The 132,178-nt window shown below is 56.0% G+C and overlaps 12 protein-coding genes and 3 long non-coding RNA genes across 22 annotated transcripts in view; 9 read left to right on the forward strand and 6 right to left on the reverse strand.

Annotated features, from left to right (window-relative positions):
• Positions 1-4,075: 4,075 nt before the first annotated feature.
• On the forward strand, positions 4,076-9,572 carry UPK1A (uroplakin 1A). Of its 2 annotated transcripts, XM_037517989.2 has the most exons (8): positions 4,076-4,234; positions 4,513-4,601; positions 5,680-5,880; positions 6,746-6,820; positions 6,927-7,034; positions 7,890-8,069; positions 9,183-9,266; positions 9,348-9,572. In XM_037517989.2, exons 2-8 carry the CDS (start codon positions 4,521-4,523, stop codon positions 9,390-9,392), a joined length of 774 nt encoding a protein of 257 aa, XP_037373886.1. In that variant the 5' UTR covers positions 4,076-4,234; positions 4,513-4,520; the 3' UTR covers positions 9,393-9,572. The 2 variants fall into 2 exon arrangements, with proteins under 2 accessions (XP_037373886.1, XP_054553100.1); XM_054697125.1 differs by lacking the exon at positions 4,076-4,234 and having other exon boundaries at positions 4,507-4,601.
• A 9,027-nt stretch (positions 9,573-18,599) lies between these two features.
• On the forward strand, positions 18,600-22,020 carry LOC119250272 (uncharacterized). Its single transcript, XR_005126263.1, has 3 exons — positions 18,600-18,654; positions 19,425-19,494; positions 21,998-22,020. It is a non-coding gene; the product is annotated as an uncharacterized LOC119250272 (long non-coding RNA).
• Positions 22,020-28,777, forward strand: ZBTB32 (zinc finger and BTB domain containing 32). Its single transcript, XM_037517943.2, has 6 exons — positions 22,020-22,097; positions 26,216-27,201; positions 27,453-27,526; positions 27,637-27,705; positions 27,824-27,988; positions 28,140-28,777. The coding sequence occupies exons 2-6, from the start codon at positions 26,315-26,317 to the stop codon at positions 28,424-28,426; spliced, it is 1,482 nt and encodes a 493-aa protein (XP_037373840.1). The 5' UTR covers positions 22,020-22,097; positions 26,216-26,314; the 3' UTR covers positions 28,427-28,777.
• Positions 28,778-29,674: 897 nt separating this feature from the next.
• On the forward strand, positions 29,675-49,357 carry KMT2B (lysine methyltransferase 2B). The gene is made up of 37 exons (XM_037517860.1): positions 29,675-30,037; positions 31,123-31,195; positions 31,441-33,539; positions 33,753-33,866; positions 33,958-34,108; positions 34,390-34,669; positions 34,829-34,884; positions 35,126-35,404; positions 35,706-35,800; positions 36,068-36,166; positions 36,319-36,432; positions 36,569-36,715; positions 36,812-36,907; positions 37,366-37,483; positions 37,986-38,099; positions 38,261-38,445; positions 38,521-38,610; positions 38,687-38,791; positions 38,919-38,992; positions 39,526-39,647; positions 39,733-39,824; positions 39,908-40,045; positions 41,036-41,194; positions 41,431-41,551; positions 41,627-41,705; positions 41,807-41,967; positions 42,957-43,184; positions 43,290-44,583; positions 44,666-44,743; positions 44,821-44,930; positions 47,264-47,401; positions 47,487-47,561; positions 47,646-47,823; positions 48,125-48,232; positions 48,348-48,431; positions 48,548-48,677; positions 48,771-49,357. Exons 1-37 carry the CDS (start codon positions 29,675-29,677, stop codon positions 49,044-49,046), a joined length of 8,223 nt encoding a protein of 2,740 aa, XP_037373757.1. The 3' UTR covers positions 49,047-49,357.
• Positions 49,267-52,795, reverse strand: IGFLR1 (IGF like family receptor 1). The gene is made up of 6 exons (XM_037517971.2): positions 52,758-52,795; positions 51,923-52,086; positions 51,328-51,540; positions 50,789-50,973; positions 50,220-50,553; positions 49,267-50,136 (listed from the first exon to the last, which is right to left on the reverse strand). The coding sequence occupies exons 3-6, from the start codon at positions 51,479-51,481 to the stop codon at positions 49,787-49,789; spliced, it is 1,023 nt and encodes a 340-aa protein (XP_037373868.1). The 5' UTR covers positions 51,482-51,540; positions 51,923-52,086; positions 52,758-52,795; the 3' UTR covers positions 49,267-49,786.
• U2AF1L4 (U2 small nuclear RNA auxiliary factor 1 like 4) lies at positions 52,098-54,508 on the reverse strand. The gene is given in 9 exon segments (XM_037515495.1): positions 52,098-52,457; positions 52,758-52,850; positions 52,952-53,059; positions 53,061-53,077; positions 53,247-53,345; positions 53,420-53,435; positions 53,437-53,467; positions 53,990-54,226; positions 54,427-54,508. Coding segments are annotated over 9 exon segments (768 nt in total). The 3' UTR covers positions 52,098-52,372.
• On the forward strand, positions 54,402-56,096 carry PSENEN (presenilin enhancer, gamma-secretase subunit). Its single transcript, XM_037518023.2, has 3 exons — positions 54,402-54,840; positions 55,457-55,561; positions 55,748-56,096. The coding sequence occupies exons 1-3, from the start codon at positions 54,780-54,782 to the stop codon at positions 55,885-55,887; spliced, it is 306 nt and encodes a 101-aa protein (XP_037373920.1). The 5' UTR covers positions 54,402-54,779; the 3' UTR covers positions 55,888-56,096.
• A 1,132-nt stretch (positions 56,097-57,228) lies between these two features.
• Positions 57,229-62,304, forward strand: LIN37 (lin-37 DREAM MuvB core complex component). The gene is made up of 9 exons (XM_037517992.2): positions 57,229-57,600; positions 59,851-59,926; positions 60,049-60,099; positions 60,815-60,844; positions 60,926-61,011; positions 61,095-61,261; positions 61,805-61,945; positions 62,028-62,101; positions 62,180-62,304. The coding sequence occupies exons 1-9, from the start codon at positions 57,567-57,569 to the stop codon at positions 62,259-62,261; spliced, it is 741 nt and encodes a 246-aa protein (XP_037373889.1). The 5' UTR covers positions 57,229-57,566; the 3' UTR covers positions 62,262-62,304.
• On the reverse strand, positions 62,294-64,812 carry HSPB6 (heat shock protein family B (small) member 6). The gene is made up of 3 exons (XM_037518010.2): positions 64,611-64,812; positions 63,551-63,673; positions 62,294-63,436 (listed from the first exon to the last, which is right to left on the reverse strand). Exons 1-3 carry the CDS (start codon positions 64,791-64,793, stop codon positions 63,263-63,265), a joined length of 480 nt encoding a protein of 159 aa, XP_037373907.1. The 5' UTR covers positions 64,794-64,812; the 3' UTR covers positions 62,294-63,262.
• Positions 64,813-65,978: 1,166 nt separating this feature from the next.
• Positions 65,979-76,503, forward strand: PROSER3 (proline and serine rich 3). Its single transcript, XM_054697098.1, is given in 12 exon segments — positions 65,979-66,040; positions 67,073-67,250; positions 67,460-67,680; positions 69,083-69,210; positions 69,296-69,402; positions 70,038-70,120; positions 70,222-70,358; positions 73,102-73,298; positions 73,405-74,211; positions 74,214-74,343; positions 74,431-74,512; positions 74,693-76,503. Coding segments are annotated over 12 exon segments (2,223 nt in total). The 5' UTR covers positions 65,979-66,029; the 3' UTR covers positions 74,835-76,503.
• On the forward strand, positions 76,499-91,318 carry ARHGAP33 (Rho GTPase activating protein 33). 4 transcript variants are annotated; one of them, XM_054697094.1, is made up of 21 exons: positions 76,499-76,691; positions 80,095-80,192; positions 80,273-80,357; positions 80,729-80,809; positions 80,913-81,050; positions 81,473-81,565; positions 82,120-82,242; positions 82,330-82,407; positions 82,493-82,559; positions 82,643-82,702; positions 82,795-82,947; positions 83,025-83,127; positions 84,434-84,578; positions 84,657-84,739; positions 84,823-84,930; positions 86,499-86,644; positions 87,274-87,427; positions 87,508-87,653; positions 87,727-87,801; positions 88,909-89,586; positions 89,674-91,318. In XM_054697094.1, exons 1-21 carry the CDS (start codon positions 76,626-76,628, stop codon positions 90,930-90,932), a joined length of 3,939 nt encoding a protein of 1,312 aa, XP_054553069.1. In that variant the 5' UTR covers positions 76,499-76,625; the 3' UTR covers positions 90,933-91,318. The 4 variants fall into 4 exon arrangements, with proteins under 4 accessions (XP_054553069.1, XP_054553070.1, XP_037373769.1 ...); XM_054697095.1 differs by having other exon boundaries at positions 88,909-89,577; XM_037517872.1 differs by lacking the exon at positions 76,499-76,691 and adding an exon at positions 78,051-78,109.
• Positions 91,319-95,275: 3,957 nt separating this feature from the next.
• LOC129146084 (uncharacterized) lies at positions 95,276-99,110 on the reverse strand. Its single transcript, XR_008552502.1, has 3 exons — positions 99,065-99,110; positions 98,062-98,268; positions 95,276-95,324 (listed from the first exon to the last, which is right to left on the reverse strand). It is a non-coding gene; the product is annotated as an uncharacterized LOC129146084 (long non-coding RNA).
• A 5,878-nt stretch (positions 99,111-104,988) lies between these two features.
• PRODH2 (proline dehydrogenase 2) lies at positions 104,989-112,962 on the reverse strand. 2 transcript variants are annotated; one of them, XM_037517963.2, is made up of 10 exons: positions 112,774-112,962; positions 112,506-112,702; positions 112,282-112,420; positions 112,111-112,197; positions 109,033-109,113; positions 108,805-108,960; positions 108,567-108,733; positions 106,522-106,632; positions 106,076-106,161; positions 104,989-105,213 (listed from the first exon to the last, which is right to left on the reverse strand). In XM_037517963.2, exons 1-10 carry the CDS (start codon positions 112,948-112,950, stop codon positions 105,044-105,046), a joined length of 1,371 nt encoding a protein of 456 aa, XP_037373860.1. In that variant the 5' UTR covers positions 112,951-112,962; the 3' UTR covers positions 104,989-105,043. The 2 variants fall into 2 exon arrangements, with proteins under 2 accessions (XP_037373860.1, XP_037373859.1); XM_037517962.2 differs by lacking the exon at positions 108,805-108,960 and having other exon boundaries at positions 112,774-112,947.
• On the forward strand, positions 106,869-107,498 carry LOC119250264 (uncharacterized). Of its 2 annotated transcripts, none has more exons than XR_005126255.2 (3): positions 106,869-107,069; positions 107,167-107,262; positions 107,344-107,498. It is a non-coding gene; the product is annotated as an uncharacterized LOC119250264 (long non-coding RNA). The 2 variants fall into 2 exon arrangements; XR_005126256.2 differs by having other exon boundaries at positions 107,167-107,258.
• Positions 112,963-120,683: 7,721 nt separating the features above from the next.
• Positions 120,684-132,178, reverse strand: part of NPHS1 (NPHS1 adhesion molecule, nephrin) — a 19,251-nt gene continuing 7,756 nt past the window's right edge. The window contains exons 15-29 of one of the 2 annotated variants that reach the window (XM_037518033.2): positions 132,148-132,178; positions 131,927-132,067; positions 131,376-131,497; positions 130,218-130,389; positions 129,977-130,133; positions 129,730-129,881; positions 127,985-128,096; positions 127,727-127,908; positions 125,919-125,975; positions 124,898-125,017; positions 124,734-124,758; positions 124,557-124,632; positions 124,304-124,397; positions 124,092-124,207; positions 120,685-121,770 (exon numbers count right to left, since the gene is read on the reverse strand). The exon at positions 132,148-132,178 is cut by the window's right edge and continues 110 nt beyond it. In XM_037518033.2, the coding sequence (XP_037373930.1) occupies positions 121,639-121,770; positions 124,092-124,207; positions 124,304-124,397; positions 124,557-124,632; positions 124,734-124,758; positions 124,898-125,017; positions 125,919-125,975; positions 127,727-127,908; positions 127,985-128,096; positions 129,730-129,881; positions 129,977-130,133; positions 130,218-130,389; positions 131,376-131,497; positions 131,927-132,067; positions 132,148-132,178 (1,689 nt within the window). In that variant the 3' untranslated portion in view covers positions 120,685-121,638. Of the gene's footprint in view, positions 121,771-124,091; positions 124,208-124,303; positions 124,398-124,556; positions 124,633-124,733; positions 124,759-124,897; positions 125,018-125,918; positions 125,976-127,726; positions 127,909-127,984; positions 128,097-129,729; positions 129,882-129,976; positions 130,134-130,217; positions 130,390-131,375; positions 131,498-131,926; positions 132,068-132,147 lie in introns of both variants that reach the window. The other variant, XM_054697096.1, reaches the window with a different exon arrangement.

Consider the following 132,178-nt stretch of genomic DNA (forward strand, 5'->3'; position numbering starts at 1 on the left):
ACTGACCAGCTGGAGCATCTTTGTCTCTGGGTGTTCCTCCAGCTCAGCCAACACACCTGAAGCGTGTTCAGATAAGCAGAGAGAGATCTTGTATTGAGGGAAAGTGGCCCTCGGGAGGAATCTAGGGCAGTGGCTTAGGAGGAGGCAGGCCTATAAACAGAGGCCCCTGGTTGAAGGCCTGTAGAAGCGAATGGCATTCGGAGGAAAGCACACAACACTGAAAATTTCAAAGGCAGGAATATCCAATGAAAAGTCAAAGTGCCAGATTTCCCGATTCCAGTTGCCCAGTTCTGCTCAGAGCACCCTTAGCAGTTTCCTGTGTGTGGCCTGTACATCTCGAAGCATGTATAAATTCATGTTTTATTTGTATCTGATATTTTACATGTATTTGATGAAGGTTTGCTACTATGACTCTCCTTCTGATCTACCAGTTGTCTTGCTCATATAATTCCTGCCACTCTGGCTACTTCAGCAGAAGAACTGAGCAAATGAAACATTTAAACACCCTAGGCTGGCTGCAAGCTAAAGGTCTTTGCCCTTGTTCAGGCAGCCTGAGAATGCCTTTTCCCCAGGTACCCAGGCAGTCCCTCCTTCCCATACTTGGCTCTTCTCAAATGCAACTTAGTGAGGCCTACTTAACCACAACTAGTTAGTTGCAATTAAGTGGGACTAGTTAAGCATAACTAGTTAAGCTTGGCCTCTGCCTCTTATATAAATTAGACTTGATCCTAAGGGCCCTAGGGAAGAAGCATAGCATGTTTCGGGTTCAGAACTAACCATAGTTCAGGCATCCCCCGGGGGTCTTGGGTGTATCCCCACAAATCAGGGGGGCCCACTGTAATTCAGTAAGAAGCCACAGAGTGCTTGGCCCCCATGACAGTTCAGTATACACTAGAGTGTATTTGCCCTTTCTCCTGGCCACATGATCCTTTTTTTTTTTTTTTTTAAATATTTATGCATGCAAGAGCTGGGGGTGCAGGCCAGAAGTATGGCTGGGGGGGCATGTGAGAGGATTCACCAGAGACACAGTGGGGAGCAGAACAGGTGAGAGGGGAGCAGAACACTGCTGAGGGGAGCAGCGGGCGAGACAGGAGAGGTCTGCTGTTCCATGTGGCTCAGCGATCGAACGCATTCTGCAGTGGCTGCGGATTGCTGCGTCTTAACCCCTGCGCCACCAGGGAGGCCCCTGGCCACATGATCTTTTCCCCTAGATCTGGCCCCATAAAAGAGCGACTCACCTCCATGGCGACTTAGAACAACCAAGGCATGAGTCTTAAGGGCAAACTACAAAATCATTTACTCCTCCCAAACCCTGAGAGATAGGTATTTATATCTTCATTGTGCATATGAATAAACCGAGGCACAGAGAGGTTAAGTGACTCATCCAAGGCCACACAGTAAGAAGCAGATCTGAGATTTCAAGTCACGAGGTCTGGCCCTGTGACCACATGTTACTGCCTGACTTTCAGGCTGGCTAGGTGTGCCCAGCAGCAGGGGGCAGGCCTGCTGAGGGGACAGAGCTGCTGCAGAGGCCCAACAGCTGACCTTGGTCCTGTAGGGTGGCCCCAGTCCAGAGCAGACAAATGGGCAGTGTTCAGGACAGGAATAGCTCAAGGGTTGGGAACCCACGTACTCAACGTTCCTGAGGCAGATGCAACCTTCTGCCCACACTACAGATGGCCTGAGGCCCACGCTGCCACAACTGCCCTCCTAGGAGGTCATTTCCCACAGTTCGAAGTCAATTCCTTCACCTCCTCTCCCATTCCAGAGAAAAGGGCCTGGAACAGAGGGAACCCAAGCCTCTGTCCATCCGGAATCAGCACTCACCCTCATGAGGCCTACTTACTCTGCCTGCTTCACGACTGCGCACAGACCAGGAGGGGTGTGGACCAGGTCTTGGTGACTCGCCCACTGGCAAATAACACACACCACAGTGGGTTCTGGGAGAAAAGGGAAGCCCAGCCAGATCATAGGCACCTTTTGCAGCTTGATGATTGAGTCAAGGATAAGTCAGGGCCAGAAAGAAGGCAAGGGAAGAGAAAGGCCACATGACTTCCCATGGGGTCAGTGACCTCATCAATGGCAAGAGGAGAATGGACGTGGCTTCCATCAGCAGGACTGTGTTATGTGGCATGAGGGACAGCAGCCTCCCCTGGCAGGATTATTTTTTTTAGCACCTTGGCATCCTGGTAAGCAGCGGACAGGTGTCCAGGGCCCAGTTCTGTGCCTCCCTGGCTTTCTCCTCTTCAGGCCTGAAACCATCCTCACCTGCATAACCACTGTCCACATTAGCAATGTTTCCCTATTTTACTGTCTTCATCAGTGTAACTTGATTATTTCAGGAAACTCTTGTCCAGAAGATAAAAGTTGAAATAATTCTAGTTTATTCCTGGAAGCTTTCCGGAAACTCCAGGATGCCAAGAGCGATACAGTGAGGGCACCGCCCAGAATACTCCACTAGAACGCCACCAGATGGCGCCCCTTGGATTTCGAGCAAATGCCAGGTGCTGTTTCTAGATCTTCTTGGAGCATGGAAGTAGGAGCTGGTGCAGGATGTGGAGACAGCAGAAAGACAGGTACCCACTCACCTCCACCCCCCACCTTTGGACCTTTTTTTTAAAAAAAAAAAAAGATTTATTTATTTATTTATACAAGCACTGGGTACAGTCAGAAGCACGGGAGGGTGAGAGAATTCACCAGAGCCAGAGCGGAGAGCAGAACAGACAGACTGACGAAACACACTGCTGAGGGGCGCAGGGGGCGGCAGGAGAGGTCTGCACTCCATGTGGGACCCTTGCCTGGCGGCCGGGAACTGAACCGGCGCTGCAGAGGCTACCGGCAGCTTCGCAGTCCAGCGCTCAACCGCTGTGCCACCAGGGGAGGCCCGCCTTTGGACTTTAAAAAGTACTTGTCCAGAAATGGGTGGCTGATAGATTTTGGGGGGGCAGCTGACTCTCAGCTGTCATCTCATTGACTGGCCTGCTCTCTGACCTCAGTCAACACCTAAGGCGCTCTAGCTTAGTGCACTGCTGTCTGCAAGTGGCCCTCAGTCCAGCAGACCTGCTTGTGTCCCTGCACTTACTGAGTACCCACTTCCAGGGGCCTGAGAGTGTGACCAGGACCGTGTGTTTCAGGCATTAACCTGGCCTCGGGCCTCAGATAAAGCTTCCAGGAGGGGGTGATGCTCGCTGCTTCTGCAAGGGACTTCCAGGTGCTCGTGGGGAGAAGGGCTTTGGAGGGAGTAGGAACAGCACATGGACCAGCATATGAGAAAGAGAACAGTACTTTCAGAGAACAGCCAGGCCAGGAGAGGCCGGGTGCAGAGGGGTAACGAGGGCAAGGAGAAACCAGCTAGAGCCTCTCTAAACTCTTTGCTACCTTAATTTTTTTTTTTAAAGATTTATTTATGCATACAAGAACTGGGGCACAGGCCAGAGGTGTGGGGGGTGAGAGGATTCACCAGAGACAGAGTGGGGAACAGAACAGGCAGATCTACTGAAATACACTGCTGAGGGGAGCAGCAGGCGAATCAGGAGAGGTCTGCTGCACCATGTGGGTTGCTCCCTGGTGGGGGATCGAACTCAAGCTGCAGTGGCTGCAGATAGATAGCTTCATAGTGCTATGCTTAACCCTTGCACCACCAGGGAGGCCCCTTTACCTTAATTTTAAAACTTGTTTTGGCTGCCTCTTGAGCACATACAATTTTTAAAACTAAGGTTCCCCTGGTTAGAACATAAATTCCTAGATGGTCAGAGTGAGTGTGCATCTTTCTCCAGGCGAGCCCTCTCCTGCTCCTGCCAGAGAGCAGCCCAGCCCAAACTGGGGCTCTTATGACCTGCTCCTGGCCCACATCATAGACACTTCAGCCCCTAAGCAGGCCCTTCTGTGTCAGCTGTTGTGTCCTGGGGAGGAAGACATCAGTGATACTGTCACCCTCCCAAACCAACCCCGGCCCCGCCACCTCCATGCAGCCCGGGAATCAGTGGCCCCACATCGCCCTGCCCACATGACCAGACATCCGCACAATCTGGAATTTCTAGTCTATAAATCACTTACTTGGGTGGAGGGGAGGGAGCGTGGGCATGAAGCTACTCCCCTGCTCTGGTCCACAGCTAGTCCTGTCGTCCCCTCCTCTGGACACCTGCCCCTACTTGGAGCCTGGCCCAGGAGGGGCTTGGCATATATAGGGAGCCTCTGTAGGAAGGGCTGGCCCCAGAGGTTTCTGGCAACGAAGGTGAGGAGGGGGCTCTGGGGACCTGGATGGGGCGGGAGGAGTTGGGGTGGTCTGAGGCTCAGAGAGAGCCAGTCACTGCCCCCCTGCACCTCCGTGTCCTCTTCTGTGGAATGCCCACTGCTGGGGTGTGGGAGGTGGGCATGCTGGGTACCAGCCCCAACCCAGCAAAGAGCCAGGAGGAGTCCCTAGCCACTGGGGTGTGCAGTGGGGCAGTGGGCCGGGCTGGGCTCCCCCGCCCTTCCTGCCTCTGCCTGACCCCACCCCGCCCCTATATTCAGGCAGCACCATGGCTTCCGCAGCAGCAGAGGCAAAGAAGGGGTCTCCCGCTGTGGTGGGGCTGCTGGTCGTGGGCAACATCATCATTCTGGTGAGACACCCCCAGTGCTGGGAGCCAGGAGGAGAGTCCTGAGCCTGGGGGGTGGGGCTGGGGCCCAGAACTCCTGGACACCCCGTGCTCACATCAGAGCAGCCTGGATGGGATCCCACTGTGCCTCTCCCCTGCTGGTGACCTCGAATGAGGACTTTTCCGTGCCTCCATTTCCCAATCTGTAATCTATAGATCATGTCCTCGTTGTGGGGGTCGTTGTGTGCGTTCACCTGTGTGTGGCCCTCAGCTTAGAAAGGCTTGAGAAATGCTGGCCCTCACCATCATCATCATCATCATGGGCATAAATACCCCACACTGGAGGCCCACCGGCAGGAACAAGGGCTATGTCGGGTTTCAATACGTGCCACCAGACTCTGCCACATTCTGGCGATGGGAGAGGTGGCCAGTGAAGTAACCTCTCGGGGTCTGTTTTCTTACTTGTAAGGTCATAGAATGGGACTCCTGAGAGTCAGATGCGTTCTAGGAGGAATGTGCTAGAAGGGAGGGAGGGCACATGTAGCCACTCTGTATTGCCCCAAATGTTGCTCATCCCCCATCCTGCTGCAAGCCTCCCCTGCCTCCCACTCACATAGTGCACAGGCTGCTCCACGTGAGTCCTCGCTCCCTGTACACAGCTGCATAGTACTCCTCTGTGTGGCTTCCTGGCCCCTCACCCAGGGCCACAAGGAATAGCCTCCTGGTGTTGGGATTTTCCTGCAGGGCCAGAGGTACCTGTAGGACCCATTCCTGCAGTTGGACTGGCTGGACCCAAGGGTGTTGTATTTGTAATTCTTGTGGCTGTGTTCAGAGTCCCTGCTCAGGGAATAACAACCCTATTTAGCGGGTGTGGGCTGACCTAGTGGCCCCTCTGTGCTGGTCTGCGAGTGTGGAGTCAGGAGCAGTGTCCTGCCCAGCCTCTGCTCAGCCTCATTGCTGCTCATGGAAGGCTGTCACTTTGCCACTCGGATTTTGTGCCCGCTTGACCAAGTGCCAGCGGGGAAGGCACTTGCTCACGGAGACACACACAGCCAGGGCTGCTGCCGCTGAGCAGACCTTCCCACCCGGCTGCCCTATCCAGCTGTCAGGCCTGGCCCTGTTCGCCGAGACGGTGTGGGTGACAGCCGACCAGTACCGCGTGTACCCACTGCTGGGCGTCTCGGGCAAGGACGACGTCTTCGCTGGTGCCTGGATCGCCATCTTCTGTGGCTTCTCCTTCTTCGTGGTGGCCAGTTTTGGTGTGGGCGCCGCGCTCTGCCGCCGCCGATCCATGATCCTCACGGTGAGCCCCGGGGGGTGTCTGTTCAGCATGGCACCCCACGAGAGCCTCGGGGCAGTCATTCCATTTGCTCTTGCCACAACCCCAAATCCTAAACTTGGCTGTCACCCTCACTTTACAAAGAAAACTGGGGCACCGGGGAAGGAGGGAAGGAAACTCTACATGGGAGGAAGGATCCTGAGCAGCAGGACTGGGGTTTGAACCTCCCTAGTTGGTCTCCAGAGACCAGGAAGGGAGATCTGGAGCTGGGGAGGGAGGGGCGCCCTGGGGGAGCGAGGGCCTGAGCTGTGTGTGTATATACAGGCAGAGCTTTCGGGGTAAAGGGACCAGCAAGAGCTAGTCTCAGAAGCAGAGGAGTCAAGAGTCCAGTGTGTCTGGAGCTGAGTGGGGGTGGGAGCTGAGTGAGAGGAGATAGGGGAGCAGTGTAGGGTTAGAGGATCAGGGGAGGAGGCCTCCCTGGTGGCGCAGGGGTTAAAGACACAGCTATCAAGCTATAGCCAGCCTCTGCAACACAAGTTCGATCCCCGGCTGCCTAGGGAGATACCCACACGGCGCAGCCGACCTCTCCTGTCTTTCCCGCTGCTCCCCTCAGCAGTGTATTTCAGTCGATCCTGCTCCCCACTCTGTCTCTGGTGAATCCTCTCACCCCCTGCACCTCTTGCTTACACCCCAGTTCTTGTATGCATAAATAAATAAATCTTTTTAAAAAATTGAGGATCAGGGGAGGAAGGCGAAAGGCTCGAACATGGAACACACAGCTATATACCCTTCACACTGGCCACACTGTCCATGGAGCCAGCACTGGAGGGGCCGTGACGTCACAGGTCCTGCCCTCACGGCTGTCCCCTGTCCCCCCACCTCTCCCCAGTACCTGGTCCTCATGCTCATCGTCTACATCTTTGAGTGTGCCTCCTGCATCACGTCCTACACCCACCGAGACTATGTGAGCTGGGCAGAGGCCAGGAGGGCATGGCTGCGGGGGGTCTTGGTCAGGGGTGGAGTGGACCTTTCTCCCTACCATCCCCCCTTTTTTTCCTGGCCCTCCCCAGATGGTGTCCAGCCCATCGCTGATCACCCAGCAGATGCTGACCTTCTATGGCACAGACTCAGCTCAGGGCCGGGAGCTGACCCGCCTATGGGACCGCATCATGATGGAGGTGCCCGAGGGTGGGCGGGGAGTGTGGGGAGGCCTGGCTTCTGACCACACAGGCAGACAGGGCTCCCGTTGCACCTCTGGTGGGTGAGAGCCACTCCAGGGATTCTTTTTTTTTTTTAAAGATTTATTTATACAAGAGCTGGGGTACAGGCCAGAGATAAGGGGGGGTGAGAGGATTCACCAGAGACAGAGTGGGGAGCAGAACAGGCAGACTGACGAAATACACTGCTGAGGGGAGCAGCGGGCGAGGCAGGAGAGGTCTGCTGTGCCATGTGGGTAGCTCCACGACTGGCGGGGATCAAACCAGCACTGCAGAGGCTGCGGACAGCTTCACAGCGCTGCGCTCAACTGGAGATTCTTAGGAGGGCCGGGCCGTGGTTGTTGCCCTCTTGCAGGTGAGTTAACAGGCCCAAAAAGGAAATGTCTCTTGCCCGGCATCCTATGGTTGGTCAGAGCTGGGATTCAAGCCTGCTCTGGAGCCAGAGTCCCTGCTCTCAACGAGCACACATGCTGGCTCAACCAAAATGGTGAAGATGGTGGTGCCAATGGGCTCCTTAGCAAGAAGAAACTGAGGCAAGAGTTTGAGTGACTTGCACGAGGTCACAGAGCAAGGAGGTTTCAAATCTGGGCCGCTAGGTTCCAGAAGCTGCTTTCTTAGAGAGCTGATTCAAAAGAATTCCAAGACAAATCACATGTGGGTTTGATCCCAACCCCCCAGCAGCCTCTTGGTGCTGGGACAAATGTCGTCTGATCCCCACTCACACACACGCGGTCACACGGTGCCTCGAGGGTGACAGCATTCGAGCAACAGTCCCCTCCAAGCCAAAGGCCGCCTGACCCCTGACTTTCTCTCCAGCAACAGTGCTGCGGCACATCTGGCCCCATGGACTGGGTGAACTTCACATCGGCCTTCCGGGCGGCCACCCCGGAGGTGGTGTCCCCCTGGCCACCGCTGTGCTGTCGCAGGACGGGCAACTTCATCCCCCTCAGTGAAGAAGGCTGCCGCCTGGGCCATCTGGACTACCTGTTCACCAAGGTGTGTGAACAGCCCGCTGCAGCTGTCTGTCTGCTGTCCCGGCCCCTCTGGCCTCTGCCCCTCCCTGCTCGTGTCTCTTCCTCCCTCCCGCCATGTGCATGTCACCCTTACCACCTCCTCTCCCCTCTCTGCCTCTCTCAGCTCTCTTCCCTCTGCAAGTCTGGAGGAGGCACTCAGGGCCTCTGACCCAGATCCCGACGCCTGCACCTTTTCTCAGGTGGTCATCTCAGCTTGTCGGGAAATAAGAGCCGTGATAATCACGCAGCTCAGGCAGCAGGCCTGGAATCCGGGCCGCTCCTCTGTGCCCGCTTTCACTGTTATCTTGTTTCATTCTCACCACAGCCTTGTGAGGTAGAGACTATAATGACCCCGTTTCACAGACAGTGAGACTGAGAGATCACTCGATAGTGAGGGTGGAGCTGGGATTTGATTTCAGGCTCTCTCTCCCCCCACCCCCGATTTCCACCCCCCCCCCAAGGCTGCAGGTGGATGGGGGTGAGGGCAGAGGAGAACCTGCCCTGGGGGCTGCCTGGGGGCCCTTCAGCGCAGGTCTTAGCTCCCGACAGGGTGGGAAAGCTGGGCTGACCCTCCACCCAAACCACCAGAGTGGGCAGCCCCCCGACTCTGCCGAGTGCTCACATACACCCTCTCACGGGATCCCCACACTGCTTTGGGGCAGCAGGCTGTGGAGATGGCCATTTAGCACATCAGAAAACTGAGGTTCAGAGGCTCACACGGTCAACAACTAGCCCCCAAGACTCACACCCTGAGCCTTTGTTCTTCCTCCTTCCAAGTCAGGCCAGGGCCTGCCATGAGGGACTCTGGTGTGGAGTTCTGGCCTCCTGGGCCCCATCTCTAGATGTTCTTCAAACCCTGGGAACTTGGTGGCCACGGCTCTAAACAAAATCACCCTCAGACCTTCCTGGCCACTCCAGGGCAGCCCCATCTTGCCCAGGGCTGGGTCTGGCATCCCTGGGAGGCAGGGATGCTGTGACACCCCCCGCCCCCTATGAGCTGGTGAGGAAACCCAGGCTCTAGGAGGAAGTCACAGGTTGCCCTGCTTGAGCTGCCCCCTCCCTGGGCATTTTCTCAGCCCCTTTCCCCTCCATACAGGGCTGCTTCGAGCACATTGGCCATGCCATCGACAGCTACACGTGGGGCATCTCGTGGTTTGGGTTTGCCATCCTGATGTGGACGGTGAGAAGTGGGGAGCCTATGGGCTGGGTGGGATGTGGGTGGGGCCTGGGGCACCCCTCCCCTGACTGTCTCCTCATCCAGCTCCCAGTGATGCTGCTGGCCATGTATTTCTACACCACGCTGTGAGGAACAAGAGAAGGCCAAAGGCACACCTCAGCCTCCTCTCCACCCCCTTATTTGCCCGGAGGCCTTGGGGGCCCTCACCTCTCCCTGTCCCATCTCCCTCACCCTTCCCTCCTTCCAAGTCACATTTCTTTGACCAGGTTTCTGAGCTCTCTTGGGACATGGGGGTGTCCTGAAACCCTTGGATGCCTGTGTGCAAACCCTCACAGATTCAACCCCTTCATTGCACTTGGATTCCTGGCTTATCTTTGGTGTCAATTGAAGTCCTGTCCCAAGTTCCACTTCCCAGCAAGTGCTCCCTCAGCCTGTTCCAACCCCCTAGGTAACTGTGATTCACACGTGATAAATGTTCTCTTTGACCTTGCAAAATTTTATATCTTTGCCTCTGTATGTACCTATGTAAGCACACAACTTTTAATAGAATTGTGCTTTAAATAATGGCTTTGCAACTTGCTTTCTTATTATGGACAATTTCACATGTCAGTTTTTATGAATTTACCTTTTTTTAAAAAAAAAAGATTTTATTTATCTATACAAGAGCTGGGATACAGGCCAGCTGTACAGAAGGGTGAGAGGATTCACCAGAGACAGAGTGGGGAGCAGAACAGGCAGACTGACTGAAACACACTGCTGAGGGGAGCAGCGGGCGAGGCAGGAGAGGTCTGCTGCGCCATGTGGGTAGCTCCCTGGCCAGCCAGGAATCGAACTGGTGCTGCAGAGGCTGAGGACAGTTTCACAGCAGTGCGCTCAACTCACTGTGCCACTGGGGAGGTCCTTTGCCTTTTTTTTTTAATTGCTGCAAGGTATCACAGAGTAGAGATATGCAGTAGATCATAGATCATCCTGGCCTGTTGTTAGGTTAAAAAGATGAGGAGGAGGTCAGTATGTTTAGGTGATTGCATTTTTTTTTTTTTTTTTTTTTGGTGGGACCCTTGCCAGTGGCCGGGATCGAACTGGTACTGCAGAGGCTGCCGGCTGCCTCGCAACCCAGCGCTCAACTGCGCCACCAGGGGAGGCCCTAAGTGATTGCATTTTTATATGATATATATATATATATATCTTTCCTATGATGCACTCCTTTGAGGACAGGAATGGGAATGGAGAGCTGAGGAGCATTTTCTCACCATATATAGCTTTGAATAGATGGTTTACGATGTCTGGGAGAAAATTATGAAAATCATCTATAACTTCTCAAAAACAGACAAAAAAAAAGGGGGGGGTTGCTAAAATTCTAAACAACATACAGCTGTACTTTTCAAGCCAGAATTTTTAAAACACCACTTAGATATTATACCTACCATATTTTAACACACATTTGCTCCAGGCCAACCAACCTAACTGGTTTTTCTGCCATCCCTGGAATGAAACTTCTCCCCCATTCAGGGCACATATTTGGCCAACTTGTAAATGTGTCAAGGCGAGGGGGATTCCATTCTAATCTACTTTTAAATCCAGATAAATCCTCAGGAGCAAGGTCACAGCAACCTAGTCTATGATCCCCTCCTCCATTCTCTGAGAGAGGCCAAGAGCCCTTGCTGGATTCTCACCAGTCCCTGCCCACTCTCTGAGCAGCAATGGGCCCACCTGCAAAATGGGGGTCCGACCAGTCCCTGCCTCATGGCCTAGGCAGTAACACGTTCTAAGAACATTTCTATTCTGAATCAGAAATTTTCCCCATTATGTATAATCTGAATCAAATGCCCAAAGAAACTGCCTGCTGAGGCTGCAACTGTCTTAGGTGAACTCCAATTTCAAATTTTTGGGGTTCCAGCATCCTTAATATACAGAAGCCGGATATGCCAAAGTGACTCACATAGAAAAGTTTGCACTTAGAAAAGTAAAATCATACTTCAAAATGTTTGATATTTTCACTGAGAGATGTTCAAACCCTGGGCTTGGCAGCCATTAGGGTTAGCGTTAGCTTTATTGTGGGAGGGTAGGAGTGTGTGTGGGGGGATCTTTAATGAATGTAAATACTTAATAGTGATTTATATGCATAAAATCAGTGTGTTCCTGTAACTGATGGAAGCTTAGAGTAGAAAACTTAGCCTGGAAGCTTCATAAAGCCAGAAAGCAGAGGTGGGGGTAGAAACATTTAACAAGTCATCGAACCAACTATGGAAGATCCAGCTAAGGGACAGGAAAGACAGAAACCAGAGGTAGGGACACGGCCAATTGGCAGTCATTACAAAGATCGCCAGTCCTTACAGGTCAAACTAGCCAGACCCGGGCCTCCCTGGTGGCACAAGCGGTTAAGCACAGCACTATGAAGCTATCCGCAGCCTCTGAAGCATGAGTTTGATCCCCTGGCACAGCAGACCTCTCCTGTCTCGCCTGCAGCTCCCCTCAGCAGTGGATTTCAGTAGATTTGCCTGTTATGCTCTGATGAGTCCTCTCACTCCAACACCCCTGGCCTACATCCCAGTTCTTGTATGCATAATTAAATAAATCTTTAAAAAAAAAAAAAAGATAAAAAGGTGGGTATTTGCATTAAGTGATAAAGCAAACAAAGCTTCCCAAAGGATAACTTAGTTACTAAGGAAGAGGAGACACTTGGAAGGGATTTTATTTCCTTCCTTGGGCTTTTGGCTATTTTCCAAATATTCTGTGATGATGATGGCTTTTCTCCTCCAACAAAAATCAAGAAATAAATGTTAATAAAAATGTCACTGTGAGACATAAAATGTGCATTGAGAAAAGAATCTTTCAGCTCAACAATCTTAAACTTTACCTGAGCAATTAATACAGATCAGGCCTTACCAGGTGCTGGGGGCTTGGGGTCAAGCTGGCTTCTGGGCCACAGGCAGGCAGGCCTCCACCTTTGCTCCACATCAGCCATTGTTCTCTGTGGCTCCCGCTGACCACATGCCTGCAGAGTGCGTTTCAGCCTGACTAGCAGCAAGGTGGCCTGACCAGGGCTCACCTGGTAAGACAGGTTTGTCTGCCTTGACCCCTCAGCTTAGAGCCCTATTCCTCTGGGTGAGAGGGGAGCAAAGAGAGGAGGGCCAGATGGGGACTGTCAGGAGCACCCAAGAGAGAAGCAGCCATTCTGTGGCTGTTCCTCCTGCACCCCTACACCACTCAGTCCAGCCTCCCTGGCTCCCCAGCACCCTCATTGCCAAGTTCAGCTGCTCACCCTGGCACTTCATGAAGGGCCCGTGCAGCCTGGTTCACCACCTCTCCAGGCTTCTCTTTTTCTCCGGCCCCATGGAGCCAAGTTCTCTCTCACCACCTGAGATCACGAAATGGAAAGAATGAGCTGTAATGTTCCATAGCCATCAACCAGGCAGAGATACCGCCGACACCATCTGCTGTTGCTTCCACACCTTCTGTGAGGACAAGTGGGCTTATTCACTGACATGTAAAACTCAGGCCTCCCTGGTGGCCTAGGGGTTAAGTCTCAGCACTTCCATCAAGAGGATCTGAGTTTCATCCCCGGCCAGGGAGCTGATCCACATGGCACAGCAGACCTCTCCTGTCCCCCACAGCTCCCCTCGGCAGTGTATTTCAGTCAATCTGCCTGTTCTGTTCCCCACTCTGTCTCTGGTGAATTCTCTCACTACCCCCACCTCTGGCCTACACCCCAATTCTTCTATGCAAAAATAAATAAATAAAATCTTTAAAAAATTACAACTCTGTGCAGAGACCTTTGTACAAAGGTAACTGAAAAGCAACAACAGAGAAACAGTCAAAACACATCAGAAGGGAACTCGTGAGCCTCCCCTGGTGGGCAGGCGGTTGAGCGCCTTACTGTGAAACTATCTGCAGCCTCTGCAGTGCTGGTTCCATCCCGGCCCTCCAGTGAGGGTACCACATGGCGCAGCAGACCTCTCCTGTCTTGCCTGCTGCTCCCCTCAGCAGTGTATTTCAGTCAGTCCACCTATTCTGCTCCCCACTCTGTCTCTGGTGAATCCTCTCACCCTCCCATGAATCTGGCTTGTATCCTGGTTCTTATATAAATAAATAAATCTCAAAAAAAAAAACAACCCACAGCTGTCTTTAAAAATAAATAAATAATAAATAAAAATAAACCATTTATACTCATAGTTGTATCATGTGTTTGTTTGTTTTCAGAATATCCAGTGTCATTATTTTAAATATTTTGTCTATGGTGTTATTTCAGAATTGGGCTTCTAGAGAGAAATCACACCGGGCTGAGGAATGGCACTAGGTAAGGCAACTAGAAACTAGTTGGTTTCACTTGAAATCAACTCACAAAATGTTCAGGCGACCAGAGGGCCAACTCACTGAATCTATCAAAATGTGTTCAACAGTGGTAACCCAACATTTCACAGGTTGTGTGGAAGTGTAATTTTTTTAACGATTTATTTATGCATACAAGAACTGGGGTGCAGGCCAGAGGTGTGGGAGGTGAGAGGATTCACCAGAGACAGAGTGGGGAGCAGAATAAGCAGAGCTACTGAAATACACTGCTGAGGGGAGCAGCAGGCGAGACAGGAGAGGTCTGCTGTGCCATGTGGGTAGCTCCCTGGCCAGGGATCAAAATCCTGCTGTGGTAGCTGTGGACAGCTTCACAGTGCTATGCTTAACCCCTGTGGCACCAACGAGGCCCTGAAGTGTAATTTTGATCATGGTTCCCTTAGAACCACTGAGCTAAATGGGTTCTGAGTCAGAGGCAGCGCAAACAGCAGAGAACAGAATTCTCAGAAGGGAGGAAACCCGGGGGGCAGTAGAGGTCTTCAGGAAATTGGGGGCTGTCTCTGCTGGCTCCCCGATGTGGCCTTGCTCATCGTGGGTGAGAACCAGAGTCCAATGTGGGTTACCCTCCCTTAGAGTTTATGGGAAAGTTTACATTGGTCTGTAAGGTCTTCCAGAACAGGGAAGTGAGAGTCCTGAGTACTCAAGGACTGTGTATTATTAGAATGGAACTTTCCAGACCTGCTGAGAACCTATCTTATACAGACAACGTCCAGGACACCCTATGCCCCAGGAACTAGAGACCCAGGAAGCTACGATGAGATAGGCTGTGTCTGTCCTGTGCTAGGTGGCAAAATTGTGGCTATCCAGTAAAATGTGAACATCATTGATTTATTTGTGCGTAGATATTTATTGCTTGCTTAGCATGTGCTTCTGGCAGTCTCTTAAGTACTGGGCACGCAGCAGGGAACAGATCAGACTTCACTCTCTCCCTTTATGAAGTTTACCTTCTGGAGGGAGGACAGAGAAAACCAGTATGACAATGGGAGGCAGAGTGTTTCAAGACCATAATCACATGCTGATGGGATGCGTTAGCTTCCAGTGGTGGCATGGCGCCCGACTCTGGTTTGTTTCCCATTGTTCTTGATGGATGCTCAGCCATCCCACTCCATGTAGGGGTTTGGGGAGAGTGTTGCTTGTTCTTCTGCCGGGCATGTGCCTGCCTTGGAGAAGGGATGGAGTCAACCCCACCCAATAGACCCAGACTGGGAGCTGGGAGGAGTTGGCACTTTTTTTTCTTTTTGGCAGCAAAACTTTCTCTTTAAACATTGCATTTTTGGGGGGGCCTTCCCTGGTGGCACAGGGGTTGAGCGCTGGGTTGTGAAGCTGCCCGCAGCCTCTGCAGCGCCGGTTCAATCCCCGGCCACCAGTGAATCTCCCACATGGCGCGCAGACCTCTCCTGCCGCCCGCTGCTCCCCTCAGCAGTGTATTTCGTCAGTCTGGCTGTTCTGTTCCCCACTCTGGCTCTGGTGAATCCTCTCACCCTCTCACGCTTCTGACTGTACCCAGCGCTTGAATAAATAAATCTTTAAAAAAAGTTAGCATTGCATTTTTTTAAAGATTTATTTATTTATGCATACAAGAACTGGGGAGTAGGACAGAGGTGTGGGGGGTGAGAGGATTCACCAGAGACAGAGTGGGGAGCAGAACAGGCAGATTGACTGAAATACACTGCTGAGGGGAGCAGCGGGCAAGACAGGAGAGGTCTGCTGTACCTAAACATCGCATTTATTAAAAGTGGCAATTTAGGGCCTCCCTGGTGACACAGGGGTTAAAGTCTCAGCACTATCAAGCTATCACCAGCCACTGTGTCCTGAGTTTGATCCCCAGCTAGGGAGCTGACCCACATGGCTCAGCAGAGGATCCCATCTGCCTTGTCTGCTCCCCACTGTGACTGGCAAATCCTCTCACCCCTCACACCTCTGGCCGACACCCCAGTTCTTGTATACATAAATAAACAAAAAAAAAAATCTTAAAAAAGTGGCAATTTCTAGCCAAATAATATAAACCGATGAAGTTAATTATTGAAAAGTATGTACACACTTTGATCAGCAAACACTTAAAACTGTACATGTTTCAACAAATATTCATTTTGCAAACAAGATGGATAATTATCACTACTCAGTGTTTGAATGTTTCAGAAATAAAAGATTCGAAACACAAGAACAAGGGCTGTCAAATATTTTTAGGCTGAAGCACCCAGTTGTTTCATATAAAATTAAATTCATATTAAAATGAAATTTCATATTAAATTTCATGTTAAGTTTCATGTTAAAATTAAATTCAGATTAAATCAGCCCACCCATCAACCTTCCTCCTGACTATTCAGAGATAAATGACACAGAAAAAACTGATAATTCAACGTTGCCAATAAATTGCCACCTCTGTCGTTTTATTACAATCAGTGGCCAGGGTGTCCCCTGTGCCAGTTAGCAATTTATTGTTTCTTAGGTCCTTTAATCAGCGAGCAGAGGTTAGGAGTAGTCAGTAGGGGGAGCTGGAGGGACACTTGCAGGAGTGAGGGATGGCTCTTGGGATTCCAGAGCCTTGTTCTTGTTACCCCCCAACTGTGACCAGCAGGAGTCACACCAGTTAGTGTGACTCTGCACACTAACCGGCCACCTCTGCAGCATCTCCTTGAGCCTACTGAATCCAAGCAAAAGATTGATGGAAAACATGAAAAAATTCATGCTTTCTCACGGAACTGACTGAGTTGCTCTTACTTGCCTGCCTAGCTCCAGGTGGACTTCCTTTTTTTTTTTTTTTTAAAGATTTATTTATTTATGCATACAAGAGCTGGGGTACAGGCCAGAGGCGCGGGAGGCGGGGGTGAGAGGATTAACCAGAGAGAGTGGGGAGCAGAACAGGCAGACGGACTGAAAGCACTGCTGAGGGGAGCAGCAGGAGAGATGGGAGAGGTCTGCCGCACCATGGGGGTATCTCCCTGGCCGTCTGGGAATAGAACCCGCTCTACAGAGGCTGCGAACAGCTTCACAGTGCGGGGCTTAACCCAGTGCACCACCGGGGAGGCCCCCAAGGTGGACCTCTTGCTGTACCTCAAACATAACTAAGCTCATTCCTGCCCCAGGGCCTTGCTACTATCTCTTTCAGGAACACACGTCCCCCCAGACTTTCCAGTGACAAATATCTGAGCTAAATTTTCAGTGTCTACACCCGTGTCTACTCACTCAAGACAGGAAACAACTCAGCGTCAGGGCACTGGGAAATAGAAGAAATAGAACTGTTCTCTTGCTCAGTTCTCTCTAACAGTCCTGAGAGCTTTTTACTGTCTTCTCCCCCATTTTACAGGTGAGGAAGCTGAGGTCAGAGAGCTTAAGTCACTTGCTAAAGGTCAGGCTATGAATCCAGGCAGTGTGGAATCAGTGTCCATGATCTTAACCACAAACAAGACTGGCTACCTCTCAGCACTTACTCCACAGGGCGTGCCGTGGGGGAGTTGCTCAATCAGCATTAATTATTTCTCCGGATCTAGCCATCCAACCTCCAGCCGCGTCAGCAGCCCTTCCTCCTGCACCTCGCCCAGCGCCACAAGGTCAGCGTCCGACCCGAGATAAGAGCCTTGGCGCTGCCCCTCGGCTGTCAGCCCGCAGGGCGGCGGGCCGTCGCGTGCCCCACAAGCTTCTTAGGACCGGTGGTCCGGGAAGGTCCGGTCAGCGGGACCGCTTGTTGCTACACCCCCAGCGCCTGCCTTTCCCCTACTTTCTCGGGGTTTGCTCAATCCCGACTTCGGGTTATTGTCCCGGACTCCTCTCTCCTGCTCCCGCCAGTTTTGCAGCTGCGTGGCGGGGGATGGGTAGCCCCGCACAGCAAGCCTCGGGGCGGAGGCGCGGAGCCCAGGCGAGGGCACCGCAACCTCACACCCTCCTGCACCTTTGGACTGGATCAGGCGGCGCGCCCTCTAATCAATCAAAGGCGGGGAGCAAGCCTTGGAACCAATCAGAAGCGGAAGCGGTGGAGTAATGCCCGCCTCCTCGAAGCGCCCTCTCGCCTCATTGGATGCGCCCCAGAGCGAGCCCGGTAAGCCCCGTAGAAGACAGTCGGGCCAGCCAATCCGCGCTGCCACCGCAACCTGGCTGGAGGCGGGGGGGGGGGGGGCGGGCCGCGGCGGGCGTGGCACCAGCTCGCCTCCAGGCAGCCCCGCAACCCTCCCTCCCCCCGGAGCCTGCCCGCCCGGCTCAGCCCCCAGGCCAATGAATGGCGGGCGACGCACTGGGCATTCCTCTCGACGGCGGGGGGAGGGAGCCGAGCTCGGGGCTGGGACGCGCATCCGCGTCCCTTTGGCTCGGCCGGCAGCGGCGGCGTCCAGGGGAAATTTGCGGCGCGAGCATCTAGGCCAATCGCGGGTCGAGGGACTGACTCCTCGGGCCGCCCCTGCCCCCTAAGCTTCCCTGCAGCCCGTCGGTGGCCACGCAGGGCAGGGGGAGGGGACGGGGCTCCCCACGGGGGCCGGAAGCCTGGCTGGCTCTCGAGGCCGATCGGCCCCACACGCCCCTCCGCAGACTGCGGGGGGCTGTTAGCGCGGCAGGACAGAAGCAAGAAAGGCGGGGTACCCCGGAGCACATGCAGAGGGCGCCCCCAAGGCGATGGGGAAGGCGAGGCTGAGACCCGGCGTCTCCACGTGGGAGGTGGACAGCTGTTCGCGCCGGGGGCGGGCGGAAGGGTGAACTCTCAGCTTCATTGGCTAAAGCCTGAGTCTGCGGACCAATCAGACTCAAGGCCCTGCCCCTCCGCCAGTCGGGGAGCAGGGGCGCGAGCTCCTCGGCCAATCAGCGGCGCGCACGAGGCAGGCGCGAGGACAGGGCGCTGCCTTGCCAGCCGCTGGCAGGGGCAGCTCGGCCCTCCGCGGCAGGAGAAGCGCTGCAGCCAGCCAGCGTCTGTCCTGGGCTCCAGGCGCGAAGAACAAGCTGAGCATGGGCTAGGCCTGGTGTCCCTGGCCTGGGGCGCTCCCTACTTGCTAGTGGTCACTCGGGTTGCAGCACCCTGGGTGTATGAGGCTGAAAAAGGAGAGGAGCAGGGACAGCGCTGGTGAGTGCCATGGTTTTCCTTGATTACCTCCCTCCGGCTTGGACCTGGTCCAGGCAAAGCTGGGCTGTGGAGGCGTGAGGGGGTCGCTGTGAAGGTCGGAAAGTGAGGGCTGAGAGGGCTTGAGGATCTGGGGAATCTCTGTCCTGGAGAGACTAGAAATGGGGCCTGCGGACACCTTTCAGCCCCGGCCGGGCAGAGACCAGGCCTGAGTGCCCTGTGAGGTGATGCATGATGTCTGAGACCAGGCTGACTTGGGAGTATGTTGCGGGGTAGTGGGAAGCCCGTGGAGCTCTGCAGGGTCCCTGGCCATGAGGTGTGGTCTCTGCACAGCAGAGTCTCTCTGGCATCTCTGGACTGAGTCTGGATCAGGTGGCTGGGAGAAGCCTGTGACTGCAGAGATGATCGGGTTGTGAGGTAAAACTGTGCCCTTAAGGAGCTTTTGGGGAAGGAGGTGGGGGCTTTGCACCCAGCCTGGGCTAAGAATGAGCATTGATGAGGTCAGAAGCCTAATGGGAGGTTGTCAAGGGCCGTTGCATCTAAGCAATGCTGGGAAGTGGGGGGCTGCAAGACTGGCTGCAGGCTTCTGGGCTGAGGTGCTCTTGGCAGATTTTCCAGGATTGGGTCCAGTTGCACAACCTGGGCAGGTCCATCCTGTTCTTCTGGATGGACTCTAAATAGAACCTGTGGCTCTAAATAGAACCTGTATTGGGACATGTCTGGGGTCTTTCAGTCCCTCCCCCCTTCCCTAAACTTCTTCTGGGCATTCCCAGGTGGTAGGAGGCTGTAAGCAGGGAGCAGGTACATGGGGAAGATGGATGCTGTACTGAAGCACCGGGAGAGGTAAGATATCTGCTCTTTGGGTTGTCTTTTACCAAGGATCTTTTTGTATTTATGAGATAGAGAATGTTAATAACTCATTTCACCCAGCTATTCAAGCTCTGCATGGTAGGAAGGCTTTCATAGTGCTCTCATGTACACCCAGAGTTCTTAAACCAGGGTGGGGATGCAAAGGAGTGGTCCATGAGTTGTCACACCTGGTGGTGCAAGGGTGGGTACCTGGAAATCATAGGTACTGTGCATGTTGTATTAGGGGGCAGGAGTGCAAAACAGCCACAAGAATAAGCAGTGAGTATGTAACTTGTCCAAGATTGGGCTCCAGAGTGATCTAGGAATCTCTTGTCTTCATATGCAAAATGGCATGAGTGTCTGCAATTTCTGATTCCATGTCTTACCTTTCCAAAGAGATAGTTCTTCTCTAAGAGGTTAAGAACCATTGGAATAAAGCAGGCTCAGGGCCTCCCTGGTGGTGCAAGGGGTTAAGTTGCAGCATTATGAAGCTACCCCCAGCCAAGGAGCTACCCACATGGTGCAGCAAACCTTTCCTGTCTCGCCTGCTGCTCCCCTCAGCAGTGTATTTCAGTAGATCTGCCTGTTCTGCTTTCCACTCTGTCTCTGGTGAATCCTCTCACCCCCTGCACCTCTGGCCTGCACCCCAGCTCTTGTATGCATAAAACAAACAAACAAAAAAGAATAAAGCAGGTTCCTGTTATTGCTACTCACACCTGGTGGCGCACATTTCAAGATATCTCACACCCACGCCTGGTCTAAGTGCCACTCCCACGATCAGAGCCCTGGGCATGTGCATCAGCAACATGGTAAAATATAGTCTAATGAATAGACTCTGTGGGGCCCTAGAAGTTGCTCAAAGCCACATGGGCCAGGAGATTCAGGGTTCCAAGTTCCCAGAGCATGGTCTAGTATTGGGGGGGCACAAGTTTCAGGTAGGTACCTCCTAGAAGCTCATGGGTTCCTCAGCCCACAGGAAGGGATACAGCCAGGGGAGTTTTTAGTTCAATATCACTATGCAGTACTGGTCTTGAAAACAGCCCCTGTGAGGAAAATTGAGGGTCTGGGAAGAGTTAGCCCTATATTGGGGCTGAAGGAAAAGGTCATCTACTTTGAAGATGTAATGTAATGATATGCACATCAAAGACATCTTTACAGACACATCACCCAAAGCAGTGATAGTGAAGGCAAAGATAAACAGCTGGGACTACATCAAATTAAAGAGCTTCTGCACAGCAAAAGAGACAATAACAAAAACAAAGAGAAACCCCACCAACTGGGAGAACATTTTTGCACCCAACACTAATGATAAAGGACTGATCACAAAAATCTGCAAAGAGCTGATGAGACTCAACAACAACAAAGAAAATAACCCAGTCAAAAAATGGGCAGAAGAGCTAAAAAGAAACTTCTCTGAAGAGGAAATGCAAATGGCCAACAGGCCTATGAAAAAATGTTCAACATCACTTGTAATCAGGGAAATGCAAATCAAAAGTACCATGAGATACCATCTTACACCAGTGAGAATGGCACATATTAAAAAATCTAGCAACAACAAATGTTGGTGAGGTTGTGGAGAAAAAGGAACTCTCCTGCACTGTTGGTGGGAGTGCAAACTGGTCCAACCACTGTGGAGAGCTGTGTGGAGATTTCTGGACCTACTAAACATAGAGCTTCCATATGATCCAGCAATTCCACTCCTAGGTATTTACCCAAAGGACACAGAAACATCCATTCCAAAGAGCACCTGCACCCCTATGTTTAGAGCAGCACTGTTTACAATAGCTAAGCTTTGGAAACAACCCAAATGCCCAAAAATAGATGACTGGATCAAGCAGATGTGGCACATATACACTATGGAATATTACTCAGCATTCAAAAAAGATAAACACATGCAATTTGCAGCAACATGGATGGCGCTGGAAGGGATCATGCTCAGCGAAATAAGCCAGAAAGAAAAAGAAAAATACCGGATGGTCTCACTCATAGCAGGAATCTAGAAAACTTAAATAAGGGACCAGGAAAAAGAATAACTATAAGAAAGTGAAAATCAAAATCAACAAAAAACTATGAACCAGAGACAGTCTATAGGGGGTAGGGGGCGGGAGGGGAGAGATTGGGGTCAAAATAAGGGGGTTGCAATTGTATGGGGAATATAAAAATAAAATTTATTATAGAAAAAAAAGTAATGATAACCGTCAAAAAAAGAGAATCCTTGCTTGTACCACTGTGTTGACATTTTTACACCAAGCTGGGTTGGGCTACAAGGAGCTCAGGACTCCTAGGAAGCTCTCAGTTGCAAGCAGCGTGTGCACCGAGCACCCCACACATTTCCCCTGCTGTCCCATTGGTCAAGCCTATCAGGAAGAATTTTAAAATATCCAATTTCAAACTTTATTTAGTAACATGAGTACTGGAAAGGACTGAGAAGCAAAAGCCATACCTCTATCCTCCACCTCTCTTCAATCATGTCCTACCTGATCTCTCCCACCCACAGCAGCTCCCGCAGCCCCAGGAAGCTGCCCTGCGTCCCCCTTCCTGCTCCACCCGTGAGAGGATGCTGGAGATTCCTACCGAGTGAGCTTGGGAAGAGGAAGGTAGGCAAGGTTTCTGAGACCGGGGAAGGACAAATACAGTAAGTCAGCTGGTCCCTACCCTTCGAAGTCGAGTGCTACTTGGCTCTGCTTCTGCCATCACCGCTCAGTATAGGATGGCTTGGTCTGTGATACCAACAGTGTGGGGAGAGGAGCCTTCCTGGTGGCGCAAGGGTTAAGTACAGCACTGTGAAGCTGTCCTCAGCCTCTGCAGCATGAGTTCGATCCAGGGCCAGGGAGCTGACCCACATGGCACAGCAGACCTCTCCTGGCTCACCCGCTGCTCCCCTCAGCAGTGTATTTCAGTCAGTCTGCCTGTTCTGCTCCCCACTCTGTCTCTGGTGAATCCTTTCACACACACACACCCCCACCGCACCTCTGGCCCGTACCCCAGTTCTTGTATGCATCAATCTTTAAAAAAAAAAAAAGAATGTGGGAAGAGGGGGGCCGAGTGTGTCACCAGCCTAAGCGCTGAAGTGTCGAGCCCCAGCTCTGAGGCGGCGATCTCTAAAGGGATATCCTTAGATGAGGTAGACACGAAGATGGGGTTTCCCATTGTCGGGGGCTTTTGCTCACCGAGTGGGGAGTCCCCCTGCCCCTTCTCCTCCCTCCTAGGTTCCCTGAAAGGCTGATGACACCCCGTTAACTACACTTGCCTTCGGGAGGAGCTGCCCTTTGAGCAGTTTCCAGCTCTCTTGATCATCAGCGGGCCAGCCGCACGGGGGTGATCTGAGTCACAGGCACATGATGCAGTGCTGGGGGCGAGGGCCACACTCCACTGGCGGGTGATGTCACCTGCCAGACCCCTGTGCCTTTCCTTGCCTACTTGGGGGTTCTCCCTCATGGCTTCCCCCCCCAACCCCCCCTTACTCCCCATCTGCAGGGACTGTGAGTGTGTCGGAGAAAAGCTGGTTCCAGCTGGATCCTGCATGGCGGGGGCAGGAGATTTTCTGTGGCCAGGCCCGAGTGTTTTTTATATCCGAGTCTAGTGAGTCCCTGGGTGTGGTACTGTGAGGGTTAGAAAGCTCAGAAATGGAAAATAGTTAACGTTCAGGGTAGCAAATGAACACAGTCTGCCAATTTGCATTTTCCCTTTCATTCTGACTCATCTTCCCCTCTCCCCACCCTATTATTGCCCCTCCATCGGCCCCACCCACTGGAGCACCCTGTCTGATCTAGGAAGGTGCCGCAGCTGCCTGCACCCAAGCTAGAATGAGAGGGGAGGCAAGGCAGTTCGGGGCTGGAGGGAGCGCCTGGAAGGCTGCACCGAATATTCTGGAGGCGCTGCTGGGCATGGAGGACAGGCACGGAATGATCTGTCAACATTTAACGAATGAATGAAGGATGTGCTTCAGGATGCGAGAGAATAGGATAGTAAGAAACAGAAAAAGGAGTTGCATCTCCCCTGCCTCCATTCCTCAGGTTAAAGAATGCTAAAGAGGGGGAAACTCTGGGGACCTTGACCCATTGGGCAGGAAGTGAAAGAAACCCCGGAGTTCTGATTTCAGAGAAATGTCATTTATCATCAACCCAGAGAAGTTTCTTCTCTTCGAAGACCACCGCAGGTCCTTCCTGGGGTTGCCCCTCCAGAGCTTGGTGGGAGGATCTGAGTCATTCACACACCCAGTCCCCAGCGGTGACCCAAATGGCAGGGGTCCCTCCTGCAGAGCAGTTGGGGCTCCGGGGTACCCGTGCAGGGAGAGGCAGGAGCAGGTGTACATTTGTCCCGCTTGACTCTCCTTGGGATTCGGCTTCTCTTGACCTGAGGTGTAAATAAGAAACAGCTCGAGAGCGCTGCAGACACCTCTGAGCGCCCAAACGGGAATGATCTGAATGTGGCGATGGACCAGCACCCCACTTTCACCTTCATCACGCCATCTTCACCCCTGCCTCCAGTGAGGTACGCAGAGGGTGTCCCTATTTCGTGGAGGGGATATCTGAGGCTCAGAGAGTGACTTGTCCAGGATGACTCAACTAGTCAGTAAATGGCAGAGCTGAGACTCAAATGCAGGTGTGATTACTCCAAAGTTCCTGTTGCCGCAGATCACTGTGACTCGAACTCATGGATGAATCACAGGGCTTAGAAGGCAGAAGGGGGCTGCATTCTAGAAATGGAGGGGGTGGCCTCTCCTGGAGGGGTGTCACAAAGTCAGGGGTATAAAACCACACCCATTTTTGGGGGGAACTACAGCAGACTGATACTTGGGACATCCAATGGAAGACTGTGAGGTCAAGGGCGGGGCTAGCTCCAAGGGGTGCCCAGGCGCCCCAACAGCAGATCAGAGCAAATGGTGTCCAGGAGGAAACTACACCCGGTGAGTAGTTGCTGGTCTCCAGCAGAGACTCTTCTCCCATTGCACTGCTTTCTGTCCGCTTCCTGCCAACCTGTAGCTCTCCCCCTGGGGTGCCCAAGTAGTAATCCTCCCACCTCACTCACCATGTGCCCACACCTGGGAACGCACCTGCTGCTGGGCACTAATGCTTAGGTCTGTCTCTGTGTATCTGGGTTCCCAGTTCTGTTCTCAAAAGCCAATGCGGTGGTTTTGATGTGTAATAAACTTCTGCCTTGTTGGATTGTTTTTCTAGTCTTCATTTTTGGCTCATAAAAAGGCAAAATTGGGGCCTCCCTGGTGGCGCAAGGGGTTAAGATGCAACCTATGAAACTAACCACAGCCACTGCAGCAAGAGTTCGATCCCTGGCCAGGAAGCTGACCCACATGGCGCAGCAGACCTCTCCTGTCTCGCCCGCTGCTCCCCTCAGCAGTGTATTTCAGTCAGTCTGCCTGTTCTGTTCCCCACTGTCTCTGGTGAATCCTCTCACCCCCCACAACTCTGACCTGTACCTCAGCTCTTGTATGCATAAAAATAAAATCTTAAAAAAAAAAAAAAAAGCAAAATGAACCATCTAAATAGCCTCTCCCTTTACAGCTCCTGTTTCCTTTTCTCCTGCTTGCTCCCAGGGTCAATGCCTCAGAAATCCCTCTCCATTCTTGGGTCTGTCCCCGGGCTTCTGTGCCTGCTGTCTTAACTCACTGGATAGGAGCCTTTGATCCTTTCCAGTTTGAGGATGTGTTCTAGAAGCTTCAGCCTCAAGGTGACGGATCAATGCCTTAGTGACTGCAGCTTTTACCCCTAGCTTGCTACCCTTCCGGCCTCTCAGCCCCCCTCAGTTCCATGTGCTGGGTTTGTGTGGGGAGGACACACTTGCTTTCTAAGTTCTCCCGTGAAGTCATGCCTTGCCAGGGGGATCTCTGACTGGAATGAGGAAAGCCTGACCTGCTCGGTTTTTTCCTGTAGCTGCGGGAACGGAGAAGCAGAAGCATCAGCGTCTGCTATCCTAAGCCAGAGACTGTCCACTGACAGGACCAGCTGCCTGAGTCACAGACCACTCCTCGATATATATATTTTTAAGATTTATTTATTTATACAAGCGCTGGGTACAGTCAGAAGCGCGGGAGGGTGAGAGAATTCACCAGAGCCAGAGCGGGGAACAGAACAGGCAGACTGACAAAGTACACTGTGAGGGGAGCAGTGGGCGGCAGGAGAGGTCTGCGCACCATGTGGGACCCTCGCCGGGTGGCCGGGGATCAAACCGGTGCTGCAGAGGCTGCAGGCAGCTTCGCAACCCAGTGTTCAACCGCTGCGCCACTGGGGAGGCCCACTCCTTGATTATTTTTTTTTTTAAAGATTTATTTATTTATTATACAAGCACTGGGTACAGTCAGAAGTGCGGGAGGGTGAGAGAATTCACCAGAGCCAGAGCGGGGAGCAGAACAGGCAGACTGATGAAGTACACTGCTGAGGGGAGCAGCGGGCGGCAGGAGAGGTCTGCGCGCCATGTGGGATCCTCCTCCAGTGGCCGGGGAGCAGCCGGGGATCGAACCGGCGCCGCAGAGGCTGCGGGCAGCTTCGCAACCCAGCGCTTAACAGCTGCGCCACTGGGGAGGCCCTCCTTGATATTTTTAACTGCCTAATCCTTGCTCAGGCAGCCCTGAATCTGGTCTCAGCCCACTGTGATTTTGGACAAGCTCAGGCCCTTTCTGGGGTTAGCAAATTTGCTTCCTTCAGGGCAGAGAGTTCTGGACCAGAACTAGCCACTCTCTCTTCCCTCACCTCCACAGGCTTGAAGATATGCTGTTCCTTCCTTCCCTTTCTGCCACGGACCTCACATTGTAGTTTATCTCCCAGAGGCTCTGAGATTGGCACCTCAGGAAAGCAAAATGCCTCTGTCCCCAACAAGACTGCCTAGCCCCTACGGCTCCGACCGGCTGGTACGTCTGGCAGCCAGGCTCCGACCAGCACTCTGTGACACCCTGATCACCGTGGGCAGCCAGGAGTTCCCCGCCCACAGCCTGGTACTAGCAGGTGTGAGCCAGCAGCTGGGCCGCAGGGGCCACTGGACTCTGGTGAAAGGCATCAGTCCTTCCACCTTTGCCCAGCTTCTGTTCTTTGTTTATGGGGAGAGTGTTGAGCTGCAGCCTGGGGAACTGGGGCCCCTTGAAGAGGCAGCCAGGGCCTTGGGGGTGCAGTCCCTGGAAGAGGCATGCAAGAAGGCTCGAAGGACCAGGGCTAGCCAAGACCTGGATCTAGGACTGAAGGATCATCAGGAGGAGTCAGAGACACTCACAGGGAATTCTGGGAGCGAACCCTGGGGCCGCGGGGAGAAGCAGAGGCCAGAGAAGTCTGTTAGAGCTGGTGGGAGAGAACAGGAGGACTTCTGTGAGCACAGGCTACCGAGAGAGAACCCCAAAATGGCAGAGGCGATGCAGGAGTGCCGGGAGGAGCAGAGGAGAGCCAAGGAGAAGAAACTCAACCAATCCTCTATTGGCCACAGCGGAGCAGATGGGACGCAAGACGTGATCACGTGGGTGAGGGAGAGTTCAGAGGGCCCTGAGGAATGTTGGGGGATCCCTGGCTCCCTCCCCCCACCAGGTTCCCTGCAAACCAGCGGCATTCCCAGGCCTTGGTGGGCTGAGGCATCTTGGTCGGGGGAGGGCCAGCTTGCCCTGTGGAGCCTCCTGCTGTTGCCGCCCAGATATGGCACTCCTTTCTCCCATAGCACCCCCATCCCTGGAACCTGGCAGGAGGTCTGGCCTTGGGACCAGAGGTGAGTGAAGGCCTCCCAGGCTGGAAGGGAATGGCTCAGGAGACGCAGCAGTGATGGGTGGAAAGAGGACCCAATTTCTTCTCTGGTCTACCTTTCCCAAGCTGGGAACAGGACAAGTTCCCAGCATAGAAGAAGCCACAGCCCAGCTCGGGGGGGACTCAGGACACCCCTATGCCAAGAACGGGCTCCGCCAGGATCCCAGGTTTTGCTAAGGCTGTAATTCTTCCCCTTCTCCCCCGACCCTTCCACAGGATTCCATCACCCCTAAACCTCCACAAAGGGCTCTGGAGCCAGAACCAGTTGGCCTTCTCCAACCCAGTCCCAGGTAAGCCCCTCACTGCTCTGCATGAACCCTATAATGTGGCCTCTCTTCTGGGGCTGGGGCTCCAGAACTCCAAACTGAGCAGGGGCCCTACTTCATTCTGCTCCCTCCAGGATCCTTCCCCCAGAGCCTGGCACAGCTCAGTCCTGGGGAGATGAGAGAGTCTAAGCAGAGGCACACAGGTGAGTAGGGGGAGCGGGCTTTTGCCTCAGTCCCACTGTAGAGGCCCTGAAGTCTGGTCTGGTGACCTGGCTCTGGGATTCCCAGGCCTGCCCGCCTTTGCCTTCTTTATCCCCACAGATGCACTTGCAGCCTGCGTGGGTCATGTGGGCACAGCAGGCAACCCATCTCGCCAGCACCCTCCCCAGCCCCCTGCTGCCCGGTCTCGGCCTTATTCTTGCTCTGACTGCGGAAAGAGGTTTTCACTCAAGCATCAGATGGAGACACATTACCGAGTCCATACAGGTACGGACTCCCTGCCCAGTTTCAACTGTGTGCTTCCTTCCAAACTCCAGTCTGCCGCCCAGAGCCCCTCTGCGTGCCTGGCTCCTGCACAACTCCCTGGCCGGTGGCCCTATCTACCCCCATTCACCGGCGTCCTCTCCACCCGTCCTAGGAGAGAAGCCCTTCTCCTGTAGCCTCTGTCCCCAGCGCTCCCGGGACTTCTCGGCCATGACCAAACACCTGCGGACGCACGGGGCGGCCCCCTACCGCTGCCCTCTGTGCCGGGCCGGCTGCCCCAGCCTGGCCTCCATGCAGGCGCACATGCGCGGCCACTCGCCCAGCCAGCTCCCGCCCGGATGGACCATTCGCTCCACCTTCCTCTACTCCTCCTCCTCTTCCTCCTCGCGGCAGGCCAGGGCCTCGACCCCTCCTTGCAGTTCCCCTTCCTCCACCACTTGACCGAGTGTCGGGAGCTTCTTTGGCCTCAGTGAGGAGTACAATAAAAGACGGGTCGGCGGGCTGGCGAGGCTTCTGATCCGGCACCGCGGCGAGGGCAGCCTAGCGAATTCTGCTCCCAGAAGCGCCGCAGAAAAGGGCACCCGCGTCCTCTCCCGGACGACCACGGGAGGCCGCAGAAGCCGGGGCCAGCGAGCCCGGGTGGGGTGAGGAGACAGTGAAGTCTGCAAGAGTGAAGGTTAACTGTGTGGGGTCTGGCGATTTCATCACCAAAATAAAGCGTTTCCTGTGCCTCCTCTCAGGACAAGAAAGCCAAGTCCACACTTTGGTCTGTGCGCGGGGGCGGCGGTGGGTACCCAGCCCTGGCCCTTATCCTGCAGCGGCCCCTGGTGGCCCTGCGGCCCCGGCTCAGCGCGGCGGCTCCCTCCTCCAGCCACTGGGGCTGCCTGTCCTCCCCCGGAGGCAGCGGCGCGAGGGCTCGGCGTGAGGCAGACTGGGCAGCGCGCCTGGGGGGACCTTCCACTGCGCGCGGGGCCCGCGTCTGGACGCCCCGGCCCAGGGCTCGAGGGGGTCGCGTGCTTTCGGTCACCCGCCTCCTCTTCTGAGCACAAGGGTCGCAACGCCGCGGCCTCTCGGCCATTCCCTCCGCGCTGCGCGGAACAGCCCGCGGGGCGTGCCTGGACCCGAGGGCAACGCCGCACGCCGGCCCTTCCCCAGCCCACGCCTCCCGCAGTCGCGAACTTCGGCTCCCCGTGGCTCCGGGGATCCCAGGGACCGACGCCCACTGCATCCTGGGAGTGGTAGTTCCCGAGCGCCACCGGCCTCGACCTGAACAATGGGAGGAGCCCGCGGCGAGAACCACACCTCCCGGCTGCCCGGGAGCCGGCTTTCTGGGTCCCTTCGGACCCCATAGAGCCAGCTCTCGCGGCCCTAGCTCCCGGCGGTGGGAGCGAGGGGGCTGGACTACATTTCCCGGCGGCCTCTGCGCCTCCACCCTCTCGGGTCGAGATGAGAGGTCTGAGCTCCCCAGGCGCGGTCTAAGGGTGACGGCCGACCGGATTCGGGCTCCCGTTCCCGTGGTGCCCCGCGCGAGGCCGGCCCTGTCCCCGGCTCCCGCCGGCCCCGCCGCGGCGCTGGTTGTTGTCGTGAGCCGCAGCCGCCCCGCCCCGCCCCTCCTCGCCCTCCCCTCCCCCGGCCCTGCGCACGGGGCGCCCCTCCCCCCGCCTCCCCGGCCCCTCTCACGGTGCCAAGATGGCGGCGGCGGCGGGCGGCGGCAGTTGCCCCGGGCCTGCCTCCGCGCGGGGCCGCTTCCCCGGCCGGCCGCGGGGCTCCGGCGCGGGCGGGGGCCGCGGCGGACGGGGCAGCGGGGCCGAGCGAGTGCGGGTAGCTCTGCGGCGCGGCGGCGGCGCGGCGGGGCCGGGCGGAGCCGAGCCCGGAGAGGACGCGGCCCTGCTCCGCTTGCTGGGGCTCCGCCGGGGCCTGCGCCGGCTCCGCCGCCTGTGGGCCGGCCCGCGCGTTCAGCGGGGCCGGGGCCGGGGCCGGGGCCGGGGCTGGGGCCCGAGCCGGGGCTGCGTGCCGGAGGAGGAGAGCAGTGACGGGGAATCCGACGATGAGGTGAGGCGGTCGGAGGCGTCCCCAGCGCCGGGCGGGGCGAGGCCAGGGGCTTCCAGGGGTCCGGGTGGCCCCGAGGGATGGCGTGGGAAAAGGGGTTCTCGAGGGCCCTGCAGACGAAGGGGCCTTGGGAATAGGTGTGGGAGGAGGTAGTCTGCATGGGGCTGTCGGAGGAAGGGGCGTCTGGAAGTCGGTGGCGAAGCCCCGGCTGCAGCTGGGCGCTTGGGCCCGAGGCAGGTCCTGCTGAAGTGTCCTGGGCTGATCCTTCCTGGTAGCTGGCCCCGCGGGGGCAGTCGAGGTTTGGGTGGGAAGGCTGTGGGGACTGCATCCCCGGCCGGTGGTGGTTGACAGCAGCAGCAGCATGACTTCAGAGGATCCAGACTGGACTCTGGGCTCTCACCTGTAGACTGACCGCCCTGCCTCGTAACCTCTGACGCATCCCTGGCTTTTGCAGTGCCCCAATTCCTCTTCCGACCTAAAGTGGAGAGAGGGTAGAGAGGCTGAGCGAGGGCTTCCTCTTCAGGTCGTGGTTTGAAGAGAGATAGAATGCAGTCGGAGAGGACTTTCTGGCAGGTGTGGGTTGTATTAAGGCAGTCTGTGGCCACCTGAGGGCTCAGAGTGGATCCTAATATAAGAGACCATTTGGTACACCCTACTTGGGTGCCCCTACTCCCATTTTCACTCAGGAAAGAAGCTGGTCTGAGAGGGCATAAACGGAGGCCCCACATTCCCCCGCTACCCCACCCCAAGTTACAGTGTGAGGGAACATGAGGGTCGTGCCTATTACCTGATCTCGGAGACCCTGTTAGGTTCCTTTCTGGGCCAGCAAATCACTGATGGCTGGTGTGGTCTGTGCCAGGGGGTGGGGTTTCAAAATTCCCTCTGCCTCCATACCTAGGGAAACATCCCATTTTCTACTCCCCCCAACTTCCACTCTTTTTAGTTCCAGTCTTCTTAGTTCTTTGTAATTAGGGAGGGGTACATTAAAGGGAAAACTGGGGTATTCCTCGATACCTGAGTCCCAGGTGGAACAAGGGCTTTGGCACTGACTGCTGTTTCTCCCCTCCACCCCTGGTCCCCTAAATCAGGAGTTTCAGGGTTTTCATTCAGATGAAGATGTGGCCCCCAGTTCCCTGCGCTCTGCGCTCCGATCCCAGCGAGGTGAGTGATGGGGAAACTCTACCTCTACAGCTTTACAGGAATGTTATTCTCGCTTTCCGTGTTAGCTTTTCCCTGTGCAACTAGAGTCTCCATCAGTTACCGAGTGCGTTCTGTGTTCAAAGCCCAAGCTAGACTGGGCTGTGGGGGAAACAGACAAGTAAGGCTTAGTCCCTGCCCTCCTGGAGTGCCTTCCTCAGTCGGCAGGGCTAGCTTGACCCATCTCCCCACACCTATTCTCCTTTTAGGTCGAGCCCCCCGAGGTCGGGGCCGCAAGCATAAGATGAGCCCCCTTCCGCCTCCTCGCCTAACAGATGCGGCTCCTACTCCCCCCAAGACTCCTGCCCGGAAACGGGGCGAGGAGGGCACAGAACGGATGGTGCAAGCACTGACTGAACTTCTCCGGCGGGCCCAGGCACCCTCAGTCCCCCGGAGCCGGGCATGTGAGCCCTCCACCCCGCGCCGATCTCGGGGACGGCCTCCAGGACGGCCAGCAGGCCCCTGCAGGAAGAAGCAACAAGCAGTAGTGGTGGCAGAAGCAGCTGTGACAATCCCCAAGCCGGAGCCCCCACCTCCTGCGGTTCCAGTGAAACACCGGACTGGCAGCTGGAAGTGCAAGGAGGGACCCGGCCCCGGCCCTGGGACCCCCAAGCGTGGAGGACAGTCTGGGCGAGGAGGCCGTGGAGGCAGGGGCCGAGGCCGAGGCGGGCTCCCCCTTGTGATCAAGTTTGTTTCAAAGGCCAAAAAAGTGAAGATGGGACGATTGTCCTTGGAACTCGAATCAGGTCAGGGTCAAGATCAACATGGGGAAAGCTGGCAGGATGCCCCCCAAGGAAGAGTCGGAGCTGGACAGGGAGAGGGTCCTTGCTGGAGGAAGGAGCAAAAACTGGAGGAGGAGGAGGGAGAGGAGGAGGAGGGAGAGGAAGAGAGAGAAGAAGAAAAAGTCGAGGAGGCGGAAGAGCGGGAAGAGAAGGCTGTGGCCGAGGAAGAGGTGATAGCTGAGGAGAAGGAAGAGATAAAACTGCCATCGCCACCACTGACTCCTTCGACCCCTCCACCTCTCCCACCTCCCCCACCCCCTCCGATGTCTCCTCCATCCCCACCGGGCCCGCCGCCTCCCCCAGTGTCCCCCCCACCTCCTTCATCGCCTCCGCCTCCTGCCCCAGAGGAACAGGAAGAATCCCCGCCTCCTGTGGTCCCAGCCGTGTGCTCCAGGAAGAGGGGCCGGCCTCCCCTGACTCCCAGCCAGCGGGCTGAGCGGGAAGCGGCTCGGGCAGGGCCGGAGGGCACCTCTCCTCCCACTCCAACCCCCAGTGCCACCACAGGAGGCCTTCTTGAAGACAGTCCTACTGTGGTCCCCAAAAGTACCACCTTCCTGAAGAACATCCGGCAGTTTATTATGCCCGTGGTGAGTGCCCGCTCCTCCCGCATCATCAAGACACCCCGGCGATTTATAGATGAAGATCCCCCCAAGCCTCCAAAGGTGGAGGTCTCACCTGCTCAGCGACCTCCCGTTGCCATCTCCCCGCTCGCCCCCCAGGAACCAGCGCCAGCTCCCTCTCCCCCACGTGCCCCAACTCCTCCATCTAGCCCTGTACCGCTCCCCGAGAAGAGAAAGTCTATCCTAAGGGAACCCACATTTCGCTGGACCTCGCTGACCCGGGAACTGCCCCCGCCTCCCCCTGCCCCTCCACCGGCCCCACCCCCGCCCCCGCCTCCACCCCCACCGCCTGCCCCTGCCATTCCATCCCGGAGACCCCTGCTCCTTCGAGCCCCTCAGTTTACCCCAAGCGAAGCCCACTTGAAGATCTACGAATCGGTGCTTACTACTACTACTCTTGGGGCCCCCGAAGCCCCTGAGCCAGAGCCGCCTCCCGCCGATGACTCTCCAGCTGAGCCTGAGCCACGGGCAGTGGGCCGCACCAACCACCTCAGCCTGCCTCGATTTGCCCCTGTGGTCACCACTCCTGTTAAGGCCGATGTGCCCCCTCCTGGGGCTCCAGCTCTGAGCAGTGGGCAGCACCCTCAGGCTCAGCTACAGCAACCCCTGCCAGCCTTGCATGCCCAGCTGTTGCCCCAGGCACTACCACCCCTGCAGCCACAGCTGCAGCCACAGCTACAACTGCAGTCACCACCACAGCAGCCACTACCATCACAGCAGTCGCCGCCACCACAACCTCCACTAACGCAGCAGCCGTCGCCACTGGAAAAGGCCCGGATCGCAGGCTTGGGTTCCTTACCACTGTCTGGTGTGGAGGAGAAGATGTTCAGCCTCCTCAAGAGAGCCAAGGTGCAGCTGTTCAAGATCGACCAGCAACAGCAGCAGAAGGTGGCGTCTCTGACGCCGGTGAGCATGGCCCTCGGCCGGGTGCCTGTACCTCAAAAGTCTCTGCAGCTCCTTAACCTCTTGCCTCCCGAGACACCCTCCAGCATTGCAGGGCGCTCTCACGGCCGGTCCTTCCCTCTCCCTCAGCTTCCTGCGTTCCTTCCCTCCCCTCACGTTAGTCCTGTGGAAAGTTCCTAGCTTTCGAGCCTCTGGTCCTGTTTGTTTTCCCACCAGCCGAGCCCTGGCGGGCAGGTGGAGGAGGGCGTGGGGACCGTCAAGCAGATACCAGACAGAGGTTCCGTCAGGTCCGAAGATGAATCGTTGGACGCTAAGAGAGAGAGACCGTCGGTATGAAGTGGGCGGAGGGCCCTCTGGAGACAGCTGGCTGCGGGACACGGGGGCAGCTCCCCACATGTGTTCCCGGTTTCTCCTTCCCCAGGGCCCCGAGTCGCCTGTGCAAGGGCCCCGCATCAAGCACGTCTGCCGTCATGCTGCTGTGGCCCTGGGCCAGGCCCGGGCCATGGTGCCTGAGGATGTCCCCCGCCTCAGCGCGCTCCCTCTCCGGGATCGGCAGGACCTCGCCACGGAGGGTAGGGCTGGGTGTGTTGTGGGAGATTTGACAGCTGTGTCACGTTTGGGGTGAGTAAGTGCACCAGGAGCTTAGGCGAGTGGGAGCCGAGTCGGGTGCTTGGGGTTAAGAGGCACGTGAGTTGAGGACTAGGTCTTAAGCACTCGGGCTTGGCGGCACCCGGCATCTGTACCCTGCGGGAAAGTGACGACCAGGTTGACGGTTGAATGGCTAGAGGGGGGAGCAGAAGTGAAGCAGGATGCCTGGTGGCTCTGTGGCTCCATCTCCTCTCTGCTGTGCTAGATACTTCATCAGCTTCTGAGACGGAGAGTGTCCCGTCGCGGTCCCAGCGGGAGAAGGTGGAGTCCGCAGGACCCGGGGGAGACTCGGAGCCTGCAGGGTCCGCAGCCACCCTGGCTCACGCACCGCGGCGCTCGCTGCCCTCCCACCACGGCAAGAAGATGCGAATGGCGCGCTGTGGACACTGTCGGGGCTGCCTGCGTGTGCAGGACTGTGGGTCCTGTGTCAATTGCCTGGACAAGCCCAAGTTTGGGGGCCCCAACACCAAGAAGCAGTGCTGTGTGTGAGTAGCTGGGGTACAGCTTCCTTCTCACCCGTGGTTGTCAGTCACCCAGGCCTCCTGCCCCGCCAGAGCAGTGGGATTGGCATCCTGGTGGAGAGCTTCCTCTCTTCCCCCAGACCACAGTCCCCTACCCTGGTGACGTGCTGCTCCCCTCCCCAGATACCGTAAGTGTGACAAGATAGAGGCTCGGAAGATGGAACGACTGGCTAAAAAAGGTAACAAGGCTTGAGGCGTATTTCCTCATGCGTCTTGTCTTAGCTGCATGGAGGGAGGAACCCCGTGTCTTCTTTGCTGTCCTCCGTTTTGCCACCCCGCATCTTTGTTGCCTTCTCCGTCGTGTGCTGCTCCTGCCCCTCCCGCGCCTGTCTTCTGCCCCCCTGCTCTCTGCCTTTTCTTCACTCCAGTGCCCCGTGTCCTTGACGGAGCTCAATTCTACTAAGTCCCCTGTTCCCACAGGCCGGACGATAGTGAAGACGCTGTTGCCCTGGGATTCCGATGAATCTCCTGAGGCCTCCCCTGGTCCTCCAGGCCCACGCCGGGGGGCGGGAGCTGGGGGGCCCCGGGAGGAGGTGGCGGCCCCCCCGGGGCCCGAGGAGCAGGACTCCCTCCTACTGCAGCGCAAGTCAGCCCGGCGCTGCGTCAAACAGCGACCCTCCTATGATATCTTCGAGGACTCAGATGACTCGGAGCCCGGGGGTCCCCCTGCTCCCCGGCGTCGGACCCCCCGAGAGAATGGTGAGGATTGCTTGTTGCTTCCGCTGTCAGTCCTGTCATTGGTATGGAAGGGGTGGGGCTCCCGGCTCCAGGGCTCCGTGGGTGCGACAGAAAGTAGCTCGAGGATAGATGATGGAGGTGGTTTTCAGCGGACAAGGAGAGTGGCGTGTGAGGTTTTCAGTAGCTTATTGAGTGAGGCCTAAGACTCATCACAGTGGACCTTGGCTAATTGAGAAAGGCCTTGGGGATCCGGTTAACGCTTGGGGGTTATAGAATCGGGCAGTGGAGGGGGGAGACCTCACTGCTGATGTGTCCTGCCTAGAGCTGCCAGTACCTGAACCTGAGGAGCAGAGCCGACCCCGCAAACCCACCCTGCAGCCTGTGTTACAGCTGAAGGCCCGCAGGCGCCTGGACAAGGTCAGCAGGGCCAAGACCCCAAGCCCTGTGGGAGACAGGGCTCTCACCCTCCAGGGGCTTCTTGGCAGGTCGGGCTCCTGGGCTCGCCCGGGTGCTGTGCTTTGTCCACACCAGAGGGTAGGCCCTCGGGTGAGTCTGGCGTCTCCTCCCGGAACACCATTAGGATCTGGGCAGAAGCCAGGGCTGGGCAGGTTGGGGGAAAGGCCAGGGAGAAGTCTGCAAAGGATGGGTCTAGCAGCGCGCTCTGACCAGTGCCGTCCCTCCCAGGATGCTTTGGCCCCTGGCCCCTTTGCTTCTTTTCCCAATGGCTGGACTGGAAAACAAAAGTCCCCTGATGGCGTGCATCGAGTCCGCGTGGATTTTAAGGTACGGCATTGGTGGAAGGAGGGGGTGGAGGGACTGTTGCCGTGACTTGTTGAAAGAAACTTGTTAACTGCTTCTGAGAAGCCAGGACTGTCAGGGTGGATCTGTCCCGGGTTCCTGGCTGCTCTCTGATTCCATGTTTTCTCTTCCCTCAGGAGGACTGTGACCTAGAGAATGTGTGGCTGATGGGCGGCCTAAGCGTGCTGACGTCCGTGCCAGGGGGCCCGCCGATGGTGTGCTTGCTGTGTGCCAGTAAAGGCCTGCATGAGGTTGACCCCTGCCTTTTTTCACCCCCAAGTATCCATTGGCCCTCACTGCCTGACTTCTTGGGCTCTCTCAGTAGGGCCTCGTTCCTCGGTCTCTTGGCCTCACGCTGGGGCCATCGTTTGCTCTCCTCCACCCCAGCTGGTGTTCTGCCAAGTCTGCTGTGACCCTTTCCACCCCTTCTGCCTGGAAGAAGCTGAGCGACCCCTCCCCCAACATCACGACTCCTGGTGCTGCCGTCGCTGCAAGTTCTGCCACGTCTGTGGGCGTAAAGGCCGGGGATCCAAGGTTTGGGCTCGGGCCTTGGGGTAGGTGGAGGCATGGAGGAGAGGGGTATCCCTGTGCCGGCCGACTCTGCCATTGCTCTTTCTCCAAATCCAACAGCACCTTCTCGAGTGTGAGCGCTGCCGCCATGCTTACCACCCAGCCTGCCTGGGGCCTAGTTACCCAACACGGGCTACCCGCAAGCGGCGCCACTGGGTGAGAGATGAGACCCGCGCCCCTTGGCCCTGGGGTTCTCTTGAAACACCCCACCCCCCAAGCCTGCTCTAGGCCAGGGCTCTTGTGAGAAGGGGAAGGTTGGAGGTCCTTAATGGGACTTTGGTGAACATGTTTCCTTTTCAGAAACTTCATGTAGATAAGATTTGTGGTAGAATTTGTGTGGAATGGTCTCAGAGGCTCCTGCATTTTATAGCCCCAGACTCAGAATCTCCCCCTACCTCCCTTTCTCCTCTCTACCCCCTCCCCCCACCACTTTCCCCTCCTCTGCATCTCCCTCTGGCCTCTTTTCTCTTTCTCCTCTTCCTGGTACTTGCCTCCCCTGTACATTTTTGCTCCCTTACCTGTGTCCTGCCTGCCCTCCACTTCTCTTGGCCTGTCTTCCTCTTGCGCTGCCCAGCTGGTGTGTGGCTCTCCCCTAACATCACCCCACTCCCCAGATCTGCTCAGCCTGCGTGCGCTGTAAGAGCTGTGGCGCGACTCCAGGCAAGAACTGGGACGTCGAGTGGTCTGGCGATTACAGCCTCTGCCCCAGGTGCACTCAGCTCTTTGAGAAAGGTGGGGACCTTTCAGGTGAAATGGACCCTGGGGGGGCCCGCCAGGGAGTGGGACGGTGTCCTCAACAGGCAGTTAGAAATGCCCTTTTTTAGGGGTTTTCCACCCTCTCCAACCATGGAATCCTCCCTTCTGTCCAGGGTACGCAGACTAGAGGGACACAGAGCCCCTCTCAGGACAGCGAGAGTACAGGGCCTGGAACCCCAACCTCTTGGTAGTCCCTGAGATAACCTCCTGCAACCTCAGGCGTCTACTGAGCCGTTTACAAACCTGGACTTTCCCCATTTATTCAGGCACCGAGTTAAGCAAGACCCTATTCTTTGTGAGACTCTGGGCTGTAGAGTTAGAAAATACCTTTTCCTCAGGCAGCTTTTTGGGAATGGTAGCGACCCAAAATGGAGCATGTTGGACACCCCCACTGTAGCAGTCAAGAGATGGCTGACCCCCAGGCAGGGTACAGTGCCTCAGCCCCTCTGACTTCCCCTCTACTCCCCTTTCTCTCCAGGAAACTACTGCCCGATCTGCACCCGCTGCTATGAAGACAATGACTACGAAAGCAAGATGATGCAGTGCGCGCAGTGTGACCACTGGGTGCACGCCAAGTGTGAGGGCCTCTCAGGTGCGTGGGTGGGGGACCTGGGGTGGGGCCTGACCCAAAGGGGTCCCTGTCCTCTCCCCAGCAACCTCAGAGGACCAGTGGACTAAATATCCCTGGCAGTGTCGGGGTGCTCAAAACCCTCCCACCCACCCAAACCATCGTTTCCTTCACCCTGGTTCTAGATGAAGACTATGAGATCCTTTCGGGGCTGCCAGACTCGGTGCTTTACACGTGTGGACCGTGTGCTGGGGCTACGCACCCCCGCTGGCGAGAGGCCCTGAGTGGGGCTCTACAGGGGGGCCTGCGCCAGGTGCTCCAGGGCTTGCTGAACTCCAAGGTGGCAGGCCCACTGCTGCTGTGCACCCAGGTCTGGAGAGCTCAGGAGGCGGGCAGGGTGGGGCCAGACCAGCACTAGCCCGGCTGACTTCCCCTCTTTTTTCAGTGTGGGCAGGATGGAAAGCAGCTGCACCCAGGACCCTGTGGTCTGCAGGCCGTGAGTCAGCGCTTTGAGGAAGGCCACTATAAGTCCGTGGTGAGTGGGATACAGGAACAGGTGGGGGCTTGCTGGGGTGGGGGGCGGGCCTGGATCCTAACAAAACCCCTTACAGCACAGCTTCATGGAGGACATGGTGGGCATTTTGATGAGGCACTCTGAAGAAGGCGAGACCCCAGAGCGCCGGGCCGGAGGCCAGACAAAGGGGCTGCTACTGAAGGTGCGCTCTTTGGGAGATGCCTGTAGGGTGGCCTGAGTGGTAGTGGGAGGAAGAAGTGGGTCCTCCAGACCCTGCCCCCGCCACCTCCTGGGGAAGCCACCTCTCATCCTATTAACCCACTCCCCAGCTGCTAGAGTCTGCGTTCGGCTGGTTCGACGCCCACGACCCCAAGTACTGGCGACGGAGTACCCGGCTGCCAAAGTGAGCAGGGCTTGGCCCAGGAGGGGAACCAGGGAGTGAGGGCACCTGGGAGTCCAGGGGTCCAGCTGGACCAAGAAGAGACGAGGAGCGATTTAGGGTCTGGAGGGTGGTGGAACCGGGACAGCAGCCTGGTTGGTTCTAGACTAGCAGAGACTCAAAAGTGAAGTAGCTCTCAGTCTGCTGCTGCTTTGTGCAGAGCAGTGCTGGGGCTGGGCAGGCAGTGCTGGCCCGGATGACCAGAGCAGTGATGAGGAAGCTGAGGGGGCTGTGGGAGCCCAATAGAGTCGTCTGGTGGAGCCAAGGGGGTAGAAGAAACGACATGAAACTGAAATGTGGAGACAGACTATAGGTCTGAGGGACATCATTTCCTGTGGCATAGTGGCATGAGAGGCTTGGGGCGGGGTGGGGGGGGTGGTGTAGAGATTTCCGTGTGGACAGAGACAGTGTCACGGTATGGTTAGGCTGACACCACAGGTGGGCCATGTCCAGCCACCTTGTTAGCCCTGTCAGACGCTGACCCCGCCTGTCCACAGCGGAGTCCTTCCCAATGCCGTGCTGCCTCCATCCCTGGACCACGTCTACGCTCAGTGGAGACAGCAGGAACCAGAGACCCCAGAATCAGGACAGCCTCCAGGAGACCCCTCAGCGGGTGCTGGTGAGTAGGGGCTGCAAGGCGGAGCCCTGCGTCAGGGCGCCAGCTCCGGGTCCTGATGCTTAGATTTCACTTCCTTGCCCCCCAGCTTGCCAGGGCAAGGATCCAGCTGCTCTGTCACACCTGGAAGACCCCCGCCAGTGTGCGCTCTGTCTCAAATATGGGGATGCAGACTCAAAGGTGAGGGCCCTTGCGTGAAGCCCCAAGTTGTGAAGGCCAGGCCTGGGGCAGCTTCCCTCACACCACCACTCCTCTGCTCCCAGGAGGCGGGGCGGCTCCTGTACATCGGGCAGAATGAGTGGACACACGTCAACTGTGCCATTTGGTCAGCTGAAGTGTTTGAGGAAAACGATGGCTCCCTGAAGAATGTGCATGCGGCCGTGGCCCGCGGGAGGCAGATGGTGAGGGCACGGGCCGGGCGGGGGACCGGGGAGAGCCCTCTTCCAGGGGCGACGGCACTCTGGTCACGTGCTCCCCCTAGCCAGCCTGCACTGTTCATCCTCGTTACCTTTCTTGCTTGTCCTGGGCTTCTGGTGCTACAGCTATCGCTATTTTTCCCGTTGCGCACGCTAACCGGAGGGGGGCCGGGTCTGGAAACGCAGTTAGAAGCCCTATTGGTCAAAGCTGCGCTGGATGCTCTCTGCACAGTGTGACGTTCAGCTCTGTGTCCCTGTGAGGCGAGTTTCCTGGGTTAGGGCTCCTGCCCCCAGAGCAAACTAGGGTGGTCCTGCGGAGTGCCTCAAGATCCCTGCGGCAGGTGGGGTGGTAGGGTGCCTGTTGCAGGGCACACAGGTGAGGCTCAGATGGAGTAGGACAGCTTCCACGTTAGCGTGGGACAGACGACGACTGCCGCTCAGGAAGAGGTCACAGTTGTGATTTTTCTCCCTGCTGCCACACTGTGCTTCAAAACATTTGAAGGGCCTCCCCTGGTGGCGCAGTGGTTGAGCGCTGGGCTGCGACGCTGCCCGCACCCTCTGCAGTGCTGGTTCGATCCCCAGGCACCGGCGAGGGTCCCACATGGCGTGACAGACCTGCCACGCCCACTGCTCCCCTCAGCAGTGTATTTCGTCAGTCTGCCTGTTCTGTTCCCTGCTCCGGCTCTGGTGAATTCTCTCACCCTCCCATGCTTCTGACTGTACCCAGTGCTTGTATAAATAAATTAATTAATTAAAAAAAAAAAAGCTAAAAAAAACAAAACATTTGAAATAGTTTTGATGTGCACCTGGCCCTGGATGCAGCTGGGGGAGAGGTGGTGTTTGGTGAGTGCCTTCGCTCTGTGAGGCGCCAGGCTTGGCAGGTCCCCGAGCAGAGTCTCAAGGACAGCAAGGCTGAGTTTCAGACCCTGGCCCCGGTCACTGGCTTCTCCCCTCAGCAGCCCCTTCCACCCGCAGCGCTGTGAGCTCTGCCTGAAGCCTGGCGCCACCGTGGGCTGCTGCCTGTCCTCCTGCCTCAGCAACTTCCACTTCATGTGTGCCCGGGCCAGCTACTGCATCTTCCAGGATGACAAGAAAGTTTTCTGCCAGAAGCATACAGACCTGCTGGATGGCAAGGTGGGCCAAAACTGGGGGGGAGATAGCGCTCCCTTGCTTTTTTATCCCCTTCCATTCAGGGGCCCCCTCTGTGACCCCTCAGGCCTGGCCCCTGCTGTGTCTCAGTGTCTCCTCCTTGTTCTCCTGGCGTCCTTTAGCCAAGCCCCCGACTGTCCAGTCCCTGCCAACAGAACCTTCCCTCGAATCCCCCTCGCCACCCACCAATCCAGCAACCCCATTCGCCACCTACCTCCCAGGAGATCGTGACCCCTGACGGATTTGATGTTCTCCGCCGAGTCTACGTGGACTTCGAGGGCATCAACTTCAAGCGAAAGTTTTTGACGGGTCTCGAACCTGACGCCATCAACGTGCTTATTGGTAAGCTGAGTGCTCTGCACCCAATCTCCCTTACCCTGCTGACCCCACTTTCCTGACTTTTCCTCTGCATCATAGGCTCCATCCGAATTGACTCCTTGGGTACTCTGTCTGACCTCTCGGACTGCGAAGGACGGCTCTTCCCCATTGGCTACCAGTGAGCAGCTCAGGGGGCCTTGGCGGGATTGGGGGACGCCAGGACTGGATCTCACTTCCCAAGTTGTCCTGACCCTCTTGTCCCACATGTCCACCCGACAGGTGCTCCCGTCTCTACTGGAGCACAGTGGATGCTCGGCGGCGCTGCTGGTATCGGTGCCGAATTCTGGAGTATCGGCCATGGGGGCCGAGGGAAGAGCCGGTTCACTTGGAAGCAGCAGAGGAGAACCAGACCATTGTGCACAGCCCTGCCCCTTCCTTAGGTGAGGCCTCAGAACTACCTCATTTTTTTCTCTGAGTGCAGCCTTCCCAGATGGTTACCCACCACGCTTAAGCTGATGACTGGGCATTTGTGCCAGGCATTTGCGCTTAGCATTTCACAGGAAGTGAGCGAAGAGCATCGTGCCTGGGGGGAATGGCAACTTCTGGGCAAATGTAGGGAGCATTTAGGCCACCTGACTTGGACTACATGCTCATTTAACGCCCCACCCCGCCCCCTGTTGTACTGCCACTTGAGGCGGCAGTTGTGCTCCCCGTAACCTGGTGGTGGAGCCAGGATTTGAACCCGGAACTGCTTGATCCCCATACTGGCCCTCTGACACCACGCTGGCACATGCGTTTCGGCTGCGAGCTAGATGGCAGCTCAGAGAATGAGCTTGGAGACTGGCAGAGGGGGCGGTCATTGCGGGCGGTGTGGAGGAAGAGCTTTGGACTGTTTGTGGATAAGGGTCCTCGTCCCTGGCAGAGCATGACATGAAGTGTAGAGGGGAGACGAGTGCCGTCTCCCTGGCTGGAAACTGGGACTATTGGGAGGAGGAGGCAGAGATGAGTGTGCACAGATCGGGTGGAGCCAGTCGTGGGGAGTGTAAGCATCAGCATGGGCGGGTGTGTTTGATGTGGCCGGGATGTGCCGAGCAGGTAAGAAAGTGGTAGGACGGGCCTTGCTAGAGAGGGCAGTGCCCCTCTTGGCATATGGAACCTCAATCAGAGAAAAAGCAGTAGGCGGCTGGGGAGGGGGGAGATAGAGGTGGAGAAACGGGTCACAAAGGGGGCCTGACCTAGTTGTGTGGGGGTTTTGCAGAAGCCACGGAGGAGTTCGGGGCCCGGGTGATGACTGGGAATCAGTGCGTGTTGTGACATGGTCGAGTGGAGACGGAGGAGGAGCGAGTGGCTGAAAGCAAGGGGAGGGCGTGTGATTGAGTCCTCAGCAGGCGGGCCCTGCCACCCATGATGAGTTTCTGTTGCTTCCTAGAGCCCCCAGATCATGTGGACCCCCCGCCAGACACAGATGCCCTTATCCCGGGAGCTCCTGAACACCACTCACCCATTCAGAACCTGGACCCCCCACTTCGGCTGGATCCAAGCAACCCGCCTCCTCCAGCCCCCCGTTCCTTCTTGGGGGCTCGAATCAAAGTGCCCAACTACTCACCATCCCGGAGGCCCTTGGGGGGTGTCTCCTTTGGACCCTTGCCCTCCCCTGGTGAGTACCTCAGAGGGTCCAGGGGAGGGGAGGGGAGGGGAGGGGAGCAAAAGGGGGTGGGTGGGACAAGGCAAGATCTCACTGACCCTGACCCTTCCCCAACAGGAAGTCCGTCTTCTCTAACCCACCACATCCCTACAGTAGGAGACCCGGACTTCCCAGCTCCCCCAAGACGCTCCCGTCGGCCCAGCCCCCTGGCCCCCCGGTTGCCACCGTCACGACGGGCCTCCCCCCCTCTCAGAACCTCCCCTCAGCTCAGGGTGCCCCCTCCTACCTCAGTCATTAGAGCCCTCACACCTACCTCAGGGGAGCTGGCTCCCCCTGGCCTGGCCCCATCTCCCCCACCACCCTCTGAAGACTTGGGCCCAGACTTTGAGGACATGGAGGTGGTGTCAGGACTGAGTGCTGCTGACCTGGACTTTGCGGCCACCCTGCTGGGGACTGAGCCCTTCCAGGAAGAGATTGTGGCCGCCGGGGCAGTGGGGAGCAGCCATGGGGGCCCCGGGGACAGCTCAGAGGAAGAAACAAGCTCCGCCCCTCGCTACGTCCATTTCCCTGTGACTGTGGTGTCTGGTCCTGCCCTGGCGCCCGGCCCCCTCTCGGGTGCGCCCCGCATCGAGCAGCTGGACGGAGTGGACGACGGCACAGACAGCGAGGCTGAGGCTGTCCAGCAGCCGCGGGGCCAGGGCACTCCTCCTTCAGGGCCAGGAGCAGGCCGGGCTGGGGTCATCGGGGCTGCCGGGGACAGGGCCCGACCGCCTGAGGACTTGCCGTCAGAGATTGTGGATTTTGTGTTGAAGAACCTGGGGGGGCCGGGGGAGGGGGGTGTGGGGCCCAGAGAGGAGCCCCTCCCTCAACCACCTCCCATAGCGAATGGCAGCCAGCCCCCCCAGGCTCTCCCCCCCAGTCCCGCTGATCCCGCCCGGACATTTGCCTGGCTCCCTGGGGCCCCAGGGGTCCGGGTATTGAGCCTTGGCCCCGCCCCCGAGCCCCCCAAACCTGCCGCATCCAAAATTATCCTTGTCAACAAGCTGGGCCAAGTGTTTGTGAAAATGGCCGGGGAGGGTGAACCTGCCTCACCCCCAGTGAAGCCGCCGCCGCCTCTCCCTCCACCTCTCCCCCCCGCAACCCCTGCTTCCTGGACTCTGCCCCCAGGCCCCTTGCTGGGTATGTTGCCAGTGGTGGTCCGCCCTGCCCCACCCCCGCCACCCCCTCCATTGACACTGGTGTTGAGCGGCGGACCCCCCAGTCCACCCCGCCAGGCCATCCGCGTCAAGAGGGTATCCACCTTCTCTGGCCGTTCCCCGCCAGCGCCTCCCCCAAGCAAGGCCCCCCGGCTGGAGGAAGATGGAGAGTCCTTGGAGGATCCCCCCCAGGGTCCAGGGCTTAGTGGCAGCGGGTAAGTGAATATCCTGAGGCAGTGGAAGGAGGCCAGAGCAGCAGGCTACAGGGAGCTCAGCCTTCTTGTGCTTCCCCCCAAGGTGCAGCCGAGTAAGGATGAAAACGCCCACAGTGCGTGGAGTTCTAGACCTGGATGATGCTGGGGAGGAAAGCCACAGGTGAGTGGCCAGTCCCTTTTCCCCAGAGACTCTGGGACCTCTGTCCCTTCCCTTTTCTGACAGGTCTCTCCTCATAGGCCCTTTCAGGACCGGTCCCCTCTGCTGCCACTTCCAGATGGCGGTGCTACCCGGACATCCGATGGTCCCCCCGACTTGCTGCTCGAGTCCCAGTGGCACCACTACTCAGGTAGGGATCAGCCTTGCCCTCTCACCATCTCCTCACCAGTACTTGCGTCAGATGCAGGATTGCTCCACTTCCAATGACACCCACTGGGCACTGCACACTGCACCTCTGCCTGGGTGTAAGGCCAAGGCTGGGTGCTGGAGTTAGAGAGAAGCCCTCCGGGAGCTTATAGCTGGTGGCGAAAACAAGGTGTAGCTCCGCGTGAGAGGTCTCTTGAAAGTGGTTTGACTGACAGACCCAAGAGCCCAGGGAGGGATTCAGAGCCCAGTGTCGGAGGGGCAGGTACCTCGTAAACTTGAAGATGACGGTCTGGGGATCAACCAGAAAGAACAGAACCCACCTAAGACCCAGAGGTGTGACAGAAACAGGAGGAGATCGGGGAGGGATCTAAAGATGTCTCTAGAGTTCACATGAAGAGAATAAACCGCGTCCATTTCCCTCCTGCTGTGTCCGCAGTGGCAGTGCTCCTCGCGTGCAGCCAGCCAGCCCCGGGGGAGGGAGTGGTCAGCTGCCCCACTGCCCTAGGACGCCTGCCTGTGGCGGGGCCAGGGTTGATGTTCTGTGAGCAGGATGGGGAGGCTGTTCAGAGTCCAGAATTGAGAATTGTGGCTGATGGAGCCGAAACAACACCCAAGGTGCTTTTTGCACTTTGCCAAAAGCTAAGCAAAGGTTCTGGGTGAAGGAGGTGGGGCAGGGCAGCAGCTTAGAAGGTTTCAGTGTGAGGACTGAGCAACGCCAAGGACGAAGACAGAGGAGGGTCATGAATGGAAAAGGAGTGGCAGGATCGAGGCCCGGTGTGTTCAGTGGGAGCCCTCTCGGAGGGGGCGGGGCCGGGGGAGGTGTGCTTGTGGAGACACCGGTATGCAAGGGAAGTGCTGTTCTGTTGTCACGGGGGCCAGGAGGGCACTGGGCCACAGCTAAGCAAATTGGCACGCGAGCAACCTGGGGCTCTTCGTTTCTTGCGATGCCAGCCCTAGCCAGAGGTGTGGGTCAGCTCAGCTGCCGGCCGTGGAAGCGGAATGACGTGGCCTGAGAGTGTAACTGAAAGGCTGCGTCCCCGGCTCAGAGCATGTGGGTTTGGCAGTGACCAGACAGTCACTAGCAGGTGCATAGCACCTGGAAATGACACAGTGAGGAAGAAGCCAGGGAGAGAGGGTCTGGGCCGGGGCCCTGTAGCCCCCCTGGGATGATCAGAGACCAGAATGGAGTTGAGGGCGGGGCAAGGACTAAGGGATGGCAGACCCTGGGGCACTGAGGCCTGGGAGATGCCGTGGGTCAGGTCTGGGAGGGCACATGGGCAGGCAGGTTGGTCCGGAAGAGTGATGGAGGGAGAAAGTGGCCACGTGAGTCCTGCCTCCTAAGCGCGCCTCCCTCAGTGTAGAGCGCCCCACACCGCTGGAGAGCAGGGGTCAGCCCCTGGTCCACTCCCCTGCGGCCAACGGCAGCATTTGTTGTGCTGATTCCTCCCGCGTGAAGCACTTCTCCCCTGGCTCCCAGCACCCTCCCTCCCCCCCCCCCCCTCGCTGCTGGTGCCTTCCAGCGTCCCACCCTCTGGACATGGGTGTGTGTCGTAGCGTTCTGGACTTGACTTTTCCATGTGCACGCCCAGGGTCTCTCCTCTAGCTTCCTGGCTCTAGACCGCTCCCCGCACACACACACCTCACTCACCCCAGCTTACTAACTGTGCTCCTGTTGCCGTGCCCAGCTGCCTGCGCACCAGCTCCACCAACGAGCTGCAAGGGGGGGTTTCTGCGAGGAACCTTAGACTAAGCACGTCTGACACAGAGCCCTGACCTTCACTCAGAACTCGCTCCTCCCCACCCCCACCCCGCAGTCTCACTCAGCAAGTCCTGTCCCGCTCTACCTTTAGCTCCTGAGAAACCCCTTCGGTACTTCATGATGTCTGTGTACTTGAGTCTGTGAGTGCGGGCCTCTGTAATGTTGGGTCGTCAAAGTCATGAGGTATTTTTTCTGCTTTTCTTTTCAAGCAAAAATGCATCATGACTTTTCCGACAACTCAATAATATGTTTCGGAAATGTGCTGGTATGAAAAACGTGCAGAATATAATTCTCCGGTATTTTCAGTTTTATATGACTCAGGGCAGGTGAACATTTATGGTAAGCGGGTCTCAGTGAGCCAACAGTGGGGCCCACAGAGCCACAGCACTGCAGGTCTCTGTGGAACTGTGCATTTACCCAAGGAGGTCTGCAGAAGAGGCCCGTCCGACCCCAGATCTGCATTTATGCCTGGAGGAAGGGAGAGCATTGGGGAACTGGGGGCTTCTGAAACCAGGAAAGGTAATCCTCATCTACTTTGACCTGCCCCTTGGGACCAGGTGAAGCTTCAAGCTCTGAGGAAGAGCCTCCATCCCCAGAGGACAAAGAGAACCAGGCCCCAAAACGGGCTGGCCCGCACCTGCGCTTTGAGATCAGCAGTGAGGATGGGTTCAGCGTGGAGGCAGAGAGCTTGGAGGGTGAGTGGGGGGTGGTGTGGGCAGGGAGGGCAGGTGTCCCAGAGAACACCATTTGGACTCTGCTCGGGCCCTGCCCTCTCCCCAGGGGCATGGAGAACTCTGATTGAGAAGGTGCAAGAGGCCCGAGGGCACGCACGGCTCAGACATCTGTCCTTCAGTGGTAAGCGGGGCGTCCACAGGGGCACTGGAGCCTGGGCTGACTTCCTGACGTGGCTTCTGTGTCCTCATCGCTGACTTTCCCCAGGAATGAGTGGGGCGAGGCTCCTGGGCATCCACCACGATGCTGTCATCTTCCTGGCAGAGCAGCTGCCGGGCGCCCAGCGCTGCCAACACTATAAGTTCCGCTACCACCAGCAGGGAGAGGGCCAGGAGGAGCCACCCCTGAATCCCCATGGGGCGGCCCGAGCGGAGGTCTATCTCCGGTGAGAGGTCTGGGGTGTGAGGCTTCGGTTGGGGAGCTCAGTGGGAATTCCCAGGGGTGGGAATTAAGTCTTTGTCAATTAGAAGCAGAGGCCTGGGGAGGTGACACCAGGCTGCTCCGAGAATGGCTTCTCGGGTGCCCAATCGGGAGAATGGTCCCCTTCCCTCTCCCTTCCCCTGTGTCTTCAGGTGTAAGTTGTAGTATTTCTCCTGCGCAACCAGCAGTAGGCCCAAGTCCCCCAGATAGGCAGCGTCCCCTTGAGGGAATGGCTGCGAGCCGCCCTCTTTCCCTTCCACCTGCAGGAAGTGTACTTTCGACATGTTCAACTTCCTGGCCTCTCAGCACCGGGTGCTCCCTGAGGGAGCCACCTGCGATGAGGAAGAGGATGAGGTGCAGCTCAGGTCCACCAGGTATGGAGGGCAGGCCAGGGGGCTGGGGGTCTGTTCGGGTCTTTAAAGCAGTGACCAGGGACAAGACAGGTCAGTCCTGGGTACCAGCCCGAGTAACACCGCTGTCCCCCACCAGACGTGCCACCAGCCTGGAGCTGCCCATGGCCATGCGCTTTCGCCATCTCAAGAAGACGTCCAAAGAGGCTGTGGGTGTCTACAGGTTAGCAGGGTTAGGGGGAAGATGCCCCTTAGGTGGATGGACAGGCACCCTGGTGTGGGGCTGTCTTGGTCCTGTCCCCCTAGCCCTGAGTGCCCCCTCCCCCCCCTAACCTGCAGATCTGCCATCCACGGGCGGGGCCTGTTCTGCAAGCGCAACATCGATGCCGGGGAGATGGTCATCGAGTACTCCGGTATTGTCATTCGCTCTGTGCTGACTGACAAGCGGGAGAAGTTCTACGACGGGAAGGTAGGCTCCGCCGGGCCACTGGCGCCAGCCAGGTGGGCGAAATCGGGCTGGCTCATGGGACAGAACACCGACCGCACCTGCCCCTCCCTTTAGGGCATCGGGTGCTACATGTTCCGCATGGATGACTTTGACGTGGTGGACGCCACGATGCATGGCAACGCCGCCCGCTTCATCAACCACTCGTGTGAGCCCAACTGCTTCTCTCGAGTCATCCACGTGGAGGGCCAGAAGCACATTGTCATCTTTGCCCTGCGCCGCATCTTGCGTGGTGAGGAGCTCACCTATGACTACAAGTTCCCCATCGAGGATGCCAGCAACAAGCTGCCCTGCAACTGTGGCGCCAAGCGCTGCCGTCGGTTCCTTAACTGAAGCCGTGGCTGCCCACCATGACCCCCGAGACCCCTGCTGCCATCTGGCCCCTAGCCTGGGGGTTCCCGGTTCCTCCCGGAGCATCTCACCCCCACCCTCATGTTCAGGGTGGATGTGGGCGTGCAGGTGTCAAGGGCCCTGCCTCCACCCCTCCAGTCCACCCAGCAATCGCCCCCCTACGTGCCCTGGGGGCCCAGGATGTAGATATTGTACAAAGGTTTCTAAATCCCTTCTTTTCTATGCACTTTTTTATTTAAGAGGGTGGGAACCCAGGTGGGAACCCCCCACAATAAAGTCTGTCAATGTTTGGAGAGGTGGTCTTGCCCTTTGTCTGCTGTTGGGGGCAGATGGAGCTCCTGTTTCTGTGTCCCCCACGCCCATCCCGAGCCAAGGAAAAGCCCATCAGGCTGGACAGGTAGGTGAGCGGCAGGCGTCAGTGGGCTGTGGGGTCTGCCATGGCTGCAGAGCAACAGACAGTCTCCGTTTCCCGAGTGAGAGCCCAGCTGGGCCCTGGCAGGTGCCTTCTCCCGGGCTAGCAAGTTTTCTTGGAGGGGCCCAGGCTGCCCAGAGGCCAGCTCTCCCACACCTGCTCTTGGGGGGGGCGGGAGATGGGCCCCTTTGCTGCAGGAAGGGGAATGAGAGGGTGTCGGTTGGGTCTTGGCCCAATTAGGGCTGTGTTGCAAGAGGGCCCCATAATGAAGCCAACTGCAGGCGCTTCCTTTAAGGGAATCTATTGAGTATTAGGCCAGGCAAGCCCGAGGCGAGCCAAGCCTGGACAGCACCTGCAGCGCATCAGCCCGCCCTAGCTGGGCCAGGTGTTTGCTGAGCTGGCCCAGGGAGGCGGAGGGCTCCCTTGCCACCACCGTCTCAATCAGGGCCCGCAGAGGCGAGCGGTTGGGTCGCAGCGAGTAGGCAAAGGTGGACCAGGCAGCAGGCAGTCCGTACCTCGCCGCCAGGTGTCTGGTGGTGCCACAGGCCATCCCGCCCCCACCTGGCCCCTGCTCGGGGTCCAGCAGCATGATCAGCTCCTCCAGCACCTCTAGCTCATCCAGGAGGCGGGACAGGGGCTCTGACGCCAAACCAGGCAGCTCTGGGAGACAAAGGAGAGGTAAGCGGGGGAAGGGCAGGCTTCCCATCCACATAACCCCGCTCCTAGGTGTGCCCCAGACTAACCCCTGCCTAGGAGCGGAGGCAGAGAGGTCTTCCACGAATCCCCTGCCTCGGAGGCCTCCAGGGATCCTGGAGTGGACTGATGCAAAGACAGGGGGCTGTGGGTGTTGGTATCTCCCCACACCAAGCCAGGGCAGGGGCGGAGGTGAGCCTTCCCCCGGCGGTGGCAGCAGCGGCGCTTCCGCAGGGCGAGCAAGAGGACGCCTGCCAGGGCGAGCAGAACCAGCACCACGGGCAGGACAAAACTCGGTACGGCAGAAAGTGGCTCAGTAGCTGGAGAGGTCCGTGAGAGGCTGGAAGTCGCCAGGCTGCAGGGCTCCTTGGTAGGAACTGGCTTCTGGAAACGGGGGCTTGGAGTAAAGTGGGGAAGGTGTGCCCCGCTCCCACCTTCTCAGCCCAGCGCCTTCAGCGTGGTCTCCACCGATGGAGCCACGTTCTTTCCGGACCCAGGCCCCACCCCTACTGCCTCAGCCCAGGCGGTCGACCTTCTGGTCTACGCCCCCACCCCTAGGCTCGCCTCTGGGGCCGCCCTCCTCGCCCCCGGCCCCGGCCCTCTGGGGCCCAGCCCGCACCTCTCCGCAGCGAGGCCGGGTCGCCCCGCCGCCCCCCGCGGGAGTGGGGGCCGTGCCTCCGCCACCGCAGGGGCCGCAGAGCTCCGCGCCGTCGGGGTTGCACCGCCCAGGAGGACACGGCCTGAAGGGGTGCCTCACATGGTCGCCAAAGTCGTTGAGGCCGCAGTTCTCCGAAAACTCGTACCCTGGGGGGAAAGAGTCTCGCGCGCTCGCGACGGCCTCTTCCCCAGGCCCGCCGCGGCAGGCCCCGCCCCGGCGCCCGCCCCCAGCCTATCAGCGGCCGCGCCCCTCCCATCCTCCGGCCCCGCCCCGCCCGCCCCGCCCACTGGCTCCGCCTGCGCGGGCTCCAGCCGCCGCCCACGCCTTCCCCAGGCTCCTCGCCCGCGTCCCGCGCGCGCCGCCGCCCTGGCCCTAACGTCACCCGCACAATCCTCTTCTCCACGAGCTCTGCCTCGCGTTCAGGTCTTATCTACGTTAAGACGCACCGCCCCTGACCCCGATCACCCCCTAGATCCGCCCAGCAAACCCCTGCTCCTCACCAGGACAGGGGGGCGGCCCGAAGCGCTGCAGGCAGCTGCCGCAGCACCGGCTGTCAGGGTTCCAGTACTCCAGGCGGCCGCAGTGCTGAGAGGCCTCGCGCGGCGCCGCCCGGGCCAGGAGCAGCGCGGCAGTCAGGAGGCCCTGGGGCCCCATCAGGAAGGGCCTGGGGGCCTGCAGCCTCGGGTGGGGGGCGGCAGGGCGTGACCGCAGGGCTTGAGGCCAGAAAAAAGTAGGAGTGGGTGTGTAGGATAGCCGGGCCTCCCCCTTCCAAGAATCTACAGCCCCCATCCAGCTCCTGCCTCATGGTCGGAGCGGCCACAGGGCCTCAGATGGATGGTGAGGGCTCAAGCCTCGCCGCGTGGATTCCCATCTACCTTTGCCATCTTCCCGCCCTCTCTTTTCCCATCTGAAAAATGGGATAACGACAGCACCCATCTCACAAGGTTATGGCAAAAATGTCACTGGAATTTGTGTGCTTTTAACAGCGCTTGGCAGAGGGTAAGCTGACGTACTAGTTATTACCAACTCCCAGGAGGCATGGAGAATCCAGCCTTCCCCCACTAGAGATTTCCCCTGGACTCCCAGTGACCTTACCTTATCTCCTAAGCCCCATCTCCTGTGGGGTAGGGATCTGTCAACCTGCCACAACCCGGATCTCGCCTTTGAGAAGCCTCAGATGAAGGTGCTGAAGTCCAGCGCAACGGCGTCACCAGTCCCACTTGGGGGCTTCTAGATCACTGGACCCACTGCTTTTCTACCTATCGTTCGAAGTTTTCAACTGAGATTGTGGTCAAAGCCCAGCCCCACTTCCCCTTTTAATCAGGAGATGTGGGGCGTGAAAGGAAACTCCAGCCCACAGCCAGGCTCAAAGCTATCAACCCACAACACAGAACTTTATTAGGGGATGGGCAGAGGTCTGTGTTGAACAGATTAAAACATAGAGCCCAGGATCCTGGGAAGATGGTGCTGGGAAGTTGAGGGAGCTTTGAGGAAGGGCACCGGCCAGGAACTTCTATGCCTATCAGAGGCAGAGGACAAGGGGACTCAGAAGCGGCCGTGCCAGTGGCCTGGTGAACACCGTCGGTTTCTTTCTCCGGGACAGTGGCCAGTATGGGACCTTGGGGGTGACCTGGAGGCAGGAGTGGAGAGTCAGTGCCCTGTGGAGCGGTGGGCTGATCCCTCAAGTCAGCTTCTGCTCTGGGAGCAGGCAGGGCAGGTGATGAAGTAACCAGAGTTCCCAGAGGTGGTCTCAGGATAGGTGCTTAGGGGCTGACTGGAGATCAGGCTGGTCTTAGGTTTGGGAGTCTGGAGTTTAAGCTGGTTTGGAGATTGGGACTGAGACCTTGTGGTGGAGCTCAGGGCTAGTCTTAGGGTACAAAAAATTGGGACACTGTTATTGGGGCACAGGACCAGGATCATCTTGGGGTACCTGTGCCGAGGTCCCCGTGCATAGAGTTGCCTGAGGTTCCGAGAGATGGGTCGCTGGTGCATGAAGATGCAGAAGCCACCTCGGGTACATTCCCTGGGTAAAGGAGGGCCAATGAAGGAAGCCACTATCACTGACAGCCTCCAACACACAGGACTCGGGGCCTCCAGGCACCCGTCCCACCTGTACTACCGTACCCCATCTCGTGCTGCCGACAGCATGACTCCCGAAAGTCAGTGACAAGAGACGGCTCAGCATGCATAGCCTGCCCACTGCACCAGCGGTTATTGAGTTCAGCCACCGTACTCTGCGTCCTCTCGGAACTGGGGAGAAAGTGGCTCAGGATCAGTACTCAAACTCAGAAATCTTCAGGGGACTAGTTAGCGGTACTGGGGCTGGACTGGATTTAGCAATGGACCTCAAGCTGTGAGGTTTCAGAGGTGTCCATGAGACACTGAAATGCCTGGGCTCTAATGGGGGGACAGCAGGCACCTTGACGTAGACATTGCCCACAAGGTGGTCCCCCAGGTTGTCGCACACATTCATCTCTTCAATCTCTCCGTACTTCTCCTGCAGTTCCGTGAATACCTCCTGCAGAAGACCAGGAGGAACTCAGTCGAGCTCCAGGCCCACAGGAAACTCAAGCCATCCTTGCCAACCCTCACCTCGAAGAAGTTATCAGTGTTCCTGCACCTCCACGTCGCTCACGTGACCTGGAGGAGAGGGAGGGTGGGGTCCGGGAGGGGCTTTCCGGAGGCTGTCCGCACTGCCCCCAGACCCGGTCCCCCACTCTCAGTGCGATCCGTCTGCGGTTTGGGCGGTGTTCTGTGGATTCCGGTAAAGGTTGAGCAGAACTATGGTCTGCACAGAATTTCAAAGGGGCGGGGCCTGAGCTTAAAAGGCGGGGCTGCATGCAAAGCGGCCGGGGTAGGTAGGTTGGGGGTGGGATCTTGCACGAGAAAGAAGCCTAAGCATCTGGAGTGCGTCAGCGACGTTCGTTCCTAAGGCAACCAAAAGCCCTGGCAGCGAGGAGCAGGCAGTGCCGACGGGGGCGCGGCCAAGTTCCCGCGGGCAGGGCCTTGGGGGAGGAGCCTGCAGGGGTCGGACAAGAAAAAGGCCGGGCTAGGGCGGGCCTCGGGATGCGGAAAAGGCGGGACTTCGTGATTCTGGACAACAAAAGGGGAAAGCCGGGAGGGCTTAGCCGCCCCCGCCCCGGGCTGGGGGCCGGGCCTCACCTGGCTGGAAGTTGGTTTGTTGTGGAGCCGGGAGCGCCGGTCCCCGTGCCGGCAGGCCCCGATTTAAAGTAAAAAGAGCAGTTAACCCTGGGAGAGGTGCAAAGGCAGAGGTGAGCCGGGGGCCGGGGAGGCCGGTCGCCCCAGAAACACCGCCCCGAGCCGCCCAGACACCGGGAAGCCAGGCGCCCCGGACTCGGCCGCCAGAGGGGTCACTCCCTGCGCCCGTTCTCCCTTGTCCTTCTCAGTCCCGAAGAGCAAAGCTAAATATTCGGCCATTTTTATCCGAGCCGACCAGCTCTCGCTGCTCACACATCACTTCCGTTGCTTAAGAGCACTGGGAAGTGTAGTTCCTCGCGGCCTCCGCACGCTCAGCCCGCGCGCAGAAACTCTCTAGTGCGCTTGCGTGTTGGGGGACCGCGCCCTCCCCACGTGCTCACCCGCCGGGGACCCTGAAGGCGCATGCGTGCCCCGGCGCCTCACCAGGAAGACTACAAGTTCCAGAGAGCCTTGCGGTGGCATCTCGCGCAAACGCCCCTCGTTGAAAGTGGCCAAGGCGTTCAAGCCGGAGGAAGTGGACTCCGCTGACGAGAGGGGAGCTCTCGCTGCGCACCGCAGTGAACAAAGAGCGTCTCAGCCCAGACAGCTTTCTGGTGAGAGCGGGGTAGTCTCCTTTCAGCAAACCCGTCCTTCCGTTCGTCTCCGTTTTGTCGTGATAGGGGTGTGGTTGTTCGCGATCCTCGCAGCTGTCATTTAGGATCAAGGCTTGGGTCGACCCAGCCTCGGCGCAACGATGAACTTGGAGCGAGTGTCCAACGAGGAGAAGTTGAACCTGTGTCGGAAATACTACCTGGGTAAGAGGTGATCTCCTAGGGGCCCAGGAGAAGAGAGGGGACTTGGGGCTTGGATTCGTCTGTCAATGGGATGAAGAGGCTGGGGGTGCGGGCTCCTGAAGGAGGAAGAGGTTGGGCCCTCAACTCTTTTTTTTTTTCAGCTTTATTTATTTATGCATACTAGAACTGGGGTACAGGCCAGAGGTGCGCGGGGTGGGGGGAAATGAGCAGATTCACCAGAGACAGAGTGGGGAGCAGAACAGGTGGATCTACTGAAATACACTGCCGAGGGGAGCAGTGGGTGAGACAGGAGAGGTCTGCTGTGCCGTGTGAGTAGCTCCCTGGCCGGGGATCGAACTCGTGCTGCAGTAGCTGGCAGTAGCTTGTCTTTAACCCCTCCGCCACCAGGGAGTCCCGGCCCTCAACTTCTGAATCTCAAAATAGGAGAGGAGTGGAAGGGCTGTTTTCCTGGGTCCTGAGAAAGAAATAGTCCAAGAAACGGATTCCTGAGGCCCTGAGAGCAGAGATTCCCATTTGAACTTGGGTAGGGGAGCGGACCTTCCAAATAGGTACTTCAGGTGGGGCTGGCGGTGAGCCTTCATTGCTTTATATTCCGGTTTGCTGGTTTTCTCTTTAGGTGGGTTTGCTTTCCTGCCTTTTCTCTGGTTGGTCAACATCTTCTGGTTCTTCCGAGAGGCCTTCCTTGTCCCCGCGTACACTGAGCAAAGCCAAATCAAAGGCTGTGAGTCCAGGGCACAGATAAAGGGAGGCCATCTAGTGTGGGAAGGGAGTACTGGGGACCTTTGGTGGGAGGGAATGATGGCGGGTCCAAAATTCCAGGGCTCTGTGGTGGAAAGACAGTGCTGGTCTGAGAGAGACCAGAGAGCTGGTGGGGGCCCACCTTCCCCATCCTTGTTCTCTCTTGCAGATGTCTGGCGCTCTGCTGTGGGCTTCCTCTTCTGGGTGATTGTACTCACTACCTGGATCACCATCTTCCAGATCTACCGGCCCCGCTGGGGTGCCCTTGGAGACTACCTCTCCTTCACCATACCCCTGGGTACCCCTTGACAACTCCTGCTGCGTGGGTCTGGGGAGCTGCTCATTCTCCCAGGATGGGTTCTGCTAGTCTAAGCTCACTCCCAAGCCCCTAAGACTTGTTCTCATCCCTTTGTTCTCTGTTGACATGCACCAATAAAGGACTCTTATTCTGTATATATAGACATCTTGGGATCTTTTGGACATTGAAGCATTAAATAATCATTAGTATTAATACTCAGAAATATTTTTGAATGCTTATTTTGTGTAAGATATGCGTCACGCGTCTGTATTTTTCTTCCTCTGAAACTTTTTTTTTTTAAAGATAACATTTACTTTTTTTTTAAGATTTATTTTTTATTTATAAAAGAACTGGGGTACAGGCCAGAGGCATGGGAGGGTGAGAGAATTCACCAGAGACAGAGCAGGGAGCAGAACAGGCAGATGACCAAAAACACTGCTGAGGGGAGCAGCAGGCGAGACAGGAGAGGTCTGCCGCGCCATGTGGAAATCTCCCTGGCTGGCCAGGAATCAAACCCATGCTGCAGAGGCTGCAGACAGCTTCACAGTGCTGTGCTCAACCTGCTGCGCCACTGGGGAGGCCCCCTGAAAACTTCTTATAATCTGAAACAGGAACTTTTCAGCTGAGGAACCTATTCTATTGATGCAGAACTAAGAGGAATGGTAATTCCAGCGCAAGAGGCTGCTATCTTGTACTGCTAGTGTGTGCATTTGAAAACAGTTTCCCACTCAGCCTCAGTATTATCAGAAATGTGGATCGCAGTGTTACTTCCTAAAATTTATCTGGACCAAGGCATATTTTATAAGTGGAAACTTCCTAATCTTTGAAGGAGATTTTGTCCGCAGCAATCGACCTGCTGATGGTTTAACCATCAGATTTAAAATTTACATTACCACCTTCCTACTTCCTAAAACCCTTTTTACATCTACCTACCCTTATTACATCTCCTTTTAAATGTTTCACTTGCTCATCGTTTATCTTCCATCTGCTAATAGATATGCTTTATTAGGACAAGGACTTTTTGTCTTGTGCACTGTGGTGTCCCCACTGTCTAGAAGAGTGTCTGGCACACTGATATTTGCTATATGAATATGGCTGTGCCTGAAAAGAGATGAACTGGCAGCTAGCTGGCCTTTGCCAAGTGTTCAGTATGAGGGATCCCAGCCTAACTCCAGACTTAGCTCTGAAACAAAAGGAACTAGTACGGCTAATGAAACCCTGTCAATAGCTTGATAGTCAATAGGTGGTACTTGAAGCCTCTGGCACTACAAGTCCCAAGAAGCCTCGCGGTGCCCCTCTGTTTCCCACCGTGCCTTGCGCGGCCCAAGCGCGCCTATTCCGGCCGACTCCGGAGCTAGAACTACACCTCCCAGGAAGAGCCCCGGGGTGTCGATGTTTGTTTCCGGAAGCCCCGCCCCTGAAAGGTGGGGCTTAGGGCTAGTAGAAGGCAGCCACTGTCAATTGGTCAGGGTGCAAGATCGACAAGTGTAGTGGCCAATGGGAAGCAGCGACCGCCGAGCCGCCCAAGGAAGGGAAACTGAAGGCCGCCAGGTTGGTCACGGATGGACTGCTCCCGGCAGGGGCTGGCAGCTCACCTCCGACTTTTCCCTGCCTGCCTTCCGCCTTGACTCGTGACCCTAGGCTCTTTGGAACTTCTCTGACCCGGCTAGCCACACCCCAGACTCAAACCATGTTCCCGGTGAAGGTGAAAGTGGAGAAATCAGGTGAGGACCGCGACGTCTGGGGGCCTGTCGGGGAGCAGCAGTGATGGGTGTGGGGATCCAGATAGGATGGTCGCGATAAGGGGAAGTGCGAGGCTTCTCCCTGCAGCCCAGCTGACAGCCGCGATGTCAGGGCTTCCTGCCACCTTCCTGCCCTCCCACCCTGTGCTCAAGGTAGCTTTGAGGCTCAATGGGGGCGCCTCTGGCTGTGCGGTGCGGTAAGACATGGGGATCCCACGCCGTTTGGGACCGTGAGAGGGACTCTTCTGGGCTCCGCCTCAACCTCCCCATTTCCAGCCGTGATGATGAGTCAAGCCTTGTGTTGAGGGCCTGAAGTACTGAGGAACTTTCAGTCCTCGCCGCCACTCTATCCTAAGAACCCTGAGAAGTAGCAGCTGTGGTATTTGGGAAAACTGAAGCCCGGAGGAAAAAAAGTCCTTTTGCGTTGGGGCAGAACTGATGGGAACACGAGACTGGAGGGGTGGGAGGGGCGCAGAATCCAGCGGAGTAAAATGATGTAGCTTGTTGGATGGTATAAGTGGGAATGAGAGGGAACAGAGAAGGTAAGACCAGGGGTGAGGATGTGTGAAGAAATCGGGAATCACACAGGGACTGGCTTTGAAAAGGCCCTGAGCCTGGAGCCTTGTCTCTAGGTTCAGAGACCAGCAGGGAGGCCAGTGTGGCTGTAGCAGAGTGAGGGAGGTCGAGAGGGTAAGGTGATGGGGACAGAGAGGGGAGGGGGACAGATCCTGTGGGCTAGGTAAGGACTTTTCACTTTTATTCTGTGGAAGATGGGGAGCCAGAGGAGGGCTCTGACCCAAGGAATGAATCAATAAAGATGCCCCACGAATGCCAAAAAAAAGTCACAGGTGGAAAAGTGAAGGAGGCCTGATTACAAATAGGGGAGTAAGGGTGAGGGTAAGGGTAAGAAGTGTCATGAAGGCCAGTGCACACCTGGCTGAGGAGCTCAGATTGTCCTGGGAGCACCGCAGATCATGGAGGATTCTACACAGGGGAGGACCAGGGTCAGATTTGGTTTTGGGACGAAACCTTGTGGAGAATGGATCAGAAGGGGAGACTGAGGCTCAGAGCCCAGGTCAAAGAGAAAGGACCAGAGTAGAGAGGGGTAGGTAGGAAAGACACTCAGGAGGCCAGTAGACAGGCCTTGGGTTGATGGGTGGGGATGAGCACTCCCACTAGTTGGCAGAGGAGAGGGGACACCCCTCAAGGGTGAGGGGGATAGTTATATCGTCATTAACTCACGTTTCATGACAAAGAGAGGCAAACACACAGGCTGTCAGGGAGGGAGAAGTGTCCATGACAAGCAAGACCCAAGGAGCGGCCTGATAGAAAGTTAGCGTAAGAGACACTGAGGCCAGGGTGCAATTCAGAAGATAGAAGGAATCTGGGGGATGCCCAGGAGAAGGTGTCTTGGAGCCCATGGGTTCCCAAGACCTGAGGTTCAGGAAGAGGCAGGGGCTAATGGGAGGGATATGGGCGTGTCTCCTCCCCAAGGCTCTTTGCTATAATCTTTTTTTTTTTAAAGGTTTACTTATTTATACATACAAGAACTGGGATACAGGCCAGAGGTGCTGGGGGTTAGGGGGGGGTGGCAGGGTGAGAGGATTCACCAGAGACAGGGTGGGGAGCAGAACAGGCAGACTGACTGAAATACACTGCTGAGGGGAGCAGCGGGTGAGACAGGAGAGGTCTGCTGCGCCATGTGGGTAGCTCCCTGCCTGGCCGGGGATTGAACTCATGCTGCAGTGGCTGCAGATAGCTTCATAGGTTGTGTCTTAACCCCTTGCGCCACCAGGGAGGCCCAATAAATAAATCTTTTTTTTAAAAAAAGTACATCTACCTCCAAGGATTATTGAGAATTCAATGAGTTAACATGTGTGATGTGCTTGGAACAATGCTTGGCAGATAATGAAGTGTCCTGTACATATTATTCAAATATCATTGCATCCCGCTAAGAGATTAATCTATACCCTTAGATTATTTCTACCTCAAAACAGACCATATTCAAGGTGAGGAAACAAGCTCAATGAAGTAAGTGAGGGGACTTGCCTCAGGTCAAGCTCACATAGGCGCTTCTGGGAACCCAGAGCTCTCACTTATGGCTGCTGTACCCCTGTGCCCTCAGCACTCCTGGGCTTGGATTTAGGACTGACCATAGTAGAAATTATGCCCCAGCCCAGCTCTCCTGCTGGGGCCTGGGAACTGACTTCTGCTTGTCACCGTCTTCCCCAGAGCTGGAGATGGCCAAGGCCCGGAACCAACTGGATGCCGTTCTTCAGTGTCTGCTGGAGAAGAGTCACATGGACAGGTGGGGACTTGGCCCAGCATGGGGCCCCGGGGGTTGGGGCCCCAGGGGCTGGCTTACGGAGGAAGGTGCCTTCCCCCACTGGGCTCTCGGAACCCTGAGCCCACAGCTCTCTTTTGCTCCAGGGAGCGTCTGGATGAAGAAGCAGGGAAGACCCCCTCGGACACCCACAACAAGTAAGTTTGGCTGATGGAATCTGCAGCTGGGGGTCTGCACTAAATACTTCTGCTGTGGGCCTCCCCTGGTGGTGCAGCAGTTGAGCGCTGCCCGCAGCCTCTGCAGCGCCAGTTCAATCCCCAGCACCGGTGAGGGTCCCACAAAAATAAATAAATAAATAAATAAATACTTCTGCTTTTATTTATTTATTTATTTATGAGATTTATTTATTTGTTTATACAAGCACTGGGTACAGTCAGAAGCATGGGAGGGTGAGAGAATTCACCAGAGCCAGAGCGGGGAATAGAACAGGCAGACTTGACAAAATACACTGCTGAGGGGAGCAGCGGGCGCGGCAGAGGTCTGCGTACCATGTGGGACCCTCGCCGGTGGCCTTGGATTGAACTGGCGCTGCAGAGGCTGCGGGCAGCTTCGCAGCCCAGTGCTCAACCGCTGCGCCACCAGGGGAGGCCCTTCTGCTTTTATTGAGCCCTGACCACTCCGCCCTCCACCGCAGTCCTGAATACTCTGCAGGAACAAGACCCTGTGGCAGCAATAACTTAGGTCCCCTCATAGTTAGCATCTAGAGCCCCAGGAGCCTGGTGGCATCCAGGGGCTGCTGGGGTCCATGTAAGCTTCTCGGACTTGAACTCAGTATCCCCAGCGTGTCCTCTGGGGGGTTTGAGTGGCATCTGAGTGTAGCTCAGCCTGCTGACACCCTGTTTCTCCCCGCAGGGACTGTTCCATTGCAGCCACTGGCAAACGGTAAGGTGGCAAGCTCCCCAGCCAACGGACACAGGGTCCCCAGCCCCCGCCCTGGTCCCAGTGTTCTCCTTCCCCACACAGGCCTTCTGCCCGCTTCCCCCACCAGCGGAGGAAGAAGAGGAGGGAGATGGAGGATGGACTGGCTGAGGGAGGGCCACAGCGATCCAGTGAGTGGGCCGTGGCCCTTGAGGGTGGGCCAGGACAGGGTCTGGGCAAGGTGTCCACGTCTCTCCCTCTCCCGCCTCTCTAGACACGTATGTGATCAAGCTGTTTGACCGGAGCGTGGACCTGGCCCAGTTTAGCGAGAACACGCCGCTCTACCCCATCTGCCGCGCCTGGATGCGCAATAGCCCTTCAGTGCGCGAGTGTGAACGCTCGCCCAGCTCACCGCTGCCCCCGCTGCCTGAGGATGAGGAGGTAGGATGGCTGGTGGGTCCCCGCCCAACAGCCTGGAAGGGTAGATGGTCCCCCCAAGCTACTGGGGTAGACAGGCACAGCTCTGTGTGCCCCTCGAATGACTTCTAGATCCAGTGCGGCCGGCAGATAGTGAAGTGTCCTGTACATATTGGGCTGAGGGTATGGATGAATTTCTCTCGAACAGACAGGCGTGCCTCTCCGGTCCAGGAAGGAGAAAGAACCTCCAAGGTCAAAGGTCCCTCGTACAAACAGATGTGGCCACTGGGCCTCCAGGAGTAGATGAGCACCCCTTGGGCAGGGCAGGAATAATTGAGGGCTTGTGGATGGGGACCTCTGGGTGGACAGGTGAAGACAGAGATCCTGGGGCAGGCAGTTCTGTCCCGCAAGCTGTTTAAGGCCCCACCCTTCAGACATAACTCGTAAGTACAGGTCCCTGGTGAGAAACCCCATGTCTGTCATCACTGGGAAAGGCAGGAGTGAAAGGTATATGCCTGGGCTTCTTCTCTGACACTTGGTCTCCGTGGGGGGCCTTTGTGTCCCTAGGGGTCAGAGGTCACCAACACCAAGAATCGTGATGTGTACAAGCTGCCTCCTCCCTCAGCCCCTGGGCCACCTGGAGAGGCCTGCAGACCACGCATCCCATCCCCGCTGCAGCCTGAGATCCAGGGTGCTGCTGCTGATGAGGTGGGTATGGAGGCTGGCTCAGGGCTGTGGGGCAGTTGTGAGTCTTGGGCACTGTCACCCAGCCTGGCCTTTGTCCCCACAGCCCTCAGAGCCAGAGCCCTCTCCCTCCACACTCATCTACCGCAACATGCAACGCTGGAAACGCATCCGGCAGAGGTGAGTACCCCTCTACCCGCTTGGCCCTCTGTGGCCTCGGCCCCAACTGCAAGTCCTCTCTCTGCTTCCCCACCCCAGGTGGAAGGAGGCGTCTCATCGGAACCAGCTTCGTTACTCAGAAAGCATGAAGATTCTACGGGAAATGTATGAGCGACAGTGATGTTCCCCAGCCCTCACCCCAATAAACACTCCCCTTCTCCACACCAGCCTCTGCTTGCTCCAGCCCATTCTGCCCAGCCCAGACAGAGAGCAGTTGACATAGCTTTAGCACATTTATTGGGGGAGTGGGCCTCGGTAGCAGTGGGGAGATGGGACCACAGGGAACTCAAGGAGAAAGAAAGGTGGGCTCTTTGGTTGGGGCTTTGAGAATAAGGTGGGAGGAATATTAGAGGTGGGTTGCCTAGGACATGTTTGGAGACTCGGGGGTCAAGACGTAGTGACTGGTGTCTGGTTAGTTGAGGCTGGGGGGATATATGACATCTGCATTCTCAGGAAATGGGGTGGTATGTGTCTAGTTTGAACTTGAGAGCTCTGGTTGTACAGAGGTACACAAGGGTGGGGATCAAAGAAGGGGCTCGAGAGTTTAGGGGTGGCTGGCTGGAATTTCAAGTCAGAGACGGGAAGGGTTGAAGTGGAGTGTCTGTTTGGAATAAGGGGCAGGATCCAGGGGAACAGACCTGGATGGTCTTGGGTGGGAGACCTGGGACATTTGAGGGGAGGAGGAAATGCTTGACTGGTTTGGGGTCCGTGCTGTCTACACTATACTCTGGTGTCAGAGGGAGGAGTGGCTCGAAATGGGGTGTGAATATTTTTTCTTGGAGGAGTCAGAAGGAAACAGATGAGGGAGTCTCGAGATATGCCAAGAAAGTGAGGTCAGTGGGGATGTGAGGGAGATGGAGGCTGAGCAGCTGTGCTTGTAAGGTCTGGAAGCCAGGGAGGTGGAGGCCGGGTGCCTTGAAAGCAGGAGGGGTTGTGAGAGCAGGGGGTGTCGGTGGAAAGGTCTAGGTTATCAGGACTGAGTGGAGGCTAGGGTCAGGGCAGGGTTCCAGGTTGGGTGGGAGGGTGGTCTTGCGCGCTCGGGGCATCTGGCTGGGCGGAGTCAGGTCGGCATTAAAAGAGGGAGCCGGTAGAGACTCCCGGGGTTCAGGCGTGCCCAGACCCCTACTTGGCCGCGGCCGGTGGTGGCGGCGGCAGTGGCGCCTGGGCCGGCGCCGGCGCGGCCTGGATGGACAGGACGCCCTCGGGAGACAGCGCGGACGTCACTGCTGCGGGGTCCACGCCCGGGGGCAGGCGGTAGCGGCGGTGGAACTCGCGCGCGACGTACCCGTGCTCGTCCTGCGGGGAGAGAGGCTTGAGCGGCCCCGCCCCGCCCCGCGGAGGCCCCGCCCCGCCCCGCGGAGGCCCCGCCCCTCCCGCGGAGGCCCCGCCCCGCCCCGCCGGCGGGCTCACCGGGCGCTCCTCGTGGCGCGCATGCACCTCCACGTGTTCGCCAACCACCTTGACGGCGATTTCCTCCGGGGAGAAGTGCTTCACGTCCAGCAGCACCGAGAAATGGCTGGGGTCGGTTGGCACCTGCGCACAGGCCGGTTGTCATCGGGCGGGGCGATGCTCCTGGGACCCCGCGAGGCCCCCCCCCCCACCGTCAGTTCCGTCCCGCCGCGGACCCTGGCCTCCCGAATCAAGGAGGCCCCTTTTTCATTCGGAGCCCCCAAGGACCTCTCAGCCCGGAATAGCTGCGATCGCCCCTCCCCCTGTAATTGCTGGGAGTCCCCTCGCTGCCAAAGGGATGAGGCCCGCTTCCCCTGAAAGGTCGGGGGCCTCCCCCCTCATTGGGCGAGGCGTGTCCACGACTGCAGAGTCAGCTGTCCCCACGGACACTCGCTCCCCGCCCCTTACCCTCCAAGCCCCGGGCCCCGCCCCCTCACCCTCCGAGCCCGGGGGCCCCCTGACAGAAGTCGCCAAGATGCTGCTTCCCCCCGGTCTCCAGAGCCCGCTCTCCACCCTCCCACTCGCGTCACGCGACCGCCTGCGTCCTCGGCCGCTCACCAGCTCTCCTCCCCCCGCTGCTCCGAGGGGCCAGGGCCCCCTTTCACAGGGCGCAGGCCCCTGGCTCCCCTCTACCTCTCCAGGAAACAGTCACCGCACAGTCTCCAAGCTCTTCTCCAAGAGTAACAGAACACGCCCTCCCCTCGGGACCGCTGGGGCCCTCTGCCCCCGGATCCCCTGGCTCTGTAGCCTACTTTTTCGGAGTCACCAAGACTCCTCTCAGAGCAACGTCCCCCACCCGCACCCCACCCCCACTCAGCGCCCGGAGAGCCGAGACCCTCCTCAGATGCGCAGGGGTCCCCCACCCCCTTCAGTCAATGGTCTCCGAGATTCCGGAGCCCCCTCCGAAGAGCCCACTCTTCCCCCAGCTCTGCCCGGGGATGTTCCCGCAGCCCCCTCAGAAAGAGTAAGACCCCGGGTCCCGGAGGAGGTCGGGTTGCCGCCCCTCCCCCAGGCCTGGCACCTGGGCGGTGGGCAGCGCCACGCTGGGGGCTCGCAGGTAGTAGGGGGCCAGCGCGGCGGGGCACAGCGTGGCCAGCTCAGCCTCCAGCAGCCCCTCGCCGAAGCGCTGGTCGAAGAGGCGTCCGGGCAGGGGGGCCGAGGCGCGGCGCAGCCAGGACGGCTGCACAGGAACCGGGATCTCCATCCTGCTCCGCCGCCGCCGCCCCGAGGCTCCGCAGTGCCCCCGCTTGCGCCGCCGCCCCTTTATAGCACGCCCTGTGTCCGCCCCTCGGCGGGCCGCCCGGGGACACTGGGACCACCGCCAGCCTCGGCCATTAATAGAGCCTTATTTAGAAAGCCCGACAATGACTTAGCCGTTTATTAAGCGCCTGCTGGATGCCAGAGAGGTGTCATTAAGACCCCCCAGTTTCCTGAAGGGGAAACTAAGGCTGAGGGGGCGGAGCCTTGCTGGGGTAGGATCGCAGCACGGCGTTGGGGACCCAGAGCTTGAAAAACCCACTGCCGAGTTTCCAGGTCCTTCAATGCACCCCGCCCCGCAGGTGGCTCTGGGGATGACGCAGATGACCGTTTTAGGAGCAGATTCCCGGGAACGGGAATGTGGCAGCGGGGCCAGGCTGTCAGAAGGACACAGAACAGACGCTACTCCCGGGCTCATCCCGCCTGGCCGGGCCCAGCCCCCAGCAAGCCCAGCCTAATTCTGTGCCTCTGACTCAGCCGCGGGTGCGCAGGGCAGCGGTGCCTGCCAGGTGAGCAGCGGCCAGGGGCGTGGGCACGCACAGTCCAGGCTGGCCCCCCGGGGGCCCCTAGCTGGGGCCCGAAATAGCTCATTTTGATCCCACCACCTGGGCCAGGAGCCCGGGCCTGGCACTTGGCGCCACCAGCTGCTCTTGCAGCGGGACGGAGGCGGCCAGAGGACGGGGCGGGACCCGCTGGCCCGGCCGGTGGATGCGGGGACAGTGGCTAGAGAGGACAGGCTCCCTGCGTGCTCCTGCAACGGGGGAGACGGTAGGCGGACCGGAGCCTGGAGGCGATTTCTGCAGCGAGAGGGGGAGTGGTGAGATGCCACGACGGCAGGAAACCCGGCGGACTCTTAGCGCCCCTCCTAGCCGCGAGCGCGGCCTCGGGCCCCTGCATTGGCCCTCGGGCTTGACAATTACTGAGGCGCGCCACGGTGCTCCAATCAAACACGCTCTCTCAGTCAGGCCGACGTTGCAGCCAATTGCGAGGCACCTCCCTTTGGTCACTTTCTAATGAGTTTTCTTTCCCTCTCTATCATTGGTCGCCTCGCAGGCCCGCTCTCTTCCCGCGCGGCCTCTCCCGGGAGGGGCGGGGCTGCTGGGCACTGCTAGGCGACCGGGATGCGCGTGGAGCCCGCCCCACCCCCGAGCCGAGCGGGCGGAAGCGCGGAGGTGGCTGCGAGATGGACCGCAGGTGAGGCGGGCCCCGCTTTTAGGCACGAAAAGAGGCCTAGGGAGGACCCCAGAGTGAGAGCCACACTTGCTGGGGGCAGGTTTGCGGGGGTCCGGAGTGTCTGGCGCGTAACCGCACTGGAACTACAACTCCCAAGATGCTCCACGGCCTCGGGCCGCTTGAGTCTCGGACCGAATCCCCCGCATCCCTTGGCGCCTCAGGTTCCTCCGAGCGACCCCAGCGCTTTCCCTCTTTTCTGTTCTCTCTTCTGTCTCCTTCCAGGGGCATCTTGGGGATTTAGTATCTTCATTTTAAAATTTTCCCCAGATTCCCATAGGTGTTGTTTTGTAACTTTTTCCCTTAAGCGGAGCTCAGACATTGATGGAGATGGTAGTCGAGGTACCCTTTTCTTCTTAGTGTTCCCAACACTTAGGGGAAATGCACAGTGACGGGGTCCGTAACCATGGGGCTGCGGGGACAGAGAGGTGCCTGACCCCACTTGGTTTGGGGTGAAGACGGCTAGCAGTTCCTGGGTTCTCCTGAGACTGCTTCAAGAGCCGGTGGTAATCGTGATTCCCGTATCTTTTTATTTTTTTAAAGATTTATTTATTTATGCATACAAAAGCTGAGGCCAGAGGTGCCGGGTTAACAGGATTCACCAGAGACAGAGTGGGGAGCAGAACAGGCAGACTGACTGAAATACACTGCTGAGGGGAGCAGTGGGCGAGGCTGGAGAGGTCTGCTGTGCCCTATGGGTTGCTCCCTGGCCGGCCGGGGATCGAACTCGTGCTGCAGAGACTGCAAATTGCTTCATAGTGTGGTGCTCAACCCCTTGCACCAGGTTCCCGTATCTTATCTTGAGTGTGCAGCCGTACTGCATGGTATTATAGTCTATCTCCCAGCAATCCATGGAAATTGTGGTCTGGTTCGGTCCAACTCTTCCTATTACCCCCCCAACTTCAGCCCCCACCCTGCCCCAACACACACACAGACAGGATTGTGGTGATTGTGCCCTGCACCTGCCAGTCTGCCAACCTCACTCTCCCCTTGCAGCCTTCCACTTTTCTCCACCCAGGACAGCCCCTTTGGGGATGCTCCCTTGAAACAAAGTCACTACTGGCCATCGAGAAGCCAGACCTGGCACCCCAAGATGAAGACACCCACCAGTGTGTGCCAGCCCAATGGCAAGGGAGTGGTCACTAGAGGGAAGGAAGACGTGATAGAAATGAGGGTGAGCGACTAAGAAACAGTCCCTTTCCACAACCTATCCTTACCCAGTCTTCTGCCACCTGGCTCCCCCATCACAGCCCTCTCTGAGTTGTTACCATTGCAGCAAGTATTTCCTCTCCTCTGGACTGAGATTTCATGTGTGTCTTTCTTCTCTTACAGGCCTGGTACCTCAGGTCTCACTTTTTCTTCTTCCCACTTTCCCTATCTCAGAAGCCGAGCCCATCCAGGAACCAGAGATCCAGACTCCCAGCAGCTCCCGAGGCTCCTGCCACTGGTCCCAACTCCCCTACACGTCCTAACTCCTCTGAGCTGTTTGAGGAGTCCTGGCCATCCAGTTCAGGGACCTCTTCCCCACCCAGCACCACTGAGGGACAGATGGGAGGCTCCCCATCACCCACCCTGATTGACAGTGGGGATTCTGTGGTGGCCAAGTAAGTACTCAAAGCCCTGGGGGGACAGAAATATTTGGGTTGGGTGGGGAGGAGGTAGGCGTCCAATAATAATCATCACTGCCAGAGCTGTGTGTGCAGCACTCTCTTTCGGGACCACACTGGTGTTACTGAGGGCTCTGGAGCAAGACTGCCTGGATTCAAATCCCAGCTTAGTCCTTACTTTCTATATGAAGAAAGGTTCAGTTTCTTTTTTTTTTTTTTCCCTTTTAGTCTGATTCTTTTTTTTTTCCTTTTTAATTTTTTTTAAAATTTTTACATCATTGTTCATTTTTAAACAATATTTGCTTCCCCCACTACACCCCTCAGGTGTAGTTCCCATAGAATTTCCCTCACCAAGGCACCTGTGCACCATCACCTCAGTCCCCTGTGCTCCTCCCTCGCTCCCTCTGATCCCTCTTCCTCCTCCTCCCCTGCACTATGTCTCTGGTTTATAATTGTCTGTTTTTGCTTTGTTGTGTTTTGTACTGTTATTATTTTTGAACACTGATGTCTTATTTGGTTCCCCTATATTCCTGCTATAAGTGAAACCATCCGATATTTTCTTTTTCCTTCTGGCTCATTTCACTGAGCACAATTCCTTCTAGCTCCATCCACGTTGCTGCAAATGGCATGGGTTTATCTTTTTTGATTGCAAAAAAGATATACACAATATATTCCTTTGTGTATATGTACCACATCTTCTTGATCCAGTCATCCAATTTTGGGCATTTGGGTTGTTTCCAGGTTTTACCTATTGTAAATAGTGCTGCAATAAACATAGGGGTACAATCAGTCTCAGGTTCTTCACCCATAAGTTGGGGCTATTAATAGTACATACCCTCTAGGACTATATTAAGTTTTCATTGAGTTAGTTGTCTGTAAGCATCTCTAACACTGCCCATCACATAGTGAGTCCTTGGAATTGTAGGATACAAGTTCAGCTGCTCTAGCTAACAGTCCCAAATTAATTGTGACTTAAGCAAGATAGCATTTATTTTTCCTGGACAACAGTCCAGGCAGAAGCAGCCAGGACAGACACAGCACTCGATGTATCAAAGACAGAGTTTCCTTTTCTCTTGGCTCTCCCCTCCTAAGGCTGTTGGCCTTTTCTTTATGGAGCAGAATGGCTCCCAACCACATTCACTTCCCAGAAAGAATTACGCCGCCTATTGATCAAGAACCTAGTTACATGAGCCATAAGGTTAGAAGGGCACTTGGCAGAGGTACCTGTAGAAGAGTGGCTGTGTGCCCAGCTAAAAATTGCATTACTACGTATGAAAGAACAGCAGTTGAGACAGCTGCCCACTGCTGCTATGGTATATGATAAACACTGGCGATTGTGATCATGATTGTTCTCGTTTGGCCCTCCTCCCACCCACTTCCCATTCCTTGACATTCGCAGGTACATAAACAGATTCCGCCAGGCTCAGCCAACAAGCCGAGAGGAACGGCAGCCTCCAGGCCCAACCCCAGCTGACTTTTGGTGGCTTCATCCTGAATCTCCAGACCTCAGCAGTCCACTTGCATCAGGTATCTGCTTTAGTCACATCCACTCCCAACCTCCAGCTGCTACTCCCATTCCTGGCCCCCCAATTCAATTAGAACTTCTCAGCAGGAGCCAGTGAACCAGAAGGAAGATCCAATACAGCTGTCCCGACTCTTGCCAAGATGACCAGTGCATCTCAGGTTAAGGCTATGGCCCCCCTTCAGGAAATAAAGCAGGTAACATTGCCATCATTTCCCTCCTCTGTGCCTGAATTGACACCCACTCTATGATAGAATCAGAGACTCCCCAATTCAAGGAAAGGGAAGCGTAAACAAAAGGGAAGCAAATATTAGCTATATAATATAATTAAGAAATCTAAAAGCAGATGTTTTCAGGTATGGCTGGATCCATGTGTTTGAAGTGTTGGTAGGGACCTAAATCTCTTGGCTCTCTGTTCTTTGTTGGGCTCGGTCTCGGCCAGATTTTCCCCTCAGAATAGCTAGGTAGCTTCCAACTTAGTAATTGCTGGGGTAAGAGGAAGTTTTTCTAGTAGTTCTATCTAATGCCCAAGGGCTTACTTTCATTCTTGAGGTAATCACTGTGAGCCAGAGGACAGAATGTTGTGATTACCTAGACCTGATCAGGAAGGTAGTGTCAATCTCTGCAGCAGCAGTAGTGATTACATTGTGGCGTGTGTGGATCCACCTGTGGAAACTGGGTCTCTCTTCCCTGAGGGGGAGGAACAGACCTGAAGCCAGCATGTGAGGGTACCAGGTGGAGTACAGACTTGTCCTTCAGGCCCTATGTCCTGAGCCCCTTTCCCAGCAGTCTTTGCGATGGGATCTGGCCTCTAACCCCTCTTCCCCTGCAGAACCTCTACACATGGAACTCCCCTCTGCTGGACCTGGAGACACTGAGCCTGCAAAGCAGAGCTGCCAGACTGCTCAAACGCAGGTGCCTCCCCCACCCCCCTCATCCTCCCCACTCCTGTAGCTTCAGGCCTGCACCCCTGTCTCCGAGACCCCCATGGCCTCACTTTTGTCCTCTCCCTGCAGCAAGGCCTCCACCTCCTCCTCCCTCAGCCCCAGTGATGCCAGCACCTCCTCATTGCCCACCAGCTCTGATGGCCTCTCTCCCTCTACCATGACCTTCACCCCTGACTCCAGCAAGGACTATGACCCCAGGGTACCTGGTAAGTTCTGGAAGGCAAGGATTGGGTGCATTCTGCTCTGTGGCCTTGGACCTCTCTGGACCTTGTCTCCCTAACTTTAAAATGGGGATAAAAATTGTACTCCCCTCCTAGGGCGTGTGAGGATTCTGGGAGTTGGTGAATGCATGGAGCACTTGTTAACCGTGGCTGTCATTAGCCTGACAGGTTCCCTGTCTGCATCCTCTCTGTAATTCTGAGCACGAAACTCCAAAATGAGAAGGCTTTTTGCAAATTTGGCACCACACCTGAGTTGACAGCAAAATCTGGCCTAAAGAATATGAAAACTATTTATAATCTCATTTAGAGTAAATAGCTGTATTTTTTGCTCTGGACATATGACACCAAACAATATGAAATTTTTGTCTTTATAAGTACAAACTGGTTGAATGTGGCAATTTCATGTTGTTCAACCATGTGCAGTGTACCGCATTCTCTGCCTGCTTTATACACCAGGCAGCTTGATGAAACTCAGATTTCTGGTCTTCAAGTTTCAGAGACCGGATTAAGGACTATTACTGTCATTATTACCGTTACTCTGCTCAGATCCTGGGGTGCAGGAGAGGCCCTCTGTGTCTCCAGAACTGTTTGATCCTTTTCGGTGTCATGCCAACCACTCACATGTCTGAATCTAAACTCCTCTGATTTCACCTTTTATTCACCTGTTTTCTCATCTATAAAATGATTCATCAATTATTTATTAGATTAAATTTATTCATTCATCTAACAAATAGTATCTACTGTTTATGAGGCCCTGTGAGGGGGATTTGGGGTTCCATAGTGAGCTACCCATACCTGGTCCCTTCTTCAAGGTCCTCACAGCATAGTGAGTGTGGACAGAGAATAACTCCATCACCCCCAAAACAGATGTGAAATGTAAGCAGAAATAAGGGCCAGGCAGAAGAAGATTCTGGAGCTGGGAAGTCAGAGGCCTTTTTGGAAGAGGTGCTGTTTAGTGGAGACCTGAATAATGAAGATGGGGACAGTGTCCTATGTCCTGTGTACCAGGTATATAGGACATGAGGTGGAAGGACTAGACAGACAATGGGCTAGAAGAGGCAAGAGCCTGGCGTGAGGGTGGCATGGGATAAGGAGGAAGAGACTGGCAGGGGTCAGATTACAGTAGGCCATATGAGTAAAGTGAGGCATTTGGTCATTATCTTTTCATTTTTTATTTATTTATTTATTTATATATTTATACATACATACAAGCACTGGGTACAGTCAGAAACGCAGGAGGGTGAGAGAATTCACCAGAGCCAGAGCGGGGAGCAGAGCAGGCAGAAGGACCGAAGCACACTACTGAGGGGAGCAGCGGGCGGCAGGAGAGGTCTGCGCGCCATATGGGACCCTCCTCCGGTGGCCGGGGAGCAGCCAGGGATCGAACCAGCGCTGCAGAGGCTGCGGGCAGCTTCGCAACCCAGCGCTCAACCGCTGCGCCACCGGGGAGGCCCTATCTTTTCAGTTTTGGGGAGCCAGAGGAGTGGAGTAGAAGGAAGTGGCAGAATTTGGAAATAGAATCACAGAATGTAGAATGGGGGAGGAAGAGGGAAAGATCGGGAACTCCCCCCCGCCCACCCCGTACAGTATCAGGTGGTAAGACTTCTGAAGATAACGGTGGCCTTACTGATCATGACAGATGAAATGATGCTCTGGATGGTAGGAATGGTGTCTGTTTGCCCCACGGGACTGAGGACAGTTGGCAACCCTGTCGTTAGTCACTGCTGTAGCCCCAGCCCAGGGCTGGCCATTAAACAATATGTTTTGCATTTAGGCCATTTATGGCCTAAATACTGGTCACACCAGGCCCTGCTCTTCACACTGGGGATATGGTATTGGACAAAACAGCAAAATCACTGCCCTCATGTAGCCTGAATTACGAATATTAGTTGGAGGAGCAGTACATTAGAGACGAACATTAGTAAGTAGAGAAATACAATCCTTAGGGTGTTAGAAGTTGTTAAGTGAGAAGGAGAAAAATAGCAAGGAGCACAGGGCCAGAGGTTGTTGCAGTTTTGAGTAGGGTAGCCCAGGAAGAGCTCACAAAAAATAATACAAAGATCTCAAAGATTTGAGTGAGTGAACCCAGTGGACACATGAGGAAAGAACATTCTAGGCAGAGGGAACCACAAGTACAAAGGCTTTTGCACTTTACCGGCCATGCAAAAGCCATACCAGTAAATCAGATCGGAAAGGTCTGATCTGATTCAGGGCTTCCCTGGCTAGAGGTGGGAACAGGCTGGGGGAAGAGGTGAGTAAGGCAACCAGAGAGGAAGCAGCTGTGCAGCTGGACCCAGGTGAGGCAGTGAAGCGGGGAGAAGGCAGACGCTGGAAGGTCTGTCTTGTTCTCTGCTGTAACCACATCTAGAACTGTGCCTCACGTGTAGTAAGAGCTCAATAAATATTTGTTGATGAATGAAGCCTTGAATGACAGTTGAGAAGCCCATGAGTGCTATCTCCTTTGATCGTGGCCTTTCCCCACTTCAACTCCAGAGATGAGTTAAGACATCTGGAGAAACCTGTCTGAATAACCTTCTGGTACATTTGCAGGGGTGTGTGCACAGACTGTCTTTGGGTTGCTCTTGGCGTACGGGTTGAGGAACACTGGGAGGTGGCAGGGGGAGCTGAAATGGAGAAGGGGGGAAGCTGCAGGAGTGTCAGCAGGGTGCAAAAAAGCCCACCCTGGCCCCTCTCTTACCCACCCCTCTTACCTGTACTTACCCCACAGCAACCTCAGCAGTGGACCCCATACCTGTTCCTACCCCGGCCTCCACCGGAGCACCTCTGAGGCCAGAGGATGATATTTTATACCAGTGGCGGCAGCGGAGGAAGCTTGAACAGGCCCAGAAACTTGAACAGGCTCCAGAAAGAGGCCAGGGGGATGGAACCTGGGTGCTGCCTAGGAACCCTACCCGCCACACTCCAGTGAGATGGGGGGGGGGAGGAGCCTGCAAGGGCTGGAATGGGAAGCCTGGAGGGAGGGGGAGCCAGAGGGGCACTGAGGACCACCTACCTTTTCTCTCCCTTTCAGGTTTCTGTCCCCATCACTTTGCAGACTTCTCCTGCCCCTGTGGAGACCCTTGGTTCCATGGGAACCCAGCCTAACAGTGTCCCCCTTTGGGACAATGTGGCCCATTCTGGTCCCCCTCCTGGTCCCCCTCCTATTCCTCCAGGATTCACACCACATATGTTTTGGGGCCCCAGCCCTCATGGAGTCTTCTGGGCCCCGCAGTACAGTCCCTGGGTATCTCTGGGGGCCGTTCCTCCCACGCCCCCAACCTTAGCTTCTGCGCCCCCGGGCAACACTCCTGTACCTCTGGCCCCCACTTCTATGCCCGTCTCCACTCCAGTTCCCCCCGTCATCCCCCAGGGTCACCCCACCCCAGCACCAAGCAGCCCCTCCCTGCTGAGGAGGCAGGGCCCCAAACCCCAGAAGAGCAGAACTCCTCCGCACTGCCAGGAGCCTGCTGGTCAAGTCCTGGCAGCTGAGGAGGGGCCTGGCCCACAGCTCAGAGGCGCCCTGGGCCAGGTAGTGACCGCTCGGCTGTTCCCGGACAGCCTGGAGGACACGCCCCCGCTCCTCGAGGTCCCGCCTCCACCCGAGTCCGAATCTGCGAAAGTCAAGGCCACACACACCCAGCCTAAGGTTACGCCCCCGCTGTCCGAATCACGGTTGCGGCCTGCAGAGACCCCGCCAGGGTCGTCTAAGGCCGAGTCTCGGATCGCCAAGGCCACGCCCCCCTCCGCTGGGCTGGGGCTTGCAAAAGACAAAGGCACCGTGCGAGCCGGGTCCCGCCCCCCCCAGGTCCCGCCCCCTCCGGCGGAGGACGCGTCCTCCGGCGCCGAGGCCCGCCCCCTCCGGCCCGGGTTGGGCCGCCCGCGGCCGTGGCCACGCCCCCGCCGGCTGCCGGCCACGCCCCCTCCGAGGAGCTCCTCGCCCAGGCCGCCCGACTCCTGGCGGCTGCTGAAGGTGAGCCCGGTGCGCTCGGCTGCCGCCACCTGGGTGACGGCTCAGTACCTGTGAATCGGACCCTGAACTCGCACCTTTTCCCTCCAGATTCTGATGGCAGCGAGTTCCAGGACGACCCTGTACTGCAGGTGCTAAGGCTTCAGAGGGCGGAGCTGCGGCGGCAGAAAAGGTGACCGTCACCTGCATCCGTGACTCCCGGCCCCTAAGTCCTCTGCGACCCACGACCCACGCTGGGTGCCTCTCCCTCCCGAGCCCCTTTTCCAGAACTGCCCGCAACCCCAGATCCCAATCCTGAGCACATGTTTCAACATCTGCCTTCCTGTTCCCTCCCCCCACCCCCTTTTTCCAGGAAAGTGGATGCCCAGTTATCCCGCCTGCTGGAACATACCGAAGATCCGGGGTCGTGGTCTCCTTCAGCCAGGTCGACCCCCAGATCCTCAAGGATGCGACTTCAGAGGGAAGGAGACTTCCGAGAGGCCAGACAACTTTGAATTGTACAAATGCTTTATCCCGGTAGAACGCTTTTTCTTTAATCCCAATGAGATGTGTTTTTCAGGTTACTAGTGGTCTCTGAGAAAGAGGTGGTTCTGGAAAAGCCAAGGGTGGGGAGGGGATCCGCACAAGACTTGGATTCACCTTACCTGACTCAACGCAGCAGTGTATCTTGTCTCAGAGGAAGCCAAAGGGACTGGCTTCTGAACAGAGCCGATAGGGTCTCCAGAGTACTAGACAGTGATTAGTTTGCCTTTCCCTGTGAGCCAGCACTGCTCCTTCCCTCCCTGAAGCATTTCCTTCCCTGGCGCCCAGCACCCACCCCTGTGCTACCCTCTCTGGTGTGGCCCAACCTGCCACTTTGTTGTGTCCCAGAGTCCTGGCCTTCTGTCTATATTCCTTCCCAAGTGCTGTCATGGAGTTCATGGTTCTAAGCCCTGTTTCTAATTCTGATAGCCCCCAAATTTCTATCTTCAGCTCAGACCTGCCCACTCACCCTCATGCTCCTATAGTCCGCTACCTGCTCACCATCTCCACCCAAAGGTCAAACTCCAGTGTCTTAAACTGAGCTTCCAATCTTCCCCCTAAACGTGTTCCTTCTCGACTTTGCTCAGCACCATCCTAACCTCTCAGGCCAAAAACCTGGTCATCATCCCTGACTGCTCTCTTTCCCTCATGTCCATGGTCAGTTGGCTAAGAAGTCCTGTCATCTCCACCTTTAACATTGATTCAGAATATAAATCCTCCCCCTTCACGGCCCCCCTCAGTCTAGGCTATCATCACCTGTCTAGAGCATGGAGAAGTCTCTTGTTTTGTCAGAAAATTCCTTGACACACTTCCCAACGAAAAGTTGTCTATGCTCCTCCATGAAACTGAGAACTTTGTAACTTCCTAAACAATGGAGAAATAGGCTCTTTTTAAACTGTATTAGAAAAAAGGATACAATTTTTGTCTGTTTCTCTGACACAATTTCCACGGGTTCTCTCCAGATAAAAAGTCCAGTTGCCATTCTGAGCAGGAGTTTGGTTGCATAGGTGTGTGCAGTTGTCAAAATTCAGTGGAATTTATGAATTCATTGTACATAAAATTTACCTAAAAAAAAAACCCTAAAGACATTATCTGAAGGGTTTTCAGAACAATATACCAAAGTCTCATTTATTTTGAAATACATCCAAAAATTAATTAGGTTAATGGGTTAATAGAGCAGTAATAAATAGATGTGATAATTAATAGATGTGTTAATAATAGACGTGAGGAAGCCAACACAATAAAATGTTAATGGTAGAATCTAAATGATGGGGCTTTGAGTGACCACTATAAAACTTTTCAACTTTGTTGTATGTTTAAAACTTTTCATCATAAAAGGCTGGAAAATATATGATCAAGATGACTTTGATGTCTGTATTTTTTAAAAGGAGGGGAATAGGGTAGATTTCTACTAAAAGCAGCTTCTGTTTGTCACAGACAATAGTATGTGCATTCAACAGTCTTTGAACAAACCATACATTTCAATGAAATCAATAAGAAATGTAGATATAAGGAGAAATAAGATGTTTATAGTAGCAGAATTGGATCAGTTGAGGGTGAGGGACCTAGAAGGATTCCTAAGGAAGTCACTTGTAAGCTGAGACAAGTAGGAATCAAGGAGTTGGCAAAGGGCCATCCTACTCAGAGCAGGCTTATGAGTCACCCCCAAAATTTAGTGGCATGAAACAACCGTATTATGCTCATAGATTCTGTGAATCAGAAATTTGGACGAGGCACAATTGAGGACCATTTGTCTCTGCTCCATGATATCTAGGGGTTCAACTGAGAAGACCGAAATGACCAGACAACTGGAGCGTCTTCACTCACAGGTATGGCACCGGGCTCAGTTGACTTCCAGGCTGGGCTGTGCTGGAATTGCAGATGGTAGTGCCTATACATGGTCTCTCCATGTGACTTGGGCTTCCTCAGGCCATGGCTGCCTCAGCATAGTCACACTATTCCCATGATGCCTTGAGGTGGTAGAAATAGTCATTCCAGTAGACAACAAGGAAACTGCATTGTCTTTTTTTTTTTTAAAGATTTATTTATTTATGCATACAAGAGCTGGGGTACAGGCCAGAGATGCAGGGGGTGAGAGGATTCACCAGAGACAGAGTGGGGCACAGAACAGGCAGAGGGATGAGGTCCTTGTTGGGGGCATGACTGATGGGAAAATCCTCTTGGAAAGGGCATTGTTGTTTTCTGGGATTGCGTCTATAGGAGGCATGGCCTTGTTCTGGCCTGTGTTCTAAATCTATCCCTAGTTAAAAGGAGTCAAGATTGGAAGTTGGGGGTCTCTCTTGTGGTGCAAGGGGTTAAGCACTGCACTATGAAGCAATCTACAGCCTTTGCAGCATGAGTTCCATCCCCGGCCGGCCGCAGAGCAACCCACATGGCATGGCAGACCCCTCCTGTCTTGCCCACTGCTCCCCTCAGCAGTATATTTCAGTCAGTCTGCCTGTTCTGTTCCCTGCTCTGTCTCTGGTGAATCCTCTCACCCCCCGCATCTCTGGCCTGTACCCCAGCTCTTGTATGCATAAATAAATAAATCTTTAAAAAAAAAAAGATTGGAGGTTGGCTAAAATGTCCAGTAAGTGGGGAGCGGCCATGTCGAAGTGTCCCTCGGGCTGTGTCCCAGACAGGGTATCTGAGTCAATGAACAGCATTCGTGGGCAATGCCCTCCATATTTGGTGGGCAGGGTCAGGACGGACAACGTGGAGCTACAAGACAGAGACTGAAAAGCTGCTAGAGGCTGGAGAAAAGCCCTCAAGCCATGGAAGAATCCAATTAAGAATGTCAGAGGAGCGGTCACTGCGAGTGGACCAAGGGGTAGCATCAGTGTGTGGAGAGAGCATAAAGAACCGGGGGTGTGTCTCGGGAGGAGAATGACAGCCAATGAAAAACAGCCATGGGCGTGGCGCTGTCAAACTTGGCGGGGCGGGGCCGAAGAGCCTGAGCCCGGGATGGGACCGCAGCCGAAGCCAATGAAAATCGGCCTGGTGGGCGGGGCGTCATCCCCACCAAGGGTAGAGCCAATGAGAAGCGGCGCCGCGTTCCTCCTGCCCCCGCCCCCGTGAGGCGCGCGCCAGAGCCACGGGCAGCCGTTAGGGGCGGGGCCTGCAGGCGCCCGCGCGCGGCTCGCGCCCTCCCCTTTGTGTCGCCATGGCGGCGGCGGCGGCGGCGACGAGGACGACGAGCTGGGGGTCGTGCTCGGCCGGCGCCTGAGAAGGCTACGCGACCATGGTGGTGAGGGGCCCACGCGGCCGTCAGTCCGTCCGCGTGTCAGTCTGTCCGCGCGCGGCCCCGCCCCGCGCGCTCCGCCCCCGGCCCCGCCCGAGCCCGCGGCCTGCGCCGCCCCTCACCCCTCGTCGGGTCCGTCCCGCTCCCCCGGTCTCGGGCCGGAGCCCCGGGCTCGGCCCCGCCCCCTCGGCGCGCGGCCCCTTCCACGCCCTGCTCGGGGGTGACAGCGGCCGAAAACTGGGCTTGGGAGCAGGGGGGCTGGTCCGGGAAGCACCTGCCGCCCCCAAGTGGCCCCTCGCAAGCTCCCTGGGTCCCTCCCCCGCCCCCACCCCAACCCCAAAGCCCTCCTCGGCGTCCGCCTCCCAACCTCCACCCCGGGCTGGCCCCCACCTGCTCCCCCCAGCCCCTGTCTCGTTCTTGAGCCCCACCCCCACCGGCTCCAGCCTCTGCCTGACCCTTTTCTTCTAGTCATTCTTACCCCACCCCAGCCCTCAGCCAACCCCCTCCTACCTACCCCCTTAGCCGCAGACTCTCCAGTTGTGCCCCTCCTCTTCACGCCACCCCAAACCCAAGCCATCCCCTGTATCTGCAGCTTGATCTTTGGGTCCTCATGCTCCCTCCCCCACCCGGCTCCCTCTCCCACCATGCTGTTCCTGCTCATTCATCCATTCATTCCCTTATCCACTCACTTAGCAGACATTCACTGAGACCTCTGTGCAGACCCTCTGCTCCAGGCAGAGAGAAAATCAGATCCCTTGGGGAACTTCATAGGCTGGAGGGAGACAGATTTCAGGGTGAGACCCAAGGATGAACTCTGGCTTGCAGGCGTGTGCAAGAGGGAGACGCTAAAAGCCAGTCTCCTCCGCTGGCAGCTGGTTAATTTATTCATCAGATTTTACCTGGCCCCAGCTGTGCGACTGGGCTGGCGCTGGGCATAATTAGGATCCAAAGAAATTAGTTACAAACCCGGCTGTGTGGAGCACCAGCTCTCTGTCCCACTTTGTGCTGGGCCATGCTGGGAAACTGGGGACTCGAGTCCCAGGCCCTGCTCCTGGGAAAGTCACAGTTCTGTGGGGGAGATGGACTTGTCACCAGTGATATCTCAGAGGGCTCAGGCGGAGCTGTCATGTTTGGGGTGAAGGAATCTCAGGGGATGGAAGAGTCCAGAAGAGGTGCCTGACACAGCCTGAAGAGTACTGGAGAGCTTCCAAGAGGCGGGAACATGAGAGTTGAGGCCCAAGAGGTGAGGTTGGAAAATAGGAGGTTAGGATTAACATCACTCTACTCGGAGTGAGCCCTGTGGGAGGCTGGGCACAGGATTCAAGACAGCAGGATTAGCCTTGCACAGGCCTGAAGGAAGTCAGAGGAGAATGAGGGTGAGGCTCAGGAGGGGGCTGGGCAAGCACTCGTGATGTGACCCCTGACCCCCAGGATCTCAGCTCCTGGACTCTTAGAATTTCGAGAGCTCCGAGGATGGAGGCAATAGGAAGAGATGGGACAGACACCAGAGAATTCAGAGTTATCTTGAAGATAACAGGGAGCCACTGAACGTGTGTGATCTCTAGAGATACAGAGGCAATTTGTGTTTTGTGAAAAGCATGCACTTACTATGAAGAAGCTGTCAGGAAGGGAGAGATTGGGAGCAATAAGACTGTCCAGACATTGACGAAAGATGCGGAGAGGCACATATGGAAGATCACTGTGTTCTACCAGGGCTACAGGAGGTTTTAAAACAGAGATGGAACCAGCTGCTGAGGCTGTTTCCCTGCCTCACCTTTGGCACATGCTCCTCCACTTCCACCCCAGACCACACACGAAGAAGCAGGCCTGTCCTCAGCCCAGCCTTCACCTCCCCGACATACCCTTGACTGCATCCTTAGGGCAGCGTGTGGAGCAGTTTGGACCTCTAGACCCAGGCTGCTGGATAACAATGCTCCTGTTGTCTTGCTGCCCCATCTCTGGGGGCCTCTGATTCTTCTTCTGCTCCACAGGCTCGCAGCACTGACAGCCTGGATGGCCCAGGGGAGGGCTCGGTGCAGCCCCTGCCCCCCACTGCGGGACCCGGTGTGAAGGGGAAGCCTGGGAAAAGGTGAGCGGTGAGGGAGAGGCTCAGCTTAGGAGGGGAGGCCAAGCACAGGAGCCACCAGTGATGTGTTACCTGTCTTGCAGGCTCTCAGCTCCTCGAGGTCCCTTTCCCCGGCTGGCTGACTGTGCCCATTTCCATTACGAGAATGTTGATTTTGGTCACATCCAGGTATGGGGGCTTTACACCCAGGTGGGAGGCTAGATCCCACCCAACGCCAAAGAAATATCTCCCACTTTACCACTGAAACTATCCCTGGGACTGGCTGCTCCAGTTCTCTGAGCAACCAGTGGCAGTAGTTACTGCGGGGAAGGGGGAAAGCTGTTTGCGCATTCATTTCTTCTTTTATTCATTCAGCAACTATTTCTTTGTTAGTTGTATGCTCTGTGCCAGGACCTTGTATGCTGAGAGAGACACCACCAAGCCCCACCCTGGGAAGGGCCCGTAGCGAGACAGACCCATCCCTCCAGAGTGGCAACCTGGTGCGGTCAGCACTGGGGCAAAAGTGAGGCCCTCACCTGGGCCTTTGTTTCCCTCTGCAGCTTCTGCTGTCTCCAGAGCGTGAAGGCCCCAGCTTCTCTGGAGAGAATGAACTGGTGTTTGGGGTACAGGTGACCTGTCAGGTGAGGCCACCCCTGCCTCTCATCTAGCCCTGTGGACTGGTCACCATGCTCCTCAGCTCACTGTAATGGGACCACTGCTGCTTCGTCCTTCCCAACCCTGCAGGGCCGTTCCTGGCCGGTCCTCCGCAGCTATGATGACTTCCGATCCCTGGATGCCCACCTCCACCGGTGCATCTTTGACCGGAGATTTTCCTGCCTTCCAGAGCTTCCCCCACCCCCAGAGGGTGCCAGGGCTGCCCAGGTAACCTGCTGTTGTCCCAGCCCCTGCATCAGCCACTGGTGTGTCCTCATCAGACACGTGTGGAGCCATCAAGGCAGAGGGGATAGATGAATATTAAAACGCTGGCATGACCTGAATACTGGCCAGTCCAAATGGACAGGCACTGCACTGCAGCAGGGTCCTGGAAGTTCCCTTTAACTTTAGGATCATGGGGAGCTTCCCAGGACTCGGTTAACGTAACCAGTCCAACGAGGGCACATAAGAGCTTGGCACAGCCCATTTGCCAGCCGCTATGGCAGTGTTTCGGGGCTTAGCAGCAGAGCAGCAACCGTGTACTTGGGTGGAATCCCAGCCCTGCCCAGGGAGGGCCCAGGGCTTACAGGAGGGCAGTGGGCTCTCGTCAGGCCCCCTCCCGAGAGCCCACCCTGACAACCTGCCCCCAGATGCTGGTGCCACTGCTGCTGCAGTACCTGGAGACCCTGTCAGGACTGGTGGACAGTAACCTCAACTGTGGGCCTGTGCTCACCTGGATGGAGGTGGGTCCAGCAGGGGGGCTTAGATTGGGAATGGGTGAGGGGTGTCTGAGGAGCAAGAACCAGCCTGAGAGAGTGTGTGTGCGCGCATGTGTGCGTGCACGTGTGGGTGTGTGGGTGGGCACAGGAAAGAAGGGAGCTGGAGTGGAGGAGGCGCTGGTATTTCAGTGTCTGTGTGGGCGCATGCCTGTGAGAGCGAGCGAGCAAGCACGCATTTTAGCAGGTATTGGGCTCTGGGGGATGTGAGGATTTCAAGGTATGTCAGTTAAAAATAGGTTTGACTGGAACTCACAAAGCGCCTGCTTACGAGGGACTTAAACCAGCGGGTCTTTAGAGAGCAAATGTGCGGAGGACGAGGGCGCGGGGAAGACCTGGGCCACACGAGAGAAGGAAGCGGCTTTGTTTTGGAAGGGGCGAGCATTTCAGTGTTGACGAGTAGCTCCAAGTGACAGGGGCTTTTAGATGGGGGACAGGCAATGGCCTCCACCGGGCCTGGTGGAACCTCTGTCTTTATCATCACCTTCTGGCCTCTCCCCGCCACATCCCCTCCACCTCAGCTGGACAACCATGGCCGACGACTGCTCCTCAGTGAGGAGGCCTCCCTCAATATCCCTGCGGTGGCCGCTGCCCACGTGATCAAACGGTACACAGCCCAGGCACCAGATGAGCTGTCCTTCGAGGTGAGTGTGTCGGGAGCAGACCCCAATTGGGCTTGCCACTCCCCCTGCTCCTTCTGACCTGCCCTCCTCGCGCCTGTCTGCTCGCAGGTGGGAGACATTGTCTCAGTAATTGACATGCCACCCACGGAGGACCGGAGCTGGTGGCGGGGCAAGCGAGGCTTCCAGGTGAGCCTGCCTCAGGATGGACAGGTGGGGTGGGGCCGCTGTGCCCGCAAGGTTGGGCCGGTCACTGACCCTGAGTCTTTCTCAGGTTGGTTTCTTCCCAAGTGAGTGTGTGGAACTGTTCACAGAGCGGCCGGGTCCAGGACTGAAGGGGGGTGAGTGCCATGGGCAAAGAGGGGAGGCCCTTCTGCATCCTTTGCCTCCCATCCATCCTTTCCAACCATTGTTCACCCCTCAGATGCTGATGGTCCCCTGAGTGGTGTCCCAGCTCCCCAGGGCATCTCCTCTTTGACTTCAGGTAATGAATGAAAACAAGGGGTCAGGCCTCTGCCTCCTACCCCGCCAGACTGGTTCTGCCCTGACCTGGTGTGGCCTGCCTTTCCCCCACAGCTGTTCCCCGACCACGTGGGAAGCTGGCTGGCCTGCTCCGTACCTTCATGCGTTCCCGGCCTTCTCGGCAGCGTCTGCGGCAGCGGGGGATCCTGCGGCAGCGGGTGTTCGGCTGTGACTTGGGAGAGCACCTCAGCAACTCAGGCCAGGACGGTAAGGCCCAGCCCACCTGCCCGACCCACCCTACCCACCCAAGGCACAGCCTGCCCTGACTCCCGACTTTCTGCCAGTGCCCCAGGTGCTTCGTTGTTGCTCGGAGTTCATTGAGGCCCACGGGGTGGTGGATGGAATCTACCGGCTTTCAGGCGTGTCATCCAACATCCAGAGGCTGCGGTGAGGCCCTCCACCAAACCCTTCCACCTTGTCTGAACACCCTCCCCACGCCAGGCCCCATGCCATGTGCCGGGGACGCAGACTTATCGGCAATTAGGAGGGCATAGAGCCAGGTTGGACTGAGACCAGGGCCAGGGAGGGCTTCCTTGAGGAAGTGTCACCCCATCTGAGACCTGGAAGATGAGAGAATTAATATTAGATCCAAGGGGCCTCCCTGGTGGCACAAGGGGTTAAGTCTCAGCTCTATGAAGCTGTCCGCAGCCACTGCAGCACGAGTTTAATCCCCGGCCAGGGATCTACCCACATGGCTTAGCAGACCTCTCCTGTCTTGCCCGCTGCTCCCCTTAGCAGTGTATTTCAGTAGATCCACCTGTTCTGCTCCCCACTCTGTCTCTGGTGAATCCTCTCACCACCACCCCCACCTCTGGTCAGTTCTTGTATGTATAAATCAATAAAAAAAATCTTAAAAAATATATATTAGAAGCAGAGGATCAGTCTTCACTGAGCACCTGCCACCTGCCAAGCCTAAGACCCTGGAGATGCAGTGGAGACTGAGATGACCAGAGACCCACTCCCTTGGGGCTCACACACTGGAGGGAGACAAGTCAGTGAGAGAGGCTGCTCTAGCTGGCTAGAGCTGTGGAAAGCAACAGACTGGGATAAGGAGATGAGCAGAAAGCAGGATTGCAGTTTTAAACAGGGTGGGCAGAGAAGGCCTCTGGAGAGCGACCAAGCCCTGGAGGTAAGGGAACAGGCCCTGCGGAATTTCTCAGAATTTCTCTGCGCATCCAGAGGGGCGGGGCCAGCCAGTGCAAGGGGAGAGCAGCAGGAGACGATTGTCAAGAAGTAACTAGGGCAGAATGTATAGGCCTTTTGGGCAACAGTTAAGATTGAGAATTTTCCTCTGGGGAGGTTGAAGGGGCTGAGAAAGCAGGCACAAAGTACTTAAAGCAGCGGGGCACCAGGGAGGGTTGTGGGCAGGTGCTGCTGCAGCTTCAGCTATTTGCCAGTGACATTTCAGAGTCACAACTTTGTGGAAGGGACAGGGTCACGCTCTGGAGTCAGATGGCCTTGGGTCGCTGTAGGCAGGGTCATCCCCCCGAGCTTTGGTGTCCTCTGGAAAATGGGGCACTCTGGTCTTTGGTACACAGGGTTGTTGTGGGGTTCAGTAAGGTTCTGTCTCTGAAGAACGCAGCCCAGGAAGGAAGTTGCCTCCATCTTTGGATACTTTGGGGAGGGGTGGGGGGCAGACACAGCCAGGTGGGCCAGCTCTGACCTGAGTCTTCCTCCTCTCGGGGGACCTCAGGCATGAGTTTGACAGTGAGAGGATCCCAGAGCTGTCCGGCCCCGCCTTCCTGCAGGACATCCACAGCGTGTCTTCCCTCTGCAAGCTCTACTTCCGGGAGCTGCCAAACCCCTTGCTCACATACCAGCTCTATGGGAAGTTCAGTGTGAGTAAGGGTGCCGGTGAGGTTGGGGGGTGTGGGATACATCAGCCCAGCTCCCATCATGCCTGTTCACAACCTCAGGAAGCCATGTCAGTGCCTGGGGAGGAGGAACGCCTGGTGCGTGTCCATGACGTCATCCAGCAACTGCCCCCGCCACACTACAGGTAAACCAGGAGGGGCAGGAAAGGGCTGTGATAGCATCCCAAGGGAGATGTGGCTCAGGTGTCCCCCTCTGCTCCCACCTCAGGACCCTGGAGTACCTGCTGAGGCACCTGGCCCGCATGGCGAGACACAGCGCCAACACAAGCATGCATGCCCGCAACCTGGCCATCGTCTGGGCACCCAACCTACTACGGTAAGCTGGCGGCTCACCAGCCCGCCTTAGCTCCTCCAGTGGCTGGGCCCCGCTCAGGAAGCCACCAGCATTTGTTCATAGTGCTGTGCCAGCCCCTGTGCTCACAGCAGGGAGCAGGATCCTGGGCTCACATGCCCCGGAGGACACGGGCAGTACAGCACCAATAAGAAAAATCCAGAGCGCTGTCTGACAGTGCTGAGTGCCCAGATTACAAAGCAGGGAGGGAGACGTGCAGGGTCATGGCATTTTGAAATTTTTAAATAGGGAAGTTTCTGTAGAAGTCCGCTATGGCCAGCAGCAGAGTGAGCCCCAGAAGATTTTGTGATGACCAAGACAGGGGTGCTCTCTGTCCTGGAGGGGTTCAGATTTTCCTGAGGAAACAGATAAATTAAAAAATAGGTGGAACATCAGACGGTGGGTAAAGGAACTAGGGGCACAAATAAAGAGACCTGGAGTACAGAGAAGGACTTTGATTATTTTAAATAAAGTGAATGGGGAAGACTCTGCTGAGGAGGTACATTTGAGTCAAGAGCTGTAGAAGGTGAGGGAGGGACCTGTGTGGCTACTGGGTAGGAGCAAGGCAGGCAGCAGGAACAGAGAGTTCAAAGGTCCTGGGACTGGGCAGCACCTGGTGTGCTGGGGGAACCCCAGGGAGGCTGGAGGTGAGTGAGCAAATGAGCGAGCGAGCAAGCGATTGAAGAGAAGATGACACGGTCAGGAAGGTGATAAGGGACCAGCATCTCCCTGGAAGGCTTTTACCAGGAGTGAGATGCAGTGAGGGGAGGACTCTGAGTGAGGAAGGCCCTGATCTGACTCAGGTTCACAGGCTCCCTCTGACTTCAAGTGGGGATCAGATTGTGGGGGCGGAGACAGGCAGGGAGGAGGCTGCTGTGATGTCCAGCAGGGGAGGGTGGAGACTGCACCAGGGTGGGGGCAGGAGAGAGAGGAGTTTACACTCTGGATTCAGATCTAGATTCTGTTAATAATTTTTTTTAAAGATTTATTTATGTACACAAGAGCTGCAGTACAGGCTAGAGGTTTCTGAGGGGTGAGAGAATTCACCAGAGACAGAGTGGGGAACAGAACAGGCAGACTGATGAAATACACTGCTGAGGGGAGCAGCGAGCGGCAGGAGAGGTCTGCTGCGCCATGTGGGTTGCTCCCTGGCCGGCTGGGAATCGAACTCGTGCTGCAGAGGCTGCAGATTGCTTCTTAGTGCTGTGCTTAACCCCTTGCGCCACCAGGGAGGCCCAGATCTAGATTCTGCATGGACTTTGTGGGTGGAATCCACCAGTGTTGCATGCAGATTAAATGTGGGTGTGAGGGACAGAAAGGAATCAAATTCTGAAGTGGTCGGCCTGAGCCACCAGAAATGCACTGACTGAGATGGGGAAGGCGGGAACGCAGACTTGGGGAAAGGTCAAGAACCCAGTTCTAGATGTGATCAGTTTGATGAGGGCAGGGATGCTGAATGGCAGTCCTTGTCCCGTTGGCTCCCACCTTGCCTAGCCCGCACCCACCAACTGGGGCTCAAGGCTTCTGGCCTCCCTCCCCCTCCTTCCATCCAGGTCCATGGAGCTGGAGTCAGTGGGGCTGGGTGGGGCAGCAGCCTTCAGGGAGGTTCGGGTACAGTCAGTGGTGGTGGAATTCCTGCTCACCCACGTGGACGTCCTGTTCAGTGACACCTTCACCTCTGCTGGCCTCGACCCTGCAGGTACGCCCATCCCAACCCTGCTGTGCTGGCTACTGTCCCCTCATTGTCAGGGCCGCAGTGGGCGGGCAGATGGGCTCCCAGCCGTGTCCTTACCCCACTGAAGCTGGACCTGGCTCCTTGAGGACCCCGCCCCGGCCTCTCCCTCCCCTCCCCCCCTTCTCATTTCAGCTCCTACGCTCAGGATCCCCACTTCTTGGCCCGGACATCGTTCTTTCTTCACCCCTTGTAGCTCCTGGGGGCACTTGGGGTCTTTGGTCCACCCGGGAGGAGGGGGAGGCCCCCAGACTTGACCCTGCCCTGGCCCCACCCAGAGTCCCCCCGCCCTGTCCCGGACCCCAGCCCAATCAGGATTCAACACGTCGGAGGGCCCTCTAGCCGGAGGTAACTGAAGCCAGAGCCACTGCCTTTGCTGGCTGCTGGGAGCTGCCTCCTCATCAGCTCGTTCTGCCTCACTCCCTCCTCACCTGCCTGCCGCCCACCCATTCCCGCCTGATCCACCCTGGCCCCATGCCTTGCCAGCCCGGGTGGGCACGCTGTGGGGCCGGGGCTTGGGCTGTCGCGCTTGGCTTTGCCTGTGGCCTTGAATAGCCCCTCCACCTGACGATGTGTCCCCCTTCCCAACTCCGCAGGCCGCTGCCTCCTCCCCAGGCCCAAGTCCCTTGCTGGCAGTGGCCCCTCCACTCGCCTGCTGACGCTGGAGGAAGCCCAGGCTCGCACCCAGGGCCGGCTGGGGACACCCACAGAACCCACAGCCCCCAAGGCTCCAGCTTCACCCGTGGAGAGGTGCGAGGGATGACGGGGAGGGAAAGGACGACACAAAGACCTAGCAACTCAGACCGCCTCCTGTCTTACCCCAACCCCAGGAGGAAAGGGGTGAGAGGCGAGAAACCGCGGAAGCCGGGGGGTAGCAGCTGGAAGACCTTCTTTGCACTGGGCCGAGGCCCCAACATCCCCCGAAAGAAGCCTCTGCCCTGGCTGGGGGGCACCCGAGCCCCACCACAGCCCTCAGGTCAGAAGCTGGGCGTTTGGATGATGGGGGGAGGCAGCAGAGTGCCCCCATGACCCCCCACCTCTCCTTGCAGGCAGCCGCCCCGACACAGTCACGCTCAGGTCGGCCAAGAGCGAGGAGTCTCTGTCATCCCAAGCCAGTGGGGCTGGTGAGTGCAGGGGGCCCAGGCCCGGGACCAAGTAGAGCTGGGAGGGGTGGGGGTCCCCCATTGGCCTCTGAATGTCTACTTCAGTTTGGGGGCTCTTAGGTTTTGGGGTTTGTTTGGGCTATTTTTAGCTTTTCATCTGGGCATTGGGTAGAGTGAGTGGGATAAAGCGTGTCTGCGGTCACGGCACCATGATCATTGTCCCGCGTGGGCTCCTTTCAAACAGACTTTCCTTCAGTCCTTTGGGGAGAGATTTTAAAGACCAGAATGAATACCCAGGAACCCCCTGGCCAGAACTAAGAAAACCCCGCTACCTTGTGAGCTGCCCTCTGCCCCCTGCAGCCTCGCGACCAGGGTGTGCTCTAGATTTGATGAGCATCACCCCCTTGGTTTTTTTGTTTTTTTTTTTTTAAGATTTATTAATTTGTTTATACAAGCACTGGGTACAGTCAGAAGCGCGGGAGGGTGAGAGAATTCACCAGAGCCAGAGCGGGGAGCAGAGCAGGCAGAAGGACCGAAGTACACTGCTGAGGGGAGCAGCGGGTGGCAGGAGAGGTCTGCGCGCCATGCGGGACCCTCCTCCAGTGGCCGGGGAGCAGCCGGGGATCGAACTGGCGCTGCAGAGGCTGCGGGCAGCTTCGCAACCCAGTGCTCAACCGCTGGGCCACCGGGGAGGCCCACACCCCCTTGCTTTTAAGGTTTCCCCACATGCAGGTGTGTAACCCACAGCACAGCTCTGTCACTGTGAAACTTTGCAGGGAAATACAAGGAAGGGGCCGCCTGCCGGGTGCGCCGGGCTCTGTGGCGTGTGCACTATCACACCCCTCCCTCTGCCTGCATTTGGCTCAGGCTGGATCCCCCCAGCTGCTCGCCGCTGTCCCATGTGCAGAAAACCCATCTCGGGCAGCTTGTCAGGCCTGGTTCTTTCCCCTGGGTCTGGAACTTTCTCTTCACGGACTTCCCATTATTTCCTTTATCACCCCTGAGTCTGAACAGCTCTGACTCTCTCCCAGCCATTGTGACCCTATCCGGGAAGTGCCTCTTCATGTTACCTCCCCGGCCTGCTGGGTGGTGTGAAATTCTGACCTCTGAGTCCTAACTGCCCTCCAGGCCTCCAGAGGCTGCACAGACTACGGCGACCTCACTCCAGCAGCGACGCTTTCCCTGTGGGCCCAGCACCTGCTGGCTCCTGCGAGAGCCTGTCCTCCTCATCCTCCTCCAACTCCTCCTCCGACTCCTCCTCCAAGTCTTCGTCCTCAGCATCCTCAGCAGCCGGGCTGGGAGCACTCTCCGGCTCACCCTCACACCGAACCTCAGCCTGGCTAGATGATGGTGATGAGCTGGACTTCAGCCCACCCCGCTGCCTGGAGGGGCTTCGGGGACTCGACTTTGATCCTCTCACCTTTCGCTGCAGCAGCCCCACCCCAGGGGACCCCGCACCTCCTGCCAGCCCAGCACCCCCTGCTTCTGCCTCTGCCTTCCCACCCAGGGTGACCCCACAGGCCCTCTCACCCCGAGGGCCCACCAGCCCTGCCTCGCCCACTGCCCTGGACATCTCAGAGCCCCTGGCTGTGTCGGTGCCACCCGCTGTCCTGGAGCTGCTAGGAGCCGGGGGGACACCTGGCTCAGTCACCCCAACACCAGCCCTCAGCCCCAACCCAGGCCTGCGGCCCCATCTCATCCCCCTGCTGCTGCGTGGAGCTGAGGCCCAGCTGAGTGACACCTGCCAGCAGGAGATCTGCAGCAAGTTGGCACTGCCTGGTTCCCAGGGAACCCAAGGTCAGCATGGTGAGTGCTGCTCAGCCCAGCCCACACCCTCACCCCGAGACTGCACCACCACGCAGCTGACTCCCCTCCCCATTCCTCTCTGTCCAGGTCCTGGTATGGATTCACCACTACCAACCCCGCCCCTGTCCCTCCTGCGCCCTGGGGGAGCCCCACCCCCACCCCCCAAGAACCCAGCACGCCTCATGGCCCTGGCCCTGGCTGAGCGGGCTCAGCAGGTGGCCCAGAGACAGAGCCAGCAGGAGCATGGGACCACCCCGCCTGCTTCCCGCTCCCCTTTCCGCCGCTCACTATCCCTGGAGGTAGGCAGTGAGCCCCCGGTGACCTCGGGGAGTGGGCCACCCCCCCACTCCATAGCCCACCCAGGTGCCTGGGCTCCTGGACCCCCACCCTCCCTACCGAGGCAGCAAAGTGACGGGAGCCTGGTGAGAAGCCAGAGGCCCATAGGGACCTCAAGGAGGGGGCTGAGAGGCCCTGCCCAGGTCAGTGCCCAGCTCAGGATGGGCGGGGGGCCCAGGGACGCACCAGAGGCAGCAGCCCAGTTCCCATGTTCTGTCTCCTCACAGATTCCTACCCCAGGCTTCTCCTCCGTCCCCCGGGAGTGCCTGCCCCCCTTTCTGGGAGTCCCCAAGCCAGGCTTATACCCCATGGGCTCCCCATCCTTCCAGCCCAACTCCCCAGCCCCGGTCTGGAGAAGCCCCCTGGGTCCCCCTGCACCACTCGACAGGGGAGAAAATCTGTACTATGAGATCGAGGCAGGTGAGGGGCCCCCCTACTCCGGCCCTACCCGGTCCTGGAGTCCTTTTCGCTCCATGCCCCCTGACAGGCTCAATGCCTCATATGGCATGCTTGGCCAGTCGCCCCCACTTCACAGGTCCCCCGACTTCCTGCTCAGCTATCCCCCTCCCCCTTCCTGCTTTCCCCACGACCACCTTGGCTACTCGGCCCCCCAGCACTCTGTCCGGCGCCCAACTCGGCCTGAACCCCTCTATGTCAACCTAGCGCTCGGTCCCAGGGGTCCCTCACCTGACTCTTCCTGCTCCTCTTCTCCACCTGCCCACCCCAGAAGCCGTTCAGATCCCGGCCCCCCGGCCCCCCGCCTCCCTCTGAAGCAGCGGGCCCCCTGGGGTCCCCACACCCCTCGTAGGATGCATGAGCCCTGGGGCCCTTCTGAGCCTCTCCTGCTCTACAGGGCAGCCCCACCAGCCTATGGGAGGGGGGGTGAGCATCACCGAGGGTCCTTATACAGGAATAGGGGGCAGGGAAGGGAGGGGGCTGGTCCCCCACCTCCTTACCCCACTCCCAGCTGGTCCCTCCACTCTGAGGGCCAGACCCGAAGCTACTGCTAAGTCAGAGCTGGGAGAGACCTTCCTCCTTCCCTGCCCCTCATGATCTTGGTCCAGCCCAAACCCTTGTTTTGTATTTTCTCGAGCTCCTGACCCCCTGCCCAGGTTTCTAACTTTGTAACTTGCTTCTGATGTGGGTCCCTAACCTGTTGTCATAGCTCCCCTACCCTGGGCTGAAGGGTGCGCCCACGCCCCTGCCATCCTCCATCCTGGGGGCTCTCGCACAAACCCGAGGGCTGGGCTGAAGCTGTCCTCCCGCTCCCTCCAGGAGCCCCCAGCATGTCTTGATCTGTGCACAGGGGGTGAGGGGCACAGCACCTGCCAGTCTCCCCCCACACACCCCACTAAACCATCTGACAAAATTAATGAATAAAAATGGTGAGAATGTGGCTGCAGGTGTCATGCTGGGGCCAGGCTCAGTGACCAGAGGCAGACACAGATGGGCGCTTTAGCATTTTTTTTGTCACATCAGCGGGTGCCAAGCGGGGGAGTCATTCCTGGGGCCTGGGAGGGGTGATCTGCAGAGAGGGGGCCATGAGTGTCCTAAGAATCCGTATCAAGGGTGGGGTCAGGCCTGGGCCTGTCTGCGAGCTGGCCCCCGCCTCGCAGCTCTGCTAGGATCTCCTCCAGCAGATCCATCCTGGGGGGGTGGAGACGGGGTCAGGACAGACCCAGGGCTACACCTCAGGAATGAGGAAGGGCCCCAGAAGCCCCCGCCTCCATCCCACCAGGGCCCCATTTTTCACTTCTGCAGGCTGGAGAAGAGACTTCCTCTGATCAGTTCAGTGCTGGGCGCCTGCAGGAAAAAAGACGAGCTGCCACCAGTGGCCATGGAGCTCAGGCTGGGCCTGGGAGGGTAGGACGGGGCAGGGATGGGCTCAGGGCACTCTGCTTCACCTGGTCTGGCGCCTTTCCTTCTAGCACCAGGGGGTGGGAAGCCTCCCTGTGGGGCAGCAAGCAGGGGTGGGTTCACACCGCTGGGGGTCCTGCAGGGCAGCCCCTGCAGGGCTTGGTGCGTCTTAGCTGGGACCTCCTCTAACTGCCGCACAGAGCCCTGGGTCCCCAGCACAGAGGCCGAGTCCTAAAGGCAGGCGTGCAGGGCAGGGGTCTGGGGGAAGCAGGATGGGCAGGGTCGCAGTGAGGAGACAGCTTGGGGGTCTTCGGTCAGAGAGGCAGCTGGGGAAGCTGGGATGGAGCGTCACAGGTTATTGACTGGGTGGTCACACAGGCCTGGGGCATCCATACTGTTAAGCCGGGCTCCAGGCAGCAGTGCAGGTTGATCCCGGCTGTGGGGCTGCTGTCCAGGCCGAGGCCAGGGCTGGGGCTGCTGCCCAGAGTCAGGCTGCTGCCCGAGTCCCATGCCGCGCCCCTCCAGACTCCGCTGTGGCCCACGACCTCAAGCGCCTCCAGGGCCTGCAGAGAGTGATGGCAGAGAGCTGACGGGTTCCCCGAGAACCCCAAACTCCCTTGGTGCTCTGCAGCCCGGCCTGCTCCTACCTGGGATGGGGGGTGGGTAGGTGGAGGGCTTAGGGACAGCACAGGGGCATAGGCTGGGGTGTAGTTTTGGCTCTGGGAGCCACTCACAGGACAGTGTCTCTGGGGGGGCAGGCCAGTTGGTTGGAATGGGGGGGCCATAGCTGGGCTGCACCCAACACCTGCTACCACCTACTCCTTGCCCTGTAACCCGGCAGGGAGCCCTGGGGTACAGAACACAGTGTGGTGCGATCCATAGCGGAGCTCACCTCAGGAGCTGAGGCCTGTGGAGAGGAGACTGGGTGTGGGGCTGTGGGCCCTGCCTGAGGTTCCACGGCCACCACCCACCCCTGCCAACCTGTTCTGTACCTGGGCCAGGGCCTCCCGCAGAAGGTATCGTGTACTCTGCAGGCTGCCCCAGCGGTCGGCAGGCCCTAGGCCCAGCCCGGCCCGAACCAGGGCCTGATAGGGGGCTGGCACCAGGGGGTCCAAGACCGGGCTCTCACCTGCTTCCAGTTTAGCCTTCACCTCAGGCCCCTTTCTCCCGGCCCAGGGAAGTTCTCCTGCGAGGAAGCATGATGGCAGGGCCTGGGCGGGAGGGCGGGGTGCCTCTGTGGGGCAGGGCAAAGGCTCACTCACTGACCAGTGAACACCTCCTGGGCCAGGAGGCAGAAGCTGTAGAGGTCTGAGGTGGTGGCAGGTGTGTCCCCACAGATGAGCTCAAGAGGTAACCATGGGTACAGTTCAGGAGGCGGGGGCAGCCCTGGGCCGAGAGTGCCCCAAGTGTAGCTTTGTTGTGACCTGTGGAGGCCAAGAGGCCAGTCAGTGACTGCCGATGGGACACGGGGCAGGCAGGCGAGGCAGGCACTCACCTGGACCACAGCCAGCGCTGGTGCAGTGGGCGCCCATGCTCCAGGTTGCCCACCTTGGCCAGGCCTGGACGCACCAGCTGCACAGCATGGGAGCTAAGGCCCCCGTGAGCACGCTGGCGGGCCTGCAGGAACAGCAGGGCGTCCAGCACCTGCAGCAGCAGGCGGCCAGGCTGAAGGCCTGGCATGGCGCTGGCGCCCCCCTCGCTCGGTCCCCGGGAGTGCAGCACTGCGTGCAGGGAGCCCAGCCACACAGGCTCAAAGAGAAGGCACAGCCCCAACAGGTCCACCGAGGGGCTCAAAGCCATGAGCAGCAACAGGTTGGGGTGCTGCAGGGTGCTGGGCAAGAGGAGAGCGGGCCATTTATGAGGAGGCCCCAGCCAGCACAGGCGCAGATGACCCTGTGCCAGGGGCTGACGATCAGCACAGTGCCAGACAGGGAACCAGGCCGTGGGTACACAGCCTGGCACCCAGTTTGTGCCCAGCCATGGTCTGCCTCCCTACACCCACCTCCTCCCCGAGGCCTCTAAGACACAGCACACGGAATGGGGAACCCGCTTCCCGGTGGCGCTGGGGACGGCCACTCCTGGAGCAGGGCCCACGCCGTGGCTACTCTCCCAGGCCCATTTCTGATGCGCTTGGCTCGGGAGGGCAGGCAGGAGGCCGAGGAGGTCTGGGGCGGGCACCTGCAGTGCTGGAGGTCGGCCAGCAGCACATCCGGCGGGGTCCCGGGGGCCCTCAGCTGGCGCACTGTCACCGCGTGGCCCCGCCACAGGAGGCTGAGAGCAGGGATGGGGGAAGGGGGCAGGTCTGAGCGAGTGGGCTTTCCTTGCGCGGGAAAGAGGCCTGCCCTGTCCCCAGATCTCTGGACAGCGGGGCAGAAGCCGGGGTGGGGTCTCTCACTTGGCCATGAGGGTGTGGGAGCTGCTCTCGTAGGTGCGGTCTGGCTCGCCCTGGGCTGGCTGCAGCTCCTTGGGGTCCGCGAGGGGTACGCCTGTTACCAGCCCGAGTGGCCACAGGCTGCTCAGCTGGGGACGGGGAGTGGGGTGATGAGGGACCAAGAGGACAGGGTGCCCACCCTCCCCCACCCTCTCCCACTTACCCAGCCGATCCCCAAGGCTGGGATCTGGGGGGATCTCCTGATCTGTTCTGGCCTCAGTGCCCTGGGGTAAAGGGCAGCCCAAGGTAAGTCTGGGGGAGCTGGGAGTGGGGCATGGGGGAGCTTCAGGGTGTGGACGGTTACCTGTCCGCCCGCGCCAGCCGCAGGGAGCGCAGGGAGCCACGCAGGCCGCGTCCAGAGCAGCCCTGCCACTGGCCCAGGGTCGCAGTGGGTGCCAGCTCCCCTCCCTGCATCAGAGCTGATATGCGGGTACGGCAGAGCTGCAACAGCTTCAGCACCTGGGCGTGGCAGGGCAGGTGGGTGAGGCAGGGTCGGGGTGCCGGCCCTGAGGCCCCGCCCACACAGGCCCTTCTCACCTCCCAGCTCTGCTTAGCCGGGCCCTGCTCCGCCCAGTCTCGAGGGGTGCGACCCTGCTGGTCGCGCAGTCGCAGGTCACCCCCGGCCCGCAGCAGGTGCAGCAGGACCAGGCTGTGGCCCGAGAAGGCGCCTGCGTGCACAGGCGTGCTGCCGTCGAGGCAGCGGCTGCGGGGAACGGTGAGGACGGGCAAGGATCAGAAAGCAAGAGAGCAGGGACAAGACGCTGCCGGGTGAGAAGAGTCACTGCGAACCTGGGAGGGGGGTGTCAGGTGGGGAGGGGTCGCCTGGGGACACAGTGGGGTCTTTGAGAGGAGAGGGTCCCCGAGACAAGGTGGAGGACAAGGGTGTGCCGGGGAAGGGCGGGTCTCAGCTGGGAGGGAGAGAGGCCCCTGGAGGAGTCCTGGTTCTCCAGGCTCAGACACAGGGCCCCGGGAGTGGGGACATCACCACTGTCCACTCACTGGTTGGGGTTGGCCCCGAAGGCCAGCAGGCACCGCACGGCAGAGCTGTGGCCCAGCAGCGCCGAGAGGAAGAGCCCCGTCTGCCCAGCAGAGTTCTCACCATCCACCTGCGGGACTGAGGGGCAGCGAGCTTAGGACGGTCCCTGCCCCAGCTCCCGGGGGCTGCCAGGCAAAATCCGAGCCCGTTGCCAGCTTCCACAGGCCCTCCTCGGTCCATGACCGTTCCTGGGCCATCTCTGTCCCGAACACGCCCCCCACCCCGCCCCCAGCAGCATCTGAGGACTCTGCCTCGGAATCTGCAGTTGAGCTGGTCACCTCCGGGGGTGGTCACTTCCAGGGTCACTTCCTGCTACATTACAGCCGTCCCCGCCCCAGAGGTGTCCAAGCCACACAGAGCTCCCCCCGGGGCCCAGGGGAGAGTGGACACCATGGAGACTGGCTTGTAGGTGCCTCCACCCGGCTCTAAGTGAGTTTGTGTGTAGATCCCATGTGGCCACCATCCACTTCTCCAAAAGCAGCAAACTCCCTGGGAATTTGCGCACGTTTATTTTTGAACACAGGATCTAAGATGCCGAACCCAGGGAGCAGCTGGGCTCCGCCCATGTCAACCCTGACCCCTGTCACCCCGTTCAGACCCCTCCCAACCCTCCCAAGACCTGTTTCTTCTTTTTTTTTTAAGATTTATTTATTTCTGCATACAAGAACTGGGGTACAGGCCAGAGGTGTGGGGGGTGAGAGGATTCACCAGAGATAGAGTGGGGAGCTGAGCAGGTGGATCTACTGAAATACACTGCTGAGAGGAGCAGGGGGCGAGACAGGAGAAGTCTGCTGCGCCATGTGGGTAACTCCCTGGCCGGGGATTGAACTCGTGCTGCAGAGGCTGCGGACAGCCTCACAGGTTGCATCTTAACCCCTTGTGCCACCAGGGAGGCCCCCAAGTCCTGTTTCTCCGCACTCATCCAGGCCACTGCTTACCTCCCACTTCTGCTGACACCACCCTCCCCAAGTTCCCTCTTCCTCCAGGCCCTATCCCATATCCCCAGGGGGCAAATGCTTGGTGTCAGCTGTCCTGTGTTTTTGGCAGATATGGCTAATCAATTATGTGCTTGGTCCACACCAGGTTGGGCTCTGCCACAAACCAAGAACTCTGAGTGGCACACTTAATGCATCCTCTGTGACTCATCAGCCCACCATCTTTTGCAAGGTGTCCTACCTGGGTTTCTGCATTTGTCTTGCCTGCACAGGGATGGTCTTATGACAATGCATTTTATAATGCAATCGTTATGATCATTTGATGTATAGACAATCTTACACAAGTTGTTCCAAAAATAGAAAAAGAGGGCAAAAAAATTAAAAATCAAAAAATGTTTAAAGTACAAATTAAAAAAGAAAGAGGGAAGGCGGGGCTCATTTAATAAGGCTAGCACATGAGCTTAATTCCATAACCAAATGAGGGGGTTCAGAGCCAGCAAATGAAATTTTACATCAGTTCCGTGATCATAGACAGAAACTTTACAATTTATCAGTATGTATGATCATATATGCAAAACCCCTAAATAAAGCAAAAAAGGTAACCCAATTTATTCCCAGAAAGTAAGGATAAGTCAACATAAGAAAATCTAGCAACATAATAAAATACATTTATGGATTAAGAGACAACACATTTAACTCAGTAGATGCAGAAAAAAAAGCACTTGATAAATTTCAATACCTAGTTATTAGGGGGAAAAAATCCCCTAAAAAACTAAGAATAGATGGAAATTCCTCACTTGATAAAAGTTAAAAACCAATAACCCAATAGCAAGCAAGATACTGAATGCAGAAACAAACTCAGGAAAGTTGGGCAGTTCTGGTCAACATCTTCCAAGAAATGAAGAATTTCAATTAAGAAACTTGAATGTAGGGGCCTCCCTAGTGGCCCATCCTGTGCAGGCATCCCTGTGCAGGCAAGACAAATGCAGAAACCCAGGTAGGACACCTTGCAAGGAGTTAGGGCGCAGCCTATGAAGCTGTCTGCAGCCACTGCAGCACGAGTTCCATCCCCAGGCAGGGAGCTACCCACATGGCACAGCAGACCTCTCCTGACTTGCCCGCTGCTCCCCTCAGCAGTGTACTCTGGTCAGTCTGCCTGTTCTGTTCCCCACTCTCTCTCTGGTGAATCCTCTCACCTCCACCCCCACACCTCTGGTCTGTACCCCAGTTCTTGTATGCATAAATAGATCGATCTTGAAAAAAAAAAAAACTAGAAAGTAAAGGTTGAAGGTGAGACTAAATTGTCACCATCTTTAGATAACCAAAAAATGTAAAAGAATCAACAATTAGCTGTTAAGCAAGTTAGAAAGTGGTCAGGTAGGCAATTTGCAAATACCAATGAAAAAGAACATTTAAATTGGTTAATTTCCTGCCTGCAATGCCTCTGTTTTTCCCATCACAGAACAAAATTCACTCCTTTTGAGGTGCTTTGCACTTGCTGCCTCCCTTCAGCTTCAGTCCTAGGCCCAAGTCCCTTTGCTCCTGCAGCTACTTACACAAACCCAGTCTGCTTTGCCTTCAGGGCCTTTGCACTAGCTCCTCCATCATTTGAAGTGCTCTTACCCTTATTGTCACATGATTGGATCTTATACTATGGGACTCAAATATCACCCCCTCCCAAAGGCCATACTTTCCCTGATCAGGCCATACACCCTGATTCACGGTGATCCAGGTCATGTTCACCCCCAAAGGTCCTCATCATACAGTGTCTGGCAGACAGTAGGTGCCTGGCACACACTTGATGCGCCAACTCAAGTCACACCCTGCATTCCACTCCTGGATCTTGCCCCCTCAGGCAGCTGCAGCAGCCGGATCCTCACCTCTCTGCAGGAGCCGGGTGAGGGCCCAGCCTGGGCCCCCAGACACAGCCAGGCGATGCAGGCGGCCCACCTGGCCTTCTGGGTCCCCAACGGAGCCCAGCTCCACAGGGAAGCGAGAGGACAGGGAGGGCATCTGTGGTCCACCTCAGTTAGGTCCTGGGTGGGGACCAGCTAGAGGGTCTCGTGGGCAGGAAGAAGTGAAGGACTCTGGAGGCAGTAAAGACACAACTGGCTCTGAGTAGTGAGCAGGGGACCCATGGAAGGAAGGGGATCAGTGGGGGTCTGATTTGGAGGGAGGTGTCTGATTGAGAAAAGGTAAAGGTGTGGTTTCTGGAAGAGCTACTCATACTGGAGTCGGGGTGGGGGGTGTCTAAGGGATTCTGAGAGGTGAAAGGGGTCTAAGGAAATCGGGGGCAGGCACTCCTTGAGTTGGGGTGTAAGGGCATCAGGGATAGACTCTGAACCCAGGAAGGAGTCTGGGGGTTTATGGAAGAAGGTCTGAAGACAACCTATAGGCTGGTGAAGACCTGAGGGTTAAGAGTTGAGAGGCACCTGGGTCTTAGGGCTGAGTTGGGGGACCAGAGGAGGACAATCCCGGGGTGGGTCAGAGGACTGGGAACCAGGCCTGAGCACAGGGACTGGGGTGGGGACTCAAAGCTGCAGGGAGTCTGGCAAGGAGAGTCTGAGGACTGAGGGCTCTTACTGAGGTTTGGGGAAGTTGGCTGGGGGGGGGGTCAGGGTGGGGGGGAGCCCAGGGTCTACAGGTTAGGGGAAGGGACTACACGAAGGAAAAGGTCTGAGGCCTGGATCCTTGAGCCTCCCGGGGAGGTTCTGAGTATTGGGTGGGCTCTGAGGTGGGGAGAAAGGGACAGTATGGGTGGGGGGGTTGGGCGTGTGAGGGCGGGTCTTCAGGCTGGGGGAGGGGTCTAGGGGAGAGCTGAGGGCTAGTGAGGTCTCGGAAGGTTCTAAGGCCCAGACCCCAGTCCTGGAGGCTTGGGCCTACCGTTGGGCTCCGATAGTGACCGCCCCGGGTGGATACGTGATCGGAACGCGATCGGCGCGTGAGGGACGCATCAGCGTGTGGCCTGGGCGCTCGGGCCCTGGTGCCTGGAGGCCTCCGCGCGCGTGCTGGCGGCCACCGGCTGCCTTCGCACTTGCACAGCAGCCTCCCTCCCCCGAGAGGCGCCCTATGGCCCTGAGGTGACCTGAAAGAAGAGATGGTGACCTCTGCTCCAGAGCTATGGTTGCCCCCTAGAGGTTACCCCACCTGGAGGGGGTGTGCAGGGCACCCGCAGAGTTGAGGCATCTGCACCCAAACTCATTGTCTGGCCTGTGACCTGCTTCCTCCGAGTCACCTTCCCGGGCCAGGGGCGCCTGAGGGAGGGGCGGGGCCGTTTCTGTCAGAGATGCGCCTTCCCAAAGGTGCCAGGTAGGAACTTCCGACTCCCAAGGCCATCCTAACTGCGCATGCGTCGTGCCCTCATCGGAAGGTCCCTAATGGACTGATTGATTCCACCTGCCCCTCGGACGAAAGAACTTTTTTGGTCGCTGGCCCTGACCTCCCTCCTTAACAACCTTGGCTCCCTGGTGCTCGCCAGGATCTCACACAGTGTGCGGAACTGCGGCCTGGAGATCCCACTCACCCTCCTGCTTTCTCTGCTCTGTGAACAGACCCCACGCAGCCCTGAACACTGGCCTCAGGCTGCCTGGAAAGGAAGTCGGGGACCCGCGTACCCCAAGTACGGCCTAGAAGCCAGGAGGACGGGCCCTGGGAGCCCGGAGGCTTCTCCCCTTCTCCGGCGGAGCACAGCTGGAGGGTCAAAGGCCAGTCCTTCAAAGCACCAGCACTCATAGTGGGCCCGGGCCAGCAGCGCCCACACCCTCCGGGAACGTGTCAGAAATGCAGATTCTCAGGCCCTGCCTCAGCCCGACTGGTTCTCAGATTCTGGTCATGGGCAGCCCCAGCCTGTGTTCTACGACGCCCCCAGGTGATTCTGAGGCTCCCTGAGACATGAGAGCCGCTGACTTGAGAACCAGCTTTACAGATTCAGAGATGGGGCTCAGGGAGGTTAAGTGGGGTGTCTGGGGTCACTCAGTAAGTCATTATCAGTCAGTGACCCCCTGATAGTGGGTCTGACTCCAAAGCGCATGCTCCTGATTGTGCCTGCGTCGTGCTCTTATTATTACGGTCTTTAATGGACTGATTGATTCCACCTGCCCCTCAGACAAAAGAAATTTTTGGTCACTGGTCCTGACCTCCCTCCTCAGCAAACTTGGCTCCCTAGTGCTCGCAAGGATCTCTAGGCTGCAGTGTCCACACAGTGTAGGAGATCCTTGCGAGCACAGGGGAGCCAAGGTTGTTAAGGAGGGAGGTCAGGGCCAGGGACCAAAAAGTGCTTTAGTCCGAGGGGCAGGTGGAATCAATTAGCCATTAGGGAGCATCCTAATGAGGGCACCACGCATGCGCAATCAGGAGCCTGTGTCAGGGTATCATCGAATAAGGTTATAAATGAAGCTGGGACTCTGCCCAGCAGGAAGGTTTAGGAGGCTTGAATAAAGGGAAGTGATAAGGTTGCTATGGGAACCAGCCATTAGGCTGACCACTTAGGGGCTCCCTGGTGGCCCACGTGGTTAAGCACAGCACTATGAAGCTATCCGCAGCCTTTGCAGCAAGAGTTCGATCCCCGGCCAGGGAGCTACCCACGTGGCGCAGCAGACCTCTCCTGTCTCACCTGCTGCTCCCTCAGCAGTGGATTTCAGTGAATCCACCTGTTCTACTTCCCACTCTGTCTCTGGTGAGTCCTCTCCACCCCCACCCCCCACACCTCTGGCCTGTACCCCAGCTCTTATATACATAAATAAATCAGTCTTTATTGAAAAAAGAGCCCAGGGCTTGTTCCTCCCCCTATGAATGGGGGGATCCTTTACAGCCAAAAGGAAGAAGACATGTTTGTTAAAGCTGGCAAATGTCTCACCTGCTCAAGAATGTGTGGTCTGCACAGGATGCATGAAAAAGTGCTTAGATCTGCCTGAAGGTGACAACACGATTTGCAAGCCTCCCTCTTGGGTGACTTGCTGTGGCCCATTTCAAATTACCTGCAGGTGGTTTTTGTTATGTAATAAGGTGGCTTACTCTTTTGTTTCTGCAAATAGCGCCGGGCGCCCTGCAGCACCGGGAAACACCTCGGTTATGCCTCAAAAGACCCACTTAACTCAGGAAGTGAAAGAAAAAAGGGAAATTTCCCTCTCACCAAACTGCGGGGACACGCATGTCTGGGGAGCCGCATAGAATACGTCACTGCGTGTTTTGTGGGGCGCCAGTTACGTGGGACTCTTAGACTGGAGGCAGAGCACCTGGCTTGCCCGACAGTAAAATCACTAAATGCCGCTTCTCAGGGTGTTATAGGACAGGGAGAGGGTCAGCCCAAGCCCCGCAAACCTGCCTATTCTAAATGGGTTCTGCCATCCGCCGCATCAACACAAAACATAGGAGACTTTAATGGGAAGGAACTTTAATACAACTAGGAAACAATACAGGAAAGGCAGAGTCTAGTTTCTACATGAAGCACCCAAAGTTACCCGTCCCCTCGTGGGTAAAAGTCCATCCATATGGGATTGGCCCAGAGCAAGACCCCAAAGCCTGCCACAAGTCTAAAGCATCTTCCAGTGGGGACCCACAGAAAAGGGTCACAAACAACTGGACAAGCCCGGAAGGAAAAGAGCAAAATCAACACCAAGATAAAAGCTGCCATGGTCACCTCCCACGGGTCTCACCCACATCTGTGTCACCCAGTCCACGACCAAAAGACAAGCGCAGTTTCTTCACGTGTCTCTAGGCTCCATGCGCCTCCTCCAGGTCTCCTGGCTCCATCCTGCTTCCTTCCTTCCTCAGTCTCTTCACAGATGTGGGTGAGACCCGTGGGGAGGTGACCATGGCAGCTTTTATCTTGATGCTGATTTTGCTCTTTTCCTTCCGGGCTTGTCTGGTTGTTTGTGACCCTTTTCTGTGGGTCCCCACTGGAAGATGCTTTAGACTTGGGGCAGGCTTTGGGGCCTTGTTCTGGGCCAATCCCATTTGGATGGACTTTTACCCACGAGGGGATGGGTAACTTTGGGTGCTTCATTTAGAAACTAGACTCTTTGCCTTACCTGTATTGTTTCCTAGTTTAATTAAAGTTCCTTCCCATTAAAGTCTCCTATGTTTTGTGTTGATGCGGCGGATGGCAGAACCCATGTAGAATAGGCAGGTTTGCGGGGCTTGGGCTGCCCCTCTCCCTGTCCTATAACAAGGGCACTGGTGCCAGCGGACAGGAATTGGGCCATTTGAGGAAAGCGAGGCTGGGGAATCAAGCTGCCCAGGCGCATCTGCTGCTCAGGCGGCCGTGTGCCTGAGGAGTTTATTATTTTTAAAAGGTTTATTTATGCATACAAGAGCTGGGATACAGTCCAGGGGTGCGGGAGGATTCACCAGAGACAGAATGGGGAGCAGAACAGGCAGACTGACTGAAATACACTGCCGAGGGGAGCAGCGGGCGAGACAGGAGAGGTCTGCTGCGCCATGTGGGTCACCCCGCTGGCCAGGGATCGAACTCTGTGCTGCAGCGGCTGCAGATAGCTTCATAGTGCTGACACTTAACCCCTTGTGCCACCAGGGAGGCCCTGCCTTGAGGAGTTTAAAGGACTGTGTGGTTTTAATTTGACTAACAATACTCAACTCATTGAACAGAAAGTTGAGACCACTCATTCTGTTGTCCCAGAGATAAAGGAGGGAAGAGCTTCTGGGCACTGATCTGTCCTATTTCACCTCCTGGCTGGTAAGTGTTGCTAGACTGCAGAAGGCTTTTCTAGACTTTTTTTATATCCAAAAGGGTGGGTTTACTATTAAAAAAAGGAAGGAGGGACCTCCGTGGTGGCGCAAGGGGTTAAGTCTCAGCACTATGAAGCCACCCATAGCCTCTGCAGCACAGTTCCATCCCCCGCCAGGGAGCTACCCACATGGCACAGCAGACCTCTCTTGTCTCGCCCGCTGCTCCCCTCAGCAGTGTATTTCGTCAGTCTGCCTGTTCTGCTCCCCACTCTGTCTCTGCTGAATCCTCTCACCCCCTTCCCCTGCTCCTCTGGCCTGTACCCCAGTTCTTATATGCATAAATAAATACATCTTAAAAAGAAAAAAAGGAAAGGACCCTTGCTTTTTCTTTTCTTCAGTGTAACTGCGTGTTGTTGTCTACAACATGCTCCTGTATTTGTTTCTTTCTGTACATTTATACTTAGGAAAGGAACGGGCCGGCTGATGACTGCAACTGCTGCGCACGCAGAAGCTGGTGGCATCTTTTGTCTAAAACAAGCCTCTAGAAATAAGGGCTTAAAACTAGCAGTGGGGAAAACGATAGTGATAGGGGCTGGGCAGGGCCGAGAAGGGCACCTTCCGAGCTGAGGCACCTGCACCCACACACGTGTCTACCCCGTGACCCGCTTGCACCGAGTCACCTTCCCAGTGCAGGGGTGCCGGGAGGGAGGTGGGGCCGTTTCTGTCAGGGATGAGCCGTCCCAGAGAGAAGGCGCTGGGGAGCTGGGATGCCATGAAACCCCCAGAAGCTGCCAGCCGCCTGGAGTGAAGGCCCCTCACTGATAACGAACTGTCTTTGCTTAACTTGCTGTTAACAGCAGGGAGAGACGCGGGCTTAGAGGGGCCTTCGGAGCACGGTGCTTGAAGATGCTTAAAGTCTGGTCTAACCAAAGCGCCTGAGAAAGACTCCATCCCCGCCCTTGCAAAGAACCCGCAAGTTCCTGGCAACAGCTTGAATCCCCGTGCTTGCCTGTCTCATGCTTCCCACCCCACTGACTGTTTCCTTTCTCTGCCCCAGCCTGGGCCCCACATGGTCCTGGACACCTCCCGCTGGATGCCCCCAGGGAGCCTCACACCTGTGGGTCCCACGCTGATCCAGTGTCTCCCCCAGACTGTATTGGCTCCACTGCCCCCCTCTTCAAGCCAGAGCCTGTGACTCTCTCCCTCCACCCAACCCATCAGCCCACAGCTCCCCCCAGCCCTGCTCCCCAACATCGCCCCTGCCCCAGCTTCCCCTGGGCCTGCAGTCAGTCCCCCCACTCTGGTCTACTGGCCACATGGCAGCAGGGGGGTCTCCCTAAAACCAAAGCTGACCCTGTTGGAGACGCTCCTGACTCTGCTGTGCCTTGGGGTACAGTTCCAGCCCCGCAGGGTGGCCCCTAAGACTGCACCCCTCGCCCCGGCCATGCAACTCTGTCACCCACCCCCAGTCTGTTTCACACTTTCCTGCTCATGCGTGCGTCCTTGTCTTTGAATGCCCTTCTCCTTGCGCACTTGTTTATTCTTTGGGGAGCCCTCTCGACCCCCCGCTGGCTACTCTGGTCTCCCACAGCCCCCAGGCTTTTCCTAACATCACCCGATTCGCTGCACAGCTCCCCCATTACAGCACTGACCATGCTCTGCCCAGCGCCTCCATCACAGCGCTGACCGTGCTGGGCTGTGCCTGGGAAGAGGCTGCCTGGCCCTCCCGGGCGAAGAGCCTGACACGGAGCCCGGCTTGTCTGGTCCCTGCTGTCCCCCGCCTAGCTGACCTCAGCCTAGCTCGGGAGGGGCCTGGCACATGCCTGCTGAGGGGCAGCGGCTTGGCTCTTCATCCTGTCCCTCCCGGCCCCGTGGCCGCGTCTGCTGTCACCGGGGCACCCCTGCAGCCCAGAGGGGTCCCGTGTGAGCGCTGCTGGGGCCCTGCAGTCCAGGCCACCTCAGGGTCTGGGGCGCTTACTTAAGTCCCTGTCAAGTCCTTGCCGAGCTCTGGGTCATCACGAGGTCTCTGTTGCGCAGCCCGGACCCTGGGCTTGGGCCGGCTTGGGGGGGCCTCCTTCCCCAAGGAGGTAGCATCGGCGGAGGGCAGCAGTCTGGGCAGTAGCTCAGGACCTTTATTGACCACACGACCTCGGGGGGGGGGCTGCCGGGGGACACTTAGGCACCCCCCAGCAGCCTCCGCCGAAGTTCCTGGCTGAGCAGCTCCTGTTCCCTGCGGGCTCCCCGCAGCACACTCCGGTTCTCCTGGGCCCTCCGGATCAGGTAGGGGATCACCTCCTCCAGGGAGCCGTAGGGAATGGACTTGTACACAGCGTAGCCGGCCTGCCCTGGGGGGAGACCATGGGCAGGAAGTGGGCGCCTGTTCGGGGAGACGCTCCCCTGGGCCCCACCCGGCACAGAGACTTCCATTATTGACAACAGACAAAGCGAGCGGGACAAAAACAGAAAGAAAGAAAAAAAAAAAAGCCCTAAAAATCCCAAAGCAAGGACTGAAGAAAATGTTCTTAAAGTTACTAAAATGCTGCGAGACACAGGAAGCACTTCTGCCCTGAGCTGCGACTGGATGACTTCAGAGAGTTGAGAGGGACAGGAATCAAGCCCCATCACCTACCCAGAGTGAGATAAGGCAGAATTCCCCCAAATTAAACTGGGGCCCCGGCATGGACACCCTCAGAGCAGGCGCTAACAGGAGTCAACCCTCCCACCACCTCCACTCGCAGGGAACGGCCTTGACCACACATAGCTTGGGCGAGAAAGCAGAACTCCACCCCAAGAAGCTTGGCCCTGGGTTAGCCCCTAACACATGGGCAACCTAAGGGTGCACCCCTGGGTGACTCAAGAAAGCCCCCCACTGTGGATCCACGGTGATTTTGTCCACCTTAGCACCTGGCAGAAGAAAACACACATTTCTGGTCCCAGGCCTGGGCGCAGCACCCTGAAGACACAAGACCCAGCAGCGCACAGAACAAGACGCCGTGGTCTGGAACCAGCAAAACAGCAAGAGCAGCAAGGCCGGCCGGGCCTCAGACGCTGACGCCAAGACTATCTGACAGTCTCCCCAGATAGTCTGGCGCCTGCACCAGCCGCACGCTCTGGATGGGAGCCCGGCCAGGCCCCGGCTGTGTGGGGAGGAGGGACTGGCTGGAGGGGGTTGAGGCCTGGGGATGAGGCCTGGGGGCATCGACATACCCAGTGCCAGGGAGATGTGGTCAGACATCCCCAGGAGTTGTCCAAAACACACAGGCCCGTCCAGGGGAATGCCCAGCTCCCACATGCTAAAGAAAAGACCCCACATCAGCGCAGGCGTGGCCGGAAGCAGAGCAGCAGGAGGCCCGCAGGCACCCACATGGCGGTGCTGGATACGCCATCCAAACTCAGTGATAAGTAACCGCTGCTCCAACCCCTCCAGAGCCCCCCCAGTGAACCCTCGAACCTCCCCGTACCCCAGACAGTAAGGGCCAACGCCTTGGCCCGCTGGGTCAACCTACAGATGTAGCAGGGGTTAAATATTTTGGCTGTTCCCCCACAACCCTCTGAACCCACCAGCCCCACACGCCCTCCTTGACCCCTGTCCACCACCCTGCGTGCATGCCTGGAGAGGGAGGAGGCACCTGTTTCCCACCCCCACCGCATACCGCTTGGTTGCCTGGTGAACTGATTCCTCATTGTGGGACGCCACCATGAGGTGGCACAGGGGGCCTCGGCGAGACACCTGGGCCAGCATCAGCTCCAGACAGCGGCTGTAACTGAAGGGAGATGCTGCGTTCAGCACAGGGCACCTGGTGAGTGAGGCTCAGCCCTGGGATCCCCGTCCTGAGGTGGGGGGTGCCTGAGGGCAGGGACTCTGGGGTTGGGTGGTCCCTGCTAACTGCACAGGGCAGCCTTTCTCTGAGCAATTTTCCTCTGTAACAATGAGAGTTCACCCCATTGTGAGGATGGTGTGAGATAAAGGTCCGCATAAAGCCTCCGGCACAGTGGCAGCCACATAGGCAAAGGCCATGTTCAGATGCACAAGCTCACACTCAAGGTCACTCAGGACAGTGAGTCCACAGAGTGTAATTAGCAACAACCCAAATGTCCATAAGTGGGGAGCTGGCTAAATGAATGAGGACACATGGAGGATGGTGGAGTACTATGCAGCTCTTAAAAAGAATGAGGACTCTCTCTGGGCACCACTCTGAAGGTAAACAGACTGACACAAGTGTGCAGAGCCTGCTGCAGGCCGGGGGACACCCTCTGGGCTTTACAGACAACACTGGTTTATTCTCTGCTGAACCCAGATCTGTTCTCCACCCTTCTCTGCCCCTCGGGAAGCTGACTTATACATCCTGCATCACCCATGGAGTCATGAGCAGGACACCAGAGGTGGTCAGTGAGTATGTGTTGAATGAATAAATTCCTTCTTCCCAAGGCCATGGGATGGGAGTTCAAGGAGCTCACCCACATCTTTTCCCCAGTACAGGGTGATTTGAAGTAAGAATTCCTGTTCTAGAGCCAGTCTGCTTGGCCTCCTATCTTGACCTTGCCACTTCTTTGCCACATGACCTTTTGTAAGTGATTCCACCTCTCTGTGTCTCTGCCTATCAAATGTGGGTGTCATAATAGTATCTACTGCTTGGGGTTGTTTATTCATTCAGCACATCTGTACCGAGCATCCATTCTGTAACGGGCATGATCTTCAGCTCTTGGGGCTCAACAGTGAACAAATCAGAAACTCTTGCCATCCTGAGCCCACATTTTAGTGGGGGAGACAGTCAGTGAGCTATTAGGAAACTATATAGAACCTCAGTTGCTAAGTGCTAAGAGAGTGGGGATAGAATGTTCTAGGTTGTTTTTTTTTTTTTAAGATTTATTTATTTATTTATTTGTTTGTTTGTTTATTTATTTATTTATACAAGCACTGGGTACAGTCAGAAGCACGGGAGGGTGAGAGAATTCATCAGAGCCAGAACGGGGCACAGAACAGGCAGACTGACGAAATACACTGCTGAGGGGCGCAGCGAGCACGGCAGGAGAGGTCTGTGCGCCATGTGGGACCCTCGCTGGTGCCCGGGGATCGAACTGGTGCTGCAGAGGCTGCGGGCAGCTTCACAGCCCAGCACTCAACCACTGCGCCACCAGGGAGGCCCAGAATCCCAGAATGTTCTAGTTTTTGATAGGGCAGGCAGGGAAGGTCTCCTGAGAAGATACTAGTAGGTGAAGACCTAAGGAGACGAGGGATTGAGCCAAGCAGCTGTGTGGAGGAAAAACATTCTAGGCAGTGGGAACAGGAAGCACAAAGGCCCTGGGGTCGTCAGGGAGGATCTGTGGCTGGAGCACTCTGAGTGAGGAGAGTCGGGGGAGGAGCGACAGCAGGTACAAGATCACGTGGGGCCCTAAGGATCTGGGGTTTATTAAGGGTATGATGGGAGCCATGGAAAGATTCTGCGCTGAGGAGGCACAAGAGTGACTCAGGTGTTAACAAGCTCCCTCTGGCTGGAGGTGGAAGACAGACTGGGGAGGAGGGACAGGGCAGGGAGCAGGTTGCCCAGGGAGGAGGCTGCTGTGCAAGAGCTGGAGTCTGGAGCAGGGAGGAGAGACCCTCCCACACAGGACACTCTGCAGGGCGCGAAGCGGTTGCCAGTTAAAGATCGGATGTTAATTATCATCTGCCTCAGAGGCCAGTGCGGCCCAGTCCTACCTCCGACAGGTAGCCTCGTAGTCAGGCTGCGTGGGATCTGCGGTCCCCTGGAGCCGGGCCACGGCCCTTTCCTTGTCCAGATACGCCCCTCGGACCAGCTTCACCCCAAAGGCCAGGCCGGCCCTGTCTGCGGCCTCTGCGTCCCGCCTCAGCCTCTCGGGTGTGTCCTGCAGAGCACAGCAGCTTAGGGCGCTGGGAGCCTGGCCCGCGGCCCCCCCACCTCCCCAGCCCCGCGCACCTTGAGATAGGCCTGGTAGGTGTTCCACACCCAGGGCCCCCCCTCCGCGGGGCTGTTCCAGCGCGCGGCCAGGGCCTCCACCAGCAGGGAGAGCGCGGGGTTCAGCGAGGTGTACTCAGCATCCACCAGGAGACGCACCTGCTGCGCTCGGGCGTGCTGGCGGGAGAGGGGCTGGTCAGGCCCCCAGGCTCGCGACAGGTTGGGGGCGCCCCAGCTAGAAGGCCTTACCTGTACCACCCGGTGCAAGCGGCTCAAGGAGGCCTGGAGATGCCGGTTTTGCTCAGCATTGAGGCAGGAAAGCTGGAGGTCCTGGTGTGTGTGGGGGGGCAGCAAGGGAGGCGAGTGGGGGTGAGGACTACTGGACCCCGCTAGGCCCTAGCTCGCCAATCCCCCACCACCAGGAAGGGAAAAAGTTTAGAAATTGTTAGGAATCAGAGAAGTAGCTTTACACGTGGATGTTGTTTCTTGGGGTGTAATACAGCGGGGAGGACCCTAGAATCTGGGTTTGAGTGCTGACTCCTCCACTTACCGCGTGGCTTGAGCTAAGTCACATGACCTCATGGGCTCAATTTCCCCCTCTGTGAATGGGGAGAGTAGCAGCACCTACCTGACAGAGTTGCTGTGTGCATAAAAAAGGACTCATGTGTCAAAAATACCTGGATATAATGAGGGGCAGGACAGTGCCAGCAATTGGGGTGGTTATTATTATGACTAGATGGCTCCATAAACCCTCCTAACGATTTCACCTTCACAATGACCTCTAGTGTATTTCAGTAGATCCTCCTGTTCTGCTCCCCACTCTGTCTCTGGTGAATCTTCTCACCCCCGCATCTCTGGCCTGCACCCCAACTCTTGTATGCATAAATCAATAAATCTTTAAAAAAAAAAAAAAGAGGAACTTGGGAATTAAAACCAATAAATAGAAGCGTTGTAGACAGGTGTCATTCCAAGCTCAGGTGTCATTCCATTATTTCCAGTGAGGAGACCAAAGTCTGGAGAGTGGAGTGACTTGATTTACTGAATAGACGGTGCTCAAACAGCAGCTGGCTCGGGAGTGCTGTGCTACCGCCTATTAGTCTCTCAGCTTCTCCTGTTTCCTCATCAGGAGCCAAAGGCCTCATTGCAGCCACCGAGGCTCACCCTTCTGCTCTCCGTCCTCTCATCCTTGCCTCCCCCACGGCCCTCCAGCCACGCTGGCCTTCCTGCTGTTCTCTGACCATGTCAGGTGCCTGCTGACCACAGAGCTTTTGCAGATTCTCCCTTCTGCCTCCAACACGCTTCCCCCAAGTCCACCTACCTCACTCCTGCCTCTCCGCCCAGTCTCGTTCCACTGTCACCTTCGCAGAGGTTTTCTCTGGTTCAAATCTGCAACTACCCGGGGCTTTCTGGTCCCCTGCCCATGACTTATTTTTCCCTACAATGCTTATATTTATTGGTTTTAATTCCCGAGTTTCTCTTTTTTATTTAACGATTTATTTATTTATTTATTTTTTAAAAAGATTTATTATTTTTTATTTATTTATACATGCACTGGGTACAGTCAGAAGCGCAGGAGGGTTAGAGAATTCACCAGAGCCAGAGTGGGGAGCAGAGCAGGCAGAAGGACCGAGGTACACTGCTAAGGGGAGCAGTGGGCGGCAGGAGAGGTCTGCGCGCCATGCGGGACCCTCCTCGGGTGGCCGGGGAGCAGCCGGGGATCCAACTGGTGCTGCAGAGGCTGCGGGCAGCTTCGCAACCCAGCGCTCAACCGCTGCGCCACCGGGGAGGCCCTAACGATTTATTTTTTTATGCATACAAGAGCTGGGGTGCAGGCCAGAGGTGCGGGGGGTGAGAGGATTCACCAGAGACAGAGTAGGGAGCAGAACTGGCAGACTGACTGAAACACACTGCTGAGGGGAGCAGCGGTGAGACAGGAAAGGTCTGCTGCGCCATGTGGGTTGCTCCCTGGCCAGGGATCGAACTTGTGCTGCAGTGGCTGCAGATAGCTTCACAGTACTGGCACTTGCGCCACGAGGAAGGCCCAAGTTCCCCATTATTAAAGGCTTCATTAATTGCTGGCTCCATCCATTTATCTATTCATTCATTTACAATGTACTTCTCAGACCCTGTCTAGGTGCCAGAGGTGGGGCTATGCCATGAACAGGACAGTCGTGAATTGTCCTGAGGAACCAGAGAGCAGAAGACCAAGGCTGGGGCGTGGGGGTTGAATCTGAGATGGGAACAGGAAGGAGGGGAAGGAGACACTGGTGTCGGTATGGGGCGAGCAGGTGTAAACTGTCTTGGGGGTGTCCAGGGAAAGATGTTTGGGGGGCTCAGGAAACAGAAACATGGACATCGCTATTGCAAATGGGGAAACTGAGGCTGTCAGGGTCAGGGAGGAGGCCCTTGCCAGGGAAATAATGAGACAGCAAAGTACCCTCTCACCAGCCCTGGCAACCTCCATATTTAAGAAACAAAAAACCCAACAAAGATGGAGACTGAACCCACAGAGATGAAAAAGGAGAAGCAGGTCGTGGTTTGGGGAAGCCAAGTGGTGTGAGGAGGAGGAAGTCCCTCTGTCCATCTGGAAGTCAGATCCCAGCTCAGCAGGGATTTTAATCCTTCAGACCACTCAGGAAAGAAGTTGCTGTCACCATCCCCGCATGAGTCAACTAAAACTCACAAGGGGCGAAACTCATCATACTCCACAGCCCACGCTCTGAAACACCAACCCTCCCTCCTATGTGTCTGGGATGTGTTTCAAAAATTACAAATGTTTGGGGCCTCCCTGGTGGCGCAAGGGATTAAGATGCAGCACTATGAAGCTATCCACAGCCACTGCAGCACAAGTTCGATCCCCAGGCAGGGAGCTACCCACATGGCGCAGCAGACCTCTCCTGTCTAGCCCGCTGCTCCCCTCAGCAGTGTATTTCGTCAGTCTGCCTGTTCTGCTCCCCGCTCTGTCTCTGGTGAATCCTCTCACCCCTCCCCCCCACACCTCTGGCCTGTACCCCAGCTCTTGTATGCATAAATAAATAAATCTTTAAAAAAAATATTGACTTTCTTCTAGCTGGTAAGAACTGTGTGTCTATCACTCCTCTGAGGCTCCGGGCCCTCGGGCCACTCCCCAAGGCCCCCCAGATGACCCATAGTGCATCCGCAGCTCCATTCCCGTGTTTCAGCCACATTTATTCTGGATGCTCTAAGCCTGAGAAGCAGCAGCGGTTAAACAATTTGAAGAGCCCCTTGCAGATACCTGCCAAGTGCAGAACTCTGCCTCCCACATCTCCCACCAACCTTCCTATCTCCCCAGGCTGGGGTCCTTACCCGCCCGGACTCCATGGCGTCCGCCAGCCTCTCGGGGCTCAGCTCTGAGGAAGCCCCTGGTCTTCCGACCCATGAGGTGAGCTCCTTCTGCAAGGAGGCGGCGGGGAGGGGGGTGAGGGGGACCTGGTGGGCAGCCGCGCCCCTCCCCCCACCAGGCCGCGTGTCCCTTACACAGAGCCGCGTGCTGGCCAGCGCCGTCACCTTCAGCTGCATGAGGGTGTCCCCTGCGGAGCCCGGGGTCTGCGGGAGGCCTCGGGAGAGGTGCACACACTGCAGCATGGCGCCCAGGTTCCCCTCGTACCAGGCCTCCCTGCCCAGCCAGCAGGCGTCAGGCCCTGGGGTCCCTCACACCCTTCCTGTCATCCTCCCGGGCCCCGGGGCGCCCCCCCACTCACCCTGCCTTGACAGCTGAGTCTGGCTCCTCCTCAGTGGGCACGGCCAGCAGAGGCCGCAGCCCGAGGGCCTGGAGCTGCTGCACGCAGCCCCTCACCTGCTCGGCCGTCTCCCCGGCCACAAACTGCCCATAGATGGAGGCCCGGAGGAGCGCGCCCGAGAGCCGGGCGCCCAGGAGCCGCTGGGACCAGGCCTGGAGCTGGGGCGACAGAGAGCGGGGCTCAGAGTGGGGCCCAGTCACCCCAGGCCGGCCCCCCGGGCACTGCTCACCGCCAGGCCGTGGGTGACCAGCGGGGGCCAGGCGCACAGCCGGAGCACCAGCAGGGCCCGCGCCAGCTCCCCGGTGCCCTTGAGGTGGAAGGCCCCGCCGTCGAAACTCAGGGGCTGCCAACCCCCCGCGGGGGGCCCCGCCTTGGAATGGAGCGCCCTCCAGGTCCGCAGCATCATGGACCCCTTGACCTCCAAGGTAGGAAAGGGGCTTTGGGGGCAACAGGTGGACCAAATGCCCCTTGACCAGCGGGGCAGTGACTGATTAACCAGGCAGCAGCCAGGGAGAGGAACCTCTTCAAAACCACCGGCTCTTTGGGGGGCAGTTAATTATTAACTGATGGGTGCAGAGTTCAAATAACGGGGACAGGAAGGGAAGCCCCAATAATCTCCTAATACTTGGTCCCACCTATTTGGTGCCCATCAAGTGCCAGTGGGTGTAAAGCAAGAGCCTGGGCCCTGGAGCCACGAGCTCTGAGTCCCTGGCTGCTCAGCTTTGGGGTGTGGGATCCCTTGTACCTGCTCCATCTCAAAATGGGAAATGAGGGCCTCCCCGGTGGCGCAGCGGTTTGAGCGCTGGGTTGCAAATCTCCCCGCGGCCTCTGCGGTGCCGGTTTGATCCCCGGCTGCTCCCCGGCCACCGGAGGAGGGTCCCACATGGCGCGCAGACCTCTCCTGCCGCCCGCTGCTCCCCTCAGCAGTGTACTTCGGTCCTTCTGCCTGCTCTGCTCCCCGCTCTGGCTCTGGTGAATTCTCTCACCCTCCCGCGCTTCTGACTGTACCCAGTGCATGTATAAACAAACAAATAAATAAACAAACAAATAAATAAAAAAAAATACATGCCTCAAAAAAAAAAAAAAAAAAGGACATGAATGACCATCATCCTCAAATGGCTATTGAATAAATGTGACAACGCACATCACCTGTGATGTGACACGTCGCCTATGTATGACACACACACGTCCTCGAGACCTTGAACCCGGGCATTAGGGAAGAGGCACGAGAAGGGACCCGCCGCAGCCCTGTTTGTTGTTGGAACCACCCTGGTCTCCACCAGCTGGAGAATGGATAGCAACACTGTGCCCTCAGCCATGACAAAAGAATGAGCCAGAGCTGGGCCTCCCTGGTGGCGCAGGGGTTAGAGACAGCACTATGAAGCTATCACCAGCCACTGCAGCACGAGTTCGATCCCCGGCCATGGAGCTACCCACATGGCACAGCAGACCTCTCCTGTCTCGCCCGCTGCTCCCCTCAGCAGTGTATTTCAATCAGTCTGCCTGTTCTGTACCCTACTCTGTCTCTGGTGAATCCTCTCACCCCCCACACCTTTGGCCTACACCCCAGTTCTTGTATGCATAAATAAATAAATCTTAAAAAAAAGAATGAGCCACAGCCATGAGATAGGATATTTCAGGGGTCCCTGTATGCCCAGGTGTCTCAGAGGCCACCACCCAGCATGAGGCTCACACAAGGATGAAATCGCCTCACGACACATTTCCCAGACTGGCTTCCTGTTGTTGAGCCACTGCACAGAAGCACACGCCCCACAGGCAGGTCTCTCTCTCTCTCTCTCTCTCTCTCTCTCTCTCTCTCTCTCTCACACACACACACACACACACACACACACACACACACTTGATTGACGGAAGCCAGACAGCAAGTGGGACATGCTGAGCCATGCTAGTCCATACATTTGCAAGCAGAGGCAAGGAAATGGCAGTGAAGCATTAGGGATACATATGTGGGTTGTCAAGCCCTTTAGAAAGAGCAAGCAAGGAAATGATGACAGAAGTCACAGAGATGGTTACTTAGGGATAGGGAGAGTTGGAATTAGGTATCCTCCTGAACATGTAAATACCATATATCACACAATAAAAGTAAAACAGAGCCTCCCTGGTGGCGCAGGGGTTAAAGTCTCAGCACTATGGAGCGATCGCCAGCCACTGAGACATGAGTTCGATCCCTGGCCAGGGAGCTACCCACATGGCGCAGCACCTGCTGCTCCCATCAGCAGTGGATTTCAGTAGATCCACTTTGTAAGGTAGTAAAGCATCAGGCTTTTCTGCCCTCCCACCATTGGGTTTAATGGCGGACACCCGGAGTAGGGTGTGGGCATGGTAGGTGGGTACACCTGGGCTGAGAGACCGGGTTTATAAGGGTGGCGCAGCAGAGTGCAGGGTGGTGGTGCGGTGTGGAGGACGGAGGAGCGCGGCGGAGAGCGACAGAGCCATCCAGAATCCAGCAAGGACGTGATGAGATGCGGGCAGAGATGCAGATGCTGCAACAATGCTTGAGGATTCTGGAGGAAGAAGTTCGGAGCAAACAGACCACCACAGATGACAGAATTCACTACCTACCGACCTTACACCCAGGCGGAACTGGGGGACCTGGCAAACAGTTCCGCCAGCAACCAGGGGAACCCTTGGCAGCCTGGCTGCTGCGTTTGTGGGACCTGGGGGTGGACGGGATTATTTGCACGGCACAGGAGAGGGAGAGACTGGCCTCCGTGACTTCACACCCATCCTTGAGGCAGAGGCTGCAGAACAGCCGGCGGTATGGCCAGGGCGACCACACCCTGCTGGAGAGGATAAGGGCTGCCATGCGGACAGTGTGGGCTGATGCGGGAGACGTGCCGGAGACAGTAAGCGGATGGCAGGCGGACGCCGAGCTGGCACAGGTACTCTGGGAATTGGGGATGCGGCAGGCCGTGTTCAGTGTAAACACTCGTGGTCCTGATGAGCGTTTCACAGCAGGGGTGAGAGACTTGGTATTAAAGAGTGGCCCCTCATCCTCATTTGGATCCCTCATGGCAGTTCTAGCCCCCTTTGTGGGACGTCAGATACACGCCGTCACAACCATGATAGCTCACTGGGGTGAAGTCGAGAGCCGGCGCTCTCAGACTCAGAAAGGAATACAGGTAGTTGTTGAAAGGTCAAGAGGAATGCCAAGGAGGGCAAGGAAGCCTCTTGGCATCACAGAACCTGTTAAAGTTACCCATAACCAAATGTGGACAGATTTAGTGAGAACAGGTGTAGATCCCACCAAAATACATGCACAGCCCAAGGCATATTTGCTAAAATTATGGAAGCAGCTGCAAGACGACCAGAGGTTCACGCCCATGAAAGAGACTGCTGCCCAGGGCAAGCCTGGAAGCTCCAGGCCTCAGGCGCATGCCCTGAGCCCGGAAGACCACTTGCTGCCAACCCTGTCCTCGGGCAATGGCCTGATCGCCTTTGAATAGGGTGAGGGCCACGGAACCCGTCCACAGGGGACGGGCGGGGACCGGAGGCCACGTGTGGAGCTTGCCATCCACTGGTCCCCGACTAACGTGCAAAGGGTTTTGGCTTTAGCAGACACAGGAGCAGAATGCACTCTGCTCTATGGAAATCCAGGAAAATGTCAAGGGTCCACTTGCTATGTTGGTGGCTAGGAAAGCCGAGTGTTGGAGTGACCGCAGACAGAGAACCCTGAGGGCTGGCGATTACCCCCAACGGTGCAGAATCGCCAACCCAAGAGTGAGCGCATCCCGGGGGCGGATGCGGTGTGAGGCTTGTGGCCGAGACCACAGCCAGAGAAGGCCGGGAAGCCTGACGGCTCCTGGCGTGTGACGGCGGATGCCGTGAGTGGTTCCCTTCCCTCGTATGAGCGGTGCCTTCGGCAGCAGATTTGGTGGCTCATCTGCTGGTGCCAATAATCTTGTCTTTTGCCACTAGCTTGGTGCCCTGCCTGGACTCATTTGTGTCCTGTTGTATGTTGTTATATTGTGATGTATTTCGTTTGCTTTTGCGGGCCATGGCTGCAGTGTTCCTATTGCCAAGAGAAACGTGTATCTATAACTTGTATAGACCGTCTGGCAGAAAACCCTGAGGGGGTGGACTGTAGGGTAGGTAAAGTATTAGGTTTTTCTGCCCTCCCACCATTGGGCTTAATGGTGGATCCTTGCGGACCTGAATGCATGCCTGATGGCGGACACCTGGAGTAGGGTGTGGGCATGCGTAGGTGGGTACACCTGGGCTGAGAGGCTGGGTTTATAAGGGTGGCGCGGCAGAGTGCAGGGGGGTGGTGCGGTGTCGAGGATGGAGGCGTCTAGGGAGGAGCGCAGCGGAGTATGGCAACTACAAAAGGCAGAGAGTGCGATGACAACATGGCTGCTAGAACCGTTAATGAACCTACCCGGTACGGGTTGGTTGTGTTACACACCTGTTCTGCTTCCCACTCTGTCTCTGGTGAATCGTCTTACCCCCTATACCTCTGGCCTACACCCCAGCTCTTGTATGCATTAAAAAATTTAAAAATAAAAGTAAAACAGTATCATAGGAGTGGTCTCACAGGGCTGTTAGAAAGAGCCCATGAGTTCATGGACACACACAGCCTGGTATACCACAGGTGCTCAATAGGTGCTGGTTGTGATCATGAAGAGCTGTGTGTGCACAGTCTCATTGGTGCCTGGCCCTTGGTGAGGTGTACACCATTCATCACCCGTGTGTCTGAGGATCCCCAAAGCCACCTTAGGTTGGCAAGATTTGCTGTTTTACTCAGAAATCTAGTAATTGAACAGGGTCAAAGGGTACGTCACCAGCTCCCATGGCGATTAAATAAATGCTCACCCGTGGGCCTCCCCGGTGGCGCAGCGGTTGAGCGCTGGGTTGCGAAGCTGCCCGCGGCCTCTGCGGTGCCGGTTCGATTCCCGGCTGCTCCCCGGCCACTGGAGGGTCCCACATGGCGCGCAGACCTCTTCTGCCGCCCGCTGCTCCCCTCAGCAGTGTATTTCGTCACTCTGCCTGTTCTGTTCCCCGCTCTGGCTCTGGTGAATTTTCTCACCCTCCCGTGCTTCTAACTGTACCCAGTGCTTGTATAAACAAAACAAACAAACAAACAAATAAATAAATAAAATAAAAACATGCCTCTATAAAAAAAAAAAAAGTAAAAATAAATAAATAAATAAAATAAATGCTCACCCAGCTTCGAAGCGCGTCCCTGACAATCTGGTGTCTCCCCTTCCCTGCCTTAGCACCTATGTCTCCCCTGCCCCTCACCCTCTATGATGCCCGCTGTTCCTCCATCACCAACTTGCTTCCTGTTTCTGGACCTTTTCTCTCAAAGCCTTTTCCTTCCCGATTTGCCTCATTAGCTCCCACGCGTCCCCCGCCTCAGGATGTAGGACAGCTCAGCAGCAAGGCCTGACCCCAGCCTGTGCAGGGCCTTCTGGGCGGAGACTCCTGCCATTTCACACTAATGTCTGATGGATCGTTTCACCCCCTGCACCTCTGGCCTACACCCCAGTTCTACACAAAATAAATAAAAATCTTAAAAAAAAAAAACAACCTACCTGAATTGGGGGGCTGGGCCCTGCTGCTTCCAGAGAGAAGACTCTGGCCGTCACCAGGAAAAGGGTTCACCGACACCAGATTCCAGAACAGCTGGGCTCATGAGTGACTCCGTTGGTTGCGGGAGTGAAGAGAGAAGACGAGCTTGGAGTAGGGGTTACCGGCTCCCACAGGCTGTCTGTCCTTTCAACGAGTCACCGGCTTTGTGATACCCACAGGATAAATCCAGTCACCTAAGACCACCTTGGTGATGCCCATTTCACTGGCTTTCAGTCCCACCACGCTCTGCTCTGGCTGTGGCTCTCCAGCAGCTTAAGGAAATCCCTCCCCGGGCTCAGTCCTTGCCTAGGTACCACACACCTGCTTACCTGGACTAGTGGGGCGCGGTGACCCCCTGGCTGCAGAGGACACTCTCCCACCCCCGCTACCTCCTCCACGGCCACCTTGGCATCTGCAGCACAGACCTGTCCTGTGAAGGCCAGACCCCCGGACCAGGGCGCGGCTTGGAGTCTCCAATGCTTCAGTTCTTCTCAAGCGGGGCGGTGGCGCCCCCTGGTGGGACCTTTGGAAAGTTGCGCCAAAGTCTTTCGCTGCCCCAAGGGCGGGAAGGCGCCGTGTTTGGTCAAGGGCCTTCATTTAGACGCTGCTTCCCCGCTCTGAACAACTTGAAAATGCCCATGAACGCGTTCATGTGGGTTCAAAAAAAAAGTTTATAATTATCTGAAATTATTAAACACGTCCATACCTGCATGAACATGCCCTAGCTTTTGCTGCCATGAAACTCTGTAGTAAGTAGAGTGAAGATAGTGGTTTTCTGTCGTTCAGAAAAATACCAGGCATTGTTCACCACATCAGGAAAACAGAGTTTCAACCACAATGCTATAGAATGTCAAGATAGAATGTAAGATGTTTAATAGCTTACAACACACATAAAGAAATGTGTTCTGGGCCTCCCTGGTGGTGGCAAGGGGTTAAGCACAGCACTATGAAGCAATCCACAGCCTCTGCAGCACAAGTTCGATCCGCGGGCAGGGAGCTACCCACATGGCGCAGCAGACCTCTCCTGTCTCGCCCGCTGCTCCCCTCAGCAGTGTATTTCAGTCAGTCTGCCTTGTTCTGTTCCCCGCTCTGTCTCTTGTGAATCCTCTCACCCCCCATACTTCTGGCCTGTACCCCAGCTCTTATATGCATAAGTAAATAAATCTTAAAAAAAAAAAGTGTCCTTACCGCAAGCATTCAGTGTGATACATTTTCACGAAGTGATCACATCTGTGTTACTAGTGCCCAGCCCTGAAAACAACATTATCAAACACCTTTCTGAATATACACACTCTCTTCCCCCCTGCACAGATGGCTCTTGACTTCTGATGCCACAGCTCAGTTCTCTCTGTTTGTAACTCCAAGCAGAAGAAATCCTTCTGTGTCTTCTCTCTGAGTCTTATTTGAGTCAATATATGTTTGCGAGATTTGCCCATATTGTCACACCCCTGGTTCACACTGGTCACATTGGCACAACACGCATTGGGTTAATAAGCAACTTAGTGGTCTGTTCTCCTCTGATGGACACTTGGACTGTCTCCAGATTCTGGTAGCCATGAACTTTTCAGTTCAAGTCTTTTAGTTCACATTTATAAGCATGTCTATTGATTATCTACCTAGGAGTATAATTGCAGGGTCAAAGGGTAGTGCATATGCTCAGATTTAGTAGATGCAATCAGTTTTGCAAAGTGGTTGTATTAATTTAAACTCCCGTGAGCACCTGTTTGTGCTGAAGCATTTTTGTTAGGTGTTTCCATTTGTCTTCGTGGTCTCAAGGACATCAAATGGACAAAGCATCACCCAGGGCTCACGGTGTATTCTGATCCATGCAGAGCTCCTTCCTTCATAGTGGGAGATCTGGCTGTTGTTGATAGATTTGTTTTTTTGATCAGCCCCCCTGTATGTCACTGGTGTCCCATTGCTGCTACTACTGTCAGCTACTGGTCCTTTTCACACCCCTGGGGCTGCAACAGCCTGCCCTGTAGGGCCCTCCTGCACATGCCCTCCCCTCTGCTTGGGTTTTGGCACCTCAGCACCAGGCTGTCATAGCATCCCCCAGCTTGCTAGCTCTCTCTCTCTCATACACACACACACACACACACACACACTCTCATGTATTATCTGATCTTGCTTTAACCTCACAAAATACACAAAATACTTTCCTTAATTTATTTTTAATCCTTGCTTATCATAGTTACCCTATCCTTTCCAGGCATAATATTTTTTTTTTTTTGTATAAGAACTGAGGTGTAGGCCTGGGGTGTGGGGGGTGAGAGGATTCACCAGAGACAAACTGGGGGCAGAACAAGTGGATCTACTGAAATACACTGCTGAGGGGAGCAGCAGGAGAGGCAGGAGAGGCAGGAGAGGTCTGCTGTGCCATGTGTGTATCTCCCTGGCGGGCCAGGGATCAAACTCAGGCTGTAGCAGGGATAGCACAGAGATTTGACCCCTAGGCCACTAGGGAGGCCCTGTATATATTTTAAAGCAATCACCATAGTAAGTCTAGTGGACTTATTGGAATAAGTAGTTTTAATAATAAAATTAATCAAATAAAAGTGGAGGCCTCAAGAAAGATTACACTTAACTATACCTTGTTCATCAGGGAAACAGACGGATTTCTCAGTTTGCTTTTCCTGCTCTTCAATATAAAGAATAAGAATTCTCTTGCTGGGCGGCTTTACTTTGGAATTTGTTTTTAAAATCACCTTAGTTGAGGTATAATTTATGTACGTAAAATGCACTCCTGTTAAATGCACAGGTTGATGACTTTTGACAAATCCACAGACCCATGTAACCATCACCACAGTCATGATAAAGCGCATTTCCATCAGCCCCCAAGTTCCCTCATACATTTTGCAATAAACTCCTTTCTCATGGTCCCAAACACCCCTTGGTCTGCTGTCACCAGATTACCTTTCCTGCTTGAGAGTGTCTGTACAAGAAATCATACATACGTGTTCTTTTGTCTCTAGCTGGTTTTGACAGTCTATTTTATTTTCTACAGAAATAGATGTTTATGTTTCCATGAGTATCACGGTTTATACATCATGTTTTAGAAAACTGTGGAAAACAGTAAAACAAGTGGGATATACCAACAGTTCTTAATTTCACTTATTACCACCTCTTTCAGTTGCCATTGAACTCAAAATGAACTGAGTTTTTAAAACGTCTTTTCACACTTTTGAAAATTTTACTTCAAAAGCATAAAGACCCTCAGCACAGCCTTATTGTTTTGGCTATGTCCTTTTCACATCGCTGTATTCCTTTGGAGGAGTTTAGTTTCCAAAGCCAAAGCTAGGAAGAGTCTTGTTTACCTTCACGCCAGCTGCAATCAGCTTCTGGCACTTACACACACCCTGCTATGTCCTCCCTTGAAAAAGTCCAGTCTCTTTGTATCTTATGAAGTTCCCTCAGCAAGCTCAGCCCAGGCCGGAGTGAAGATGACCACTGTGATATGTTGCGGGACATAACAGGTATAGGCAGAGGGTGTTGAGACATTTCACACCAGATGTCCCCTCAGCTCAAAGGGTAGAGAATCAGGTTCCATAGGGGCCAAGTCCCTGGCCACCTGATCATAGATTCTTCTTGGATCTTCATACATGTCCTCAGACCAGTGATGGTCCCCGGGTCCCTGACAAGCAAAGGAGGAGTTAGAACTACATAGAGATGCCCTGTGGATCAGCTTTGTAGCTCTGAGGATACACACTCTTGCTCAAACTGCCCCCCCCACCCCTCAATGCTTCATCTTCTAATTATAGAAAAACCCCAACATAGGGCCTCCCTGGTGGTGCAAGGGGTTAAGACACAACCTATGAAGCTATTCACAACCTCTGCAACATGAGTTTGATCCCCAGCCAGGGAGCTACCCACATGGCACAGCAGACCTCTCCTGTCTCACCCGCTGCTCCCCTCAGGCAGTGTACATCTGCCTGTTCTGCTCCCCAATCTGTCTCTGGTGAATCCTCTCACCTCCCCACACACACCTCTGGCCTGTACCCCAGCTCTTGAATGCAGAAATAAATAAATCTTTTTTTTTAAAAAAAGAAAAACCCCAGCATATACAAAGAGGATGGTGACTAGAATGAACACCCATCATGAATCCCTACAAACTGCCCACCTTACTTCAACAATATCCACCCTTTGATAATAGTGATTTATCTATGTCTTCTCACCCCATTGACCCCTCTAACTGGATTGTTTTTTATTCAAGCTCAAGCTATCTCCTGATTTCCTTCAAAAAATAATTTAGATGTCAGAAATGAAAACTTTTAGAGTCCACGATATCAGCTATGGGAACTGTGGGGTGTGGCTTGTGATTTCTCTGGTCCTTAGTTGGGATGCCCTTTGCCCTAAGAACAGGAGAAAACAGTAGTTACAGCTCAGTACACTTAGAACAGATTTTTCTGGGGGCCAAATAAGGCCTGATGCTTGTGCTTGCATGCTTTTTAGATTTTTTTATTTTAAATTTTGAAATTATTGGGGAACATTAAATGTAAAACAACATTTGTGACATATAAACTTTCATGAAATTCAAATTTCATTATAAAAAATGTTATGGGAACTTAGCCATGCCCTTTCATTTCTGTACTGTCTCTGGCTGCCTTTACATTTCAATGACACAGTTGAGTGGCTTTTAGAAAGATAGTATGTCCTGCGAGGCCTATTTGCTGCCAGACTCTTTATATGGGGGGCGAGGGGGAGGGAGTGTGCAGGCTGCTTCCCGCGCTTTGGAGGGCACATGCGGTTCAGCACCATGGACAGCAGTCAAGGGGCGTTATTTCCGCACAGGCGGGAAAATACCATCCGAGCCTAGTGCCCCATCTGGCACAATCTAACAGGGATATCCTTGACCCATAGGCGCCAGAGCACTAGCCAAGGTCACAAAGACTGTCATCTGCCATCTCCTGCCTCAGCGATTGGTTCAGCAGTGAGTTTGTAACTCAAGCTAAACCAGTAAGTGTTAGTGTTAAGGTTTTGGAGCTATAGAAAAGGAGGCCTTCCCTTTCTTTGAAGGCTCCTAATCTAATAGGATGCAAGCCTGGATTTGCCAGGGACATCTTTAGGAAGAATTCTGGGTTCAGCTGGGTGGTCCGGAAAATAATTCTATTCCTTGACTTCAGTTGAATGGGCCAAAGAATTTTTTCTTTTCTTTTCTTTTTTTTTTTTAAAGATTTATTTATTTATTTATACAAGCACTGGGTACAGCCAGAAGCGCGGGAGGGTGAGAGAATTCACTAGAGCCAGAGCGGGGAGCAGGACAGGCAGACTGACGAAGTACACTGCTGAGGGGAGCAGCGGGCGGCAGGAGAGGTCTGTGCGCCATGTGGGACACTCGCCCGGTGGCTGGGGATCGAACTGGCACTGCAGAGGCTGCAGGCAGCTTTGCAGCCCAGCGCTCAACCACTGCGCCACCAGGGGAGGCCCCAAAGAATTTTTTCTTTATAGTTACTCTGCTTAACCAGTGGAATGGAAATGGCTAGTTATCCAGGGAAATGCACGTCTCCCTTATGCCACACTAACAGAGCTGTAGCGAGGCCTGTAGCTGCCAAGATGGACTACGTTTCTCAGCTTCCTTTGCAGGATAATGAGAGCAGAACGTACCATTTCTGGGCCTGAACCATAAGGGAAGGCTGTGCCTCTATCACCTTCTTTTTCCCTTTCCCATCAGTTGAATACCCACCCCCACCACTGAATGGTTCCTTCCATGCAGACTTGGACAGCATGCTAGGGGAGGGCCAAGGAACACAATGGAAAGAACTTGGGTTCTGAAATAGGCACATGCAGCAGTCACTTGCCTTTGGCACCTATTAGAGAAAGAAACAGACTATCTTCTTTAGACCATGGGATGCAGGCCTCTTTGTTACAGCAGCTAGCTTATCCTAACTAACACAAGCATCAGGTGGTGGGTTTCTGGCACTAGCCAGGAAAGATTTCTGCTGATACAAATCTCACCATCTGAACTTCATCGTAGAGGGATCCCCAGGCTCCAGGCGGGGGGTACAATCTTTCCACCTCATCGTACAGGTGCTCAGGAAAGACCATATTCTCTACTTCAAGACCTGTGAAACCTGGAGTTGGAGCAGATGCAAGAGATGAGCAGGGCACCTGGTCAGGCATCAGGGGACTCTATGATTGAGGGTAGTTCTGATGTGGGCATGACTCACCTCGAGCATAAGACTCCTCCTCCAGTGTGGGGGGTAGCTGGCGGCCAAAATCCTTCATGGAGTGGTAATATGGCTCTACATCTGTAGTGCTAACCTATCCCCCCCCAAAAAAAAGCAACACAGATAAAGTCCTTCCTACCCTCTGGCTCAGTATTTCCTGGAAAAGGCAATGACTAGCCTGAAGTTAACAGCAGAATCTTCGTCACTGTCAGGTCCTGTCTGCGGGGCTGTCAGAACCCCTCCCCCTACTCACCGTGGAGCTCCGAGTGTCCCGGTCCCCAGTCCACTGGCTCCCCTCATATTCATTCCTGATTCGGTACTCCTCTGACCTTCGAGGTATGGAGCAAAGTTACCTGATGACCCTCTGATATCTGTCACCCCCAAACCTTCTCTCAGAGCACTCCCTAATGGGAAATTACCCCCCACTTACCCTGCCTCTGTCTTCTCTGAGATGCCTGAGGGAAACAGGAAGAGAGGGGTCAGAGGTGCCCCCCTGAGCCCAGCTGGTTCAGGGAGACTTTCAAATATGCAGCTGCCCCGAGACTTCCCGTCACCCTGGGGCTTCCCTCCTGAGAGAAAAGGGTCTCTTCTCACCCTCAGCAAGACGCCTCATTCTGCGCTGCCAGAGGTAGCCCCCAACACAGGAGGCATTAGAGAGCAGTAGAAGACCCCCAACAGCAAACAGCACAGGCAGCAGGGGCAGCTTTGAGGGTCCTGGGGGGTGGAAGTTACCCTCAGTGAGCCCAAATCAAGTGGCACTGGGCCCCAAGCCAGGTTCTGGGGAAATCCCATCCCTGACCAAGCCAAGCCCTCCTCCAGAGTCAGGGTGGCAAATGGGGATGGGTTTCCTTGCCAACTCCTTGCCGCTCCAGGGCAGGTGATTCCTTTCTCACGTCAAGTCATTAGTAGTAAGTCCTGCCTTTGCTTGGACTCAGGCAGAAGCATCAGCTCCTTAGCTGGGCATTCAAGACCTTCTGTGATCTGGCCTCTTCCCACATTTCTAGATTTGCCCACCTACCGTAAGCTCTGGGATCGGACCCTCCATCCACACCAACCAAACACTGGCTGTTTCCAGAATCACTGACACTGACATAGTCAAGTATCTGTCCTTAAGTGTCTTCTCTTCTAGAGTAAACTATTTGCTCTCAAACTCCATATCGAATGACTTCCTCTTTGCACAAACTTCAGGCTCCTTTACCTGAAGACAAAGCTAAGTACCTCTAAGACAAAGCTAAGGTGTGCTCAGCATCCATCTCTCCAAGTTCTGTGAAACGGTCACTCCCCTGCTGAGTGTGTAGGGCTCTGGGAGGACTCCCTGGAGGACACATCCCAATTGGCCAGTAAGTGCATCTATACCTCTTTCCACAGTGATTAGAGATCAGAATTAGAACCCAGTGGGATTCTGCCAGAACATTAGGACAGCCCTCTGCTAGCTGCTAAGAAATGAGATGAATGCTGGAGGTGTAGGGAGATGTCTTTGCTTTCACATCCAAGCAAGACAAAGGCTAAGGATGTGGATGAGGGAATTAGAGGGACAGAACTTAGTCCCGTGGGACTGCAGCCACTGGGGAGAGGAGGCAGGGATACAGACTAGAAAGTTCTATTCAGGACTCACCTTCAGGCGGCTCTGTAGGTGGTTGACCATCAGGTTCTCCAGAAGGTTGATCTAGACCTGAAGGGTGGATATGAAGAGTGTAAATTAGGAGCCTCCCTGGTGGTGCAAGGAGTTAAGCACTGCACTATGAAGCAATTCGAAGCCTCTGCAGCACGAGTTCAACCCCCGGCCCGCCAGGGAGCAACCCACATGGCGAAGCAAATCTCTCCTGTCTCACCCGCTGCTCCCCTCAGCAGTGTGTTTCAGTCAGTCTGCCTGTTCTGCTCCCCACTCTGTCTCTGGTGAATCCTCTCACCCCCCACATCTCTGGACTGTGCCTCAGCTCTTGTATGCATAAATAAATAAATCTTTTTTAAAAAGAGTGTAAATTAACATCAAGAACCTTAAATTAAGGGATAAACCTTAAATATTTCTGTGTCTCCTATTAAGTTTTCCAACCAATTTTGAGACTCCTGGGAATTGATTTATGGCTTAGGAATATCCCAAAGAGACCTAGAAATTGCTGGTAATATTACTATGAATAATACCATGAATAGCCATTCCAATACCAATAATAATTATTATTACTGATAAGCACTTCATGGTGTGCAAGATTCTTTTAATCAGAATTGTCAATTTGGGGGCTAACCAAAAAAGATGCTAAGCTCTCAGGATTGCTTAATAGAGGTATAACTTCTAGAGCAAAGGAGGTGAATGTAGTACTTTATGTTTTAGTGTTGAGAGAGAAGACTAAGAACAAGAAAAAAAAAGTAGAGAAGTTTGTAGGTATAGAAAATGCTGTTCTGTCAAGAAGAGAGAGAGAAAGAAAGTTAGGTCTCTTTGTACAGGGCCCTGATCTAAGCACTTCAGAAACAATAACTCATTTAATCCTCACAAAAGTCTGAAAAGATCTTACTTTCAGAAACTGAGGCACAAGAGATCTGAGATCTGCCTTAACTTTAGAAACTGGGGTTCAAACATGTTATATAACTTGCTAAGTTCTCACGACTAGAAAGTGACATAGCTAGGATTTGAACCCAGGTTTGTTAGAACCAGATTTGGTGTGACTAAGCAACCATGGCCCTGCAGTGCCTGCCAGAGTCAATACCTCCCCATTTGCCAAGTGCAAGGAACTTTGCATTTCATCAAAGTTGCTGAATTTATTTGTATAATGGCTTTTTTTTTTATAATACTTCCCAATTATCCCCTTAATGTCTGTTGGATTAGTAGTAATGTCCCTTTTCCATTTCTGATAGTCAAGTTGTATCTCCTTTTGCTGTTGTTGTTGTATTGCTTACAAATTTTATTGATCTCTGAAAAAAAGAAACTTGGTTTCATTGATTTTTCTCTGTTGTTTTTCTGTTTTCTAGTCCATCAATATATACTCTTACCTCTATTACTTCTTTCTCTTTACTTTCAGTTCAATTTGCTGTTCTTCTAGATGGAAACTTATAATGTCAGTTTGGGCCTTTCTTTTTTAAAATCTAATATGAGCATTTACTGCTATAAATTTCCCACTAAGCACAGCTTTAGTTAGCTGCACCTCACAATCTTCATTTTCATGCAATTCAAACTCTTCCCTAATTTCTTTTGAGTCATTAATTATATTCAGTATAGTTTAGCAGCTAAAAACTGACCTCCTAAGTTCATCTGCCTGAGTTGCAATCTCAACTCTAGCTCCTTCTAGCTGTGTGACCTTTGACAAGTCACTTAACCTCTCTGGTCTCAGCTTATTGATCTGCAAAAAGGGAATAATAGTAATGACTTCACTGTACCCCCCTATACGTCCTCTGAGGAACTCTGCCCAAGTCTTAACTGTTCTTTCTCACCTGGGGTGGTGATAGTGGTCTGGGACCCCTTGCTATCTAGTCCGCTCTCCCCGAGTGCGTTGCTGGCCAGGAGCCAGATCCTATACCGGGTAGATGGCTGCAGCCCAGTCAGTGTGAATGTGGTGGCCTCAGGTGGCAGGACGTCCATGTAGAAGAAGCCTGGCATCCCCAGGGCCTCATACCTGCGTGGAGACAGAGGGCAGTCATTCCAATAGGCCCTGCCTTGCCTCACCTCCTCCTGCCGCGACAGGCACCCACCTGACTTGGAATTTCTGTGGCAAGCCCCCATCAAAGCCAGGCTTCCACTCCAGCCCCACCGAGTAGGGGGTCACACTCACGACCTTTAATCCCAATGGAGGATCAGGGCGGCCTTTGGGGAAAAGAATGTGGAAAGAAATCAGAGGACATAAAAGGATCCCAGTGGTTTCTTCCAGATTTTTCTTAAGAATGATTTTAAATATACTGCCCATTCTTGTCATGCATGGTGTTTGTGTTCTATCAAGTCACCGGGAATGCTGAGTTAGCAAACACCAGATCATAGCTTCTGGGGGAAAGCAGGGTTGAGGTCCTGCTAGCCTCGGGTCACATTTTTGCCTGCTGACCAATCCATGATCTTGTTTTATGTGCATTCTGCTTATTTACTATGCATCGTTGATTCACGAGCAACTGAACTCATGGCCAACCGCAGTGCACTGATGCCTGCATGAAGCTTACCCAGCACAACTGTTTGCTCCTTAAGGCATAACACAGCCTTCTTGTGTTTGGAAATACTCAACAGCACTGCCCCTGGCGGGCATTTAAATAACAAGATCACTAACAAAAAAACACAAAAGTACAAAAAAGGTGGAGCTAAATAGCATGCAGAAAAGACCCCTGGTTACAGCGCACCAGCTGAAACACTGACTCTATCTCATCTGAGAAGAAGCTCATTGAGCGACTTGAATTTATCATCCACACTGTACATGTCCCTGAATGAGTGAAAAAGCACCATGAATATTGATTTGGGGGCTACAAATACATTTTAACAATTAAAGCCAATTTGCAAATACAGACCGTCCAAATCATGAAGACTGACTAGAATATATATGTTGCCTGTAGTGGATTTTTGAGGGTGCCTATCTCACACCCTCATCTCTCTGGTTGCAGAACCCTGATTATCCTTTGGAGAACCACTTGCCCACATTCTCAGGCCATGTGATTGTGACGGAAGTGACCTCACTCCTAGTAGGACAGACATGTGCCCAGGCCTGGCCAAGAAGAATATCGCCTTCCCCTGACTGGGGGAATCTTGGCAGGGAGCCAAGCAGCGTCAATGCATCCTAATTCTAGAACTTTCATACCACTGTAAGGAAGGCAAAGAAGTCTTTACTTCCCCAAGAAAATCTAACAGCAGCTATGAAAAGTCATAGTATAAAACCAACACAGAGGGCCTCCCCTGGTGGCACAATGGTTGAATGCTGGCCTGTGAAGCTGCCCGCAGCCTCTGCAGGGCGGGTTCGATTCCTGGCCGCCGGAGAGGGTCCCACATGGCACGACAGACCTTTCCTGTCTCACCCGCTGCTCCCCTCAGCAATGTATTTCGTCAGTCTGCCTGTTCTGCTCCCCGCTCTGGCTCTGGTGAATTCTCTCACCCTCCCGTGCTTCTGACTGTACCCAGTGCTTGTATGAATAAATAAATAAATCTTAAAAAAAAAAAAAAAAAAAACCCAACACAGAAAAGCAGACCCGGGGGATGGAGAGTTCTTGAAAGCTGAACCTGGACCCAGCAACTCCTGAAAGTAATTTTTAGTTACTTGGACTAAAAAATCCCCCTCTTTGTTGTGGGTTTCCAGAAGCTTCAGTCCCCATTAGGATTTTTGGGACAGACAAAAACTCCAACCTCACTTATAAACATTTCTCAGGTTTCAGTAACACTGTCAGTCTGGGAACACCAAGAGACTTGGGGATTGATGCAGGGGCACCCCCACCCCCTCCGTGCCCACTTCAGCCCCCTCCCATCATACTGATGCTGACGAGTTGAATATTGGTGTGGTCTGAACCGAGGGGGTTGGTGGCCGTGCACGTGAAGAGGGCGTAGTCCTGGGCTGCAGACACATTGGCAATGGTCAGGAGACTGCTGTGGACGACCCCCTGGTGGTACGTGTGTTCCGTGTACCTGGAGAGGAGGGGCGGCAGGGGCTCAGGGAGGGAAACCAGAGCTGGGGGACCGGAGCAGGGGCTGGAGTGCTGCCTGGCTGCGCCTGGGCTCACCTGGGATCCTGGAGATCCAGAGGAACCCCGTTTTTGGTCCAAGTGAAGACAATGTTGGGGACACCTCGGGCACGACAGTGGAGGGTGGCAGAACTGGTACTATCTCCAGCTGCAGCCACCTTAGTTAGGGGAGTGGGGTGCTCTACCTGGGGGGCAACTAGGAGGGGTTGAGAGTCGATGTGAGGTATGTGGATGAACATGAGAGATGAGGGTTTAGTGGTAGCAGTTGGGTGTTACTCACATCTGACAACAAGACGGACAAGGCCTCGGGCTGGAGGTGCCACTCCATTGTCCACGATGCACTGGTAGGCACCAGCCTGCTCTAGCTTGGCATGGCGGAATCGCAGACGCCCAGTGGATCCCTTTGACACTTTTTCTGCATCATCAAAGTTCTGGTCTTCCTCCTCTTCTCCCTGGGGGCCCAAAACACAGTAGTTGGTTTCTCAGACTGGACCCAGCTCCATTGTCCCCCAGAATGAGTCCCACTGGCAGCTTCAGTTTTCCAGCCACAATCAGCCTTCCCAGATTTAACCCCCCATCACCCATCCATCCATCCATCCACCCATCCATCCATCCATCCATGTATCCAATCAGTCTCGAACAGGCCCATCTATTCATCCATCAGTCTAGCCAACCGCTCACTCATCTGTTGATCCAGTTATTCATGCTTAGAACCATGTATCCATCAAGGCACACATCTATTTATCCATTCACCTAACCATCCATCCATCCACTTCTCCGTCCATTTATTCACATTCATTCCAACATCTGTCTTCCTTTTATTAACTCATATATCCACCCGTCCACCTATCTACCCAACCACTTCAAAAATACCCCCATAAACACATACATCTATTCATCAACTCATCTATCTGTCTATTTCTCCACTGACCATCCATCCATCCACTCCATCATCCCCCAGAATGAGTCCCACCTACAGCCTTAGTCTTCCAGCTACCATCTGTCTTCACAGAACTAACCCCCCATCATCCATCCATCCATCCATTGTCTTTCTACTGAGGGTGTATCTAGTCATCCATCTACCCTCTAATCTAATCCACTTATCTACCCATTTCTCTCATTCAGTCATCTAGCCACCCTTCCATGCATTCATCCATTCATTTGCTTGTTCATCCATCTGCCCTTCCATTCACTCACACATCTATCCACATGTTCATCTACCCATCCATACCCATCCACTTGCCTGCTCACCTGGGGATCTATCCACTTATGTACCCACTCACGTGTCATCAGCAGCAAGTTCTTGGATCTGCCCTGACGAGTGTGCAGCTGTGCAGCATCACATAGAGGGGAGCCCCTCCTCCCAAGCAGCTCACAGTCCCTAGTAAGAACCACAAACCCCAGCCCTACCTCCATTTACCAAAGGTTGAATTCTCACCAGCCTCTCCCAGCTGAACATCTCTGGAAGGACAGGATTGGCATCCACAGTGCAGACTATGTCCACAGAGCCCCCAACATTCACCTCTGTGGGGTCCTGGAGAGTCCGGATGATGGGAGCATCTGGGGGAGGTAGGGGCTTGGGGAAGGCACTGGCCTAGGCAGGCCATGGCGGGAGAGGGCCTGGGGTGGGACAGTGTCTAAAAGGCACCCAGGACAGTTACAGAAGTGAGCGAAGACCATCCTGGTAGAGGCGCTCTTGGGTTAGCGGGGTTCTCCCACCCTCTACCCAGCCTCGGCTTTCATGGTGGGCTTGATGTCCCTGTTAGTGGGTCCTGCCTGGCAGAGATTCCACACAGGAAGTGGGTGTCCCACCATGGGCCTGACTAGCACTTGGTGGGGGCGTTTCCAGCAGGGGTGACTGTCCCTAGGTGGGCAGAGCTTACACCAGGAGGAGACTCAACAGAGGGCAGAGTTTCTTGGCTGGGGGGGGTCCCTTGGTGGACAGGGCTCCAGAGTGCCCTAATTTTCGAAGGTGAGGAGGGCGCTTACAGTGCACATCCAGCCGCACGAGCGCCTCCGCAGTGCCCTCCGAGTTCTGGCAGTGGAGCTGGTAGAGGCCACCATCTGCGCGGGTCACGTTCCACAGCTGCAGAGCTCCCCCAGACAGGATGCGGTGCCGGGGGCCGCCAGCTGCGGGAGGTCAGGGTCAGGCGCCCGCCAGGCCCTCCGGTCCCCGAGACCCGCCCCGCTCTCAGGCTGGCTCCGCGCACCTGGGCTGAGTCGGTAACCGCGGAAGGTCCA

Source organism: Talpa occidentalis, unplaced genomic scaffold (assembly GCF_014898055.3).
Source record: "Talpa occidentalis isolate TD23 unplaced genomic scaffold, MPIMG_talOcc4v2.1 talOcc4.17, whole genome shotgun sequence".
NCBI lineage: Eukaryota > Metazoa > Chordata > Mammalia > Eulipotyphla > Talpidae > Talpa > Talpa occidentalis.

Bases quoted from the DNA above. Each gene is read 5' to 3' on its own strand.
- UPK1A (XM_037517989.2), top strand. From the start codon at position 4,521: ATGGCTTCCGCAGCAGCAGAGGCAAAGAAGGGGTCTCCCGCTGTGGTG. The intron at 4,602-5,679 runs GTGAGACACCCC...TGCCCTATCCAG, and splicing joins TGGGCAACATCATCATTCTG to CTGTCAGGCCTGGCCCTGTT. The intron at 9,267-9,347 runs GTGAGAAGTGGG...CTCCTCATCCAG, and splicing joins TTGCCATCCTGATGTGGACG to CTCCCAGTGATGCTGCTGGC.
- ZBTB32 (XM_037517943.2), top strand. From the start codon at position 26,315: ATGCCTCTGTCCCCAACAAGACTGCCTAGCCCCTACGGCTCCGACCGG. The intron at 27,202-27,452 runs GTGAGTGAAGGC...ACCCTTCCACAG, and splicing joins GTCTGGCCTTGGGACCAGAG to GATTCCATCACCCCTAAACC. The intron at 27,706-27,823 runs GTGAGTAGGGGG...TTATCCCCACAG, and splicing joins GTCTAAGCAGAGGCACACAG to ATGCACTTGCAGCCTGCGTG.
- KMT2B (XM_037517860.1), top strand. From the start codon at position 29,675: ATGGCGGCGGCGGCGGGCGGCGGCAGTTGCCCCGGGCCTGCCTCCGCG. The intron at 44,744-44,820 runs GTGAGTGGCCAG...CTCTCCTCATAG, and splicing joins GCTGGGGAGGAAAGCCACAG to GCCCTTTCAGGACCGGTCCC. The intron at 47,402-47,486 runs GTGAGTGGGGGG...CCCTCTCCCCAG, and splicing joins GGAGGCAGAGAGCTTGGAGG to GGGCATGGAGAACTCTGATT.
- IGFLR1 (XM_037517971.2), bottom strand. From the start codon at position 51,481: ATGGGGCCCCAGGGCCTCCTGACTGCCGCGCTGCTCCTGGCCCGGGCG. The intron at 50,974-51,327 runs GTGAGGAGCAGG...CTTTCCCCCCAG, and splicing joins CGGGCCGCCCCCCTGTCCTG to GGTACGAGTTTTCGGAGAAC. The intron at 50,554-50,788 runs GTGCGGGCTGGG...CCCCGTTTCCAG, and splicing joins CCCGGCCTCGCTGCGGAGAG to AAGCCAGTTCCTACCAAGGA.
- PSENEN (XM_037518023.2), top strand. From the start codon at position 54,780: ATGAACTTGGAGCGAGTGTCCAACGAGGAGAAGTTGAACCTGTGTCGG. The intron at 54,841-55,456 runs GTAAGAGGTGAT...TTTTCTCTTTAG, and splicing joins GTGTCGGAAATACTACCTGG to GTGGGTTTGCTTTCCTGCCT. The intron at 55,562-55,747 runs GTGAGTCCAGGG...TCTCTCTTGCAG, and splicing joins GCAAAGCCAAATCAAAGGCT to ATGTCTGGCGCTCTGCTGTG.
- LIN37 (XM_037517992.2), top strand. From the start codon at position 57,567: ATGTTCCCGGTGAAGGTGAAAGTGGAGAAATCAG. The intron at 59,927-60,048 runs GTGGGGACTTGG...CTTTTGCTCCAG, and splicing joins GAGAAGAGTCACATGGACAG to GGAGCGTCTGGATGAAGAAG. The intron at 61,262-61,804 runs GTAGGATGGCTG...TTGTGTCCCTAG, and splicing joins CGCTGCCTGAGGATGAGGAG to GGGTCAGAGGTCACCAACAC.
- HSPB6 (XM_037518010.2), bottom strand. From the start codon at position 64,793: ATGGAGATCCCGGTTCCTGTGCAGCCGTCCTGGCTGCGCCGCGCCTCG. The intron at 63,674-64,610 runs GTGCCAGGCCTG...GCCTGTGCGCAG, and splicing joins TGGCGCTGCCCACCGCCCAG to GTGCCAACCGACCCCAGCCA. The intron at 63,437-63,550 runs GTGAGCCCGCCG...CTCTCCCCGCAG, and splicing joins CGCGCCACGAGGAGCGCCCG to GACGAGCACGGGTACGTCGC.
- ARHGAP33 (XM_054697094.1), top strand. From the start codon at position 76,626: ATGATATCTAGGGGTTCAACTGAGAAGACCGAAATGACCAGACAACTG. The intron at 80,193-80,272 runs GTGAGCGGTGAG...CCTGTCTTGCAG, and splicing joins AAGGGGAAGCCTGGGAAAAG to GCTCTCAGCTCCTCGAGGTC. The intron at 83,128-84,433 runs GTGAGGCCCTCC...GGGGGACCTCAG, and splicing joins TCCAACATCCAGAGGCTGCG to GCATGAGTTTGACAGTGAGA.
- PRODH2 (XM_037517963.2), bottom strand. From the start codon at position 112,950: ATGATGCTGCGGACCTGGAGGGCGCTCCATTCCAAGGCGGGGCCCCCC. The intron at 112,703-112,773 runs GTGAGCAGTGCC...CTGTCGCCCCAG, and splicing joins TGGTCACCCACGGCCTGGCG to CTCCAGGCCTGGTCCCAGCG. The intron at 112,198-112,281 runs GTAAGGGACACG...GCCTCCTTGCAG, and splicing joins TGGCCAGCACGCGGCTCTGT to AAGGAGCTCACCTCATGGGT.